Raw genomic sequence first — 114,035 nt, forward strand, 5'->3', positions numbered from 1 at the left:
TTAAAAGTCATATTTGCGCAAAGTTCAATAAAAGCTCTGTCTCTATATCGATAGAGATATAGTCGTACATTGATAACAGTCGAGCGGTATCCAAGCACCGCCCACCGACCAGGTGCCTATTTGAGGTGAGAAATAGTCAATGGAAAGTCACTAGGATCACTAAAAAGAGGCAGAGGAACCTGCTTTATTCACTGATTATATGTCTCATGTACTACTGTCATAGTGACAGTTTGAGCAAATATTTAAAAACGGATTTTATTAAACAACACCTTATATAATGAGAGGAGACAGTAAAGAGCTAGAGGCTGTAGATTCACTGGTTAGTGCATAGAAGCACTAGTATCACAGAAGAGTCTTTGTTTGTAGTGCTGAGGCAGACGTTGATGTAACACTCAGCAGGTATTACAGTCCTCACTTTGATTTTAAGGCTGGTTTGGACCTTGACCAGTTGGCTTCCAACTCGTATAACTTATAGTCCTTGCCCTACAGTCAATTGATGGCCCTGCAGATATATTCTGGTTATTTTGAGCTACGAGACCTTTTCAACTCTGCTGCGAGAAATAAACGATCAACCACACTCTCATCTCATGTCGGTAGTTAATTACCGACATTTGACAGAAACATAAAACTTCGCACAACACCAAAAAATAAATAAATAAAAAAGAAAAGAAAAGAAACATCGATCAATTTATGTCTTGCAGCGATATTGGGATTAAAACGAGAGACGTGTGAAGAGTCAGCTGGCATCGGGCGGGTGACAAGACGATGATCTCATCAAGCCACTGAGACAAATGGCTGCATGGAACACACTGTAAAGATCGATGAGATGAGCAAAGTTCATCTACAAAGAGTGGGACTTCAAATTCCTCCCGCCCTGTTTTTCTGCTGTACAGAGTGTAGAAACATCAATGCATCAATGCTGGATCTTTTTCTACACTGATCATCTTTGTTTTTTGTTTCAATCATGTCGTGTATAAAATGCCACAAAATACTGAATAATGTCCATCACATTATCCTAGGAGACATCATCAAATGTAAACCGACAAAAAAATAAACAATTAATCTTACTGGAGGAGCAGGAACAAAATAAGGTTTGGTTTAAGAACGATAATCAAAATAGTTGCCGATTTTGTGTGGAAGTCCACAAATCAATTAAGCAACCAACTGTTGCAGCTCTCGGCTGTACAAGAGTGACGATTCAATAAAAGAATCCCATGATAACTAGCTGAACAAACTCAACCCATGACAAACTCAACCCATGACTTCTGGCTTCTTCAGTGACAGTTTAGTCCTGCACAGTTACAGTACAGTGTGTTTGCCATAATCAGCATTGCCCTCTCATCTAAAAGATGCTACCTGAGGGCCAAACAAGCTAAGCACTGGTCCTTGGCCTATCAGGTAGGACAAAGTCTAAAACTCCTGACCGACGTCAAGCACTCATCACAATCACCACGGGACAAGGAACAGCATGGAGCCGACAGCTGATACCCCATCCAACCCCTGATAAGCTTATCTACAATGTCAAACCTGTACATGACTGCAGATCGATGAACCAACTAAGTCTTACAATACTGAAGCACACAAGTCTTAAGAACTTTTTGTGTTGCGGCACAAAACAGGCGAGGCCGAGTACGCTTTCATGGTTCATCTCCCTACTGGTCGCAATCCTGACGTTTCCATAGCTCCACTGTTCTCTTGAATTTTCAAGGTTGGGGTTAGGTCAATTTAGCGACGGCACACCAAGACTCTGACAAATGTACCCACCCTGATTGGGAAGTAGTCTCGGAAATATGTCCACACTGTCCAGTTTCTCACCCAAGAGGACCTCCTGCCACCTGAGGAGGACATTACAGATTATTACATCACATATACAGCCGCAACCAACAATTCATCCGTTAATATTCTTTTTGACTATTCCATTAAAAAGGTAGGGGAGGTAATGTTCTTCCAATAACAATTACATTTACATCCCGACAGCCATTAATGAATCAAATGAAAAAAAAAAGGCAGAAAAGACAGAAAAATAAAAATCGATAGCAGTGGCGCATCATCTGAGTTTTCCATGATCATTTTGGGAGGGAGGCCTGAAGGGGCGGGCTGTTAGTGCTGATTGGCGACTTTCTTGCTAGATTTAGCGACTTCAGCAACTAGTGCGGCTAACTACTTTGTTTGGAAAAGAGTTGGCAACACTGGGATGTGTTTTTAAGTGGGATCATTGATAAAAGCTAGCGTACTCTTGTTTGTTTCTCAACAACTACCAACCCCGGTTTTAATTAATGAATCATTTAGTCTACAAGATGTCAGTAAAAACAGTAGAGTCCAAAGTAACCTCTTTAGATTGCCTGTTTTATCGGACGACAAAAATAGTTTTCTTTTACTATCAACGAAACGCTAAACGCTAACAAAACTATGCCAAGCTGTACTTTGGCATATTGCTGTGCTTTGAGCTAGATGCTAACGTCTGCATGCTAACATAATAATGTTTGGCAGGCACACGTTTACCATGTTCACCATCTTAGATTGCTAATTAGCATCATGCAGTTAATTTCAGATAAACTAGCACCGATCCGAAACCAGCGTTTAATTAAGCTGAAATGAATTATGCCGTGTGGAAGTGACCGGGATCATTCTATTATGAGTGAGGCAGCATCAGGCTTGACTTGTAGACGTCTTTACGATCTGTGCGAAACAAATAAATACATAGATATAAAATTACTGAATTGTTTTTAGTAAAAATAAATTGTACTACAGCAACTTGGTAGAAAATGTACAGAAATTACAGTTCAACTGTACACCTTTTTATTGCAGCAATAAATTGGTCAACTTATACAAGAATTATTCCAGCATGTAATGTACATACAGTAGTATGTAAACATAGACTTTGATTGAATAGATCGGCCCCATCATCACTGATACCCGGTCTAGCTACAACATCGATCCCGATATCGGTGCATCCCTAAACATGGGGGTCAAAATTGGACTATTATGCAACAGTGATGTTTCGAGATTTTAATGTCTTGCCTTGTTTCGGGGTGTTCCAGTCAACGATGAGCCAGGCGGTGTAAATGGCAGAAATAAGCCAGCAGTCAGTGCAGAACATGTAGATCAGTAGCACAGTGCAGGCAGCACCTGGAGGGAGAGAAGAGAGATGGTACAATCAAGCACTTGACCAGAAATAAACAGTAATCTTAGGCTAAACTAAAGGCTAAAATATTCTGCCAAGAGCTAAGAGAGCAGTATATGCGTGCAGCTCAGAGATCCGACCTCCTCGTGAGACTAATGAGAGTACAAGCTAAATCTTCAAGCTTTCTTTAGGCGAAAAAGGCCCGGCGGCGCCCACAAATGCACTGACTTACCCATGGCCATGAAGCTGATGACCCATTGCAGCACGGAGATGACCTGCAGGTGTTTTTCCATCTTGGATCTGCAGGGCCAAAAAGCCACGGACAGGTCCTGCAGGGCAGAGAGGATGCTGCAGCCGGTGCCTGGAGGCAAAATATGACAAATGATAAAAAGGAGAGTTTTATCAAAACTGTCAAATGTCCATGCAGGTGGATTATTGAAGGCACGGTTACGGACGCTTAAATGGATGAGGGAGAGAAGTGTTGACAAGTAAAGTATCACTTTTTTACTCCTAGTTTGAGTTTAACAAACCCAAAGGTGGACGTCAAACAAAACAACTGAGCAGCCCTACATTTCCAAACTTTTTAGCCGCAGCCTCAACTACTCACCAGCTCTTTTCAGTCACCAGCCCGTGAAGGCAAAGCCATGCAGCTGCGTGTGAGGAGAGACCGCGAGCATGAAGTGACGGACACATTAAGAGCCTCCCGAGCAAGTCAAGCTCGAACCGCTGAGAGCCAATTAGATGAAGATCTCTCCTCCAGGACAACACGGCCGTCTACTCTAATCCCATCTATGCACACTGAAAATAACCCAGCACCGGGCTGCTGCTGCTGGTAATGACTTTAAACTATGATGCTATGACGACTTAAAGGCTGTCGCTGCTTGAACCAGTGCCAGGAGAGGGACGGAACCCCGGTCGAGATGCAGCCGGTGACCGGTTCACGGCTGAATGGACCCACTTACAGTAGGCTATGTGCTCTCCGAGTCCGGCTGGGAGCCAGATCAAACTGGTCAGCATGCAGAGAGGTACACACACACTATCAGATAAAGCAAGGTGGACCATGTGCTCATGGATGGATAACTGAACAAGCCAGGCACAGGCCCAGGGGCCCAAAGTGTTAGGGGGCCCTGAACTTTGCTTGGAAAATGTCACTCAAAGAGACACATGCTGACCATAAAGAGACTCAAAATGACCATAAAGAGAGACAAAACAACTGCAAAGACACAAAATAACTACAAAAATGGACAAAAAAACCCACAAAGGCACACAAAACGACCAAAAGAAAGAGATCAAATGACCATAAAGACGCATACGACTGCAAAGAGACGCAAAAAGACTACAAACTAACATGAAACAACTTCAAAGAGATGCAAAAAAAATGTTGGACGTTGATTTTGGTTGCTGTAATTGTGTCAACATTCCCATAATGGCCGTGAAGACATTCATTCCTAAAGCCATTTCAGTGACATTACATTACAGTCATTTAGCAGACGCTTTTATCCAAAGCGACGTACAATTCAGATTCTATCACAATTCTACACCGTAGACACAGCTACGGGAGCAATTTTGGGGTTGTGTCTTGCTCAAGGACACGTCGACATGCGACTAGTGGAGCCTGAGCCGGGGATCGAACTTGGACATTCACATTTAAAACTTCATTAAGACTAAAATTCTAAATATTTCAGCTGCAGAAAAATGGGTTGCAATAAAGCTTGTGGTTTGTTAGAAAGCAGTGGCATTGAGAGACATTGAGAGACAAATCATTTGTGATGATGACATTCAGTGGTCAATCTATAGGCCTTTTTTACTCTCCTTTAGTATCACCGGGTACATGCAGTGTTTTTGTAGCACATGTAAAATGAGTTTTTGATAATGTATCACTATTTTTATTTTTCAAAAACTTAAAAAAAATTATACTTTTTCAATTTGAAAATACCTTCATTATTATTATGACTTTTTTTTAAAAGTGAAAATCATTTTTTTTTTAAATAGGTCATAATAATAATAAGGTATTTTAAAATGATAGTTGTGTTTGTATGTGTGTATCTTCACGCAGAATAAAACATGACAGGTTCAAACTGGCATGTGGTGTGTGTGTGTGTGTGTGTGTGTGTGTGTGTGTGTGTGTGTGTGTGTGTGTCTGTGTGTGTCTGTGTGTGTGTCTGTGTTCCACGTCGCCCTGATTCTTCCCAAAGACTCCCGATTAGTTTGTCCACCTCTACTGTGCTGTAGCCCGCCTTGTGCCCCTCACAGCCAGAACACCGGCTTACCTTTGAGGACGCCGGAGTACGCAGCCAGAATGGTCTTCATATCTGATCCTTCTTAGATGGAGAGAGAGACAGAGAGGTAAAAAAACAAAAAACCTCAAGATGTTTTCTCGCTGTTCGGATGACACAAGTCCGACCCTACGGCTCCCCTGACACGGCTGCCTTCAACTGCGGCACGCAGACGCGCCGAGCCGGCATTTAATCAGCGCGGGGAGGAGCGAACGGAGACGTGCACGAGAGAGAAAAGTGTATCAATAATGTTGGACGGGGAGTCTGGACGTGATAGCAGCAACACGTAGGGTCTCTCTCTCTCTCTCTCTCTCTCTCTCTCTCTCTCGCTGTCTGTTTCTGTATTTATTGGGGCAGTCACGTGGGTGAGCTGTGAAAAACACCCAGCATGTATTGACCATTGATCCCCTGTCTTGCCTCCCCTCGGTGTCTCAAGCCTGGGTCTTTGGGGGGTTGGATGAGACAGATAGAAGTGTGTTTCATAACTGCCACTGTTACAGTCCTGCTGTGTGATAATGTTCTTCTGAACGTGCTCTGACTAGTCAGCTTTTTATTCCTGATTTGATGTATTGAACAATAAGAATACTGTGTGTGCCCCTCTATGCGATACTTTGATATGCTGTGAGAAAACCATCTCATTATCTACCCGTGGGGACATGGTTGTTTTGGATGGACACGTTTCTTTGTCCTTCGTGTCACACGGTTTGTCTACTGTATGAATCACAACATGTGTGACACTGTTAGAGCTTTCCCTTCAATCTCTAAAGGGAAATATTCATTTACGGTTAAATTTATGATATCTTTTGATGTCTGAACTCTGAAAAGATGGCAGTGTTTGAAGCCCAGATAACACAAGCTGCAGCTGCATGTGGATGGGATGGTGGGCCTTGTTGCACATGTGCATGTGCCAATGCAACAGTTGACTCTCTTCTAAGTGTTGGGATCTGACAGAGACTGCCAGCTGGCACCACACTGAAACTCACCAAAACCAGAACTCCAAGGTGGACAGACAACTGATGTACGGCTGCTGGCTGGAGATGTCTTCAAGAGACTTGGTCAGCGGTGGAAGAAGAACTCATATCTTTTACTTAAACGTACCAATACCACTGTGTAAAAATACTCAACTACAATAAATTCCTGCATTTAAAATCCTATGAGTGGAAGTACAGAAGTATTATCAGCAAAATATAATTTCAGGATCAAAAGTGGTTTGTTGAATATTGGTTCATTATTTAAATGAAACCATCTGAGAAGTTCTCTTTGGTAAAACAACTCATTGACTTAAATGTGACTAAAAACGCTGGTTTAAACTTCAACAATTCATCTGAAAAGTAACCGACTACATCTGTCAAATATATATATGGTGGATTAAAAGGTGTACCATTTCCCTCGGAAATGTAATGAAGTAGAATATGAAACAAAAGTACCTCGAAACTGTACTGCAGCACTTGAAGTTAGTTGCTTTCTTCCACTGGTAATGACCATCACCATCATAACCAATATGCCTCAAGTCTTAAGTCAAGTCCCAGCTATAAGCGGTGCGTACCACATCAGCTGTCAAGTCAAGTTTAAATCTGCAGAAACACTTTGACTCAAACAGGAGGCCACAACCAATTTAACCCCCCCCCCCCTCCCGATACATACATTCCCCATACCGTGTCCTCGCCCCCTATCACTTTATCAAATTCAATACTATACTCTACTGGAAAAAACGAATCTTTGCACTTTGTATCGAATGAAGTTCATCCCAAAAAACTGATAGCACATATCTGGTTGGACCGGGCCCAAGAATCCTAACTGGTTTTGGCTGAAATCAGCCACACAGTCCTTGACACCAGGTTGCTGTTGAGAAATGTCACCACCTAACCATTCTGGGCCATCGGTGATGCAACTCTACATCGCAGTCTCAGCAACTCACCTCTAATATCCCGTAATGCCTTCTTCCTGTTAATTCATGCTCAAGCGGTTATTTTGGCAAAGTTTGTCGTGATGAGTTCAAGTCTGGTTTTAGTTTAGTTTAGTCGAGGCAGTTCTTAAATGATTTGTTTGTGTTGTGCAACACCTCAATTAATCCAACCTGTTTACACATGTTATTGTCGTGTTCCATGTGCGTACAGCATACTGTATCTGAAGAGCAGATACCAAATCATCTATAGATATGATTTTATTACCATGAAAGCTTGTTTTCCGTTTTCTGACTTGGGGGTATGTTTTCCTTTCAGAAAAAGACAAGATAAGATATGAGCCCAAAGGACTCAGTGAACACAGCGCGTTGATTCTTTTGTACATTGACCACTGTCTTGAAAAATACGTCAATAATGTTGTTACCCTGACAAGCCAGTCACACTCCACCTGAGAGGAATCACAGACCAAACAATTATCGACTGCTGAGCATATTTGTCCAAAGAGCAGATCCCAATGTGACAGATACATCAATGACCAATGTCTCTGAAACATAAAGCCTGGTGCATTGATTTATATCAATGTTAAGATTGCAGCTCTGCCGGATGTTAGACGTTAAGATATGATTTACAGGTTGGCCATTGTGTTCCAGTATTGTCTTTGACACACGACATACATATCAGCGCTTTTCTAGTGACTGCTTTTTAAATTCTTAAATATAATATTTCCCCAATTCTTTCTGTCTTTGCATCACAGTACTGCAGTAAGTCATTTTCTTTTAGTCAGCATTTTAATCAGCCCAACAAGCCCACACACACACACACACACACACACACACACACACACACACACACACACACACACACACACACTCAAACCTCGTGCAGACTGTATGTTGAAAGGATCGGGGCATTGTCCAATCTGCCAGTCATTTCATTTGGAAATTTCAGAATACTGCCTTCTCATATAAGAGGTGTCTGCCAAAGTTCACAGACGATCTTATCATTTGGGAACCTGATCTAACAAGCAGGCACTCAACCTTTAATGTGGAATTTAGAACTAATAAAACAGTAAATGAGACACACATTCATGTGCATTTAGCATGATTGAAGACACCACTTTATTTCATGCCCAGCAGACACATTTCACATGCATTTCTATGTTTGATAGAAGTCATTGATTTCAATAAATCAACATCAATTATATAATATCATATAATAAGTCTTTTTCCATGTTGTTCTGCATTGAAAAGTCTTGAAATCTCACTATTGCAGTCTTCATAAAGCTGAAAGGCAGATATTAAGAGGAGTTCAACATTTTGTAAATGTTCTTACTTCTTTTCTTGCAGGGAGTTGAAACCGAAGGTCAATACCTCTCTCATATCTGTATGGTAAATTTGAAGCGACTGCCAGCATCCAGTTAGCTTAGCTTAGCACAAAGACTGGGAAGGGTATAGCTTTGGAAGTGCTGGTAGGCAAATTTTGTTACTTTGGACAGATCCAGGCTAGCTGTTTTCCCCTTTAAGCCTACAGCCTTTGTGCTAAGCTAACCGGCTGCTGAACATTGCTTCATATTTTCCATACGGACTTATCTGTAGGTTACATATGAAGCCAGAGGCAGAAGATGGTTAGCTTAGCTTACCTTAAAAACTGGGAAATAGCCTGGTTCTGTCCAAACAGAAATCTGCCTACCAGTAGCTCTAAAGTTCAAAAATGAAGTTACCTATTGTTTGTTTAATCCGTATGAACACTGAAGTGTAAAAACAACAATACAATGTGGTTTTACGGTGGGTTATGTGCCAGACTATTTCTTGACTTGAATTTCCAGAATCTCTGCCAGGCTAGCTGATTTCAGTGCTAAGCTAAGCTAACAGCCACTAAGTTCATGTGTCAACTAAAGATATGATTGGGCAACTTTTTCAAGCAGCATTTTACTCCAGCAACTAGTTTTAACAACTAGTTTGGTGGTTCCCAACCTAGGGGTCATGCCCCCTCCAAAGAGTCACATGATAAATCTGAGGGGTCGAGAGATGATTAATGGGAGAGGAACTAAGAAAAAAATAACTTCTGCAACATATATTTTTATTCATTTTTGGGCTTCTCTCTAATCTTTGTGGGGTGTTTTATGGAATTCTGGATAATTTGACCACTTGTGGCCTGAAACAGTTATGGAAATGAAACCAGGAGAGACATTCAGAGGGGATGGAACTAACGACTCATAGACATGAGAAATGTGACAAGGAACTGTTATGCAATGTAAGGGGTCACAACCTGAAACTTCAAAGTAGCAGAATATGGAAATACTCAAGTTAAGTACAAGAAAGTCTAATTGTACTTAAGCACAGTATTTGTGTAAAGGTACTTAGATACTTTCCAACACTGAAATGTGGAACTATTCCTTAAATGTTTCAAGGGCATATTTTAGACACAAAAGAGAAAATTCAGTTGAGTGCTGTATACATTTTTTATTTTTTTTATCTGTTTGTTGCAGATACCAAAGCCTGAAATTATTGGTGTTTTCATTGGTGTGACAATGTCTCCATATGATGTTGCAACCCAAATGCAACCTCTGACTCTGTTTGAGACAGTGTCAGGTCTTGCACAAAGGCTCAAACCCCAGACTGATGCCACCACTGGGAGATGGTGAGGAAACGTGTGTCATCAGTCCCTCTGAACCGTTTCCCACACTGCCCTGGCAAACGACAGCAGTCTGGATGAACAGCGAGGTCTCAGTTATGGATACATAAGCATGTCGATTCTGGTTGCTTTTCTCTCATATGGTTGTTGAATGCTCCCACCGATACGACATCGTGTCAGCAGTTTATTTCTCTTTAATTAACCGGCCAGTTTGGAGAGCCAATCAATTCTCCGAGCCTGCACCAGAGCATCACAAATAAATATGCATTCGAATCCAATCTGTCATCGGTCCAGTTTAGACAAAGCTCAGGTGTGTGTCTTTGTCCACTCCGTAGTTGCCTTTGTGCTCCTCAAACAGATTGCTGAGCTCGTCCATGTACAGCTGGTGGAGGGCATCGAGTTCCTCGGCCATTGGCTTCTGATTTCTCTCCACCCTAATTGGACGCCCGACTGCAGGGAGGAGACAAGGTGAAGTACAACACACACACACACGCACACACACACACAGTCGGTGTACTTCACATTTTGCAAAATGGCCTGTTGGATGCCGTTTATCTAAAGTTCAATCTGACTTAAAAAAACTATTAGCCAACTTGGTGACATTAGATGCTTCTGCCAAAATCAACTGCAGGTTGGAAAATATACAAGTGTATATCAATATAACTCAGGCTTTCCCCTGCCAGACAAAGTCGAATGCAATGCATTTGAAATATTGCAGGTGAGGTTGCACCCGGATAGATGAGCACAGCCCACTCACCTACTGTACTGATGGGTTTTCTGTAGGGCATGAGACCAAAGGAGTACTGGAAAATGCCACGTGCATGGAAGAGAGGTAGGGCGATACCCATTAATCCTTGCAGCCGCTCCTGTGTCCACCGAAGCCAGGTTCCTCTTTGGTTTCCCACTTGATCAAACACTTCGTTTTCTCCAAAGGAGAAGACTGGCACCAGATGAGCACTGCAAAAACAAGAAAGAAAAGAATATTTCAATGAAAAGGTTGTTTTATTGATTAACTAACAGTGTCCCGTGTTTGAAATGTTTTACTGATGTTCCTCGTTATAAACTGATAACGGACTGCGTACTTTTCAGGGAAATTCCACATGAGGGGCTTGAATAAGCCTCTGTTTCAAGATGCCACGCTCAAGCTGCAAGTAACCTCCTCTCGCTAGCGATGAGACCTTGGAGAATTAGCTTATATTTAGCAAAAGACCTTCCTCATTCCCCCCAGGGCTCTCTGCTCTCACCCGTGCTCCATCGCCATTTTGATGAAGCCTTTCTTCTTAGCCAATAGTACATTGTAGGTCCCAGGGTGGGCATCGAGGGACTCTGGGGCCCCACCGACTGCTATCACCACAGCGTTACCGCCGCCTCTTTTGCTGAGCGGGTATCTGGCGCTCTTTTTGTCCGAAGGAATCAGACCTGCAGTGTTGTAACAGAAAATAGGAAGAAGTCAAAACAAGTTAAATAATACTTTGTACGAAATAGAGTACATTAAAAACCTTTACTATATCCGTATACTCAGTTGAATTTAAGAGGTATAGTTGTATGGTCAATCTGATCGAGTATGATTGAAAGGTCTCGCACCTGCACACATGATGTAGTCTCTGAAGAACGGGGTTCTGAACCAAAGGGGCAACATGAGCAGGTAGCTGGTGAGGCCGGGAAACAGCTGCCTGAAGCCTGTAGCATTGGTGCAGAAGTTGGTGAAGGCTCCTGCTACCAGCACGCCATGGGGATGGAAGCCCAGGATGTAGTTGTGCCTGGGATCCAGGTCAGCCGTCTTCACCAACTGGACAAAGAAAAGAAAAGCACGCTGTACGTTAATGTCTGTATCTGAATATCGGTCATAACCGAGTTGAATATTTAAATTGAGATCATCTGATTCATCCTAAAAGAGCAGACAGTGTTGCGTCGTGTTGGCCCAGTTTGGCAAAGCTGTTCAAACATGTGCCTCCATATCCCAGTGTCAACCCTCTGAACCCACTCGCAATCCTCATGTCTGTGTGCAAACTGTCTAAAAACATATTCACAACCAGAATATTGTAAGACACACTTCACCCTACATTTCAGAGGGAAATATTAGCAGTAGAGTCTCCCAAACAATGGATGAATATACCGCACCTCTGCTACAAAAAGGGTGATATATACAGTGGACCTCTCACCTGTCTGTAAGATTCTATTTGGACTCTCAATGGACTTCATTTTGTTTTTTAAGTATCAAAAACAGTGAAGCAAAACCAAAGATATTATCTTTTTTGATCTTTTAAAGGAAAAAGAATGTGTGGAAAAACACGCGCCCACAATGCAACACGGCTGCCGACAGTTTGGTCGGGGTTTCGGGTATGTGATGCTGGAAGTCTCGTGCTTGTAGCCTCAAGCAGAGATCTAGCGGTGAAGGTTGCAGATTGCAACCTATTGAAATTTCTCCCGTGTGCCAAGCGTGTAGGAGAACTACGGCGGTCGACGCAAAAAAACGCAAATGGTCCTATTTAGAACCAATGTGTGGTTTGGCCATTCTGGACTAGTGTAGGAACATGGCGCACTCCGTGAAGAAGTATGTAGATATAAGAAGCTCATTCTAAGGTAACGAAAACACAATGATTCTTATATTTGGGTGATTCCAGACAAAAAGAGAACATACTTATTCATAGTATTATATTAGACCCTCCTATAAATCTGGGGCAGCTCTTCAAATGTATCTAAAAGTAAAAATGAACTCTGCAGGTGTTGACCCTGGAATAGTACCAAGCGCCATTTGTTTGTGTCTGGCAGGAACCCCAGCGAGATGATTCAATGTTTACACTTAACTTAACCTTTTATGTTTGTCAGGTATGGCCATTCTGGTTTCAATGAATCCTTGGAAATTGATTAATATTTCTCTGTAGAGTCAAAAGTAATAGTTTCCTGATCATCAGCTGTAAAGGACTAGAGATAAGATAAGCCACCTGCGGAGTGTTGTGTGCAGGTCTCCTAGATAGTGAGAGGCACTAAAGGTCACAAAAGTCGCTCGTCGTGTGCTGCCGTTTGTTTTTCTGCAGCGGGTGGTGTGCTCACTTCTATGAAAAACAAATCTGCTCCCCTCACTATTTGTGTCTGCGTGTGAGATTAGTATATCAAGGCCCTGCTGTTCGTATGGCAACAGGCACAGCCATTATCAGGGAGACATGCTCTCTCTCCTCAGGGTCAAAGAGGTAGCTTCAACGAAGGGAACACCTTCTATGACACCCGTGTCTATAATGTATTGAGAACATACTCATAGAGAGAACATAGTCATAAGCACACATAAGTATACATAATGCTTTACAACAATGATCATAACACATTATAAAGCATTTCATACTTCATCTTATAAGGTCAAGTATCACAATACTTCATAATTGCTGGCAGACACTTTCTTTTGCAAGTATCATAGTGTATTATAATTCCCGTAGCTAGATAGATTATAATCTGTTTATAATGCATCGTGATGTAATTACAAGTCACTCATTATTTCCTTCAAAAACATCATACAAAAAGTAAACAATGAACACCTTATAATCCCATTATAATGCATCATCAAAGGATTATTTATTATGGGAATTATAAAACACTTTGATCCTTGCAAATGAAATATCATCCAGTCATTATGAAGTATTGTGATACTTGATACCTATAAGTCAATATAACATGTTTATATTGTTATATTGTTATATTGTTATAAGACATTATGAATAGTTACTACTGCTTATATCTAAATGAGTTATAAACAGATTATAATGCGTTATAAGTATATTTAGAATGCATCATAGACGTGGGTGTCATAGAAAGTGTTCATACATTTTGAATCTATTACATTTTTTTCTTTCCCTTTTCTTTCCCTCCCTTCCTAGAGGGTCGAACGTAGCCGATCAGAGTAAACGGATTTGTACTGTAGTGCCAAGTCCTGACATTGAACCCTCACAGGGCCGTTGTGTGTGTCCACTCTGTTTGTACTGTGGGTACCTGCTGCCGCTGATCAGAGTCAATCATTAGCCGCTAATGAGGATGACCGCGGCTGTTTACAAAACTAAAGAACACAGAGCTGTCCCATGAGGTCATCACCACGACAGTCCCCTGTGTGGCTGCCATCCCTCCCAAGGACTTTGAGTTTTAGAGTAAAGAATCAGCCATTTATTTTTGGTGTCGATTTGGATCTAGACAAAAAAATGGAAAAAAAAGTGTGTGACATTTTGGGAAAGGGGCTTATTCGCTTTCTTGCAGAGAGATAGATGGGAGAATTGAAAGCCCTCTCACTTGTGCGCTCTGTTAGTATGAATTTGGAGTGCGTCTTGTCTAAATGTGTGTTGCGTCATTCTGTTGAAGCACATATCAGCTGGTGAGCTTTCAGTCTGAGCTGGTGATGGTGTCATTAGAGACGGTGGGCAGAGACGCACCAATGAAACTAATTAGACCCTCTGAATGACACTGCTGCTCTTCACCCGCACATTGACTCCTTGTTTCAGACCTAATGAGGCATACAGTCGGATGATGCCGATGATTCGCTTTGAACTGGATACGTGAGATCGGACCAAACCGGGGAGTTTCATGAGTTCTCGATGTTGGAAATGACTTCACTTGTATTTCTCTTTACAGGGAGAGAATACAAACAGAAACAGTATTCTTTGTTTGATACGAGAGACTGACACAATAACCAACTCCAATAACTCACCTTGGTTGCCAAACAGTGCAGAACCTGATTAGTGTTTTTATTTACAGTGTTTTTAAAGCATGTAAACAGGGACTATGACATTTGCATGTCATCACTATCTCTGCTCAAAATGAATTCTGTCGACCTGTTTGACTCTGACATGCAGGTGTTCAGGGGTGGACAGAATATCATGAACACCCGTCTGATGCAATTCTATACAGAAGTTCAAAACAGAAAGCTTATACTTGTGTATTGTAATTGAAATTGTGTCAGAAAGGTGTTGATTCTCCTCTTTTGCAGTTCTTGATGTTGCATTATTTTGTCAGCTGTACCTTCTCTTTTTCTTCCAGTCTACCATTTCTATGTCTGTATATCATTTTTTTAATGAAAAAGACGGTAAGATTATGATTCATTTCACTCCAATTAGTGTTCTTGTTATTGTAGCATTATCACTTTTGTGCCGGTCTTCTCCTGACTTTTATTATTATATGGTGCTGTGTTTATGGTGCTCACTGCTGTAACTGCCTACCTTGGCGAGCCTCTGTTATTATTTTTATTTTTTAGGTTTTACTGCTCTTGTCCTTGTTTTTCCCGATAAAGATGTATGGCTATAAAGCTATTTTTTAAACGTATATGAATAAAGTACTACAGCGATGATAGGAGCAGTAGTGGCATTGATATTTCTATATTTAAAATAAATTCTGTCTCTTTATCATCCATATGTTAAAATGGTGTCTAATCTCAGAGTCTTATACTGAGTTGTACTCTCTGCTGTTCAGATAGTTCAGCTAAACAGGCCGGTACAGATCACTCTGTAATCTTTTATGGCTGCAAAGGGTAAATTGTGCAAACAGAGACACGACCCACTTAATGCTCAGAGACACAAATAAGTGTGAATATCTCACGAGGCAGGTAGCTTTTAACATTATGATCTCGTTTTCTTTTTACAAGCAAATCATAGACTCACTTTGTTGCTGCTGAAGTTGTGTTGTTGTTGTTGTTGTTGTTGTTGTTGTTGTTGTTGCTCTCTGTCTCATCAGCACAGTTCAAAGTATTAGCCTCGGGGCAGGATGTAAACCCATGTAACAAAGTGGATGTTGTCAACGGGTGTTCGGTTCTCTGTGAAGATGACTTGCTCTGCAGTTATTTTTCTATTCTTTTTTTAATTGAAAAACCTAACATCAAGTGCTACCGTTGACTTTGATATAAAGTACTGGGCTTTTTAAGAGCAAAAGCAGGTAATGAAATGTACTTTAAATCACATGTATGCACTCCAGGTGTTTGACCACAAGAGGGACACAACAGGCTGCAAGACCAACCCTACAGCCCTAAGTAATAATGTTTGGAAGGCACCTACAGCTTTGACAATCCGTTGTGTGCATCTACCCTGGATCCCTGGGTAATGTTGAACCAGTAATCCGACATTTCATGTTTCATGCGATTTACATGATGTCTTTTCATTTTTGAGGCTGGCGTGGCTGTTTTTCAGTGTGGAGTTTACACACTGGACAGTTTAGTTGTGCGGGAACGTAACTTTGCGGGGCAACTCTAGGAAGTTACCGCACAGCCAAAACACAGTCCAGCTACGTGCTGTAACCCTAACCTTGACCCTCATTGAACCTGTAACAAGTGTAACAGAGCCGGGTTAGCTGTTTACACCTGCTTCCAGTCTTAATGCTAAGCTAACTGTGTCCATTGGCTCCAGCACCACATTTGACAAACAGATGGATATTAATCTACTCTTCTAACTGTTGCCAAGAAAACTGAAAGCATTGAAACTATTCTATCAAGTGAGCAGCGACGTTTGTGTTTGTTTTTTTAAATGAAAATCATCAGATTGGATGTCACCTGGCTGTGCACCTTGCATGCACCCTAATCTTTGTCCTTCATTAAAGTATTTTAGGACTTATGTAAACATAAGTCAAACACATAAAGACAATAATAAAGGTTTACTCTTTAGGATTTAGGGAGGGTATGTGTACACAGTACGTGACAGTATGACTGTAGGGAACACAGTGGTCTCAGGCTTCGGTTTGATTTGCTTCCAAAGACAGAGATAAGGGCTGCTGCTCACATGCGATCAAAGATAAGATAAATGAAAATGGCACAGCAAGAAGTCCTGATGTCCTGTTCTCCGACCTACAGAGGTAAAGCCTCTGCAGGTCGGAGAACAAAGCTGTGCATATACAGTATTGATGCATTCACCTCGTGCATCGTCTGTCTCTAACCTTGATGGGGAAGTAATCCCGCATGTGTTTCCAAACTTTGAAGCCACACATCCAGGGCACCCTGCGGCCTCCCCGTGCAGGGGTGTCATAGTCGTAGAACCACCAGACGGCGTACAGCACACTGATCAGCCAGAAGCGGGTGAACAGCAGGTAAAAGAACAGGATGATGCAGGTGGGTGCTGAGGAGAGAGGAAAGCAGCGTCATGAGCAGCAGCTCTGAACACATGGTTAACAAGTGCATTACATGTGCACCCTGATCCGGCATGACAAATGCAAAACACACTGTACGAAGTGTTCCTAGATCATGTGTTTAGCAGGGATTAGCCATTTTATGAATGGCTGACGTCTGCTCTGGATCAATAGCATTCAGGTCTGCTGGGAGATGACGTCACGAGTGGTTCGGTGGTTTCTGATAGCAGAACCGTGCTGATGGTGGGATGTCAGTACAATGTTATATTTTAACCGTGTCGTTAGCTCTGGTTTCTCTGGGCGCACGCAGACATCCAACAACACCACGTCCATACCTGATCACTCGCATCAGGTGATGGTCTGGATGCCAGTGATGAGATTATCTGCAAGTATGTGTGTTAAAAGATGAATTCCCATCCCTTTGCCTACATGCAATTAGATCGAAAAACTTGAATGGTTAATTACAGGTTTTGTTGTTTCTATGGCTGTACACAGCTCTTGAGGAGTTGTTTTTGAGATGGCATTTTTTACATGACTGTATTAAAAATGTTATCCTGTTTTGTCGTTTCTCATCTTGTGTGGCATAGTTTGTTATCTGTTTTATGTTGTTTGTAACTCATTGCTGCCTAACTTGCCTCTCGAAAAGGCGATGATGATGATGATGATGATGATGAGGATGATGATGATGAGGATGAGGATTCCGGTTAAATAACGTTTTAACAAATATGAAGAAAGTTGGTGTGAGATTAATCTTAAGTGTATTTATTGTCACATTAATCAATAAGCTATATGACAAGTCGACTACACAGGACACACCTGGAGTCACCTGAACACCTCGTGCTGGATCACTTTGTCTTGTATGAGAAGAAATAGTATCCACTTTTATATGGCTAATAATGTTAAATAACATCCATTTTGGAATGTGACAGGACTGTGGGGGGGGGTATGTCAGGCAAACAGTGTAGATATACAACACCTGGTCTTTCAGAGCTAAACATATACACTAGGTGTACACATTAATTTGGATGCCGACATGTGAAATAGTAAGTGTTCTGAATAACACAATGTGACCTGAGGTCAGTTGAGAGGGCAATCTTGTGTGTGCAGGCATGGACTGCACTCTGCTCGGGTCATGTCCTGCTTAGCTCCCTCTTCCGGCTATCCAGCAGTTCATGTCACTCGAGACAACAGTCCTCTACAGCACATATTCATTTACATTTTACCCAAGAGCAGCTGGGCCAACATGTTCGAACAGCAACACAAAGACTAGCTGTAGAGATGTGTACTTCATGAACAGTACCATCCTGTCAGCTTCCAGATGTTTCCAGCGGACGCCCATACAAACATGCACACTCACCCAGGCCGAGGAAGGAGTAGACCCACTGCAGCACCGCCACCGTCTGCAGTCTCCGGTGCACGGGCACTTCCAAGGGGGCAAAATCAATCTTCATGTCTTCCACGGGAAGAGGAGCGACAAACCGAGGCGCTGCAGCCGGTGGCAAAGAAGAAGAGCGAGTGGAGTGAGTCCAAAGTCTGCCCTTTTCACCTCTCCACCATAACCTCCTATTGACAGCCTTATCTGAAAAAGTCAATCCCTATCTACAGCTGACTTTTGACCGCGCAGGGAAGGAGAATGCTAAAACACAGGACGGCATTCAAACATGAACAGGTGCAGGTGCCTGCGTAGAGCCCGGAAGGATATATTAGAAATACAAAACCCACCCCAGTAAAAGCCTCTTCACCCCCTGCTGCCGTCTTGCAAGCGATACAGAAGGACTAGAGAGAAGCTTCTTTCCTCAGTGAGTCTCCTCAACTCATCACTGATCTTACTTTGTAAAAAAAAAAGTTTTTTTTCTTTTCTTGTGGGGCCTAAAGGGATTACAACTCACATTTTGTTGCGCAACCCTGTGTTGCAGAATGTCAATGGACGAGCCTTGTAACCCTTAATACACAATCAGCCAGTCAGTTAATATTTGACCTGTACCCATACAAAAAAAAAGTGCACTTAAAGGACCAGCGTGTGGCATTTCGGGAGAGCTATCGGCAGAAATGGAATAAAATGTTCATAACTATGTTTTCTTTAGTGTAAAATCACCTGGAACTTAGAATGGTTGTCTGTTTCGTTTGGTTTCTCTGTTTATTTACCTCCTCTGTTGATGAATGGACTTTAGTTGTCACTGTGTAATGTATGTTTTTTTATTGTATGTATGAAATTGATGTTGCACTCAACGTTTAACTTTGCTGACTGCTTGGCCAGATCGCCATCGCAAAAAAATATTTAATCTCAATGGATATTATCTGGTTAAATAATAATAGTGGCAGCTTCTATTTGGTGGTGTGAATGCAGTGCAAATGTGCCTGAAGGCCACCATAGGTTCTCCTACATCAGGAATGGGCAAACTACGGCCCGGGATACGGCCCGTTGGGCTTTTTAATCCGGCCCGTCAAATATTGGTACAAAATTGTCCAAACTATAATAAAGACTAGGGCTGGGCAGTATACCGGTTTTAATTTCCCGTATGATATGAATTCTTCACACATACCGGCGCATAGCCAAAACAACTGCTGTCTGCTTTCAACAGGCAGCTAAATGTATTATTTGCTGCTAATGCACAGCGGTCAGCGCTAGTTCTCTTATATGTATTGAGAGGGAACCCTAGTCATGGTCATAACTTTATAACACAACAATTAACAACCCACAACTAACGCTCTTTAACAGAGAAAAACACCATGACACAACAGTCTGTGACACATAAACAATTTGTAACACTAATAATTGTACATTTATAAAATGTCACCGCCGAACTGCATGCTGGGTACAGCTCGCTCGCGAGCCTGCTTGCTAGCACAACAGTCTGCTAACAGCTGGGAGAGGCTCCGTCGCTCCAGTTACGTTACATTAAAGAACAGAACAGAGCGATGCAGGATGAACAAAGACAAAGAACAAAGACTAACCGGAGATGCACCGATAGAGTTTGACACATATGCAACGCTGATTACCGTGTAATATGTGTGGTATTTGTTATAAATGTACGTTTATTCAGTTATTCACGCTCCTTTCCAGCATTTACAGCACTTGTTCAGCGGTGCAGGAAAAACACCGACCAATGCGTTGTAAATCACGTCACGTGATGCAGTTTAGCCAATAAAATAAGGGCATTCTGATACGTTTACTGACGCCAGTGAGATGTACCCACACCGTGACACAGGGGGGAGAGACAAGGAAAGACATTACAGAGCAGAGCTCGGATAATGTTAGATGTGACAGTCAAGTATTTGTATGATCCTATCAAAGAATCAAACTGCTAAAAAGACCACAGGTATTAACCTTTACACTAAAAACACTGTCAATAATGACAACTTAATAAGTAAGTGCGTGATAACAAAATACAGTGTAAGATCCCAGCTAACTGATGAACACCTCAGATCTGTTCTGAGAATTGCCACAACCAAACTGACACCAAATGTTGACGCACTGGTTAAAAAGGGTGACCAACAACACTGTTCCCACTGAAATTAAATGCAAGTTACTTTTCAGGTCATGGCTTTTACTTGTAATTTATATTAGTTCACACAAACACTCCATTCATCTGCTACTGGCCCGGCCCGTCTGTCAAATATTAAAACTCAATGTGGCCCCCGAGCCAAAAAGTGTGCCCACCCCTGTCCTACATGCTTGGAAAGGGAGGGTTTCTGCTGCAACCCCACCTCTAGATGCCGCTAAATCCTAGACACCGGTCCTTTAAACAAAAGAAACATCCCACTTCAAAACTGTGTAAGAGAGATTGCTTCTGAAAATGAGCTGTCAGCCGTCATTAAAAAATCCTCGGTTTAGATCATGTGCTTGTCTGTCAGATGTCTTAGAAATTGTAGTCCAATGTGAAACAGGCCCCCAGGGTTTGTAATGAGTTGGCATTATTCATGTGTTCTACTATTTGCTGGCACAGTCTGCCAGCAGTGTCTTTGTCACAAAGGCAATTTTGCATGAATCAGTGGCTTACATTTAACATTGTGGACCGTTTGTATGGCTTTGAAAGCTAAATTTACATGAATCAAATAAGATTATTATAGTTCATAATTAAAAAAGAACTTTCTATTTATTATATTAAGTCTAATAGTGATGGAATTGTTATTCTGCTTTATTTTCTTTTTTTTACCAATTCATGTGGTATCATAATATTAATGTATTCTTAAGCTTTTTATATTTCTTCCTAAAATACATATCTTTGATTTGTATTTAGGTTACCTCAGGCAAGAACGCTTCTCATTGCTGACTATTCATTTTCTCATTCTCAAACGTCGACACAGAAACCGAAGCAAAGTGATGGCTGGACCAAAACGTATCTCATCCTGTACTAGTGTGCGTAAACAAAAAAAACCTGCATCAAGCTCACCGTGTTTATCGGCTTTATATCGGAAATGTGTGTTCTCATTTCAAAATAAAAGCGGCAGCCGTCAGTGTATATGGCTACAGATATGCCACGTGAAGAGACTTTGTCTAGGATATATTAGCCTATGTGCTACATCTCATGTGGTATTCTTTTATATACTTATTTTTAACTACACTAATAAAAAAAGAGTACAATTAAGGCCTTTAGACTGCAGGCTAAGCCGGAATGTTTTCCATATTCTCTCTGACTTGACTCCCCCCGCCCTCCCGCACTCCCCCCCTCCTCGGCAGCTCCAGCTCTCCTGGATGCTGAGCAGGCGGGTGGGGCTGTTTTTCGGTGCAGTGCCATGCCGTGGAGTGATGTAGCAAGACTTACGGGACACAGCGGGCACGGAAGGAGGGAAGCAGAGCAAACGTTAGCAAGGTTGTCTTTGAAATAAAAATCCTTCAAATCTGTCTATTTTGGGAAGCAAAATGGATTTACTGAATTCCATCTAACGTCAACGGTATTGGAGCCTTTCCGTGCTACCTGACACACGGACATCTTGTTTCTGTCATACCAGTGTAGAGACACATTTTGACTTTATTTTGGACCCGGTGCTGATTGTATTGTAGTGGAGCTCTCTACGGCCCACCATGGCGTGGCCCTGTATCAGCAGGGCGTGCTGCATGGCCCGCTTCTGGAACCAGCTGGACAAGACTGACATTGCGGTGCCTTTGGTCTTCACCAAGTACACGGACGTCTCCGAGATGCAGCACATCCAGCTGCAGCCAGCGCTCCACCCTTCCCAGGGCCGGGACGCCATAGAAACGCAGCCGTCCGAGACCCGCGCCTCGAATTCGGCGCGGCCGCCGCGCAGGTGCGTCTCCGAGGAGCGCGTGTGCGGTTCGGTGATGCGCGAAGACTTTAAGCACTGGAAAGTGCGACCCGAGCCGAGCTGTAAACCCAAGAACGAGTACCACGAACCGGAAACACCGTTCAACAGCGAGACTCAGTACCAGAAGGACTTCAAACCCTGGCCCATCCCGAAAAGGTACGACCATCCCTGGATACAGAGACAGCCTGCCTCCGATGACCGGGCTCCGGACAGGTCCAGGCACGCAAAGCAGCCGGCGGGAGCGGACAGCGGTGTGGAGAAGAGTGCTATCGCCGACAAGGTCCAGGAGAAGGACCTGCTGCAGGGGCAGGAGAGGAAAAAGAGGACCAGTAAACAGGAGGGCCCGAAGAAAGTTGTCCTGAAGGTGGAAGGAGAGGGCAAAGGGAGGGCGGCGGCGGATGCTGTGAACAGGCAGATCAAACAGGAGATTACAGGCGACAGCTCGTACACGTGAGTTCATACATTGCCCCACATATGTGTCTACCAAGCTGGGGGTCCAGAGGCCTCAGGCGTCCAAGGGTCATAGGGGTCAAAATTGGTGTTATACTGTGTAAACCATTCACTTGATTATCAGAAATATCAGAGGTTTTGCAGAGGCCAACTGTAAATGTCTTTATACAGAAAACACAGCAATTCATCTGTTGTCAGGTGAAAATGGTTAGGGACTGTATGAAAATTAGTTGGGAGGGAGGGGCAAATGTTCTATGGCCGCTCCCCCTTCAAAACTGCAACACACTCCGCACAAGATACAAAGTGAAATAACACTATGAAATTGAATCGTCATAATAAATAATTTAAGGTGTGTTTACTTCAATTTAAACCTTATTCTGTTAGTGGAATAATACTTCTTTACATAGCCACCAGATTGTACAACAAACATGGAATTTGCATTGTCAAAGTGAGGGCAAACTTAACAAAATGAAGCATCCTGTCATCATGAGCCAGGACGTGCAGAGCTGCCTCTAAGAAAATCAGCTGACGTGTTAAGAGGGACAAGGTCAGTGTGGGGATTGGGGTGTACAGATGGGTTTGACAAACACAGGACTTTCACCCAGGAGACCGCTGTGTGTATGCTTTGTGAAACCAAAAGTCAATGTTGACTTAGTTTTAACTTAAGTTTGTTATGTATCAAACCAAGATATTTTCTAAATCTAACCAACTGATTTCATAGCGCACCTTTCGCTCTTGTTGCTGGAATTGAAAAGGAGAACCCACAAAAGGTAACTTTTCAGAAGATAGCATACGAATTGTTGCATGAGGATATGTTGATCCTGTATACCCAATGCTCCAGCTCCAAAAGCCATCACTTTCACATTTACATGTTTTTTGTTAAAAATACCTAACCCTCCCCATTTCTGAACCCCCGTGGCCCCCAATCATTTCCACACATTCCCTAATTAATTGAAGGACAAACATTTAATAAGTGGGGGGCCATGTCTGGGAGAAAGCATTTACATTTTTTTAAATTTAAATTTAAATGATAAAAGATTTGTTAGTTGTTACATTCCTGGCATGAGAACGGTTAATTCTTCCACAATAGAGGACTTAGTTTGGGGTGACAAATTCGTCACTCAATCACTTAAAACAGGAAACAGTTGTTCACACACTTGATTGAAACCCAGAGGTGCACACAGCATGTGAAAACATGACAGATCAGTCAACTCTTACCTTCCCTACAGAAGGTAATTCAATTCAATTGAAAGGTGGAGTTGACTGTTGATGTTTCGGTCCGAGAGGGTAATCTCTGTCCTCTTATGCAATGCTCCAGAGGATGATGGGAACTGGTGGATGGATGAGCATCGAGTCACGCACGTCAGCGCCACTGTACGCAGGTCTCTTGAAGCTGTGCCTCGATGTCATCGGTTGCATTTATGTTGTGGGAAGGCTGTTGGTTGTGAGAGTGTGAGATGTACCAGATCCATTTCACACTTGAGGCTTGTGGGGATTTTTTTTTTGTTGCTGCTGCTGTAATCTGTGGATTTTGGGGATTTTCAAAGCATTCAGTGTCTCATTCTTTGACTTACCTTCAGCAGAGTACTATCTCGGCATTTATATTGGGTACTGTAATCTGTAAAACATTATCGTCAGATTCACAGTGCTGCCAACAAAGGATGCTAAATGATATATTGATGTCGGTGTTGCCGCAGAGTGCAGATTTGGGTTGAGACAGAAACCCCGACTGAAAAATCGGATTCGGCCGTGCGAGATCAGTGAGCGAGTCTTACAGCTGTTTGGTGCCTATTGTTGCCGTGCCTGTGTTGTTGAGCAGTCAGCAGGGTGCAGCCTGGGGTGTTCCCCCCCCCCCCCCCCACACACACACACATGCCTTTAAATGGCTGCACTGTGACGAGCAGAAGCCCAGTCAGCTCTCTGTCTTGCTCCGCTGGTCAGACTTAAAGCAGGTCAACTGTGGGTTAATATCATGGACAGTGTGCATACAGTGTGAAGACTGCACACACTCACTAACACATAACATATGCACTAAAAACAGTATTTTTGGGCTTTCTTATCACTTTTTCGCCGTTGAGTTATTATGCATAATCACACAAAACTATCGCTGCAGTTATTCTGGCCGATATTGTTGGAATTGATGTCACGATATTGGCACCAGTATTTTTCCGATGTTGATTTGTATGTATTACACCGTTTACTGTTACATAGAACAAAAACTACAATTTGCTTGGAATCATTCAACATGTATGATCATATCATCATAATAAGATCTTAATGGAAGACACTATAGAGACACATGATAACGTTGAATTATGTCCCAGTGCTACGGCAAACAGAAACAATGTCATCTGAAAAAGAAAACAAACATTTCGCACTGAGGCCCCGAATAGATTTTCAAGCCAACGTACTGATCGTCAACATAGTGATCGTGTAGTATTGTAGTGGTCAGCGTGCCAGCAGGATAGCAGGAGTGAGATCAGTCCTGAGGAGTCCGCATCATGCTCTATGCTCAGGCCACTGATAACCTTAAGACAACAGTGCAGCAGATTCTGTGTTTCTGTGCTTTTAGCTGACCAGAGAATATTCAGTTCAAACAGATCAGTGATGCTGTTTCACCCTCTTTGTTTTCCCCGTGAAGTCCGCTGGAAGTGATGTGCCTAATGTAGTTTCATGTAGAGTGAGCACTGTGCTGGTGCTTTAAAAATAGCCTTCGAAATGCTACATTCCCTGTCAGCGACCGGTCGTATGTTAACTTGGGAGGCAATCTGGCCTTGTGTGCACTGAGTGAGTCTGTGAGCGAACGAGTGTGCACCTCTGTTTTGTTCACGGCTAATCTGGCATTCTGCTGCAGCAAACTGCATCATATTTTTCACAGTTCCTGTGCAAGTTGCTCCACACGATATTTAAAAGTGAGCCATATCCAGAGCTATTTATAAGACTAAACAATTTCAGTTTTAGTAGTATTAAGTGCATGGATGTTGGTGTAAAGGGAGGTGCAAACTGGAATTATGGGCTCTTGAGAATGAAATACATTTAGTCATTTCTGCATTCAGAGACGAGAGAATTCAGAGAAAAATATCAAAGGCAGATTGTAATCCTGAAACAGTTGGAAAAATGACTCATCATAAAAATGGCTATAGTGAGTCTGTGTTGGAGTGATACTATTGTTTATGTGCAGTGTAAATAGTAAAGGGACCCAGCACAGACCCTTGTGGTGCTTCACACATGAAGTCCTGTTCCCCTCAGCTCTATTTTCTACTGTTTTTAAAAAACTTGTATTAATCTGCAGAGAGCACAATGGCTTTTTTTCTGCAGTGCACCCAGGAAATGCTACGATAGCACTTTTCTTTTTTCTTTTTCTTGCCTGAACTGTTGCAGCATTTTCCACCAACAGCCTCCCAGTCACAAGCCCCATCCAGCCATCATCTCACCGCCAACTCGCTGCATTATGTTTAAAATGTCATTTTTTTGCATGACAATAAGTCAAGAGCCTCAGACAGCAGCTGCTGGAGTCTTTGTTAGTGTCTTCTTTTTTTAACTACCAGCTCTGCTGTAAAAGACAAAAGCCATTCTTCATCTTGTCAGCTATTATTTGTTCAACTATGCGATGCGTCAAATAAAAGACATACAAAGAGGCGACTGCATAAAGGGTTATTACAGAGAATTTCATCGTCGACAGTGAGGCACGTAACGCAGGTTCAGTGAGTTCAGGAAGGGAGAGAGAGAGAGAGAGAGAGAGAGAGAGAGAGGCCGATGAATTTATCTAAATTTGCATCACGTATTGCAGCTCGACATTTTCCACAGCAGCACAATCTCAGGAGCTTCTTCTTTTGGTTTTCTTCCCGCACATAAACTCCTCCCTCTCCCAGACAAAGATACTCCATCAACTGAGGATGAGTTTGTCTTTTATGTCACGTTTACAGAGCGCACACACAGTAGCAGTAGTGGTGCTGGACAGTACACTGTAAAGAGGGCGATGGATTTAGAAATGATCCTCTTAGAGTTAGAGTCAGCCACGCCTCATGTTTCTACTGACAAGGACTGAATGCAGAAAAACAGAAATGTCCCAAGGTAACTCATTTGCAGAAAAAAATAACTTTGATTTTTATTTCTTCTCCTCCCTGAAAATACATCCAGTGCGGGGTAGTGGTAATGTAATACTAAAATGTCAGCTGATATCCAGTATTCATTTGTTGATCAATTCAGAGCTGCGACAGCTGAAGCTCACTGTCTTATGTAACCGATTTAATCTGATTTATCACATGTGATTACAGTTAATTTACAAGGAAATGTCTTCAGATCTGATTCTGGTTATGAATGAATTATGTAAGATACTGTAACCCAGTTAAACCTGCAGCTCTGACTAAACTCAGACCACTGCTAAAGACTGAAAGCCTGCACTTTGTGACGAACTGTCTGTATCATTATTACAGAAAGTGCACAGCAAAAATGTTCAAATCAACACTTTTGTTGTTGTTTTTCAAATACAAATTAGCATTACTGTCATTGCTGACAATAGCAAGAAACTAGAGACTGAGAGCCATCATTTGTGACCCGAAGACAAGCCCCTCTAATACTGTAATGTACTATTCCAGCTCTCAGTGTAAAGCCATTTCCATTGAGCCGCTGCCTGAGAAGCTAGAGAGGCTGCGAGTTAGAGACAAGGCCAACTGGTCCCCGAGGGAGGAGGGAGTATTGAGCAGAAGCCAGGCCTCCACCCGCTGACACACCAAGAAGCACTGCTAGGAAGTGAAGCTACAGTTCCCTTCTGGTCAGATTGATTCCCTGGAATACTGTGAGAGCAGCGGTCCGGTCCTTGATGTGGAGCCAGCTCTGGTGTGGGATTAGAGCCAGTCACTGTGGTCACCGTCAGTCATAACTGCACAGAAGTTTGTCCCAGCAGTGTGCAGAAGTGCATTCTAACGTGATGTGATTATATTACAATTTTAACTATTGATTCTTAGCTAAAATGTCAGAAAATTGTTAGTTAGATTTATTTGCATGGATGGATTTAATGCTGTACAGTATATTCACCGTCCAGAGTACAATACCTCATACTGGATGGATTGCCAAGACACTTTGTGCAGACATTCATGGTTCCCAGAGGATGAACCCTACTGATATTGTGATCCCCTCGCTGAAACACACAAGGGCATGAAATGAAAAAAAAGAAAATAAGAAAACATAACTTATACAAGGGACTGGGACAGATTTTCATGGTTCCCTCAGGATAAACATCGGTGACCCCTTAACTTTTCATCTAGTGACATAATCGGAGCTGAATTCCAAATTGTCCAGTATATTAGTTTATGACAAAACCTGAAAAGTTAATGACATTCTCATCGGCCTCAGCTGTACTTTGTGTTTGGTGATAATAAGCAACAGCATCATCTCAAAAAATGATTCTTTACTGGACTAAAATGGATTTTTACTGCTAGTTTTCTGTGTCATTGTATTATTATGTGTCAAGGTCAGCTTGTGCAGCTCGACAGCGTTTGATCCCACTGTGCAGAAATTTGCAGGCGTTCGTTTTTATTCCTTTCTCCCATAACCCTCCCCGTGGTGAGAGGTCCAGATTGTGCCGTGTTAGAGCCGGGCTGCCTGGAGCTCAGCAGTGCTGTACGCTGGCGTGGTTCCACCCCCGTCACACGTCAGGGTTCGGCTGTAGCGACGCGGTCTTTCTCTGCACATCCCCTCCACCGCAGCGGGTCAGTCGTCCAAAGCGGCTTTCCTCACACAGCAAGAAGAAATATCATAGGCGGTACGATAGCATTGCCTGAGCCGCAGTGACTCACAGATCCCAACATCTTCCCTAAAAAACGATGGAAGAAACAATGCAGACATATAAGATAGTAATAAAAAGAGAAAATAGAAGATGAGGTTATTTGAAATGTGCGGTTAATTTTAAAGGGACGTTTCACCCCAAAATCTAAAATACTCTTACCTGTAGTGCTATTTATCAGATATTATTTTCTAGAATGGTTTGGTGTGAATTGCCAACTGTTGGAGGTATCGGACAAAGAGATGTCTGCCTTTTCTCCAATATAATAGGACTAATACATTTGGAAAAATCAAAAGGCATGACTCTTTCCAGAAATCCTGACCCGAGTGCTCAAGATAATCCACAGACCTTGTGAGCCGTTTCTTGTAGTTAAACAATTTTCATTCTCATAGTTCCTACCTGAAACTGCTCTCAACGAGGTCCGTTACAGTCACATAACAGATTAACGGACTGTACTGTCCATAAGAACACCAGAAACAAGCACAATTTCGCAACTGCGACCTCGTACGCATCCAGATACAACCTCGCAACACTTGACCTCCACCCCATTTCAGCCTCCTAGGGCGAAACAATGTGACGGGGAACATAGACTGTTTATAAGAAGTGTACGGAGTCATCGTGACATCACCCATTGGTTATGACGCCTCGAGTCCGGTGATTTTGGCGTCATCATCTTGGAATACGGCCGTCGCTGTGTTGTTGTTTTCACAACCAATGAACGGAAGTCACCATATTTGAAATGCGGAAAAGTGACGTAGTGGCGCCGGATACGGTTCTGGTAGCAGCAGTGACCTGTCACTCACAGTAAGACCCGCCCTAAAGTATACTCCGCTTTATGGTCTGTTTGGCTCTAAATGGACCATAAGTTACTAAATGAACATCATGCTGTGTTGAAGAAGACTTGAAACTAGAGATTGAGACCATAAACTCATGTTTACCATGTTTACTGAGGGAATAAATCAAGAGAGAAGTAGAGTCATTTTCTCATAGACTTCTATACAATCTGAATTCACTTTGCAACCGGAGGAGTCGCCCCCTGCTGGTCAGTCGAGAGAATGCAAGTTTTAAGACACTTCCGCATCAGCTTCACTCGGCAGAACCGGAGGTTGCTGCCTGTTGGGGAAGTTTTTGTCGACAGAGCAAGTCATTGAGTGGCTAGTCGTAGCTAAAACACTGTGACATCCTGAAAGGAGCTGGGTGTACTTAACGAGAGTAGTGTGAGGTGTAAGGCGTGTCTTTTTTATGACAAGCACTTGGTCTAACACCTACTATGACATGAAAATAATTCGTTTTTTAACAGTGAGCTTTTTGCTTCCTGACACAAAGGGATGCTTCGTACTTCGGTGTCAGTCTCAGTGAACTGCTGGTTTTGCGGTGTTGCGCAGTAATCTGCCCGTTACGAATGTGACAGTAGCTGTGACATGACGCCTGCTGAACCAAGCAAGCTTTTTTAACACTCGTTTTTAAATAAGTACCAAGTACAGTCTGACCTCAGAGACACAGGCTTTATTGTAACACAGTTATATGTCCATGAATGGCAGCAATGTTACAGTACAGACCGGTGTTTCACACTGTGGAACCTGTCTGCACACACAATCTGCCTCTTTCTCTGTCGTTCTCACACACACACACACACACACACACACACACACACACACACGATGTGAGTGCTTTAGACTCTTGGCCTTGGACCCTGTTGTATAACCTGTCTTTGTGGCTTCTTGGCCCAGCCGAGCATTGAAAATGGACTTCAGTCCGGTTATGTAACGGCTCTCTGTGTAACTTCCTCCTCTCCTCGGTGTTCACTGTCACCAGCATTCGTATCATAAATAGTTTGCTTTTCACAATATGATAAAACGACTCTTTAAGCCTCGGTTTTGTTTAAACACAGCTTAAATGTTAGCGCCTGATAGCTGATTTATATTTAGATTAATGGGAACTAATTATATAGTTATGAAGATGAGATGTCTCGAGTTTAAGCATGTCAATCTTTAATTGAACATCGATTATGATTTGTAAATGTCAGCTGTCTTTATTGGCATACCGTTAACACAGTTTCACAAAGGTTGAATGATATACTTGAGTAATTACTATAATGAATTTCCTGCTTGTGTACAGTAAAGATGTCCAATCAATACAACTGTCCCTGAACGGTAATTGCATTGAACAGGAACACACAGTCTCCGAGGCGTATTTCCGTAGTTATTGATATGTGGTATCTTTCCAGAAGACTTCCTTACTCTTTGTCCTAATGAGGCTCTCGTGCAGCAGCCTGGCATCGTCTGCTCTGCTGATGTTGCCTCGGGGATCGGAGACCTTTCACTGAACCTTGGCTACAACTGCGTGGCTCTGAGCGCTCGCGCCGCGTTAGGGAAATGTTATGTGTTTGGGACCGCACTGGAGCCACAGGGGAGACCCGATATGTCATCTGACTGGCCCAAAACACAGAGCTATCTGTTGTCCTTTGTAATTAGCCCCAGCATCACGGTGTCATATTGCAGGGGAAGCAGATAAACAATTTTTATGTTTCAAATGAGGACACTCGAGCCAACTTTTGCGATACATATCCTCTCTTTTTTTTAACATTAATAGCAATTTGAACTATTTTATTTTACTATCATTTGAGTTACACGCTGACATTTTCCATTGTTTCATTTTCTTTAGAGAAAAACCTAAGAGCAAATGTTTTTGCTTTTGTTTCCACCTGTAAAAGAGAAATAAATCCATGGTTCATAAAAAGCCAATAGTCATTACCAGATATACAGATACACTACAAGCTCACTCCTCTTATATCAGGTTTAGATTATTTTGTTTCTTAATCTAGTTTTAGTTGTCTAAAGCATCCCCTGATGACCTTTAATGAAGGTTAAGGAGCATCACAAGCTTTAACATTTAAAGACACGAATCAGCTTCATCTTCCTGTTTCTCACAATAATAAGGAATGTTTGTTATGAAAAGCTGTCTCGCTTCCCCTGTAAGGTGAATTACAGTAGGTTTTATTCTTTTACAACAATACCAGGTCGATTGATAGATAGAAAAATGATTGTGATAACTAACCGATCCATCGTGTAGGTGTGTCTTCCGTGAGGCATTTTCTTTCTATTTTCATGGAACAAACAATGAATACAGTAATTAAGGAGATGATCAGCATGTTAATCAATAATGAGACATTTGAATGAGACACAGAGAAAACACAACGTAAAGGAGAGAGAGAGACATGCAGTGTGATGTCCTAAAGTAAAGGACTTTAATATGCACCTGGTTGTCCTCTGTGGTACACCCGTCCAGAGGTGTATAAATGTGAGCAGAGTCACTGATGGAGAGCTCTGCCGTACTGCTGACCTTCTTCAGAAGTGCTGTGTGAGGACGACAGAAAACCACACCATCAGGCGGTGGTGCAAAGCTCCTCCCACCTACCGTACCTCCGACACACTCCGCTCTCCAGCAGCAATGCACCACTTCACTTCACACCTCTTCTGCAGACGCGGACTACAACATTGATGTCACGCTGTCTGCAATGAATGTGATATCTATTTTTAGAGAGATTTTCTTTGATGACGCTCCAATAAAGACGGTTTTCCTTTCAAAATACAGCAGTATGTATATACACACCAGAGACCCAAAATGATCACTGATTTGCATGGGGATAATTATACCACAGTCATCAGTCAAAAATGAGGTAAATAACAAAATATTGAAACGGTCAAATGGACCAGCTTAAGAGTGATTGGGACACGAGGGAAATGTTTCATTAAAAGCAAACAGATTCATCTGTATTTGCGTTAGAGGTCTAATTTGACATTTTAAGAAATATTTGCTTTCCTACCAAGAGGTAGATGAGAAGATGGATACCACTCTCATGTCTGTACCCTAAATATGAAGCTAGGCTATACCTAAACTATACCTTTAAATTGAGACACTTTAAGCTAAAGTATCCTAGCTATAGGTCCTGAACACTTTTAGTTTTGGGAGCGTTAACTGAAATGAATTAGCTTGTCACTCGGACCCGTTCACTGTCATGACTCTTCATTGATAATCCTTATTGATGGGGTTTTAAGCTCTACCACACAGTCCATTTACTTATACCTGACTCCCTTCTTTCCCCACAGAACTGAGTACAAGGCTTACGGAGATGTGAAGCCGGCAAAGATGATCCGGGCCAGGTCCCAGTACCTGCCACCGGATGAGAAGACCAGCCTAGAGACCAGCTACAGTGCCACATACAAGGGCCAAGCCCCGCTGAGGCCTAATAGACAGGACAACAAGGCCCTGGACAGGAGGAGGATACGCAGTTTGTACAGCGAGCCTTACATAGACCCCATCAAACAGGTGAGAACACGCCTTTCTGACTTTGTGGTAGGGTTTAAAATCAGTTAAGGAGGGGAGAGATCAAAAGAAAGGCTTTATATTACTGTAGTAGGAAATTCCTCACATGCTCATCTCACTGCACAGCACAGTTTTAGACATGACTAGCCACAAATGGAGCATTACAGCTCAGGAATCTCATTTGTGCTATCTGACCTCCTTAGGTTGACAGGTACAGTGCCCTTCGCACTAAACCCAAAAAGCCTGGAGCCGCCGCCGCGGCCGGCCAGGGAAAGCCAGCGAAGAAAGCCAGAGATAAGCAGAGCGCCGTGCTGAGGGGCTCCAAGAAGACGGCCTCGGAGAACCAGCTGGAGAACCGGCCGGCGATGGGGGACAAGGAGAAAAGTAAAGAGATGAACAACAAACTGGCTGAGGCAAAAGAGTAAAGATCATTTAGCACTACTTCTCCTTTTATTCCTTATTCTTTTGGGGGACACAACACACACAGAGGCTGCAAAATGAATTACGGTTCTCATCATCACACCTTCTTTCTCCCCTCCAGTCTCTCTCTCCTCTCTTCTGTTCAGTATCCACTCATTCTTCCTCTCTGTCCTCTCTCACTACCTCCTGGCTACGTTTGTACAATGATAACAAGATGTGGGGGTTTTTAGAGATGACATGTCCTCGCTCCTCCCACCTCCCGCTATGTTATATCGCTATAGTAACGAGTGGGCGGCTGCATCCTCTTCCTCCGCCATTTGATGCCCCCCGCCTCCCCCTCCCACTCTGCTCGCCTCCATCTCCAGGTTGCCATGGCTACAGGCTGCCTGGCTAGGCAATGGATGTCTCTCGTTGCATGGGTCCACCGACAAGCAACTCTGAAGGCTTGGCTTTGATCAGCTGAGCAGATTGCTTTGTTGAGTTTATCAAAGATGTTTCCCCCCCCCCACCTTCTCTTGTTTGTTGGGAGAAAAGATAATCGAATTGGCACTTTGGATATGATTTCTACGCTTGCTAAATTAACAACAACTCTGAAGATCTTTGATAAACGTGCCGCTCGGTTAGTCACGAGTGTCTGATCCGCGGCTTGTTTTGTACCTGCTACCTTCTCTGCTCACAGCAGAGCTCACAGGGCTCAAAGGACGTGTTGGGCAACATCATGCAACGCTCTGTTAATGTGATTTTGTACTGTCTCACTGTGAACTGAACTCTGTCGAAGGCTACGTGAAATTGTTCATCCCATTCAGCATTTGCTCCTTTCATGCGAGGCTCATTCATACAGCAGCATTTTAGGTCTGTTTACACCCAATTTGTTGCCAAGGAAGCATCTGGGTCACACTAAACTGATTACGCATTAAACACCAGCCATCTCAACGGCAGATGAGCATTTCCCAGACGAATTAGATGATAAGTTGTCGTGCAGTCATGATGACATTTAGCAGAAGAGAAACAATGTTTCTGGGAAACAGAGAGGGCTGAATTCAGCCTTATTGCCTCAGACTGATCCCTCTGCAAGGCTTGGCAGCTGTTACACAATTGCAGCAGCGTGCACACAAACGCACACCTCCTTTTGGCCCTTTTTTTTTGTAAGTGCGCTCTGCCGAGGGTGACCGTAACCAATATGATCAGCCTGCCATGGGACGATAGCAAACAGCTCATATTACTGCTTAATAGTGCTTTTCACATAACCTTTAAAGAGGGAGCCGTATGGATGAAGCTCAGATCCACGTTCCGAATAAGTCGTGAACAATTCACTGCCATTTGTCTACAAGGATAAGAAGTTTTATCCCAGTTTCATGTACACATAATAAGTTGTATCTGTTATTAACACCATCTTTTATTTTAATACAGCCCCAATAAGGGCTCAATGATGTGATACGTGTGACTCCAATGTTCTGGATCCATGTTGTTCTTCTTTTGACCAAATTCCAAAAGCATGAAAAGTATGTTGGTTTGATGAGGTTCAGTTTATTTATTGAAAGGTGTTGAGTGTCAGACGTTTCATGCAAAACACACCAAAACCAAATCATAAATTCTGGTTGAAGATAAAGGGGGACAGGAAGTAAGTGTTTATCTGTTGAGACTAATTATAACCTCTCTTGTGTAAATATACAGTATATTATAGCAGGGCTACATGTTGGCTGAGTCAGCACTCGGTCTAAAGCTGTTTTCACTTAGCATAGACAGAGAGATCACTGTTTTCTTTGTTTTTGGATTAGAAGAGCACTGTACAGTCCCCCCCCCCCACACACACACACACACACACCTCATTGCTCTCATTAGTTCTGCTTCTCAGCATCCTTCCCGCCATTGTGAGTGGACGACTGCACCATCTCTACATCCTGTGGTGTCTGACAGCGACCATCTCCACCACCATGTCTATCCAAGCTGCCCCATCAGGGACCACTCATTAGCATTTTGCAGCCTGTGGTCAGGGGGGGGGGGGGGGCTTTGTCATGTACCACAAGGGAGGTGGGGGGCTTGTAGGGGCGGTCAATGTATAAAGTTGTTAGCACACCACACACCCTGTGCTATATCTTTGTGACTATTAGGGAAATAAGGATAGAAAGTATGGTGAAGAAAGTTATGTCTTGGGCCCAAAATAATAATAATAATAATGACTGTGACGTGCTTGTGTTTCTATCTGCTTGCTCATATTTAATGAAACATTACAAATAAATGCAAAAAAAAGCAGAAAACGCAGTGTCTTCTTGCTTTTATTTCTTAAAAGGAAAAGACTAGCGGTTGCAGGTATCTGTCGGCGTGTCTCCTGTCCCCGTCTTTGTCTTTGTGACACAGACGACATTAAATGCATCCACATGGAAGAGAATTTCTTGCTCTCACAACTTCTTTCTATGCTTATCCAAGACTGCTCCACATTCTGGCATGAGCTCTGACGTCCCCTCCGCATGGCCCCGCATGTTGCCCGCGTGTGAGAACTGGAGAATATATTATTTTTTGCATCGTGTCTCTTAATATATTCCAAGAACTCGCCCGACTTGTAGAGCAACATGCGCGTAAAAGGATGTCCAGAAACTCATTCCAGAATAAGATGTCATGTACAAATGATGCAAAAAAACAAACACCCACAAATGTGTGATATTACGTTTACTGAGATCATATTGTTCTTTCTTCATACTGTGTCCAATTTGTCGTGTGCTAATGAGTGACATTCTGATTCATTTGAAGGGTTGTGCTAAAACAGTACCACTACATACAGCTCTGCCAGCCAATCCGAGATATTGGCTGGGTGCAGACTCTAAAGCAACACCTGTGGGGCTGTGCGCTGCCCGATCCAAGGTAATCAATCGTGAGAGCAACGAAAGGGAAATCGACCGTGAGCCGCAAATGCCACTCATTCCCATTCATACATGCTCATGGAGTTGTGATTTGATTTTTTTGTTTCCTATTACAGTCGCACAGTTTCTTTTTGTTTCACCGCATTCCCTCCGGTCCACTCCTCCGGTCACAGCCCTTCTGTATATTTCTCTTCCATATGGACACTAGAGTAGGGGGGGGGGGGGGGGCTGTCACATCCTACATGTAAGGTTCCTTAAGGTGCCTGTTCTTAAGGAGGCCCCAGGTTTAGTCCAAACATCACCCATCCTTGGACGTTAAAGGGCCAGTGTGTAGCATGTAGGGTCTTCTATCGGCAGAGACGGAGTATATGTAATGCGGTAGACCCCCCTTACAGTGATCACGTCTGTCAGGCTGAAATTATTCACTATAAGCGTGTGTTTTTCGCCGTAGTGGCGCAGAACCGGTTGGGGATTGTCAGAGTTTCACTTTGGGGGCATCACGTGATTGACCAGGCCTTATCAATCCACTTATTAATTATAATTATTAATCCACTGGCCCAGAAGGGGGCGACTTCAACCACAGGTGCTTTTCCTGTGAGCATTCGTTTTTTCAGCGAGAGATAAGGACGTTTTCTTTTTCCCCGTCATGGTTTCAATGTGCACGCAGCACGAGCCTCAGAGAGTTACAGCGAGACAAAGTATCATGGGAGTAAAGTAATAAACTAATACAACTTTAATTAGCGGGAGCACACCTAGTTTTAAAATAAAAAAGGAAAAAGGATACATGTAAGCGTTTGATCACTGTATTATTAACTATATATAAGTGTATAATCACCTGAAAATAAGAATCAGAATAAGTGTTTTCATTAGCTTATTAGCCGCGGGTCTTCTTCACGGAGCCGGCCGCCATGTTTCTGGCACTTGGAAGACTGTTCAGTCGGTTGCAACCTGCAACCTCCCCGCTAGATGACGCCAGATCCTACACACTGGCCCTTTAAAACAAACTGCATGCCTGTATAATTATGGAGCTATTACTAGTGGAGATCACTATTTCATCCATTTATGAGGCAGATCACTCACACGTTTGAAACCGTCGCACTTTGCATCTCAGCCTGCCATCCCCGGGCAGACGTGTCCTACTGTGTATTGCACTGCGATGGTTTTCTTTCGTCTCTGAAGCATGCTGCCTCTGTTTTCTGTTGGAACCTGCAATCCGACGTTGCGTTTAAAGAATTCGGTCTAGACTTTGCGTGTTGGCTTGGATATAAGACATGGGGTAAGTATGAGTGGAATGAGGCAAGCTTTGGAAGCACACAGGTCAAAAGGACATTGTAAGTGCATGTTAATGATCTTCACGGCTGCTAATGTGTATTGCATCTTGTAGATATTCTGTCACAGAACACCCCGAGACCCTCATTGCACTATTGGCATCCTGTAGTTCATAACGTCACAGTGACTTACTGAATGGGTCCAAGTATAGATTTAAACCAAAGATCTAAAAGCAAAGCTTTCCAAATGCATCATTAGAAATAGACAAGAAGCTTTCATTCACATGTGAATCCCCACAAAACACTGGCTTGTATCGTCTTGTTAAGTATCAAAGTTGAGTCACTTGATTCTATCAGGAGCTTTTCTGTAATATATTTGGGATAAGCAAACAGGCCCCCATGGCGACGTCGTCTCTTTGTCTCGTGCTGAGCTCTCGGCCCTCAAACCGAAGCCTGGTGTTCTCCTCTGAAATGAGCGGTCACAGGGTGCTCGGCCCAATGACTTGTTGTTGCTCGCCCGGGAGAAATGCCTCATCGTGTGTCTCTTTGTGTCTCCTTCTCCTCTGCTGTCTTAACCCATGTGCTGCCTCCTAGAGATGCTAAGGACGAGGTTCTCCGACCCGGTCATCATCATATCCAGGGTGCTGCTGGAGGAGAACCAGCACCACCACCGCTGGAGAGACCCGAGCCTCGGAGGAGCAGCGGAGTCGTACGCTTTTCCCTAGATGGCAGCCAGACTGAGTAGCTCTGCACTGAGGATGGAGGCAGATACACCTTATACAGACTGATGCTCTGTACTGTAGATAACTAGTATTTGCAACTAAGTTGGATTAAGACGAGGTTAAATCCCCCCTTCCACCCCCCAAAAAAAACTTAGCTATCCAAGAGGCATTTGAAACACGCATGTTTGGGACATCTCTTAAGTCACAGCTGTTTGACCCATGGCATTATTCCAAAGGTGCTACATCATTTTCTGGTTTCATGCAATTTATTTTAAAAGAATATGTCACCATCATTAGAAATACCACACCATAAAGTGCTTCGACAACAATTACAACAGAAACTGTGCTGTACATTGATCGGTTTTAGTGTAAATAAATACTCGTAACTTGCACATTACAACACTGTATTGTAGTTTTTGTTGTATGGTCAGTGATTCACAAACAGGCGGTCTGAATGGTGTGAAGAAAAGGCACAGGGCTCCTAATGTGGATGCAATGTGATACGTGGCCCATTAAGTTTAAGTGCTAACATGAGGGGAATACTGTGGGATGGAAACATGATGATGAACTGAGGGCTTTGCATTTGAAAAAAATGCAATAACAGTGCCAGTTTTCCAAAATTATACTTTTTTTCCCTTTAATGTAAAGAAACAACAACAATTTTTGAAAGTCCGCCTCCACTTAAAAATGTGTTTGGCTTATTGTTCCTTCACTTGAATGTTTGATCTTCAATGTGCAGAATTATATATGTGCACAGTTTATTTTACATTCATTTGCTGAAGGGGGAAAGTGTCTCTGAGCTCATATTTAATCTGCATTTAACATATGTACCAGCAGGATTTTGTGATATCACAACCAGTTTGGAAGCGATCCAGTATGCCACTTACATGAGTGTGATGTGGAAACATCCAGTGCACATACACTGAAAATGGGAAAACCATAAATGATTACTCAGAACACAGGATTCTTATATGGCTTAAAGGGGAACTCACCCGATTTTACATTAAAGTCTGTTGCAGGTGTGTATGTGAGAGACGTGTGATAAAGCCTTTTGTGGACGGATGAATTGCTTCAAAAAAACTAACCTGACCCGGCAGACAGTTTTTTTTACAAAGAACCATGTGAGAAGCCGTCATTGGAAAGGGCAGGCGCTGTCAAAAACGTGGCAGGTGATTGGATGAACCATCTGTCAATCAAACTCTTGTCAAAGTGAGTCGGGAAAGTAGGAAAACATCTCTGGTGAAAACCCTCAATGTCGTTCTTTGCTCTTTTTGCTCTAAACTGTCCACTGTGAGTCCGACAGTGTTAGTTGTACTATTTTAAAACACCTCTTTAATAGATGGATCTTTAATAGTGCTCTAAACACCAGCAGCCACACAAGAACTGGCCAAAAATTGGCAATATTTTAGATTTAAAATCAGGAAGTATCTCACAAACAACATTATAATTCCGACCAGACGCTCAAAGCCAGCTCTCAGTTCTGATACTGGGCTACGGACACATTTAAGTCATCACCATAATAACGTATGGAGGTTCGATACCCAACCCCCTCAAGTTCAAACAGCACAGCAACTCAGCCGGTTCAGACATATGTATGCTGGACAGAAACTAGGACAGAAGCTGTTATCAAACACTCCTGTCTGCACTCCAAGACAACAACAAAAGACAAAGGTCGATGAATTACCGATACTTTCTTTAAAAATCACAAGTTGCATCTTTGGCAAGCTTGTGCCTCATTAATGCAGATCCTCATATTTCATTGATGGCCTATAGTCCAGCGGAGCAGAGCGAGATTAAGAAACATGAGGTGGAAAAGATGGTCCTCTCTCTTTGGATAGTCCTCTTTGAGAACTACAGCAAGATGGCCGACTTGCTGATTAGCACTGACAGATTGAGAGTGACCTCCCCTCCTCCCAGTGCTAGCTGTAGACAACACTCTCTCCAATCACAATTACACAAATTCCAGAAAGCTTCAGCATCAATGCAAGCTGTGACAATCCGAAGCTCAACCACGCTGCGTGTGCTCATTGTGTTTGCTGTGCGTCTATGTGAGGGGGTGTGAGCATAATCAGATAAATTGTCATTTACAGTTCACCATGAAGCTAACAGCAGTAATGAAGCAAAGCCAGTCTAATGAGGAGCAGCATGGACTGTGACAAGGAAACAGCTTCTCTGAACCAAAAGCTCAAAGCAGCTGCTCGGCCTTCTGTCCTCTTACCTTGTTTGTACTTGTTGTTAGTAAGAGAAAGACCGGGAAAAGCTCTGTACAGCATTTATGTAAGCATTAATGTGATTTCAGATACAACGAGAAAGCAATCCTCATATACAGTATACTTTAGAGCTCACCCGGTGGAGGAAGTATTCATATTATTGACTTTAAGTAAAACAAGCAATACCACACTGTAAAATACTCGAGTACAACTAAAAGTCCCACTTTGAAAATGTGTAAAAGTAAAATTTGTCAATACAGACAAAGTACCCAATGAGTGTTACACTATTATATGCTAGTAGATTACTGCTGAATACATTCATGTATGAGTAGCATTTCACTTTTGTAGATGGAGGCTTAGCCAATTTGATAACACTTTATTTATAGATTTCATAACTTCCTGTAACGAAAAAGAATAAATTTGGGACCAATTACAGGAGAAATGGAAACAATAACTTTATTATAATTAGTTCCCACGAACTGCTGGTGTCAGTCTTATAGTCACTCGTACCTTCATGGAGATTAATCTGCCAAACATAACTTAATAAACACAAATACCTGTCTACGCGTATATATCTAGAATTTGCACTCGATTACACAGATATTTCCAGGAAGGTTCTTTTCTATTATCATAGAAAATAACAGCGCCTGTAAAATAAAGTGTTCATTTGAACTACTTTGTAAACTGTATGTTATTCAAATCAATAAAAACACTTTCTCGTCATACAGTTTGTATGAACAATCTTGGCACACTAACAGCTGTCATATAAATCTAGAGGAGTGAAAAGTAGAGTAGAAGTGTGTGAAGTGGCATGAAAAGGAAACACTAAATTAAAGTACAAGTGTTAAATGTAATTAGTTACATTCCACCACTGAAATATCAAGATCAGTTGACGAGCAAAAGTCACATAGCAGGCGACTGAGATTTCATAACAGTCTCCAGAAACAAGCGCAATCGCACTGCTCACATTAGCCATTCCATTACAGTGCAGAGGTGATGAGCTGCTCTGTAAAACCACAATGAGGATGTTTAATTAGCAACGACCTGTGTGAGAGAAAGCAGGGCACGAAGCCCGATGAACGACTGAGGGTCTCCGAGCCGCTCTGACCTGCACCACCAGAGAGAGAGACGGGAGGGAGGGAGGGAGGGAGGGAGGGAGGAGAGAGGAAGGACTGTGGAGACACGGATCATGTTGCAGGGCCATTACGAGGATTGTGGCTCTGCTGCTTCCCGGATTAGAGACGTACAGAGTGGGAAAAAAACTCTTTTCATCACCGAGGCCTCATCTGTGTATTTGGGAATATCCCTCCCTAGACACTTGTTTTGCGTATCTAACGATGTTAGATTGTTGCTAGTAACACCTGCACATTGCTGTTTTTACAATCCAGTGCAATCAAGGCCATCCACAGTAGATGAACTGCAAAACACTCACTAGAAGAGGCAGCAGAGATGTCAAGTTGAAGCCCAGAAAGATCAACGTCTGAATCCTGCAGTTGTATCAAATCAAGAATAAAGGCACAGTTCACGCTTTTTAAACGGACATCTTTTTCTCCCCTTTGTTCGCAGTTGCTCTCCCTCCCTCCCTCCCTCCCTCCCTCCCTCCATCCATCCTTGCACTGGGCTGTTGCCATAGCGACGGGTTGCCAGGTCTCAGACGGTGAGGCTGAATGGGTTAATTAGGAGGCGGGGCGTTTGCAGCCCTCCAGATGGTAGTGTAGGCCCCCTTCTCCGCAGGTCTCCAGGGACCTCCTCTCAAAAGAGAAAGCCTCTGTTGTTTAGTATTCAGTCCCTCGCCGTCGAGCCAAGAGGTGCATTTATGACCCTGTAGTCAACAATGTGGGATTATGGGATGTGCAGGAGGGGTGAAGCTGGGCCCGCCTCTTCAGCTCTGTTCGGCTGAGATAATTTTTCTCAAGCCCTGATCTGATTAAAGATGAATAATGTTGTCTGTCCTTGTATTATCTCATACCTTATGTTGTCCTCTATAAACAGTGTATACATGTTGTCTCTATGCATGCGGGAGGCCATCTTGCCTTGTTTTTACAGAGCTGAAGAACTGTGACAGAAGCACCCCCAAGTGTCTACCTTCATACAGGACTCGAGTTTATTATTACACCGCTTACAGCACAAGAGAAGAGCTGGTACACAATGAATATTTCAGATGTGTAACAAGCAGTACAAATACAATATGTGTAAATGTAGAAAAGTAGCAGCTAAAAGACAATAAAGTGATGACTGTGCTTGAGTAGTATTAAACATGAACATGATTATTTTGACAAAAGATAAGCGACACAATCTAGTTTAGTGCACTCATTACATTACAGTTTTTGATGTGAAGCATGTAGTGAAATAATCTGAAGTTATATTTTCCATCTAGTACCATCATGTCTCTTGCTTCTGTGAACGCTGAAGAAACTTTTACCTTGTGTGTGTAGAAAGCCACACATATGTATTCTTTAATGTGAAATATTCATGAAATATTTATATTCTATATATATATATGACATTTCAGGATGCAACTACTCTATCATTTAAACATCTTAAATATATGTTTAGGGGGCGTAAAATATAAATAATCTGTATTCCGTTCACTGTTTAATGTGCAAAGACTTGCAATGTTGCATCAGAGCTAATATGTGAATGGTGCAACAGCTTCACCCAGTGGCAGCTGTGCTGTACTGACCTACTAAATCTGCTAATTCTGTGATTTTGGTTGTGGGTGCTGCTGCACCTTCAGGTGTTAAAGACAAGGTAGGTGAAGTTCTCCTGCTTGGGTTTGACGCTGAAGTTGTAGTGTCCAATGCGGTTCCTTTGGAAGTAGAAAATGCAGACGAAAAAAATGATGAAGAAGAGCGTCAGGCCGATTCCAAGACAGGAGAGGCCGACTATATAGAGAGTGGTAAATCCCTCCTCCAAGGACTCTGCAAGAATATGTGTCGAAGAATTACAAATCAGTAAACATACATTGAAAAGGAAAAAAGAAATATCCACTTAATCAACAAAATGACAGAGATTATTTGATATACTGTGACGTTCATAAGCACTGGCTCTTATAACAAACTCTTGCGTTCAGCACACTTCCAAAAAGCTGAAATGTTCAAATCAACTCATGAGTCCAAATTAAGATACTTAATCTACTTCAGGGCTTTTGAAATGTGTGTTTTCTATCACGGACACTTAAACTGGCCTCTGCACCTCACTGATGATAGAGACAGCAGCGCTGCTGCCATAATAAGACAGATTGGCCCATTCGAATTTCAAAATGAAGAGACACTCAAGTTTATAATGGATACTGAAGATCTTGATAGCTGCTCTGCCAGCTCGTCGGTGAGGTAATGGTTACTTCAGCTGCAGTTAAATCCCATCTTTTGGCTCACTTTTAAACACAGCAGAGGCATGCAGCTGACAAATACTTCCTTTCTAACAGAACCCCGCATCACAGAAGAGTGAAAGGTAGATGTTATTCTGTGTACAAGGACTCACCGTCATATGACTGCAGCAGAGACCCGGAAGAACCAACAGCTGTTCCAATCGTTTTTGAAGACCGAACTGTTCTTTGCAGACAGTCCTGCAAGAAAACATGAGCAAAGACAAAGGAGAACATTCTAATCTCTTCTTCAACAACCTTTCAACCAAATGCTTCAGTCACAGTTGGGTATTAGTTATTTGCTAAAGAAGCTGTAAGGTTGCAAGTCATTTTTTTACAATAGGTTGCACTCACAGGCACACAGGTATCTGATCCAATCTCCACACAGATCTGGACCAGGCAGTGCAGATAGATCACATCCAGGTCGACGATGGAGAAAATCTTCACAGACACGCGTGCTGTGCTAGAGTTGCCGTTCATCAACACCTTGGTGTATGTGTTCAGGGAACAGCTGTGGAGGACAGCGACGAACAAACTGTCTTTGTCTGCATCTGATATGCATTGTGTCTGATAAGACTGGAAAATAACAATCCGAAAACAACGTTCAATCATCCGTTGCTGCGTAAATAGTAGCTACAAATATGCAAAAGTATATAAGAAAGACATGAATTCAGTGCTGAAGGGTGTTAATAGTTCAACATTTTAGGTGATACACATATTCGCTTTCTTGTCGTCAGTTTGATGAGAAGGTCAATACCACTCTCATGTATGTTTGTTGAAGATGAAGCTACAGCCAGGAGAGTTAGCTTAGCATAAAGATTGGAAACACTTCTTCCAGTGACCAAATCTGCCTAAAAGCACTAAAGGCACAAAAAAATCGAATGTCTTGTATCTCGTTTGTTTAATGCGCACAAAAACCAAAGTGTAAAAATGGGTTATGTGCTGCAACTTCCTCCAGGAAGTCACTGTTTGTATGGCTTAAACAAAGTAAAGTTGCAGGTAGGCGCACTGTGCTAGCTTAAGACAGAGCCAGGCTAGCTGTCTCCTCCTGCTTCCAGTCTCTGTGCTATGCTAAGCTAACAGGTGGCTGGTTGTAGCTTCATATTGAAACAGTTTGAGAGTGGTATCGATTTTGTCATCTAACTTTTAGCAAGGATGAATAATAATAGTGAATAATTATAATTATTTACAACTAAGAATTAATTTGAGTTTACTTAAAATAAATAAATGATGTGCCTTTATATAAGACCTACGGAAGCTGAGAACAGCCTCAGTAGCAATATTTCCCTTTTATCCCATTACCTGGAGATTACAGGTTTATTTTGTCATTATCTCAGGATGACAGAGTTGTTTCTGGTGATAACAGCAAAGAACAAAAATCTTTGCTACCAAACAAACCTCAATATATAGGCCTAACTGTCCAAGGTACAGATACTCTGAAGTAACGGCAGCAGTACTAGTCATAGTAAGATCATAAGTAATAGCTGTGAGGGGGAAAAGTACATGAATTAGTCGGCTCAAAGACTAATAGCAATAGAAATAGTGGCAGTGCTGTAGGTGGAAGCAGACCTGTTCTCCAGGAAGGTGAGGCTGTAGGCATCTGCAGGGTTTTGAGTGGGAGTGGCCCAGCATTTGTTGATGACTACTTTAATCTGCTCTGAAGAGGAGTTGAGGCTGACCTCCACCACCACAGCCTCGTCAGAGGACAAGCTGTGGTTGTTGGGTAGAGGCATTGTACCGTTCATCAGCTGCACTGTCACCTGGAACGACCCCGAGCCCGTTATGAAATCTCCGATCATGTCATACCTAAAGATGGGTGAGAAAAAAACAATATATATATATATATAGCCATAAATACAACAGAAACACACAGCCTACCAGCACCTAAAGCTCACTAATTAACATGTTGTAACGTTGTTTAATCTATGCAAAACCCCAAGTATAAAAATGAAAAGTTGCTGTTTATCTGGATCCAAGGATGTTACTGGTGAGCTACTGGTTACTTAGTGACCTTTAGAGGTGCTGATCAGCAGAATTTGTTTCCTTCGAACAGAACCAGGCTAGCTGTTTTCCCCTGATCCCAGTCTTTAAGTTAAGCTTAAAAGAGTGGTATCAGTCATCTAACTCATGGCAAGAGAGCAAATAAAAACGGTTTCAGATGCTCTGAGGCTATTTAGAAAAATGCATAAAGCATGCTAAGTAATAAAGACAGCATGTTGGTACCCCATGGAGCCAAAGTCAGCAGAGATGAGAGTGCTCTTCATGTAGGTACACAGGATGGGAGCCTCCAGCCGTATTCTGGGTACCTCCACTTTCCCGCTGTCTGACGTGTACATTTCCATGGTGTTGAACAGGGTTACAGATGCTGTGTAGTATGTTTCATTCTAAAATACCAGATGACGCAAGCAGTGTGGGTCATTTACAAAGTTAACGCAATTCAGTTTTACAGGCCAAATACTGGCAAGCATAGTGTCTATGCAATGTGTGAGAACGCAGGAAAATGCAAAAGCGTCCCAAACACATCACTTTTACAAAACTCACATGCATGAGACTGGTACCACACTCATTCCAGGCCACAGTCAGCTGGGTGTGGGTGGCGTTGCCTCCATTGACGCCACATTCTGGCAATCCCAAGTATAGAGTGTGCTCCCTGATCTTGTTGCTCAGGAGAAAATCCTTGGTAACTGTCAGGGTGATTGCAGCAATCCTGCACTGGACTGAGATGGCCCCCAGCATAGAGACATTGGTGGCAGTTCTCAGGGGAGTAGCGGTGGTCGCAGGAGCTGTAATGGTGGTAGTGGGGCTGGCAATGGTGGTTGTAGGGGTAGAAGTCATAGATATCATTGTCGTGGCTGTGGTTGTAGTGGCGGTGGTTAGGGCAGTAAATGTTACAGGAGTAGTAGTGGTGATTGCGAGGGCAGTAATGTTGGTTCTTGGGGCAGTAGGGGTGATTTCAATATTGTTTGTTGTTGGGGCAGTGGTGGTAATTGTAGGGGCAGTAATGATTGTTGTCTGGGCAGTAGGGGTGATTTTAGGGGCAGGATTGTTGGCTGTTGGGGCAGTAGGGGTGATTTCAGGGGCAGTATTGTTGGTTGTTGGGGCAGTAGGGGTGATTGTAGGGGCAGTAATGATTGTTGTCTGGGCAGTATGGGGGATTTCAGGGGCAGTATTGTTGGTTGTTGGGGCAGTAGGGGTGATTTCAGGGGCAGTATTGTTGGTTGTTGGGGCAGTAGGGGTGATTTCAGGGGCAGGATTGTTGGTTGTTGGGGCAGTAGGGGTGATTTCAGGGGCAGTATTGTTGGTTGTTGGGGCAGTAGGGGTGATTGTAGGGGCAGTAATGATTGTTGTCTGGGCAGTAGGGGGGATTTCAGGGACAGTATTGTTGGTTGTTGGGGCAGTAGGGGTGATTGTAGGGGCAGTAATGATTGTTGTCTGGGCAGTAGGGGTGATTTCAGGGGCAGGATTGTTGGCTGTTGAGGCAGTAACGTTGGCTGTTGTGGCAGTATTGTTGGCTGTTGGGACAGTGGTGGTTGTTGGGGCAGTATTGTTGGTTGTTGGGGCAGTAGGGGTGATTTCAGGGGCAGGATTGTTGGCTGTTGAGGCAGTAACGTTGGCTGTTGTGGCAGTATTGTTGGCTGTTGGGACAGTGGTGGTTGTTGGGGCAGTAATGTTAGTTGTTGGGGCAGTGGTGGTTGTTGCAATTTCTGCACAAGACAAAACACTCTGGTTATTTAATGCATGTAGTCTGTGTAAAACAAGTCTTTCCCACTACCACACAGTGAGACCGTACCTTGACAGGCTCGTCCAGGCCTTTCTGGGTTGTTGTCAATAAATCCATCCAGGCAAACACATGTGTAGGAGGCCCAGGTGTTTGTACATGTAGCCCACTGGGAACAGTCATTTTCCTCTGAAGCACATTCATTAAAATCTGCACAAAGCAAAAGTATTGGACTCAGTAAGTCAGGCTTTATGTTGTTGTAGTATTGTACTGTAGATTCCTGGCTTGTAGATTGATTCGACCAGACTAGACAATGCATTACATTTTAGTTTGTTGTCTTTTAGGTCCTGGTATGGGTCAAGATCCAAAAATGCTGCATCCTACAATTCCGACAATGCAACTCGCTAGCATCCTACACCCTAATTGCCTCGTAAATACCTTTGTCTTTCAAACTCGTGCCCCCTGTTTGTAACGAATGCTTTCTGATAAGAATTTGAAGTCTACAAGCTTAAGCTGAGACAACCACAATGACATCATCTGGGTGTTTCTTTCCAGACTTTGGGAAACTCCCATCAGAGCCACAGAAGATATTAAACTGTTTTCCCAGGCTGAGTGGTACTAACCTTGAGTAACTAATCCAAACTCTGGTGCTGAAAATTACTTTTAGCATTTCAAGACTATTCTCTGAAGCACTTCCTATTTTTATACCAGCCCTGGTTTCATGAAACCCATTGTTACAAAGGAGAATATAAAGAGACATACCATTTGTGCTTGTGTTGTTTTTATCCACCGTGTATTTGGTGCTGTTCATCAGGGAGTGCAGCAGAGCTGTGGACACATTACCGATGTCCTGGCTTTGACTGGGTGCAAAGACGATGGTGAAGTTGACCACCACACTCCCCAGGGAAAAGCTTCTGATGTCAATCCTCAACTGGCCGTAATCCACCATGGCCTTCATCTCTGGAGACAGAGACCGGTAGATCTGTTGGTGACAAAATAATACCAGATAGGTGGATGAAACAATACAGCAAAAGATCACATTCTGTCACTGTGCAATCAGTCGGTGAAATGACACTCCTACCTCCTCTTTGATGCTCTCAGTGAGGTTTTCGTAGGCCTGGCTGCTGGTGTTGTGCAGATCAGCAGTGAACTGGATGTTGGTGAGTCGCGCTGTGGCGTCGAGAGTCTGAGCATCTACAATAGAAAAAACGTACTTGGTAGACACATTTTCCACAATTAAATGTCAGCCCTCTTAATAGCCCTGGGCCCAATGCTTAAAGATGTCTTCTCCTATATTTACTTACTGTATTACTGCCTGGGATAGTAATCAGTGGTTGCATCTAAGTTGTGAGAACCTACCAGTCTTGACCGATATACCGAGGGAGACTCCTTGGCTTCCGCAGGAACATGGCGTGACAGTAACGTTGTAGAGTACCCCTGGCTGCAGGTCCCTGACCTCCACCATGGCCTGGCTGGTCATCCAAGACTGAATGACCTTTGACCTTCTCCTCAGAACAACCTGATATGTCTGGTTCATCTGAAACCGACTCGACCAGTAGACGCGGAAGGAGGGTCCAGTGACGTTAGCCGACCACACGCTGGTGATACTGGTATGAACTGGGAGATAGTGATAGAGGGGGGTTATCATTCATTCATTGTGGAATTATGCTCATTTCATAGCAAGCTAATATTCTCCAAAATGTCAAACGATTCCTATAAATATATCTACATCAGCTAGAGAATGAATTGGATTAAAAGATGTGAAGCGATGACATACAACTCTTAACTAAATGTCTAGAGGCCAAATCAAATATTTCCTCTCAAAAAGCAACAATTTTCTATTTGGACACAACAGCCGCTACTTTAGCCTCAAGAAAAAGATGTCAATATTTCTTACAGCATGCGGTTGTCGGCAGAGGTGGCTCTACAGTTGACGTCATGCTCAGAGGGTCTTCTTTTGTGCTGTTGGAGACCGGGGTGTAGGGTGTGTTTGTGGGTGTAAGGGAGGTAAGCGGGAGCTCTGTGGTGGTCGTCGTCCTGAAGTCAGCTGGGAAGAAACAATAGGAGTTGTCGATGCTGAAGTCAAACCTTCTGATGCAAAATATGACTGTGTCACAGACGAATGTTGATGAGAAACTTAGCAGCATTTGTTTAGCATGAATGACATCACAGTGCTATAAAAGGAGGCGAGTTTCACCTTCTCTCTAAATACCATAGACTGTATAAAGGAAGTGAACGCATTAATTTAGACGTCACCCATTGGTTTGTGGACTACGGTTTTGAAGCCACGAGTTCGGAGTTATGGCCGTCGCCATCTTGTTTTTTGCAACAAGAAGTGACACCAGAGGGTGGAGCTAAGTACAACTGAATGCTGAATAAGACATTTTTAGGAGACAATTACATTTCATATACGAAAAACCCACTGTGAAAGGGTAAAAGCTACAAGACAAAAAAAAGTTACCAACCTGTCAATGACAAGGTAGCCCCGCCCTAAAGCATACCCTGCGTTATGGTCTATTTAACTCTAAATGGACCATAAGTTACTAAATGAACATCATGCTGTATTGAAGAAGATTTGAAACTAGAGATTGAGACCATAAACTCATGTTTACAATGTTTACTGAGGTAATAAATCAAGAGAGAAGTAGAGTCATTTTCTCATAGACTTCTGTACAACCAGAGGAGTCGCCCCCTGATGGCCAGTAGAGAGAATGCAGGTTTAAGGCACTTAAGATTCACTATTCAGACCCTGCTAAGAACCCAGTCTCCAGTGAGACCGTACCTTGACAGGCTCGTCCAGGCCTTTCTGGGTTGTTGTCAATAAATCCATCCAGGCAAACACATGTGTAGGAGGCCCAGGTGTTTGTACATGTAGCCCACTGGGAACAGTCATTTTCCTCTGAAGCACATTCATTAAAATCTGCACAAAGCAAAAGTATTGGACTCAGTAAGTCAGGCTTTATGTTGTTGTAGTATTGTACTGTAGGTTCCTGGCTTGTAGATTGATTCGGCTTGATAACCAGACCAGACTAGACAATGCATTACATTTTAGTTTGTTGTCTTTTAGGTCCTGGTATGGGTCAAGAACCAAAAATGCTGCATCCTACAATTCCCACAATGCAACTCCCTAGCATCCTACACCCTAATTGCCTCGTAAATACCTTTGTCTTTCAAACTCGTGCCCCCTGAATGAAAAACCCACTGTGAAAGGGTAAAAGCTACAAGACAAAAAAAAGTCAGTGACCTGTCAATCACAAGGTAGCCCCGCCGTAAAGCATACTCTACTTTATGGTCTATTATTGGACTATAATTTACTAAATGAACATCATGCTGTATTGAAGAAGACTTGTAATTAGAGATTGAGACCATAAACTCATGTTCACGATGTTTACTGAGGTAATGAATCAAGAGAGAAGTAGAGTCATTTTCTCATAGACTTCTATACAATCAGACTTTTTTTGAAACCAGAGGAGTCGCCCCCTGCTGGCCAGTAGAGAGACTGCAGGTTTTCGGCACTGAAGCTTCACTATTCAGGCCCTGCTAAGAACCCAGCCTCCAGGTGACGTTTGTGGTGTTGACAAAATGTTGTCACATTAAATCTGACCTCAACTTCCTTGTTCCAGCAGCGTTGAGGAAATACTTTGGCACATGCTGAGGCTTGCACTTCATTTCAAGACCGTGGTTTATTCCCTAAGACAAGACTTGCATTGTCTTATCACTCTGATAACATGAAGTGAAGACCTACGTAAACATAAGTTACCCACAAAGAAGCGTGTATCATTCCAGCTCACTCTTTCCTTCTCTATCTTAAAACAAATATGATAATAATTTATCATACATATCTAGTTGCATTTTATAAGATGTTTATCATCATGTTCGTGCTCTGGAGGTGGCATCAAATTAATTGTAGCTAAAAAGCCACGCAACTAAATGCTTTGGTGGTGAACGCACACACACACGCACACACTCACACACAGCCTAACCTGTGCAGTGGGCTCCAGGGTTCCTGGGGTCCACATCAATAAATCCCTGGTGGCATGCACAACGGTAGGAGCCCACTGTGTTGTTACAGACTGCATGAAGGGAGCACTGACGGAGAGCAGACTGTGCACACTCATTTACATCTGCAACAAGAAACACGGACATATGAGGTTACAAGTACATGTTTCTGTTATTGAATTACAAGATGGAATGTGAAGTACAAGTTGGACTTGATTCCCTTGTCTTCTTGTATTTTTTATTTAAAGGCTAAGTAATTCAGACGTGCCTTGAAAATAATATAAGTACATTTTCACGCTGGCATAAAGTGATTCATTAAATTAGTGTTTACAGAGTAGAGAAGTAAATTAATTTAAAGAACATTCGGAAGGCGACTTGGTCTGCGTTTGATTGTATGGCACGCTTGTTACTGTGTCTTGTGCAAATGTGAAAGTGTGACTGATTCATGATTAATATCTCTGGGTGTGTGCGTGTGTGTGTGTGTGTGTGTGTGCGTGCGTGCCTGCGCTCGCTCTGGTGTTATTTTCCGCTATTGCAGGAAACATCCCACAGATGACTGTCACTCAAACAGAAGTGGTGGGAGAAGGAAACTGTGGTGCGACTGAGTCATTCTTTCCTGAACGCCGTGTTCTCTGCAACATGAATCATTCTCAAAGCTGCACAAGAATGTCATTTCTCGAAGGAAAGAAAAGAAAGAGGGAGATGTGACTGCTGCTGCTGCTGCTGCTGCACAAAACAACCATGTCTCCTCACCTTCCACGCTTACAGATGTCACCTCCTGTATGTGTTTGAGGAGATGGTGCAGCTTTGACGTTACATTGTGCAGTGAAAGAGCAAAGTTGCAGTCAATCAGCAGCGAGGTGGCGGTTCTGTAGGGATGCACGGGCTGTGAGCTGAGGTAATAAATGGAAACATCAGACTGCAGAGCTCCAGTCACCTGTTGGAGATATAATAGAGACACTTTGTTTTAAAGGAAAACCTTCAATAACTCAGAAAGACAAGAGACAAGTGGATGCCCATTTATATTCTCCATGTTTTAATTAACATAATTGCAAATATTGGTTGTTGGCTATATAGCCTTCGCAGCATAGTCATATATCATATAAGCAGCAGATATATGACAGCTGTAGTAGAAGCAGTAATAGTATTAGCAGTTGTATTACCATTGCTTGCAACAATCGCGTGTGATTCAGAATTCCTCTTTCGCTGGAAATCAGTTGCTGGTAATCTGTCTTCACTGTCACTGTTGCATTAAATCGGTATCCTCCATTCTCAGAATAATTTGCCGAGCCTGAAAATTAAGTTAAAAGCGTCAGTACACCCAAGATATATTTGAACACTTAACACCTAGGATGTATCGGGGCCGTATGAAAATGATTGGGGTGAAGCGTTCCCCAGCTTTGTTCAATGAATCCATTGGACCCTCCCCTTGACTTGGAGCGACTAAACAAACTAAGTTCAGGCTGCGTATCTGTGCAGCTACAGGTAAAGCTGAAATAAAATATAAAATCTAGGATGATAACATTTAAAATGACCATACTCCAGTAAATCAGACTCTCCTCTCTTCAACAAAAAGAAAGCACACAAAACCCTCTCTCTTTTTTGCCCCCTATACTCAGCTAGTAGTTTGACAGCAGTCTCTAAATTCAGAAACGTTTGGCTGTATTTGCCCTGTTTTATTAGATAAAAGCCAAATAAAAAAAACAATCAGCTCAACTAACTTGTAGGATCCGTGCAGAGAAAGCTCCCCGATTGGTGGCAGCATTTTTGCCAGCCTGGGCAGTCCATGTCCCACTCACAGTCCTCAGATCTGGGACACAATCCATCTGCAGTTGGACAGGATCCTGGCTTGGCAGTGAGCTCATCACTCCTGTTTACAGCTTCATTCAAAAGGAAATAACACATTACAGGCCATATATTAGCAGAAAGATATTTTTCTGTGCTCCCATCTGGTGTCTTGCACACAGCACCACACTCTGAAAGATCTCTGGTCTGTCTCCGGCGGTCCACGCTTTGCGATATCATCACATGTTATAAACACTTGGACAAAGACGCAGAGCAATTTGTGCGTTATTGGATATGTGTGGTGTGCAGTACACTCACGCCGGGCACAGTAACGGCCGACTTGTTCATATCCACTGCAGCATCCGGTCACCTGCTCCATCACTGTCTTGTGCTCAGTCTGATAGGTCATCCTGTACAGTGTGACCGTACATGTCTTCCAGAGGAGCCAGCCACCGCAAGGCTTTGTCACAGCGTAGGGGACCGTGTGCATCACCAGGAAACTCACATTCCGTGTCTCATTGTGAACACATAGATGGTAGCCAGACTCAGACAGGCTATTCCCTAGAACAAAACATATCTTGTCAATTCAACTGTTGGTTTCCATCATAGCATAAAGACATTTTCAATGCTGCTTGATTTTGACTTACTCTGTGACATTAAACTTTTTTTTTTTCAACAAATGAAAGCAGGCAAAGCATCCTCATAACTAATCCATACATATTGAGTTTCATGTTAAATTCATGTGAAGTCGTCATGTGCGTGGAGGCCTACCTTCATGCACAGTGTTTTGTCCCCTACAGAGAGACAGCAGGGCCGTCGCCACCCAGACGGAGAGCATCCAACTCATTTTCCACAGATCAAAATCCCAACCATGTATCTACCGACCACATTGTGCGTACATGCTCCTCTTTGAGATGATGCTAACTGACTGTTCAGGGCGTACTCAAAGACTAAATTCTCTGTTGCTCTGTCTTCCTCCTCCCCACCCTCCCCATCCCCATCAGTCCCTGATGGACCACATAATCACCACAGCCAGCAGGTAGGTATCGCATTTATGAAAACATTATAGTCACATTTTCCCAGTGTGGTAAAATTACATCAGTTTTTGAAAGAATAATTACAATATTCAGACAATTCGATACCTTGCATTGCCATGACGTATGGCAGCATGACAAGCTGAGGCAAGAGAAAAGCCTTTGGGTCGCATGCTTTTCACAAGGGGAGCTCAGGCCTCACTTTAATCTTTGTAGAATAGATAAGTTGTCAGTTTACTCGTTCTTTGGTGGTGTCAGTAAACATGTTTATGACGCCGGGGTAAGAGATGTGGGATGGGAGAAGTCAGAGTCCCTAATGACTTGGTTTCCACACAGGTAACCATGGCAGTGCTTGCTATGCTGCTGGCACTAACAGCCCGTGTCAGCCATTAATGTCAAGTAAGAAGGAGTGAGAACTTCCCTGCCATGTTCCCACATGTCTTCTTTCTTGTTATAGAAGGAGCAGCGGGATGCTTCCGGCTGCCAAAGATATGTTCTATAGAAAGACGAGATTCTACAGATCGTCTGTATTCTTTTAAGTCTTTTCATGCATATTTACCTCTTATTTCTTCTAAATGTGGTGAGTGATGTACGACGCTCCTAATGAGCTGTGGAATAGTGCTTGATTAAACTTCCGTCAGTCATTAAGTGATAATGCTACATGCTGACGAGGTGGAGCATGTGGATGCAGGGCTACAGACTGAGTAAATGAAGGTCACTACACACAGTTACAATACAAAATGAACATCAGCAGCTCAATAGAACATGGTTTGAGGGCGCATTGCACGTGTTTCACCACCAGTGCCGCACCTGATTGGGTCATGGTACTGTAGCTTTCCGGGAACAGGCCTGTAGGCCAAATAAACATAGCAATAAGTCCCCACTGGATGCCAGTAATGACACAAACTCACTGCTATTATGTAGTGACTTCCATTCAATCACAGACCTAATTGGTTTCATTGGGGTTAGGGGGATGATTATATCTACCTCTCGCAGTTCAAACCTACCAAAGACAGTCTCTATGTTGTTGGATACATAAAATAGGTATTATATATATATATATATATATATATATATATATATATATATATAAAAATATACTGTATATATATATATATATATATATATATATATATATAAATATACTGTATATATATATATATATATATATATATATATATATATATAAAATATTCATTTTTATTTTTTAATGCTAAAATATCAAAAGGTGGGCTCTGGTTATTTGAAATGTATACACTCGTAAATAGATAAACAACCACCAGCCTCCACCCTTGGCTAGTTTACTGTAACACATGTGATTTAACATCAGGCTAAATGGAGAACCTACTATACTTAATTTAAACCATACTTAAAAATAATTACAGAGCAGTGCTCTCGTACACTGTCATTGACAACAAGGACTGTAACTTCAGCGATCAACCTTTGGCCAAAAGAAAAACAAGGCAAGTAACAGAAACATTGACAGAGCTAATACGAAAAATATGACCTATCCCTTTAAATTAGCTTCAGTGTCATGTCTTCCGTTGGACCCGCCTTCGAGTCCCTTTTCCGGCCTATCAGAGCGCAGTGCACGTGACGAGCTTTCTTTGCGATGACCTCATCCCTGGTGTGGGATGACGTCAAATTCAAGATGGATGGAATCACGACCAGCGCGCAGAAATCTACACAACACTGAATAAAGTCGCGGCTGTGTGGAGGAAAGAGCATATTGACGACGGGCAGGGTAAGTGTAGCTGGACTACCAAACTTAACGTTAGGCTGAATTAGCGCGGACGGTGAAACATAGTTGGTAGAGTGCTGTTAAGGGGAAGCTTTTCCTCCCTGACGTAACTCGAAAGGGGGCTCGTGCTGCTGTAAAACCTGGCCAACTACAACATATTTTGCAGCCAACTAACGTCACGCCTTGTCAGGCCGACATTAAACCGTTTTAAAAAACAAAAACGAACACCACTGCCACCGGAGATAGGGTAAGTTAGCGGGCTCAATTCACCCCCCCCTCCTCCTCCTCCTCACACTCTAACAGCTTCTCTCTCCGCACCGACTGTGTTTTCATTCCGGGGTTTGCCGCGGTGGAGTCCATTGAAACGCGCTCAACTTCCCCACCTCCCCACCTTGTTGATTTGGTAGAACCGTTAAAGCGAAACTGTCGTATCCTCTGTTCTGACGCCATTTGCCCACACGAAACGAGCGACTCGTGACTGTTTTAACTGAACTGGAAGTGGCGTGTCGGATTGGAGAAGTTATGTGTCATGAGGAATTGAGCCACGTCTCACGTTGTGATCTAACGCCGAAAGCCTCACTCCACTCCCTCGTGGGAAACTGACACGGCCGAACATTCGCCGTTGTTCTCTTAACGTGGACCACAAGTTTTGATGGAGAGGCAACCGTGCGGTTGCTATTTTTTGATGAATGAATGAAGCTTCTGCCCAGTGCCCATGAGCCTATTATAGAACGCGTCAACATAAGTGGCATGTTTTCCGGTCACCATCTTTCAAAATAAAAGCCGAAAGGAACTACGATTGTGTAAAACAAACAAATATGAATATATATTTTTTGCAGGTGAAAATGCAGTTGTTCTGGTATTCAGAAAGGATAACTCCAATGCACCTAATAGAGGCCTCTCACACAACGCTCTGTAAAACAACAAAATTGATTGAGTTGGTGTCTTATTACTGGATAATGTCAATACACTCAGTTGCCAGTTTAATAAGTATACCTAGTTCAAAATAATGCAGTCCCTTACAACAGCCCTACCTAACATTACCTCAAACTACAGCCGCAAATGTGACCATAAAGTGCTCAAAATCAGCTCCAAGAAGAACTTAATTAAACCTACATGAAAGTGTGCTTTATTGCAGAGCTGGTGTATTTAGCTAGGCATACTTCCAAGGGTGTAATTTCTGCTCTGGATGCGAGGGCCATGACCCCTCACCTTTCAAAATCATATTTTTCTTATCTTTTTTTTTTTTAAATCACTTTAGTGCATATTTGTTTTGCATCTCAGGCTACATACAGGCAGCCCTAACTTCCTGGTGGAGGTTGATATGGCTTCATGCAGCCTGAACGGAATGACTGCAGGCATGTTTTTCAGGTTTAAAAACTATTATGTAAACTATATTTTTATTTACAGTTGCTATTCTCATCAAAAGTGCTTGAGTAAAACATCAATCAAAAATAAAGGCAGCAAAGGGTTCCTTGTTGTGAAGATGCCAGTACAACATCATCTATTCTGGTAAGGAAACTAAACATGATTTGAAGTAGGCTGGCTGCCTCAACAATACAGCAGAGGGTAACATACAATTTCTATTAATTTATTTTTTATATAAAAAATGATATGGAACAATTTTATTCATTTTTTCTTAAGTGCTAGATTGATTCAAGTGTACTTAAAATACAGGTTACACACACACTCACTGCTGGAACCAAACTTACACTCATTTAGTACACATTGCAGTGTAACCATTGTACAGAGGGAGAATATTTTTATGTGACTTTTTATTCCTCCCTCAGGACATTTTTTAGATTAAGTAGTAAACCAGCGAGATCCTGATGCAGCTCGTCTCACAATCAACTTAGTTAGTAAATGACGACCTAAACAATAGTCACACATGTGACATATAGGCCATTTGCTGCATACAATGCCACATCTGCTCTTTTCTTTGAAGATTTATGTTTTATTTCCTAAAAACATATTAAACATTTTTATGGCCGAACGCTAAAGCCTTTATTTTTAAGGCCAACTTGTTCAACTTCCTGCATTTGTCTGTGTCACTGAGGGTGACTTGACAGAGCTGCATGTGCATACCTTCTGACTTCCAACATGATGTCATGCCCATAAACTTGCTCTGCATGTCCTGTGTAACTCTAGTGATCACCACAAACAACCAGCAGTAAGAAAAATAGAGTCGACGAAAGTCAGCATTGCATTACTTCAATTCTTATTGTGTATATAATGCTTATTCAAATATGAAAGTAGTTACCAATCGTTTTTCTGTCATTCAGTTCATCGACTAAGTACTGCAGCTCTAAGTCACAGTAATCCTACTGTACATTATCAAAAGTGTCAATACTGTGCCTTAAAACATTTGTTTACACATAGCGCATCCATTTATTAACAAAGATGTTAAGAGAACACTGCCCAGTTAATGTCTTAACTGAGGTAATCATAAATTACGACATTTATCCAAATAAATTCAACATTTATTTATTTTATTTATCAAAATAATTAAATTAATTTCAAAGCTTTTTGTTGCCTCTTTTGTACCTAAGATATCAGGTAGCAGCTGATATCTTTTAGATTATACTTAGTTATAGTAAAAAGTAAAATTATTGCTTAAATGTAAAAAAAATAATAATAATCCTCTTGCCTTAATACAACAATAATTAAAGTGTGTGTGTGTGTGTGTGTATATATATATATATATATATATATATATATATATATATATATATATATATATATATATATATATATATATATATATATATATATATATATATATATATATATATATTTCAAGAATTCTGTAATAAAGTGACAATGTTTAGAGGAGTGATCTGTATTGTAATTTGATACAAAAACACTCATAAATTGTCAAAACCTGCAGTAGAATCAAGCTGGTTTAAATGAAAGGCATTTGAACACTTTTAAATTGTGTTTAGATGCATATTTTATATCTGATACATAGATTTTGTTTTAGACACTTATATTTGTTTGAAATTATATTTAACCAATTGTTAACTCACGGCTATTTTACATGACAACATAATTGGCACATGTTAGGCTGGATTAAGTATACGACAAGGCTCCATAACATACTGGGATAATGTAATCTGTGACACTGATGGGGTTGTGGCCCCGCAGACAAAGGCCAATAGACACAAGCATACGTTAATGAGAGGCCAATAGGGACGCTATCTGATCTCCAGTTGGCTATTGTTGTGTGTGCATGTGCCGGTTCATGCCCGTCTCTACACTTAATAATCACCTTTTGTACTTGCATTCCCTTTGTGTTTACATTCCTGCGTTAAAATGCAACCCTCTCGTCTTGTCTTTCAGCCATGGAGAGCCTAGTGCATTACAGCAATCCCTCCCATGCCCTGTCAGTGTTGGGGGTTCTGAATGAGCAGCGCCTGCGGGGCCAGATGTGTGACGTAGTCCTGGTTGTGGCGGACCAGAGGTACCAGGCCCATAAGAGTGTTCTGGCCGCCACCAGTGAGTATTTCCAGACCCTGTTCACGCGGACGGACGCAGAGTTGCTGAAAATTGTGAACCTGGACTTCTGTGAGCCGGATGCCTTCGAGATAGTTCTGAATTACATTTACTCCTCCTCTCTATTTGTGGACAAAGGCAGCCTGGCAGCCATTCAAGAGCTTGGCTACAGTCTTGGAATCCCTTTCCTCACCAATATAGTGTCAACAAGGCCCCATGCATCCTACTGTGTGTCTAGAAAAAGGCTTTCGTTCTCAGAGGGCGATGAGAACGACGTCCAGACAAGGAGCGTCATTGTGCGTCGGCTCCGGAATGACACAACACATCCCTCTCGCTCGAATTATCAGAGAAAAGCATCAGAGAGATCGTCTCCTCCCCACTCTGCTCGAGAGTCCACTCTGCCTCCATCGGAGCACAACTCGTATGAATCTCTCAGAAACTCCGAATCCATCAGCAGGAAATCATCGGAGCAGAGTGACGCTGCTGAGAGGAAGCCCACCTATCCGTACGCCTCCATATTAAAAGGGAACTCGTCGCACGTCGCATCCGTTCGGCCCCAGCTGACATCATCGGTGTCTTTCAGTGATGTGGAAGTGCAGCACACCAGGCTGCAGTCTGGCACTGACCAGGACACCAAAGAGGAGGATGAAGAGCTGCAGCCCCACTATCACACCAAAGTGCCCTTACGGGGTCAGGCCACTGAGCCGAGCCAGACCATCGACAGGAGCGGGCCGCTCATAAAAAGCCTGCTCCGAAGATCGTTGTCCATGGACAGCCCTGTTCCGGTCTTCTCGCCCACGCTGGAGCTCAAGGGGCTGCACAACCGTGAACAGTCGGTCGTTAAAATGGCGTCACACGCATCTGGGCCAGAAACATCTGCTCACAATGGCGATTCAAAAAGGACTTCTCCCCTGGTTCTCAGGTCAAAGTACCCCAGCAGGTATGATGAAAATACTCAGGTAGAAAGAGAGTACAGTGTGAAAGCTGAGCCCAGCAGTCCACTCGCTGACCCCATGGACATTATTCGAATCACAGTTGGAGAAGCGTTGCCAGTCAATCTTAGAGACTTTCAAACAAATTACGAGCAAGATTCCAGGCCAGACTTCAATCCCTTTGGGAAAAGGAAAGATAGGCCGGACAACAGAAGGTACCCATTTAAGAAGAACAAAACATTTAAGGAACATACCCTTTCACCTGATGAGAACGTGTCAGAAACAGTACCTCAGAGTGCCGGCAGCGACTCCAATGAAAACAGCGGGGAGCCGCCGCAGAACAAGATTTTCAAATGCTGGAACTGTTTGAAGGTTTTCAGGTCCAGCGCTGGACTACACCGCCATGTAAATATGTATCACAACCCCGAAAAGCCGTATGCTTGCGACATCTGCCTCAAGCGCTTCCATACCAACTTCAAAGTGTGGACTCACTGCCAAACCCAGCATGGTGTAGTACAAAACCCAGCGTCGTCCTCCAGCTCCTCTGTGCTGGATGAGAAATTTCAAAAGAAGCTGATAGATATTGTGCGAGAGCGGGAAATCAAGAAAGCCTTGCTTTGGAAGTTGAAGAGGAATAAGCAGGGTCTGCAGGCTCCTGCACTCGCCAAGAAGAGATCAAGGCCCAGCTTCATATGTCCTTACTGTGGGAAAGTATTCGTGTTCCAGTCTCAGTACAGACAGCATTTAAGAACACACCCTGCTGAAAAACCAGACGAGGACACCGAGAGCGAGAGCATCCTCTACCAGCAGCAGGATGAGAACATTCAGCAGATGAACACGGACGCCGGCGTTTACTCCTGCAGACTCTGTAACATGAAGCTGTCGTCACTCTTCGAGCAGGGCGACCACGAGAGGGGCTGTCGACACGCGACCGTGTGCCCCTACTGCGGCCTCCGCTTCTCGAGTCCAACGGTCAAGACGGACCACGAGGCTCATTGTAAGTACAAGAAACTGACGTGCCTGGAGTGCATGCGGACCTTCAAGTCCTCCTTCAGCATATGGCGCCACCAGGTGGAGGTCCACAACCACAACATGATGACAGTTAAAGACCAGATTCACCTGAGGCAGCAAGAGAACAACGAAGAGGCGTCCGAAATGCTCGGCGAGGAGCATTACAGTGACGAGCCTCTGGCACCCGGGAGCTCGAGGGAGGTCATCACTTACAGCGACTCCTCGGGTCCGCCCATGTACGATTCAGAAGACTCCTTGTCCTATGTGCCCGAGGACCTGAGCATGGGCCACCATGGCAAGCTGGTGGTGAAAGAAGAGCCGTTAGAGGAGGCTGTGAGTGAGATGGAGAACTCAGAGTCTGCCCAAGCAGGGCCCGAGGAAGCCGGAGTGTGGCCGTGCGAGAAATGCGGAAACCTCTTCAGCTCTCGCAAAGACCTGGAGCGACACCAGGAGCTGCTATGCCACATCAAGCCGTTCATCTGTCACATCTGCAACAAAGCCTTCAGGACCAACTTCCGCCTTTGGAGCCACTTCCAGTCCCACATGTCGACTGCTAACGAGCCTGGAGCCAAAGAGATCGACAGAGACCCGTCGTCCCTGTCTCCCTCCCCGCCCGCGACCCCTCAAAGCTCCGACCGTCCCTCCCCACAGGCCTCCCTGCTCAAGTCCGCCCAGACGGCGCCGGTGGCCGCGGTGATGGCCGAGGAGTCCAGCAGCCCGGAGCCCTGCGGCTCGTCGGCGAGCAAGACGAAGAGGCCCGAGCTAGAACGGCAAGCCAGCGGCCACAGCCCTCTGTCGAGGTCAAACAGCATGGAGAACGCAGGCGGCCCTCAGGAATCAGACACCCTCTTTTACCACGCGCCGTCTCTCTCGGCCCTGACGTTCAAGAGGCAGTACATGTGTAAACTCTGTCACAGGACCTTCAAGACGGCCTTTAGTCTCTGGAGCCACGAGCAGAGTCACAGCCACGTGTAAGCGTCAGACGAGTTGTGGTGGTGCACTTCTCGTGAGACAATACTTCGTATTAGAATGAACACACCTCAGCCTACAAAAGGAAGACTCTGAATGTATAGCTTTGTTTGCTTGCCTCCAATGTCATATATATTGAAGTGGCCATGTTCATTAGAGGTGTAAACGTGAATGTGCAATCAAGTGCTAGATCTCTCTGTGAGATGAGATGATTATAACTGTTTTTATTTTTTCCTTCAAAATGAGCTATAAGCATTTATCTATTTTAAAGCTCCTTTAGTTGTTTACTTATATTTATCTATCTAGGTGTTTTTGAGAAAACAAAGTACAGAGTTGCACCAGCTGTACCGCGTTTACAGCGGCAACTATGTACATTGTTTCCTCAGAGTGTGGAAACAGTGCTTCAAATTTGATGGAGGTTGCAGTTGAATTTAAAAGTTGTGCTTTTTGACCCTTCTGTCAGATCTAGCGAGCAACATCCCTGAAGATAATATTGGTGGCCTGAACAATGACTTTCAAAATGCACTTTGTATAACAGTTTGATTCTGTTAGAGGGGGGGGGGCAGCCATTGTCCCAAATGTTCACTTGGGTGCTTTCACTGACTGAGGTTTTTAGGCTGCATAAGTCTAAATGATAAGCAGGCTCAGTAGTTTTGTTTCTACATGCTTAGCATTCCTCTGCATTCGCTCTCTCACATTTGAGTCTCTTATTGCATTTGCGTCATTTCGTGTAACGGGCCGATTGAATAAGACCATCGGTGTAATAAACAGTCACAAACTGTCCATGAAACGCACCTCAGACACCTGTTGTTTTAGGTTTGCATTCCAGGATGCAGCCTTGATTGATTGCGTACAGTCTCCATGCAGTTCTTTAACTTGTATTCCTTCCTACTAGCCTAGAGGAATATTTTTCTAAATGTATACAAATGAATGAGATGAGTGCAATCGTAAGATTTGAAAAAGTTGTTTTTTTCCCAAAGGTTAATGAATATGAATCATTTGTAAAAGGTGCTCAGACCAGCTTAGTAACAAAAAGGGGAAATTGTGAGTTTATTTGACAGTATCTTAAATAGTAGATAACATCATTCAAACTCTACGAATGTTTAAAAAAAGCACACTGCAGCGTGGTAATGCAGTTTATGCTTATACTGCAAGTAATAGAAATTAAATGAAAATTATAATTTGTTATATATTAGACATTGTCACAATTTCTGAATCACTAAAGTCCACCACCCCAGTGCAACGCCAGTGTGGTAATTAACCAAGCGTTACAATGCTTTAATGGCCTTATGCAATTTTGAAAATATTTTGTCAAGATTATTTTACACGAAAGCACAACAGAGTTTCAGATGAGTTATGACTCAGGCTTTTCAAGAAGAGGGAAGCACGGGGAATCCGATCTTTTATTCTATGAATGGTGAGAAAGTGTTCCTGCTCCCTAAAGATTTATTATTAACGGTTGTGTTGATTGTATTCCAGATGTTTCACAATTGTATTCTTGTACAAGTATATAGTTCTGCTTTGGCTTGATGGATTAGACCTTCGTCATAAGTTATTACGATTTGGGGAGATGTTGCATTCAAAGAGTGCTCCACACAAACTATGGGAATTTGTTTTCCTCTGAAACGCGAGCTGCATTGTGATGTTAAATACGTCGGAGAACTTCTGTATTGATAATAGTGCTCTTATTTTCTTGTGATAAGACTTTCTGAAAGTTTCACAGAAATGTTTAGAATTGTGTACATGGAAGTGTTTGTATCCTCGATTTTGTACCAATTTTGTTAGTAAACAAAAGTTTTATCTTTTTAGTATTCCTGTGCTCTCACTGCAATAATGAATATTTGTATCAGCATTGGTTGCATTATTGTTGCTTTTGGAAACTTGCAGCTGTTTTGTGTTTAGGTTTTTCTACAGTTTTTGTGCTTCATTTCTGTAATAAAGAGTAACAATGGAGTGTATATATATATATATACAACCATCTGTGGTATTCAAATTTTTCGGTAACCATTATCCTCAGCTCATTTAAAGCTTAATCAAAAGTACATTTGCAGGACTTTTCATAACCTTTAGTGAGCTTGTTCACTGCCACTAAAGGGGACGCATCATTAAAAACCCACGTTTTCAGTACTTGTGCACATACACGTGGGTATCTGAAGTCCCTACCAACCAGTCAGTTTTTTGTGGACTGACTACCTTTGCAAAGGTGCACTATATTGCACTATATTTTTTGCTTAAGCCAATCGGAACAGACTAGCCTTTTGTTAGGAGGGAGGGGGCTTAAAGAGACAGGCGCTGAAACGGAGCATTTCTGACAGATGCAGCTATTTTCAGACACCGTCTTTTTCTTTACATTAAATCATGTAAACATGTTCTATGAGAAACCCAAAACACAGGTATGAATGTGGAACTGAGAATGACATGTCCACTTTAACTGTGTCTTATTTGAATACCCTTTACCCTGATACACTTTCATGATTTACTGCATCTTCTTTGTCACCACAACTAGGATTTAGTGATACACAAAAAGAACATTTTTGCCATGTATGCCCTTATATATGTATATAAACAGCCCGTCAATGTGACTGTGCTTGTGAAGAACAATACAGCTCGTCTACCTGTGTAACTAAAGTAAGTGAAAACGGACGCACACGTTTTCCAGTTGGCAGACAACCCTGAGCAAGAGGGATGTTTTTCAAGCTGGGGGCCACAGTGACAATTTCTGGCTGGAAAACTGGGGAGTGAACTAAGGAGGTGTTTGCTTTAATTTGGAAAAATGGCAAACTGGAAATCCTGTCCTACCCCTGTGCGAGGTCACACTCTCCATGAAGCTGTGTGCAGAGAGGAAGTTTTGACATAGATGAGGAAATCTGCTCGCAAACTCAGCCATATCTTTTTCATAAAGAAAGAAAAAAAAATTCTCTCTGCCAGCAGTTTCCATATCAAAACGCTGGGATAGGTTTACAGAACTGATCGTTAGTTTAAAAGAGCTGTGACTGTTGACTATAAGTACCACCAGTTACAATGAACATTTATTGTCAAAGATCAACAATAACTTACAGATTTGACATTATCAGCACACAATGAAAGAATTTAACTGATATATTGTGTTATTTGCTACTGGGTTGAAGTTACATTCCTAGATGGTGAAAGACATTTTGAGAAAGCTTGCAAAAACAAAATGTGTTTTAAATCAGCATTATATAATCAAGATTCTTAAAAGGTACAAGCAATACCGAAACCACAGCAGAGACATCAAACTAACTTACTGATTAGGCGCTTACACTGACACTGCTTCGTTGTAGCAGAAGTAAAGCTGTCAAATTTGTGTTTCTGAACATTAAAAAAAAGAGTTGTAAAGCATCACTATAAATACAGTTATGGATTAAATCGTCCAGATCTTTCTGTTCTCTGTCTTGGAGCAAATCCTCACAGTGCCAGGGTGTCTTTGATCAGCCTTCTCATTGTCGTGCTTACAGAGGTGCCCAGAGAGTCTGTGATCTGGAATGTGATTTTGTAAAGGTAGGGCTGGACATCTTTGAGACTGGTGTCGAATACATTGTCCACTTCGGACTGGGTGGGCATCTTTGGCAGGTACTCGTGGCGGTTTATGACCTCGACGACGTTGATCACCTTCTCGCCCAGCTTCTCGCCCACTTTCTCCCTGCAGATCTGTCTCTCCTGCTCATTGGCCAGGTTGACAACGTTGACCTTGATGCTCCACACTTCCCAGGGAATGCACTCGTCAGAAAAGGGCCAGCGAGACTTCTTCTTCTGGTAGAACTCCAGGGAGATTTGCCCCATGCCATCGCTGCCGGAGTTGCTCAACGCATCCTGTAAACAAAGCATGTGATGAAGTCGTGAATTTATAGGCCCTGCAGCAGTATTACAGACAACAATCACACGTTGAAACCACCAATTACCTTGAATTCAGACACAGCTTTCCGGATCACTCTGTCCAGCTCCTCGGAGGACACCCTGACGAACGTGAAATCGATGAAGTCGCAGTCGAAGTCCAGTGTGCCCACGGTACCTATGGAGTAGGTGCCCTCCTTTTTGTAGTGAAATTTCCCGGAGCTGCGATGCAGTAAAATGGTGTGCAGCAAAGCCAGCATCGCTTCTTCCACCTGCCTCGCCTCCACCGTTACTTCAAGAACCTCTGAGCGGCAATTCATAGCGAAATGATTGTTATTTCCATGTACAGGCGACAACTTGAGTTGGGTGACGATGGCTGCTGTGTAGCAGCTTGATCGCGTTAGGTGACGAAGATATACTTTGTTTACCTCTACGGATGGGCGGAGCCTATCCCACACATCGTATTACATTATATTAAAAACACGATTGTAATTTTCAGAAAGGCTAACCTACTTCAAAATGTATAATGTGCGAACTGAGCACATTAACATAGAAACAAAGGCTAGCTAGCTAGCGTTACGTGTTTGCTACAAACGGGACAGGGCGATGTGGTCATGATGACAGCCATCTACGGCAAGTCGCGAGGTTCAGTAGACTGTTTTTGGAGTCGTTTCCTCCTCAACTGCGTCTTTTTTATGTGTCTAATGTATTTGTAAAATGACATTGCTTCTTGACAGCACACAACAGAGTTTATAGATACCAAAACTTGTCCTCAGTTTGTTCATACGTTTAGTTTCGCGCGACCAGCACACAACAAAAAACTCTCGCAAACTGTCGCTGTGCATTCTGGGACTTACAGTTTGTGCCACATATCCGTTTAGAAACGGCAACTTTGTACAGTCAGGCTGAGCCGCAAAGCGAGTCCAGCGTGACAAATGCACCCTTCTCTGCCAGGATGTGTCGTCGGGGCTCTTGTTCAACGTCTGGCTATCGTTCGGTGGAAGTAAACCGCAGACTTTGGAAATAATTCATATTTGGGGAACTTTGGCGGCTCCATAGCCAATGAAGAATAGCTAGTTAAGCGAACCGTGGCGAAGATTAGCTAACTGGGCTAACAACCGTATTCAGCGAGAGGAGGAGAGCGCGTTTCTGCAGTTTATTTGAATCCATAGACTACATTTAACTCTTTTTACAATGCTCTAGGTCTCTTTAACCAGCTCGAGTAGTTTGTGACATCTTATATCGCTCGTTAAAGCTACTATCGAGTCCTGCAGCATGGATCCCAATAAGCACAACTTGTTCTGGGGTTTGAGATCTGTGCTGCTGTCAGCTGTGAGCGATCGCTTTCATTGATTTCGCCGGTCCTTGATCAAATACAGAGTATGAGGTTGCCCGGATATTTCTCAGAGGAGGTGTGTTAAACTTTGATCATCGTTCTCATCCGCAAAGAATGTCCGACTTTGGAAGTTCCAGTTCATATTTCGGTTTGAAGGATCCGCAGTGGCTATGCATGGTCACACTTTTCTTCGCGTCTCTGGTCACCCTGATACTGTATTTCGTACAGTATTTCCAACAAAGGGGTGTAGGAAACAAGCGGACAGCAGCCGAGGACAATGCGGCGAAGGAGGAAGCCGCGGCTCTGCTGGGATGGGCGCTGTCACTGAGAAGCTGGAGAAGTCAGTGGAGAGGAGCTTGGTGCAGGGCTTTGAATGAGCGATCGAGGAAGAGTGGGGTAAGTCTCGTGACCACTCTGCTCTGTGTAATAAAAGTGCAGGTATGTCATTGAATGTGACTGTAGAAATGACCTGGAGTGAATGTCATTTATGCTCTCTTCAATCAAATCCCACCTCATTCCTTTGACATGAAACAAAACACTACCACTCGACTCTTTTTAATTTACACTCAATAGTGTAGTATGTGCACCTTCTTGCCCCACCCCTGATCTATTAGCGTTTCTTTTTTTATTACCCAGTATTATCAAGTCAGAACACATGCATTGACGTTGCCAATGTGATGCATCACAAGCTTCATCATTTATTAGGCAACAGCTTCATTTTTCCTGCGAGTTGCGTAAAAGGCGTTTTGCTGTTGATTTCATGTTTCCATCATCTTCCCCCAACAGGGTCCGCTTCTGTTGACGTTTGAAGAGGATGACCTCGAGGCGTCGGAGCTCACGGTCAGCCAAGTGTCCAGCTTTCAGAAGTCTGCCAGAAACAAGGTACACTGATCATAAAGTCTTCTAGTAATACAGAGCGGCATTTTTCTGGGAGATATCTGGATCAATATATCCTGTGTTTAGTGCAGATGCAGTGTCCTCCTCCTCCCAACCACCGGCAAGATAACAGATTTATTTTGTCATGGCAGCGTCAGCATTCATTTGGGTTATAGCAGCAGCAGACACTATAGATTTCTAATTTCCTCTTTATGTACTTTATTGATAAAAGTTGTCCTACAAATCAATCTCCCCTACTCTTATTCAGTGGAGAGGGAGCTACTCTCCCACCAGTGCTGCATTTTAGCCTGCAGTGGACAAGCACTGAGTCATCACCTGGCCAACTTATGTCCCCCATTCATTTAGATTTGGCAAATGAATCTGCTCAGCAATTGTTCACGATGTCCACATGCATATTACAGAAATCACAGAACTCAATGAACGAACACTTCTGCTTAAAGGAGGCTGGTATGATGCACCTTTTTTTATCAGTCATACAGATGTATGTACAGCAGACCGTGTGTAAAACAAACTGCCACCGGAGGGCTTTTATTTTTTCAGAGAGGTCAAATAGGGACAAATTGCTCGCTGTGTTGCTGCCCCCGGTTGGCTTTGCACTGCTCCCGATGCAAACTCAGCCCTTTCTTTGTGACGATCACGATGTGGAGCAAAATACCAGGTGCTCTGTTGTTGAATGCGGGGAGTTTAATGAACAGAGGCTTATTTTTGCCCACACGATGTGTGAGTGTGCGCTAGAGCTCTAAGAAGCTTACATAGCTGTCAAGCTCAGCAGCGAGGAGGAGCAGGCAGACAGGAATGCACCACACTTAGGTTTCCCCTCACGGTGATCTAATACCCAACAGGACACAAACACGCCCGTCCTCCACTGAAATTCCAATGAATGCAATGAATAGATGTGTTTCAAGGAAGAGGACACTTATGATTCTGTGGTAATTCACTCTGTTCCAGATGCATTCCATTGCAGGGAAAGTGATTTATTGAATCTGCTGATAAAGCGAGTACAGATGTTTGTCCTTTTTCGCAGTTCAGGCATGAACCTCATCGAAGGCAGATGTTTTGCCTCTGGATCAGTTTAAGCTAAAGTGACGACAGACATACAGCACCTTACAGTTTAGTACACATTCTAGTGTTTCATGGTATAACTACATGTGAGTCACATGCAAATGCTGTCACGGCTTTAGCTCCGGCGTTCTCAGTGTATTTACATTATGCTATCGCCTCAATTTGTCCTCCCAACAGGCCGCTCGCTGCAGTGTGGTCGGGGAGCAGCTTCAGTTCTCTCTCAGTGCATCAACAACAGCCATGGCTACAGCAGGTCCTTGTAAATACACCGTCTGCATAGCTCCACTGGAGCTGCAGGTAAGTGCTGTTTAGTCTGTCCCAACGCATCTATTAAAGTTGCGAGTGTCGAGAAAGTAAACAATACTCATATTGGGGTTTTTTATGTGTGTATCCCTTTAACACTGTCTGAAAACAGAGTCCCATCCTTTAGAAGTCACTGTGGTTTAGTTTAATGGGAGATTTTATTGAACGCGATGTGCCGCCCAGCTCTGGCTCACTGCTGGCAGGAGTCTTCGATGAAATGGCTGGGATGTCTTTCTGTGCTTGGCAAATGACCCGAAGACCTCATTAAAATCACTGTCAGGCCCGTTTCCAGTGCGGCTGCCCCACTTTGTCTGCATTAATATTTGTCAGAGGCCCGTACGGGATTGATGAAGGTATGACACATATTACTGCCATGCTCTTACCTGGAGATTGCAGCGATTTCTTTTATTTATTTATCATGCCCCAACCTGACTGGACTCATTGTCTCAGTAAAACATTACAGGCTTCAAATGAAGCGAGTCAACGGTGATGTTTAGCGGGTCGTGTACAGTAAGCTTTCATCCCGCTCTTCGTTTCAGTGTTAAATCTTCACCAAAGTATGGATACAAGTGGCTGTCCAAGCTAACCCAATTGTATTAAGGCTATTTTTAAACCAATAAGGTGCTTGTCTCCCCAGCTGAACTCATTGTGCCATAAATACAACCCGAGTGAGTGAGAGACTCGAAAGCTGAAGTCGGGATTAGAGTCGGGCCGGTTTTGTTTTGGTTGCGGATCAGTTGTTGTGGCAGGAACATAAAGGAAGCCTCTTGTCTCCTTTTCACTCTAATTGTTTCAGCTTAGTCTGGAAAAGTCGGAGAGCCCTTTTCAAATGTCTCCATCCATCCGTCCGCTGGAACAGTTGTTAGCTTTTGACCGGGCTTCCATGCTAGAATGGTCCTGGCTCGTGCTGTTATGAGTGCCGGGATGTGTGGACCAGAAGCCCCGGGGCATGTATGGTCTCTGGACACAATGACAACACCCAGTGCACTGCGGTGCACTGCGGTGTGCTGTTGAGTGTACTTTGTCTGTTACCACACTATTGCACCACATGGCCTTTCGCATATGACGGGGGACACGCATGTCACGTGTGTGTCGTCCCAATGCGGTAACGCCACATTTAAATGTCTGTTGTAGGACTTCACAACAGGCACTTCTCTCTAGGGGATATGAAAATACTTTAATGATTATTTTATATCTTTTAATAAGCAGCTTCTCTGCAAACTGTTTCCGTTCTTCAGATCATGTGGTTGGAGCTGTATTATTATGCCAACATAGCCTTCCACACAAAGCTGTTAGCAAGAACTGATCCGGGTCTCATCAATGCAGCCTGTGATATTATTCGGGCGGATCCATCAAAGCGTTCTCATTGTTAACTGATGAGGCCTTTGTTTGGCATCACAGAGGCGGTTGTTCAGTCTTCCACTGGAATCCAGGCATGCTGGGACAGGATGGCCCAGTCTGTTTTCTGTCTCCCCCTTTTACTCTCTTCTTCTTTCACTTTGTCTCTCACATGAGCAAAGTGTTGATGGGCACCTCGCTGACCTCCTCTTCTGAACCGTCTTCCTGTTTGTCAGGCTGACTAGAGAAGCGTCGCATAGTGTTTGTTGTAGAGAGCAGGGTGTCGGCCACGCCATCGCTGTTATTCTTCAGATTGAAATTGGAAATAAGTCATTAAAAAGGTTTTATTATACTGATTGAGACGTGATTATAAGAGAAAGAATAAAGTCATATAAAACAAAGAAAATTAACCAAATGTTAATGTAACCAATGATATCCAAGATCAACAAATGAATCCCATCTAGAGATTGCAGCTGTAGAATAGATTGAAGGAAATAATGTATTCAAGATATGACAACGTTTTAATGAGCCTGACATTGCTTGTTGCCTTTGAAGTTGGTCAACAAATTAAAGCACGACAAAATTTGGTACTGTGCTGACAATTTAAGGCTTAATGGCTCGATATTTGACCATTCAAGTCATCTAACAACATAACCATAGCAACAGAGCATCATGACAGCAGGTAGAGCTACAGAACAGACACAATGATAACCGGATGCTTTTTTGTTTTCCTCGGCCTTTCTAAGGCTTTTTGAGCCAGCTGCCTTCTTTGGAAAAGAATTGGCAACACTGCCTCGTGTTTCCACAGTTACTTTGGTTCTTCGACTATCTGCCATTCTGCTACTGGGGATCTTTACTGCAGTGAACGTCCACTCATACTCTCTGGTAACTGGGGAGAGCTACCGAAAGCTAGCTGGGAAAACAGAAGCGCTATCCTCTTCCTGTTTTGGTTGCACAATGGTTGATGCACTTCCTTCCTTTTCCCAGGAGATCGCACCCGGTGCAAAGTAAAAGTGAGGCTAAAGGGAACCAATCTAAACACTGTTGGTGTCATTAGTCTACAGCCGTTACATCGAGCAGACAGAGATTCCTTTCAGATTAAGTTAAAGCAGAAACCTTTCTTTGCCACTTTATTCAACATCCTGAAACTACGTTCTAAATGTTTCATGATATCCAGAAAATCAGTCCTGATATTGTAAATGCCAGTTTTATGTCATTTTAATTGAAATATCACAACAGATACTAAAGTGTGTGATCGCTGCTTTTCTCTCATCTGTGTTCCTCAGCTTGACCTGCAGATGCAAGAAGCTGCAGATGTGGTCACGGTGAGCTGGGGAGTGTCTCACCTGGAGACGGGGGAGCTGCAGGTGACGCCCACTTTCACCCAGGTAATTCAACAGTGAGATGTTCCTGTCGTCAAGATTCTATCAATACTGTATATATTTTTTATTTGACCCTCTACAAAGGAGGTTATGTTTTTGGTTTAATACCACCATTGTGCTTTTGATATGTGGGACATGTCTGATATCATCATGTCTTTATCTGTCAGGTCAACGCCAACACCTCCAGTGTGGCGGCCATACAGGAGCAGTTGAGGCAGCTGCTGTGTGCGACGCGTCCCTCTGTGTTGCTGAGCTGCCGGCCTGCTCAGGCCTCAGAGGCCAAGGTGAGCGGAGGAGTCTCTTGATTCTGAACATGTTCAGAGCGTCCTCACGACAAGTGTGTGCAAGTTTGTCACACCATGTCATAGTTTAAAATAACGTGAGGGGTTGCTCATAGTGAATCCGCAGCTCTCTGCCTTTTTTATAGTAAGTTTCATCACCCGAGATTGAATCTATACTTTTACACCGAGGTTACTCAAGGCAACTAATCTGATTTATTTTGACGCAACGCAGATGCTTCTCGAGGGTTATTGCATTCATGTTAAACCCACTAAGCCGCTGTGCCTCCACACAAATCTCAAAGATTCATAATGGGAGCATGTGATCGTGGTCACCGCATGCATCATTAAAGCCTGCGCTGACGTGGTGTAGTGAGTTTATTATGCTGACACACATTTACACACGTTTTTTCTGATGTGCTCTTTGCCCAGCCATCACAGGATGTCATGTGTTCCTGATTTGATCACGTGTCGTACGTTCAGTGTCACAGATCTTGACAAATGCCTCGCAAGTCAGCCGAGCCCAAAGTGGTCCCTCGGAATGTTCTATTTTTCCAAATGTTTTGAATTTTTCAAAACATGTGTATGATTGTTTGTTCTTTCGAGGTTCAAACAACGACTTCTAATGCGAATTCTATCGAGCACAGAATATTATACATACTCTACACATTAACATTCCCGGGATGCTGAGACGAGCTGGCAGAAGTTGTTTAAAGGGGTACTTTGCTTACATTGTTGCAGTTAATATTACGGCCAGTAGATCAACGTTGTTTAATTATTCAATTACTGTGGTTTCTCCAATAGGAAGCGGGCAACAACATCCTTTCTCCCCCAAAACCCCCCCGTGCCCACGACTGGAAGCTGCTGGTGAAGAACATCCGAGTGACACTGAATCAGGAGGAGGATGCTGCAGGTTGGACGCTCTTGTTCTCAGAAATGTCCCAGTGGTCAGATGACACGGCTGTAGCTAGGGTCCTTATTCTGTCCTGATGTTAACCAACATCAGTCCCCTCACATCTGCATCACAGTCATGTCTCCGGTTTGTTGTAATCAGTTTACACTCATGACAGAGCGGGATGTAAACATTAACAGCGATCTCCTGTGAGCGGTAACTTTAGCTAGCTCGGTGGCGCTAGGTGAGCTAGTAGTATCGATGCACACAGACATCTTTACGCCCGATATCTCCAACCCGTGGCAACTCACACCAAAACACTGTGGATTGATAAATAGCACTGTAGGGCGGAGGAAGAACATGTTTATTTAGATTCTGGGTTGAACTCTTTCTTTAATACCGTGCTGCTTCTGTATTCCGTAATTGTATTTCAGGACTTGATTCAACTATTTTAAAATGGGAGTAACATACATTCTGTTATCGCTCATCAACAGTGAGTTTATCACACCTGAAGGACTGCTTCTGCCTTGCCTTTGTTTATTTAGCCAACATGTGATACCGAGGCTCTCCAGATAACGAGGCAGAGACCGGTTTGCCCGTTGGCTGTCAAAAGTGGTAATCTGATTCTTAAAGCTGAACAATGCTGTCCGTTCATTAATAATACACCTTCACTAGTGTCACTACACCCTGTGTGCTGGCATGCATGCACCTGCACAAGAATTATGATTAGAGTGAAAAGAAGGTGTTGTCAGCCATGACACCACAGGGCAAGATGTCCTAAGTCACGAGAGGCTGTTCAATCATTGTTCAGTCTTAGACCTGAACATCATCCACAACAACAGCGTCTTTGTCGAGTCACTCTCTAGTTGTGAGTCAGCGGTTTTCAGGACTCCAGACATCTTCTTAAGTATTGTGCACCAGCTCTTGATAATGCACAGCAGAGACATGACACAGCGTTCAACACCTCATTATCTGTCCCTTGAGTGAAGGGCAGTTATACTTCGCTTCACTTGTGAGACTTCCTGCAGACGAGCCCCAGAAGCCAGATCTAGAGCGGCTGCAGCGGACGCTCTGTCTTTGAGGCTTCTGCTGCTGTTGTATTCATTAAGACACAGTGCTTTCACAGTGTTGGAACCTGACTTGTGGCTAATAAAGTTCCGTTTTTAAGCGCTCCATAATATTAGGTTTGTGCTGGGGAAGAGCTCTCAGTCAGTACTTTGAGTCTCCTCTAAACTATGCATAATTCATCATATATATATATATATATATATATACAACTCAGGCTGACCTCCTGTCTGTCCATTGAAGTGAAGCAGAAGAAGTGACCAAAGCAAAGTGTATTATTGCAGCAGCACATTTTATGTGATCAGCTGTCAAAAGCTATTCCTATGAATTTGAAGCTAGATCTCGGGTCACACGGTGTGTTTCTTTCCTGTGATGTCGACGGTTTTCTGCTGTGTTTTTTAGGCAGCATGAATCCTGTGTGTGTAATGCAGTTAGACGATCCTCCACAGAGGCTGAACACCCCCGTGTTGAAGAACACAGCCAATCCTGCCTGGGACCAGCCGTTCATCTTGTAAGATTTACTCATTCAGTCACTGTTTTCTTTTTGTATCTTTTTTGTTTTTCTGTGCAGTCCACCAACACCACGTAATGCATTTTCTTTCTTTCCCTGATTATTCTTTTATTTTTTCTCTCTCACCAGTGAATTGAACGGACGATCAAAAGAGCTCAATATTCAGTTAATGAATGATGGACAACCTCAAGAGAGTAAGGAAACAAATAATACCGGCTGCCTTTTGTTATTTGTGGCGAAGAGTTCTTTTGTTCACATGTTTTTGTACTGCCAGACTAAAGTAGGCGTGTTCCTCTCTTCCAGGTTCACTGCTCGGTCAGGTGTCGGTGCCTTTTGATCTTGTAAAGAAGCAGCCCAAAGGACAGCAAACGTTTGCACTCATGACCAAAGACGTAGTGACTGGATCACTAACTACTGATGTAAGATCTCATCCCAGTTAACATCGGGATATAGTGACACATGTTTGCCTTAATATCAACATTATCTGAGGTTTTCCCTTTGCACAACATTAACTGTGTGGGGGGGGGGGGGGGATTGTATCCTTCAGTTTACCTATCTGGAGCCCAGTGAGGTGAGGTCCTGGCACCCTCCCACTCCAGCCTCCAATAAGAGGGTGGAGATGGACCGTACAGTCATGCCCTGTGGCACGGTGGTCACCACCATCACCGCGGTGAAGAGCAAGCCGGGTCGACCCCCCCCTCTCAGACTCAACATAGGTACGGCACCACAGACTGGGAGACAACACAGCACTGACAAAGATGATATACATATCAAGATACAGTACAGGAAGACTCATTGAGGTATACGTGTTGATGCTGAGATAATGCTCTGATAATTATCTTCATATTGACTTAATCCATCATAGTATTTGTATGACGCCCTCAGAGGCAAGTGAGATTTATTTTTCTTGTGATCCATTTTCTAAATCTGAACGGAATAGTTTTCCTCTCCTGTGTTTATGACTAAAGAACGGGTGAAACAGGTTTTGCCGTGATCATCTTTCTGGGGAGAAAACGTTTTCCCAGATGGAAAGATCATTTTTCAAAGTCTTTGTTGTTGTAGTACTCATTTCTGCCACAAGAGGCTAAAGTGTACCACTACCCCGTGTTCTTTTACCTCAATTTAGATCACAAGAATTCACAAGAATTCTTTTTCATCACTTGCCTCTCAGGGCTTCCTACGAATCCCTGCAAATTTCATCACCATTTTTCACAAAAAATGTTAAGTTCTGCATTAAACACATATAACCTCTGAAAGAACCTGCCACAACGTATTAACCACAAGCTAGCAGAGTTGCTCTATGGGTGCCAATGTACAAATTATACCTGCTAAACATTTGCTTCTTAGCATTTAGCCCAAGTGCAGCCTCTCAGAGCAACTAGCGGGAGTCTTGTTATCCCAAAGTCAGCTGTAGTTGGGACCAAACACCTTGGAAAACAAAGCAATGCAAAAGCAAGATAGAGTAATTCAAAGTGTCTGTATGACAAATCTAAAACTTTATTATACTTACAGCTCAAATACTAAATATGTCTGCAGATAAAAACACATGAAATTTAACTTTAACATCATTTATGTTTTGACCTTCCATCCATGAAGCAGTCCATTAAACTAACTTTGTGCTGACTCAGATCCGGCCCAGAAAGCGGTGGCCGTCAAGTCTAAGCTGTCGGAGCAGGCGTCTATGATGGGGGCCACAGTCAGCAAGGCCTTGTCCTCCTCCGATACCGAGCTGCTGATGCTCAATGGCACCGACCCGGTGGCCGAGGCCGCCATCAGGCAGCTCCACCAGTCCGCCAAGCAGAAGCTCAAGTCCCCGGTGAAGAAGAGTACAATCATCATCTCTGGCATCGCCAAAGTAAGAATGAGTTCCAGCACCAGAGGAGCTCTTCACTGGTGCATTGTACTGTTTCATTTATTACAGATACAGGGTAACATAGAGCAGAGGACTGGCTCAGGAAATCAGTTTCACCAACACTTGTTTAGCTGTTGTGTTCCCAATCAGTGGATCATGACGGAGGAAATAAACCAATCTGAACCCTCAAAGACCGAGGACCATAATCCTATCCATGTGCTTTAAAAAGTCACATAAAGCAGAGTTTCTACATTTTTTTTCAGTGCTATCACATATTTTCTAGTTTGGGCATTCAGAGGCTCCGTAGTGAACGTGGTTACGCCATCACGTTCTGCAGCATTGATTCGTCATGGAATCCCATGTAGTTCTTTGTTCTTTGTCCCGTTTTGTTCAAAGTTTGTCCATATCATCTACTCCACCGATCAGCATCGGTTTTGGTCTTTGATTTTATTGTCAAACGAGTCAAGAGGCGATGTTGCGTTGGACTACAGCCAGAGGATTGATCCGTCGTTCATTTAATAATACATTTCTCTGGAAAAAAAAGACACGTTTGCTTCAATGTCCTCTGTTATGATATAATAACCTTTGAAATGAACCCCTGAACTTATTTGAACACATCTACATGATCAGTAAATGATAAATAGGAATACACCTTGTTAGCTGTAGACCGAAAATCATTTGTAAGCCATATATTTAAAAACGTCCTGAGGTTCTGTTTCAGCTCACGGTACATATTTTATCCATTATCAGACAAAACAAATTTATACTTTAAGTCCATAACTTTGGACTTAAAATGAACCAGACTGAAAGCTGAGGTTCTCTTGATTCCAATGATGCGTGGCACTTAATTAATGCTGACGCTGGTTAAAATTGGTTAGAAAAACAAGATAAATACGGGAGAGTCAGGCAGCCAAAAATAGTTTACGGTCTTTGAGGGTTAAATGAAACATTGTGTCAACTCGTGTTGTTGAAGTACACTTCATGTGCCAACGGTTAAATCTCGGCCTTCCAGTGGAATAATAATATGCCTCATCCCACGGCCATCCTTCTGCCCAAAATTACATTAGAAGACAAGTGAGCACTGGTCCTCAGAGCTGCCGATGTAAATAGTTGGTCACTCATGATGCCAGAGGAAGAATTAGCATGATCACATGCAAATGTTAAACCAAAGGAAATCTCGCCTCACCAAAAAGTGATTTTAAAAGTTTCAATACGCTCAATTTCCCAGACGCCCTTGTCTCAGGATGACGAGCTCGCTCTGATGGCGGGCTACGCCGCAGCGATGGACGCCTCCATGTCAGAGGCCAGCTCCACTCAGGACATGACCACAGCGATCGCGACAGGATCCAGCAGCCCTCCAGACACGTCCGAGCCCCAGGAGGGCCCCAGTGGAATAGGCCGGCCTCCGGAGGACTGGGAGAGCCAGACCGGAGAGGGGCTGGACAATAGCTCGCTGTCCATGTGCGTGTCCGAGGCAAGCTGCAAGAAGAGAAGAGGTGAGAGGTCACAGAGGGAAGCCACGAGTGACCGTAGACATGGGGGCATAGCTGGTCTTTATAGGCATGTTATTCCATGAAATATATCACTCTGGCGGCAGAACTTGATAAATGTCCATGTGGTTGTTTCCTCGGTGATGCATGTTTTTTTTGTGTTCTTTTCTCTCTTTCCTTCCGACTGTTTCTTCTTTTTTCTTTGGCCTATCGTCACTGCCGTCTTAGAGGAAGGCAGTGCTGAGCACACGTTATGTCCAGATGAGTAAGTTCTTTCATGAGCTACTTGTAGTACCCATGGTGCTCTAGTATGTGTAGTATCCGCTGCAGTAGAGTAGATAACCTAGTTTTTCTGCAATGTCAAATTAATTTTCACTTCATGCAAAATCAATGGGATCAAAGCAGATCATATAGTTGCTTTTAGAGATTTAGAATACGTGTTGTGGGGCTGAACAATATGCACAAAGGCCTGTGAATATTTTGAGATATTCACTTGCAACATGATGTATTACATATTAGGACCTTTGGTACTAGCGGTGTGAGTCTTTTGGTGTCTCACAATTCGATGCACAATCGTCTCTCGATTCAAAATCTATTCCCAATTCCGTACGTTCGGGTGCTAATTTCAGGATCGACTCCAGTCTGCTGTGCGCTGAAAAAGGGCGGCAAATGAAAGCAGAGAAAAGTTTATGATTATGTAGTATTTAAAAACGTTATGTCAACTGATTGCAGTAATGTAAACACACAAAGGCAAACCTAAGACAAAAGGTAACATTCGTGCTAAACTTTCACAAATGACCTTTTTTTTTTTTTTACTGAAACGTTTTTAGTATTTTTCAATTATCAGTGACTTCAAAAATGAAAAACGAAAAGTCAAAATGCTGCCTGTTGCATAAATACAATTGGTGGCTTAGGCCAGCTGCCTTTTTTTATTTCTCAAAAACTTTCCAATTTCTAAAAATTGTAGCCCACCGGAGCTACAGATGGCAAAGACCACTCTCACTATTCCAGTCTGAAATGACATTATAAATGTGGATATTAAAATGCTGAAAGTGCAGAGTAAAATACCACACACATAATGGAGATCAAACATATTCAATACAATACAAGTTATTCACTATATAAGATATTGTTCAGCCTGTAGCTGTAGGAATCTATTCTGTGTGGAGGATAAGGATGTTACTTTCTTCATTTGAAATGAATTAGTTGTTTATATTGTTTTGTATTAATTTAATCTAATCGCCAGAAATTAGAAAATCCCAGAAACCTCTTGTGTGCTGAAAGGAAGGAATGATGCTTGCAGTGAGGTTGGACCGCTCTTTGTATGGTACAGTTCAGTGTGTGTTAGCTGCTCTTCTCCAGAGGAAAAACTAGGTGTAGAAGGAGGAATAACCAGAAATGTTTTACTCCAACCTGTCCCATCCATGCCAGACGTTCTCACCATCAATAATCACAAATTGCTTCGGCTGTCTTCAAATCGCTGCCACTTGAATATTGTCCATGTTTGATTCTGTCTCGAGTGGTGTCGTCTTGACATGGTCCTTGTCTCAAGGTATCCCAGTTTATATTCCTTGTCCTCCCCGCTACAGGCAGCTTCCTCCAGAAGGGCGCCAAGCTCTTCTTCCGGCGGCGTCACCAGCGCAAGGACCCGGGGATGAGCCAGTCCCACAACGACCTGGTGTACCTGGAGTCTCCGGCCGCAGCGGAGCAGGCCAGCCGAACAGCCACGCTCAGCCGCATGCTCAGCCGCAGGAGTAAGAACAAGAGCAAAGCCAACGGCGCTACCTCCATGGGGGAGCCACGTGCGTGACCCCCTCAGTCCCTCCTACAAACAACTACTACCATCACCACCTCCACCTCAATCTTGCACTGGCATACTTCCTGGCTGACTTACTCCCCCTAACACCCAGCCTGCAGCCGGCTCCTGTATTGTGAATGGGGAAAGCTGTACAGATGAAAAAGAAAAAAATATATATATATATATCCTCTTAAACTGCCGTTTCCTGCTTCCTTTAAGAGGCAGATATTCCACCAAAAGCAAGCGTGTGCATGTGTGAATGAAGGTCTCCTGTCTTGGATTAAGGGTATTTCAGAGGATACTGTTTTTGCTTGTTTCTTTTATCTAATTTTATGCAACGTTTTTGAAATCTTCTAAGCGCTTTTGTGGCCTTTTCACCGACAGAAGGGGCAGATGTGTGCTGTCACTCTTTACCTCACTGACACTGGGGGCGCAGAGTAAACTCTCTCTGCTGTAATCCGTACGTTTCCTACGGTGGACCAACGGGACCGAAGATATCGGAAGAGTGGTGTTTGTATGATTTGCACAATTCTAGTATCTTTATTTAAAGTGCAATGAGGGGAGCTGCTCTTGTATCACATTCACAAAGGGAGATGATCTTTTCACTGTGGGAGACTACTTTTTGACACTAATACTATGAAATGTGGTATTTATATCGGTTCATTTAAGAAATCCTTGTAATTTGAATTCCACGTGAAACAAGATGAGAACGACAGCCAGATGTAATGTGCCCTTGAAAGCTGTAAAACAAAGCTATCCGAAAAAAACTAAAGTCAGCAGCCTTCAGAACCATTCGTGTACGATTGGAATACCGGCTACAGGAATAAAACAGAAAGAAAGAAAGAAAGAAGGAAGCAGTGACACTGTGGCTTACATGGGACTTTAGAAACATGAGAGCGTTTTCAAATGATATGCAACTTTCATCTTTGTCTTCCTAAAGAGTCCACCTGTACACTACTGTCATCAGCAGGGTTGTTAATGTGTCAAAAGGGAACCCGGAAGAACTCTTTATCCAGGGACTGTGACGTTACACTCGGCCATACACGCAGCATAACGTGCTCATGAAAAACCCATCCGAAATGAAGTCCTCCGTTCTTTTATCGGATGTTCTGTTGTTTTTAAAAGATGTAGCTTTGAACACATGAACAAGAGAACGTGTGAACGAACACCTTTGGGAGCAACCAAATGGTTTGGCTGCTTCTTCTTCTTCTTCTTCTTTTTTAATTCAGCTAATGATTGTACTTTAGTTTAGTTGTTTTTTTGCGAGCAGCTTGTTGAAGACATTCTCTGTACGTCATGTTAACTACTGTCTCTTCAATAACCTGCTCAGAGAATGGATGTGGCAGTGACGGACAGAACTAACAGGTTGCCTTACAGTTAGTCCGAGGATCACGTCACAGGGAGTGGACTTGTCCTTTTATGGTTCCGCCGTGACACCAGAGGGCTGAAGGACCTCAGCGAACTGTTGAAGAGACAAGGTTACCACCGTGTTCCTGAACCATCGGCCATGTCGATCATCTAGAAGCCTATGCACATAACATGTTAACTGAGCGTTTGCATTATTAGACTATCTGAGAATTAAAGAAAACAACTCGACTTGCTGTTCATGACATTGTCCTGCAGATACAGGGTGGGTTGTCTTTTGTGTCTTGGTATTTAAAGTACATGGCAGAGCTGTGATCCTGCTCTTCCACCATCATGAGCTGCAGTCTGTTTTAAAACACAGAAATGCCCAGATTTGAGCTGAAGAAAATTCAGTTATCTTTCAAACAGAATCACATTTAAACTCTGAGGAACAAAGGGGGAGGGGGGGGGTTAATGATGCTCAGCTTCAGAGCTCATGGCAGCCTGCAAGCATTGGCTACTGTCATGCATCAGTAGGGCTGTATGTGATTATTAACTTCTTGATGGGTTTTTTATCGGCATCTGCTCTGCACACAAGCTGACTGTTTTTGCAGAACGTCAGTCATTTCCCTGCAGGGATTATAACTAATATACATATCGAGTTATTTCATTTCCAGCAATAAATATTGATTGAATAACCGAGAATGTGGTGCCAACTTTGAATGTCCAGGCTGTAGCGGATTCTCCCGTAACTGTGCATGTTGATGTTACTTTACATAGGCAAGTTTTTAATTTTTTGCAGATTGATCGAGCACATGATGCATGTTTCAGTAAAAACAAATCTCCCTCTTATCAAGTCAATGTAGTCTGGAATTGAGTCCTCATAGGTATATTTTACACACTAAAAGTAGCCTACAAGTATAGTAAGAATATTTAGATTTTTCTAAAATCAACTTTTATTATTATTTATACTCTCTAATTTCATGATACAGACACTCATTTTTGTTTTTAAATGCAACACATAAAAAAAGACATAGAGCCAGAGAAATACTTCATAGAGTAGTTGCTCAGCCTCAACCAGCTACGACAAAAATGCTGCTTTAAATAATTTTATGGTATTATATAAGACTTCGTGGTCGTTAACACAAAAGTTAGACATTAAGTGCGTGTTCATATCTTGTATCTCTTTCGATGCCTGATTGAGTCGCTTTGGATCGAGCCTACATTCCCCACAATGCACCCGGCGCGGGTCGTTTCCGGTCCTGCGCCGTTTCTGGAGCGGATTGGAACCCGGAGTCAGGATTCGCTAAATGAAGGGTCTTTTGCAGAAAAGGTAACGTGTTTCCCCGTAAATGTACACCGAATTCCCACAAAATGGCGACGCAGTTCTGTGGTGAAGGTGCAGCCGGGTTGTCCGGTTCGCTCCGGGCTTCCTTGCGCCGCCTCCACCGCCGACTGCTTGACGTTGAAGAGCATCGACTCCGGTTTGGCGGTTCGCGTCTCCGGTCCATCCGCCATGCCGACTGTTCTTTGTTACATTTTACTAAAGACCAGCCGCTCAGATCGGAGTTAAAACCCGGCAAGCGTTTGGGAACGACTCAAATCCCGGATCTCGTCTCCTGCCCGGACTGCATACATTAGCATGCACGCTCCAACCGTGTCGCTTATACCAAAAAGCCAGCTAATGTTGTCATAACACGCTGCCGTTTGGCCGGGAGGTCTGATGCATTCAAGTGTCCCAGGTTAAATGTGCGTGCAGGCTTGGAAGTTGAACACTCTTAACTCACTCTTGAAAGTACTTCCCTCATATAAATGTGCATTTTAGGGCGCTCTGCGGGACACTTGTTTCCTATTAATACCATGATATAGTATGATGATCTTTCCTCCTATTTGTAGGTTGGCATAATGGCTGAACAGGCGCCAGATGAGTTCATCTGTGAGTATGAATCCAGCTCTGAACTGTACTGCTGACACAGTGTGACTGTGGGCTGCTGTGACAGGTGTGATGTGTGTCGCAGGGTGTGAGGACTGTGGCCAGTACCATGACTCCGAGTGTCCCGAGCTGGGACCCCTGGTGACCGTCCAGGACTCCTTCGTCCTCAGCCGGGCCCGGTGAGTGACCTTCACTGACTGCAATCAAACATTGGATTTCCATCCATATAACCTCAGTCCATTTTCAGAGATTCAACCAGAGAAAGAAGAAGAGTAGACTGACCCTGACCCTGACCTCTGTCCTCCTCCTGGAGAGGAGAACGATTACACAAAGCCTTTACACGTGTCATGTTATTGATATCACAGAGCTTGTGTGAGTAGAGAGCCGTTGCACATAGCCGACTCTCTGGTACTTGAAGTTCCATCCTTCAGGCAAATCCCCACATTTTATTTTAACAAGTCTCTGAAACTACAATGCGGTTATGTAATCGCATTACACTGGGTGAATTATGAAGGAAACAATATAAGTGACTTTTTTTGGTGCGGTTTCATAACAATCATACCAAGCTGCTCCTTGTTTTAGGTCGTCTTTGCCAAACAGCCTGGAGATCAGACAGGGGGCTGACGGGCAGGAGGGGGTGTTTGTGATTCGCAGGCTTGTCAAGAGGACCCGCTTCGGGCCCTTCGAGGCTAAGAGGGTCCCCCACCTGGAGAAGGAAGGAGCGTTCCCTCTTAAGGTGCAGCCACACACGCTTGATGCTCTGCTCTGTTATAAACGCATGGACGTGGTTGTTATTTTTGCTTCCTCTCTTGTTCTCCTCTCGATGGGCAGATCTTCCAGAACAACGGCGTGGTGGTGTGTTTCGACTCCAGCAGTGAAGAGGACTGCAACTGGATGATGCTGGTGCGGCCCGCTGCCGACCACACTCACCAGAATCTGTCGGCTTACCAGCAGGACGATGACGTGTACTTCAACACCTCCCAGGTGCGTGCATCCATCCTGGACCTGAGCTTCGTTGGTCTCAAGAGTTCAGGGATTCATTTAGTCATTCATTTCAAACAGGAGATTGGCGTCTTCTAACGTTTTGGCTTTCCCGCTTTTTCTTCCCCAAGGATGTGTTCCCAGGAACGGAGCTGAGGGTCTGGTACGGAGCTTTCTATGCCAAGAAGATGGAGATGCCGATGCTTAAGCCTCCACTTCAACCGGCACCTCCACCAGGTAGATGACATCGCTGCACCGATGCTGTTTGTACTGGCAAACAGTGTGAGTTGTGTATTATAGCTTGTCTCTCTTTCACTCAGACATGGCGGAGACCTCAGAGAAAACTGGAGCCCACATGCCCCCGGTGGCTGAAGAAGACAACGCAGGTAAGATCGTTCAAAACATCCATCACCTCCAGTTAGTTGGTTAAATCTGTTTCATTTAAACCCGAGCGAAGACCATTTGGGGTTCCATCGAAAAAGTTTAGCATACAAGTGTACAATGCACTTCTCAGGAACGAATAAAATGAATGTTACACACATGTTATATACTCAGTTAAAGAAAAAAGCCTGGGCAACAATATCCTGCAAGCCATTTTTACATGCTCCAAACACAATTCTACTTAACTAATATTTCAACTAGAAGATTTACCACAATATCACGTATTTTTCGCCATGAGTCCGCCGGCTACGCACTCCTGTCTGAGCTAACAACACAAAGCTAAAAGCTAACACGGACAACCAATATATCAGAAAGCAAGAGAATTTGACACAGATTCCAGAGATATCTTCCATATTTCTCTCCGTGAAACCATTACAGAGATATCAGCCAACAAGCACCAGAACCACAAACCGCTTTATCAATAATTATCAGAACGCACCTCACCTCATCGTCGTCTTTCGTGTAGAGAACGGATAAATTCCCGGCTATTCCTCCCCTCAAAATCTGTTCAACGGATGTCCTTGTTTGTCATAACTCTCTTTCCGTGAAGACGTGAGTGGTATTTGACCCAGGGAAGCTGGGGGAAGGGATTTGATTTTCGGCGTATCGGATTTTACGCTTCGCGAGGGACGGCACAGTTTTGATTCTGAAAGTTTAACGATTCTGTCAATCAATCCCACGTTGACCCAGCTCAATTCTATGGACTCTGACGCATCGAAGGAGGGTCCATTGACTTAAATCGGCCAATGGGCTGCTGACTTAGGCCTGCATAGACACAGAGAAACTGCAGGCAGATGAGACAGCTCCATGGATCACAGACACAAAATGGGCTCAGAGAGGATTCTAGCTCTCAAAATGAAGCCAAACTGCTGTATTTGGATAGATTTAACACTAATAGTGATAAAACAAGTGAAATATATAGTTATATAGTATAGAAAATAACAATGGAACAGCTGGTTCCAAAATGACAATTTGGGTGAACTCGCCTGACCTCTCTGTACTAAAACCTCTCTAATTTTGTTCTGCTTCACTTTATCAAAGTCAAACTTTGCACAGAGACTGCTCACATATTGTGCTATGATTTGGGAGAGGTTTTAGACTTGCCACTACATCATTCCAAAGAAATAATAACAATAAAAGTGCTTTTTTTCAGGCGAACCTGAAACTTTTCAATTTGAGCTGTGTGCCATCTTCATTTACTCTTAACCAGTAACACATACTCTGATATTTACACATCTGAACAAATCTCACAAGTGTTACCTTTATTATAACATCAACATTATTAAAATAGAACTTCTAGTTGCAGAAATACACTCTTTTTAGTATGGGTATGCAATTTTCGAGCAGAGGCCTAAAAATAGGGCAAAATAGGGTTAAAAAGGATATTATTAAGAGGGAAGCTAAGTTTAGGGTCATGTCGGGGTCAGCTGTTTCTCTCTGCAGGGATTCAACAGGGGTGGAAGTCTGTTTGAAACATCTCTATGCTGAGGGAAACGCCGTGTCATAGTCACTCACTCTGATTCCCTCTGTTGATCACAGGCAACTTGCTGAGTCACCTGGATGAGACGGCGACAGCAGCGGCGCTTCCGGTGGACCCGCTCCTGACCCGAGAGGAGGAGAGCCTGGTTGGACCCGAGGAGGAGGAGGAGAAGGAGGAGGAGGAGGAGAAGGAGGGGGAGGAGGGGGAGGAGGAGGAGGAGGAGGAGGAGGTATGCGCCCCCCCCGCAGCTCAGCCGGTCCCCAAGAGAGGGCAGGGCCGAGGGAGAAGAGCCAAGGGACGCAGGCCCGGAGCTACGGCAAGCAAAAGCAAAGGTGAGAGGAAAAAGCAGCTCTGCTTGAGCAGATAAAACCCAACATGAAGCACACGACAGTTTGAAATGGGTCTTTGTGGAGCAAAATTGTGGTGAACTTGTTTGATAAGTTGAGAAGGACAGTTGTTAAGGATCTAGAACGTCATATATAATCAGCAGCATTTGTGTCAGTTCATGACTGGCGTTCATAAACATATAATTAGAAATTCATCTCAGATACTATACGGTTAGGGTTCACACTGCAATACAGCGCTCACTTTTTTTATCCTCCACTTGCTATCAGAATCAGATTTATCACCACATATGTTTTCACATACAAAGAATTTGCTTTGCTGTACATAGTACGGGGAAATTAAAAATAAAAGTAAGTTGTTACAAGAATCCTAAAATACTATAAAAATGTGTTCAAATAACATAAATATAAAATAGAAGAAAAATACTTTAAAAATCTGTACAATATATCTGAATTAAAATGGAAGTTTTGTGCACAAATAAACAAATTGTCCCATGACTGTACAAAGGTTCACAGTATGAAAGAATATGCAGACAGATGTGAAGACGTTTATGTGGCGTGTGGGGTCTATAGGAGGCGATAAGAGTCCCGGGCCTTGCTGATGAGGCACATTGCTATCACTCCACCACCTTCTTCCTACATGTGTAACACGCAACTCTGAAGTGATCAAGTTGCAACAGGTTCAGGCACATTCTGCAGAGGCTGTCAGATGGCATTCTGGGAAAATGTTACAAATGTCTAACTGAGGCAGTCTGTGATTGGAGGCTAGCAGCCTTGCCCTGGGGACAAATGTGTCAGACCACCACTTTGGTCCAGATTGAAATATCTCAACAATTACTGAATAAAATCTTGTACATTCGTGGTCCCCAGAGGATGAATCCTACTAGCTTTAGTGATTCTAGTCAAAAGTTTACTGTCGTTTATGACCAAATACCTGCATAACTAATGAGATACCAGTCAACCTCAGCTTCAAGATGTGTTTAGTGCTAATTAGCAAATGTTAGCATGCTAAACTACAAGGGGAACATGGTAAATGTATATTATTATGCCATACATAGTTAGCATTTAGCTCAAAGCACCGCTGTGCCCAAGTACAGCCTCACATAGCGTGGCTGTTTTTCCTATGCCTCTTGATTATTTAATGTAACATTAGTGAAATGGTTATTTTTTTATTTAATGTGATTATAAAGAATACAGGTTCAACTGTAAAGTATTATCTTCAAAACAAAAGTGTTTACGTTTAAAGCAAATTAGATCATTTCTGCCAATATGTATTGTTCTTATATTTTCCCCTTTGACACTGGGTTCCTGATGTGTGCAGATGTGAAGCCCTCGGTGGCGAGCTCCGAGCCAGCAGCAGCAGAGAGCAGTAGCCTGCTGGGCTCTCCGGACGGCGGGGCCGTCCCGAAGAGACACAAACCCAGAGAGCACAAGAGGGTCTACCGCTGCTCGCTCTGCAACAAGGTCTTCCAGAACAGCAGCAACCTCAACAGGCACATCCGGTCTCACGGTACGCGGAGATCAGTGAGCAGAGGAGCTGATCTTTGGCTCTTCAGAGCAGCGTTGGATTCATCGCAAAATTCAAATACAGTTAACGTTGGGAATGAGTGGATGCATTAAGCGGCCCTTTTATGTGCATTGTCCCCAGGTGATAAGCTGTTCAAATGCGATGAATGCGACAAGTTATTCAGCCGCAAGGAGAGTCTGAAGCAGCACATCTCTTACAAGCACAGCAAGAATATGGTGAGTTAGACTGCAGAGCTGGTGGCTCAGGAGCTTTTGGTTACCCTGCTAGTCAATGAGTCTTCTATTTATGTGCTTCTAACAGATTGACCAGGACTACAAATATAAATGCAACACGTGCGAGAAATCCTTCCGCCTGGAAAATGCCTTAAAGTTCCACAACTGTCGGACAGGTAGGATAGTCTCTCAGGAATGAATCATCTCCTCGCTTTTCTTCCTTTGAAAGATGTTTCCCGATCACATTCCTGCCGGGGTCCCCTCCGTCCGATTTTATCATCGTCCCTCTCTCTCTCTCTCTCTCTCTCTCTCTCTCTCTCTCTCTCCAGACGACAAGACGTTCCAGTGCGACATCTGCTCGCGCTTCTTCTCCACCAACAGTAACCTCTCCAAGCACAAGAAGAAGCACGGCGAGAAGCTCTACTCCTGCGAGATCTGCAACAAGATGTTCTACCGCAAAGACGTGATGCAGGAGCACCACAGGAGGCACGGCGTCGGTGAGTTTCACGAGCATGGAGAGCATCGACTTCATTTTGTCTCTGTGTGGGAAATTGACTTTGTGTTCAGGTGCGTCATTAACAATCCAGATGAAGTTGCTTTAGAAACATGGGACTGGATCAAAAATCTGCTTCTAAACCAAAACATAAATAAACATGCATCTTGACAGGACCAAAGCACATGAAGAGAGAGGAGCTGGAGGCCAATGGAGAAGAAGGGACCAGGTACAGGAAGGAGCCGTCACCCTGTCCCATCTGTGGCAAGGTGAGCACTCCACACGGCAGCCATGATTCATGGCAGCAGGTCAAAGAGCTGCACGCGAGGAGAGGAGGGTAAAAATGTTTTACCGTGGGTGTTTGTGTGCACAGGTGTTCTCCTGCAGGAGCAACATGAACAAGCATCTGTTGACTCACGGTGATAAGAAGTACACCTGTGAGATCTGCGCTCGCAAGTTCTTCCGCGTGGACGTCCTCCGAGATCACATCCACGTTCACTTCAAGGTGAGTCGGGGCCGACGCTTCTCAGTCGTTGACGTTTAACCGCCGTGTTTCTTTTCTTCATCAGCGAGCGAAAAGACCCAGGCGTGGGCATCACAAGAAAAACAGCTTATATTTGTTTCTTTCAAATTCAAAATATGACTTTTTTTAAATAGACCATAAGTCATCAGCACCTACAGCTGTGCGTATTTGTTCCGACAAAGTAGATCGGTAAGAAGGCCTTGTCTGGAATGTGGCATGATATCAAGTAGTGATGCATATTTACAGTGGTGGAGAGTAACGAAGTACATTTACTCAAGTATTGTACTATTTAGAGGTACTTCTACTCTACTGTAATTCATAGGGAAATATTGTGCTTTTTATTTGTTTTAGTTTTTTTAATACCCGTAGTTTGAGCAATGTTGCATATTCAGTTAAATAATACAAAATATAATAAGAAATAAATCATAATGATGAATTATTACAGATTAAGACAAACCATTATTGATCCCACGGTACCTTAAAGTGTGTCAAATCATTTAAATGAACTCATACATTAAAGTGATGAGCACATCAATCAATCCAGTAATATAATACACATGATTCTGAAATGGGCCATTCTGCATAATGAGTACTTTTACTTTTTGTCCTTATTTTTACCATGTGGTTTTGCTACGTTTACTTAAAGTTACTAAGAGGAACTCTTAACTGGTTATGAAACCGTCTATTATAACTAACTTATTTGTGCGGGTATGTAATCATGCATTCATCATTGAATTTCAAACCTGTTTTTTTAAGAAAGTGCCTCCGCAACATCCTCGTATGCACAACCATGTGACGAGCCTGATCCTGCACATGCACTGAATTTAAGACTGTCGTCCATTTTGTTGTCCAGGAGCTCTGCAATGTAACCGATGAAAATAAGTAGACTTTGCTGGTATGGCTGGTGACAATGTATTCCTCGGATAGGTATAAACGTCTCATTGAATTCGGTTAGGACTCCCCCTCTGGATAATAAATGAATCATTTCAAAGAGCTCTGTTTGCTCCAGGATATAGCCTTAATGGACGAGCAGGAGAGAGAGGGCTTCATCAAGAAGATCGGCATCTCGGCAGGCGACAGCGACGAAACGGACGACGACGAAGAGGAGGAGGAGGAGGAGGAGGAGGACGATGATCCCGAGCACCACAAGTACAACTGCAAGAAATGCCAAGTAAGCTTTGTCCTGGCAGGCGTGGAGATCCCCTGCACACTTTTTAAGTTCTTCATCTTACTCACTTGTAATAAGATAAAAACATTTCCGCGAGTTGAAGCACATTTTAGAATACAGAATGCTTTGACGTTCCCCCGGTTATCTCGAGCAGCGTTCACTGAACACGCTCAAGGCCGTGCATGAAGGCTTAGATCAGATAGAGTGATATAAACTCACTGTGTGTACCCTGCATTGTTTTTCCTTCACACTAATTCACAAACCTGCCTCTCTAGTTGTCGTTTGCTAAGGGCAAAGAGTACCTGAGGCACATCCTGGAGCAGCACAAGGAGAGAGGCTACGGCTGCGGGATCTGTAACCGACGCTTCGCGCTGAAGGCCACGTACAACGCTCACCTGGTCATCCACAGGGAGCAGCTGCCTGACCCCGCAGTGCAGAAGTAAGCACATAAGACGTCTTCCAGCTCACGTTGGTGTCTGTGGTCTTTGTGTTTTTGCTTTAGCCTGGTCCAAGTATTTGGAACAGGAAAGGCAATTTCAAAGTGTAAATGTAACGTATAACAAATGACCGTGAGATCCAAAGCCATTGTAATCATTTCTAATCTGCTCTGGTGTCCCTAAAGGTACATCCATCCCTGTGAAATTTGTGGCCGAATCTTCAATAGCATCGGTAACCTGGAAAGGCACAAGATCATCCACACTGGTGAGCGCCGGCCTGAGATCTCTTTATACGTACGTTTGTCCCATTATGCGTGTGATCTCGAAACCGTTTCATGTTGGAAGTTTCCTCCTGAGGTAGAGGTCTGGACAAGGACGCCAAATGGTCACATGCTTTGGTTAAATAGTTGTAAAGCAACGCTGTGAAACAAAGACTTGCATGCATCGAGAGCGAGACTCTAAAATGAACTGCTGCATTACCTCCGACGGCTCCAAGAAATCTTTGTTGAGTTTTTGCCGTTGCATCCACAGGTTGTCTACACACTGCAAATATCTATATGCGATTAGATGGAGGAGCGTGTTCGAGGGATAAGAGCTGCGTTGATGAGACATTATGAGCCTTAGTAACGTCTAAAGAATGTATCGATGGTGCAAACAAAGAAAAACAACCAATATTTCCTATTGTTCTTTTTCTTACTTCTCTCTGTGATAAACATGTTTCACTTCCCATAATGCTCTGGGGAATGGATGTAAGCAGGACGTATAATGTTGCCATGGGGTTTTGACATGTTTGGCATAATAACATGTAATAGAAACATAAGTTGGTCACAGAGACACAAGATAACAATACATTTCTTTCATTTCACCTGCTGAATGAGTGCCTGCTAACACGTGTGTCTGTTTGGTCTTCCAGGGGTGAAGAGCCACGGCTGTGATAAGTGTGGCAAATCATTCGCAAGGAAGGACATGCTGAAGGAGCACCTCAGGGTTCACGACGACATCCGGGACTTCTTGTGTGCAGAGTGCGGGAAAGGTCAGGCCCTCGCTGCTGCAACACGCTCAATGTCACTGTGCAAACCGCACCGTCAGCACGTAGGTGCTCCAACGGGCACGTTGGTCTCAAAAGGAGGGTCAAGCGTGTCGTTGCCTCATTGCTATCTTGAGGCAACAGAAAGCCATTGAGCAACAAAAGCCTGCTCTGAAGTCAATGGTGCAGTATTTTCCTGCTGTTTAAAGGGCACATTATTCAGATAGTAAGATGTGCCGACACTGCTTATTACACATACAGGAACGCACAGCAGCACTCCTCCTCAGTTAGTCAATGGACATCAACAGATAGTAAGAGCAGTGCCCTCCTAACCAGTAAACAGAGCATGAAACGCATCAGTATAATTGTAGGGCTGTACCCAATAGTTGGAAGCTTCACTCATAACGCTGACATTCAAATTAGAAATCAACATTTGAATGCTGCGCTGCTTTTAAGTTTTTGCATTTTCATTGATTTCGACCTGGTATTTCTGCACATTTGCAGGTAAGATCAGGCTACACTCGTATCATTAGTATTCATAACTCCAGAGTGGTGTAAATTACTAAAGTCAACCTCAATTGAAAAAAGATGGATGGAACCCTTTTCCAAAATTCACGTGTTTTTATCTAACAAAATATTCTGCTCTAATCTATATTTTAAAACGTTTTCACTGCAGAAAAAACGCTCGCTTCTCCAATTTGTCAAATCTGCCATTTAAAAAGCAATGCGTCAGGTGCATCTGGCTTTTAACAGGAATGGGAGACGACACAGATTTTGGTTTTATTCATGTTACGCCCAAAACACAGCTATTATTAATTAACATACTAAATACAACCCCTTTGCTCCTTGTGCCTTACTTTGCGCCCAGATTATGCACCGTTTGGCTAACAAACACACCCCTTAATACATGAGCTATGCACTTTAGACCATGCGATACAGATCATTTAAATAGCCCCCCCCCCCAATAGTTGATGTTTGGATCACCACAATATCGAGCAGATGCTTTCCTGTGCAGGCATGAAGACCAAGCACGCTCTGAGGCACCACATGAAGCTTCACAAGGGCATCAAGGAGTACGAGTGTAAAGAGTGCAACCGCAAGTTCGCCCAAAAGGTCAACATGCTGAAACACTACAAGAGACACACAGGTGAGACACAGTTTTAGACCACAAAACAGACGGAGGCGTGTGATCGCTCGTTTGTTTTCGCGTGATGTTGACAGTGCAAACTTCACAGAACAGAACTTGGTGTGTTAATGTTTGTCTGTGACACTTTGCTTGCAGGTATAAAGGACTTCATGTGCGAGCTGTGTGGAAAGACGTTCAGCGAGAGGACGACTCTCGAGACGCACAAGCTCATCCACACAGGCAAGTGTCTCATGTCAGACCATGATGATGGAAAAAGAGCCAGAATCCCGACTTCTCAGTCTCCTACTATTACAAGACTTTAATTTACAATTAAAAACAAATTGAGTGGTTTCTGGTCAGACAACAGCAGATTCTGCAGCCAGAATAAAAAAAACTCTCGCCACTCTACCGGTTTGCTTCTGTTTTAATGCCTCATGCTAAGCTAACCATGTCTGTGTGTCTTCATAGTTACCGCACAGACATCAGTGGTATTAATCTCGTCATCTAACTCAGCAAGCGAGCAAATAAGCGTATTTTCCAGAATCTCAAACTATAAGGGAAAAGTATTAGGATTTATATTTCTGTTTAAATAACAGTATTATTCATTCAAGTATTCAGTTGTATTTTTGACTATTTTTTTTTGTCTGTTTTTGGGCTCCATATCAAAGATAGAGTAGAAAGAAAGGTACATTTTAAGTTAAAAACTGTAACAATACTGCCACCAGTGGCCTGTGACGTGTTAACATCGGTGCATTATTGCAATGCTGGACTGACCCGGTTGCTCTCTGTCTCTCTCTCTCTCTCTCTCTCTCTCTCTCTCTCTCTCTCTCTCTCTCTCTCTCTCTCTCTCTCTCTCTCTGTCTCTCTCTGTCTCTGTCTGCAGTGGGTAAGACGTGGACGTGTGCCACGTGCGACAAGAAGTACCTGACCGAGTACATGCTGCAGAAGCACGTCCACCTCACCCACGAGAAGGTGGAGGCCCAGTCGTGTCACCTCTGTGGGACCAAGGTGTCCACCCGCGCCTCCATGAACCGCCACCTGCGACGCAAACACCCGGAGGTGAGTCCCGTCGGGAAAAGCGCCCCGGGCCGGTCGCTGGTCCTTTTGTCCTTTTTGTCATTGTTGTCCTTTGCCCCTCCAGGTGGTGTCTGTGAGAATGGATGAGTTTGATGATCTTCAGGAAGCACCGACAATCAACGATTCGTCTATCAGCATTGTGCAGGTTAGATTGCAGATCTTTCACAATGCAGTGTTTGCATGATTTACATTTCATATCAATGAATCGGATGCTGAAATGATGCTGATCTCTGGCAGACTGTACATCATGTTCCTTAACTTCCTTGTGCTGACGCTAAATATAGAACTATATAATATAAAGACTTCCTGTTTCTTCACATTATGAGCTATGAATCGGGCACAAACGTACTGGTGTTCCTTTGCATCCTGTGTGACATGTCGACAAACCGAATCAAATGTCCCACCTCCCTCCTCAGCCCACTCTGACGCTGGAAAAAGACGGCATGCCCCAGGAGAGGCTCGGCCGACCTTTCCGACACCCCAAGAAGAAGCAGAGAGTTCTAGCTGAGCCGGAGCTCTCCGAGTCCGACGAATATGCTGACTTCGCCGAGCCGAGGCACGAGCCCATGGCGGAGTTCCACGCCGTCATCGTCGGTGACGAGACCGAGACCAGCTCTGCCGTGCAGAGTATCCAACAGGTAGACAGAAAGATCTTCACAAAAGTTCTTGTTTTACTCTTATAATAAATTATCGCTTTTTTTTATTTTATTTTTTTATTGTCAAAGACAACAAGAAGTGGGCAGCAGTTTTGTTTGCTGAAGTGCCGAATGCCCAGAGACGACAGAATGAAGAACAATACACAGAAGCAGTGATGATAAACATCTGGCTCTGTGTTACTGGGAGCTTGACTTTCTTCTTGTTGGTTTTGTTTATTGTGGTAAACAGTTAAAAGATGTGACAAGTCATACATGTCCCTCTAAAAGAGTAAAAATAATTTATATACAGTAAAACTGACAAAACACAAGGGAAATAATTATAACTAAATAACATACTTAATTAGTGTAAAATAATTAATAATTATAATTAATGCTGTAATATCTGGAAGAAGCAATGTAGTAATTTTTTTTTGTTTAATCAAGAAAGGGTTACATCCTATATTAAGTCATAATTAACAGTTAAAGTGATGTTATGACATTATTATATTTAACAAATGTTAATTATATATATATATATATATATATATATATATATATATATATATATAGATAGATATATAGATAGATAGATAAAATGTAAAGTTTAGACAAATTTCCATCATATGAAATATAAACTAGCCTTTATGGCTAAATCTGGCACATTTACCTGCGTTAGTGTGCGTTGTCCCTTCTTAAATCAAACAAACATAACCGTACAGTATACATCTATATCTGACCTGCTGCTGTTTCAGGTGGTGGTCCTGGCCGACCCCAGCGCTCCATCAGCCTCTTCACCCAACAGCTCGGTGGGTCTGACCAACATCACCGTGACGCCCATCACCAGCCACGCCCCCACCCAGTTCACCAGCCTGCAGCCCGTAGCCGTGGGCCACCTGACGGCCAGCGACCCGCCCCTCACCCTGGACAACTCCATCCTCACCGTCACCTTCGACGCCGTCAGCGGCTCCGCTATGCTCCACAACCGGCCGGCCGAACTCGTCCCAGAGACGGTGGGCCCCGGCGGGGGCACGGCACCCCAGTCGGTCTCCCACTTTATCAACGTCACCACTCTGGTCAACCCCATGGGCCACCAGCTGGAGGCCCCGACTCTGGCCTGGAGGCCCGTACCGGCGGTCGAAGGCGGCCAGGTCACCCCCGTGGTGGAGGGAGCACAGGGTCAGGAGGACCGGAACCAGGGCCCGGAGCCAGGCAGGCCCGTCCAGAGCCAGCCCCCCACACCGCAGCAGCAGAGCGGCTCCGCACAGCAGATGTTCGGCTACTAGGGCGGAGACTGGAGGTGCTGGTCACCTCACACTCACAGACATTGTAATATAGTAGAATAGATTTTATCAATGTCACCCTGATGCCTCTCCAGCCCCATGGAAGTGAATGAAATTGTAATGATTTTTTTGTATCCTGACAAAACACAGTTGCTGTAAATAACATAATATTTAAAAAAAAAAAGAAGAGAAATGGTACATTTAGCCTAAATCACTGACCCTCTTCTGGAATATTTACATTTCAAACCAAAGCAGCATGTTGAATATTCAAATGCCTTATCAGCCTTTTAAAAACATGCATGTTTTCAAGATCAATCTGCTGCTCAAACAATGAAAACGTAGCAACCTGAAGGACACATGTAGTGCAGTGAAAACACATCTAGCAGGTTGTGCGGCGATACGTCACGGTTGGCGTCACTCTTGAAATGTTGCTTTTGAATGCTGTAAACTGTATTTACTGATGCATTGGGAGTCCTGGAAGAGTTTTTGTAATGTTTATTTTAAACAAAATACCTCTTTCAAATGGCCGTTCTTTTGATTCGTCTTCGTATGAATTTAGTTTGTGTTTTCAATAGTGACAACTTTCAGCCGCAACGCAAGGCGACTGAACCCTGAGCAAACCTGGTCTCGGTCTGTTTATAGCTGCGTGACCATCTGTCCTGCATCTGCGCTGATCTCAGACCAGCGAGCCTGTTTGTCCTCCAGTCAGCAGCTGATGGCTTCCCTGCAAACAGCCCGACATGAGTGTGACACACATGATCAGAGTGCACGGATGTGCGTGTGTTTAGTCGAGTCATCGCTCACGTTCAGTCAAATTCTGCAGAGAGATTGTTTGAAACGGTATTCATTCAAAAGTGTTAAAGAAACAAATGAACCAATGAATCAATATAAACAATCGGTTGAATTTCCAAAAGGGTTTCTTTCCCTTTACCAGGTGTATGAATAATACGCATATCCTCCAGAGAGCCTACCACTAATGAGCAGTACGGCAACAGGTTATTTTTTTAAAAAGTAGGACAAATAATAATTAACAACATGGAAGAAAAAAATATATTGGTTTGTTTGAGTATAAATAGTAAATAATTTAAAATCAGCATCTCATCTCCTAGATATGGAAGAATATGATCAAATATATCCATAGTTGTTTTCCTTCCAAGATAAATTAATTTCTTTACAAACTAAAAGTTCTTTATTCGTGTTCTTTTAATATTTCTGTTGTTGAAGAAAATATTTAATTTGTGAAAACATGAATAGCATTTCCCCGAACTGAAGTTCTTTCTTTGCTTTTCAATCTGAGGCCAAACGGTCTCAGAACTTGTTCGTCGTTACTGCAGCAACTGAAATGTATGAATACATTTAAAACATGCTCTTTTTTTACTTTACCAGCAAATAAGAAGTATCTTGCTTTTACACGACTATGTATCCTCATCTAAAGCCATAACCTTTATTCTCTCATTTTAAATTCAGAGCCAAACAAAGACACAGAAAACCATTAAACGTTCGATCAGATGGCATTCTTCACTACCTTCATTTAGGTTCTGTGAACTGCACAGAGATCAGAATAAACTTTGGGAGATGAAGGTATGGAAGCCTGGAGGAATGTGAGATGGATAAAATATATGTAGTGATAAACAGGATCATCGCGAGATTAAATACAGGCACGGGTTACAAGTACAGACACAAATGAAAGCATTAGGAACGAAGCGATGGTGTAGTAAGATAATAGTGATGTTTTATACAAGCACAAAGCTGTTGAAATATTTTGGCATTTTATAAAAAAGCACCAGCAGCAATAAGATGTACTATCTGGGACAGAATGTTTCACATAATCCTAAAGCTTGTGTTTGAACACCACCGTTGAGTCGTGGCCTTCATACTCTCACATCTAGGACTCTTGTGTGATGTTCAAACAGTGTTTGAGAACAGGCAGAGATGATGTAACCCGACACTGACCCCCACAGAAGAAAAATGTCAAATTATCTTTATCTTTAAGCATATGTTTTCATAAATAGAAATGTCTTATCACAGAGCTAAATGCTTTAATATGAACCCTCCAGTAGATGGCGGTAGTCAGGCAACATCCTGCACACAAGAGGGTGAAATATAATGCTGTTAATAGATTTACATAAACTTCTCAAAATAAGATCAGCAAGATTTAGAAGGATTCATCTAGAATTCCTCACACGCTGCTGTCAGTAAGTAGTACGCTGAATGAACAGCCATCACATTCTTATGTCCACACTCATGCTTCAAATAAGCCCCGAGGAAACCAACTGAATGATGGGAAGTCCAGTGGAAAGCAGTACTATAAATAATACGGCAGCACATGTCTGAGCTGCGTGCTGCCACACGCTGAGATTTACTGTACGACATTCTAAAAACACAAGATACTGGTTGTGGTTCGTTGGTTAGTCTTTTTTTACATCTCGTGACGGATTTGCAAGTTTGTGAGATGATGTATGATTCCTTCAGCCACTTGTCCTTACTGGTACCTTCAGACCAGCAAAGCTCAAAACAAAAGAAGCACTTTATTTTCATCCCAGTGGAGGAAAAGTGGATGATCCTGATTTATCCTCTTGTTCGCAATCAGAGCAGTGAAGCAGATAAAAACGGAGCCGATTTAATTATCACACCGATCAAAGCTGCTCTTTCATGCTAATGATCAAGAGAGCACTTTACATGAGGGGTGGGCCCTCTGTTAATTCACACCGCGCTGAACAACTTTTTAATTGCTGTTCATGTTAATGCAGCAGCCTCTGGGGGGGGGGACAAGAGCCGGCAGCCTGACAATGAAGCCCGGCTCCTCGTGGACCAATGAGATGTGCTTATTGTCTCAACGGCCTCGCTGATGACATATTTACCCTCAGCCCTCACGCCTCGTCCTTCCGGTTTCCTTCTTCAAACCCGGAGAGCAGGGCGGAGCAGGGCGACACAATGAGGTCATGTGTTATTCTGGTGGAGCAGAGGTAAATAGAGAGGTGGTGCTAACGATACAGAATGAATAATCGTGTCCGTGGAGACGCATTGGATTGTGATTTTATCCTGGAATACACACGGGGCAAGAGGAGCTGATGCCCCGAGTGTATTCCAGCATAAAATACTTTTTACATGAAGATATAGTGAATGCAGTTTTCAGTCAGTATAGGGTTAACATGCAGGTAAAACATAGTTACGGCCTTGAAACCGATGCAAAATATAAAAGAATCATCACACAACACAGCAAAGACATCTTTAAGGGAGTGTATGAAAATGATTGGTGGGGAAGATAAGGGTCCGAAGGTAGTCCGAATATTTTTGGAAGAGCAAAAAAGGATATTTTTCCCATTACAGATCAATCCTTGTGAAATGTCGTGTAAAAAGCCAAAAGTTATTTGTCAACACGCTGCCTTTTTAAAGAATGTTACAGAACAGTTTGTTGTATATCCGTGCAGTGCGCCAGCGTTTTGTCATTATTGCATGTTCTGCTTGTGCTCCAGACCATGTGAAAGATAAATGAAATGATTTCATGGATAGTCCGACCTCTGATCTCATATCAGGCTTTAGCGTCATCCAAGTCATATTTTGTGAGTCTTATTTTTCATACCTGGGACGGGTGGTCTTGAGCTCGTTTCACTCCTTCTGTTGCTGGAATATTCGCCATTTTGTTATGCTTGCAGAAATAGATTGTTTTGGGGGGTGGTGTCTTTTTTGAGGGGAGGGTCCAAAAATGTAATTAAAACTGGGTCAGGTCGTTGTCTTAATGAAGCATATGTTTCAACGCAATCATTTTGTACAGTCCCTAACACTAGGGTTCTAATGAGCTTGTTTTTTGATCTGTTGAAGGTATGAGTTAGTTTCTTACAGGTTTTAGGGCCTAAATCTGACATTTGATGTCTCACATTCAGGGGCTCTATGAATTGTGTGTTTGATGTCTTCTATGAACTTGCTTCCTTACATTTATGTCGGCTTATAAAACAGCGTAGCCTGAGATAAGACTGGTTTAAACTCCACTACATACTTGTTTTATGATGAGTAACAAAATGAATCATTTACAGTCTCCCACCAGAGGACGCAGCAGCACGGCTGCTCTCCTTCTGTCACTGGAAAGGAATTTCATGCCATGACAATCCCCGGCTGTTAAAAAGAACGTGACAATCCTCCTCTGCTGAGAAGATGAGTCCACACATCTGGTCAATATCACATAACCTGCCTATTGTTACTACGAATTCCCTCCTCTTACCCCTCAGGGCTTTGATTTGCATAATGGACTACAGTGAGTCAAAGGTGTGTTCTATGAAATGACACATTCCTAGGTTCATGGACTCCGGCTCAGCGTGAAGATTATATTCTCCTTTTCAGAAACATGAGAGCGCTCGTGACTGTAGGGCATCTGGAGAACTGACTGTCTCGGGACACTGTGGCAGCGTGGTGCCTGGTGGCTTGTCTTGTGTCCTAAAGCATTCCATCTTTTCCACTGTGTTTCAAAACCAGGAAGTGGTGTCACGGCACCAGGCCCGGCCCCTCTTACTTCACCTGAACAGAGGGAGGGGCCTCACTGAGCTTGACAAGGGGAAAAACAAGGAAGAGCTCACAAGCAGGCAGTTCAGTGTGTCTGTTCACAAGCCCAGATTGTGCCTTGGTGACGGATATAAAAGAGGAGTTTACCCTGCTGCTGGGTTTCTCAACGTGGATATGGACGTACCGGATTCTCATGGGAATATGGGGCTGTTGAGGACCTTTAACTCCCCTGAGTTTGGCAGCTGGGAGAAAATAGGCTCAGGTGGATTTGGACAAGTATACAAAGTCCGGCACGTACAGTGGAAAACATGGCTGGCTATCAAGTGCCCTCCCTGCCTTCATATGGATGACAAGTAAGTTCCAGCTGTTGAGCCACATGGATCATCTTTAAAATGATGAATTTGTGTTTATGTAAAATGATATGAAGTAGTATAAAACAAAGCTCCTGTAGAAGGGACTTCTTCTTTTTTTTTACTTATGCGGTCCCTCTGAGTACCAGATCAGAACATCTGAAAGTCTGTCTATACCCAGCTCTTGTCTGTTAGTTTGTCACTTGATGACCAGTTTATGACCAAATAGCAGACAGACAGGAGCTTAGACTACAAGTATGTTGGTGAAAAGTCATTCATTGCCTGGAAGTCCTTAAGAGCCAGGCGATGTGTGACTCACCTAGTGCTAGTCTGGGCACACAGTGCAGCTATTAACAGCAAACAGAAGGCTATGTTTCTGGATATCTAGCCACTGTTTAGTTGTGTTGCAGGGACCACTGACATGTTCATTCATCCCCTGTGAGAACCACAGCTGTTTACTTATCCAAACCATACCCCAACATGAAAGGTTCACCAACGATTTCCCCAATCAACAGTGACGTTGTTATCTATGGGCCCCAGGGAGGGGCTGATTTAAATAAATGTGCATTTCATTAAGGGAAGCAAAGTGGTCTTTTGTCCCCTCAGGTTCAGCTTGATTAGATTGCATCTTGAATTCTTTAACATTTAGCATAACCATTGTATTTCTGCTCTGCATGGATCTCATGTTTCATGTATCAAAATTGAAAACTGTGTGTTTTATATATATATATATATATATATATATTTAGATATTTTGGAAGTGTTTGTGTGAGGGTTTCCATTCTTCTGGGCTGTGTGTAGACACGCTGGGTTCACCTGTGGTCTTCAGACAAATGACAAATATCCCCTCACAATAACTCTCCGTGCTTCAATCCTCTCAGAACCTGTAGTGCCACTTAAAGCGTCCACTGAACCCGAACCAAGATGTTATCATCTCTATTATCTGCAAAGTACATAAACAGTCATTTGACTGCAGCCTCCATTGACCCGCGCACAGCATCCAGCAACAGGGACTCAAAGCCACCTTTGTCCGCCTGTTGTCGGGCCGCTGTGTGGCACAGACAATAAAAGAAGCTGTAGAACCGGTCTTACCGGGCCTCTCGGTTAAAGCGGGGACATTGTTTTGTTTTTGAGGAGCTGCTGAGGAGCACTTGGGATTAGATGACGGATTTAGCAAACAAATGCTTGCCCATTCTCCCGTGTTTTGTTTGATTATTCCTGCCTGACAGATTTTGGGGGCTTGTGCCTCCTTCATTTGCGCTGAAGGACAATTACAGCCTCTTTGTAACCTGATACACTTTGCACATAATAGACTCTTAGGAGCCTCTTCTGTGCTTCTAATTTCATTTCATTAATCGCAGAACAACAACAGAATTCCCCAGCCCAGCTCCCTTAATTCTGCCTGTGAAGCACATTCCTGCCAATGCAACCGTTGGTGATTTATCTTTCTCTCATCTGTCCTCATTAAGTGTTTGCATTTTCAAGGGAAAATGGAGATATGTGCGCTGAGGTCATGGATGACCTGCACACGGTGTGTTTGAGGCATGTCAGCGGGGCCGGTGGACTGATAATGAGAGAGCTGTGCAAAGGTTGAGCAACATAGAACAGAGCTCTGTTTAAGCCTCCTGGTGCATTCCAGGCTGGGAAGGGCCTCCGGACAGTCAAGAGCTCAATCCACATACTCGGTCTGAACTGGGGTGAATGAGTTCTACACGTCGGACGAGGTCTAGAACGGCAGAGGTCACCGCTGAGGTAAACGCTGGTGGACATTTTGCTTAGCTGTGAGCTCAGTAATGGTTACATATAATGCGCTGGAATTTGGGTTAGGACATAAGTTATGCAAAATGTTCCTGCTCAACGAGCATAGGGTGACCTCAGAATCATTAGGTTAATGTTTTATGAGACGTTAGATTTGATCACTACCTGTGTGCCAATGGGTGTGGAAGGTTTGGTTCCAAACAAGCTTAATAACAATGTTTCATCTCATTTCAGCTGCGGTTTGCTTGCACTTCTTGAAATTGCTTCGTCACCGGCAAATGAGCCTGACTCACTGAGTCGCACAATAAAAGGTGGCACAAATTCTCATTATCTTCTAAATCACAGGGAGCGCACAGAGCTGCTGGAGGAGGCCAAGAAGATGGAGGCCGCCAAGTTCCGATACATCCTGCCTGTGTACGGGATCTGCGACGACCCCCAGGGCCTCGTCATGGAGTACATGGAGACCGGCTCCCTGGAGACCCTGCTGGCCACCGAGCCGCTGCCCTGGGAGCTGCGCTTCCGCATCATCCACGAGACCGCGGTGGGAATGAACTTCCTGCACTGCATGAGCCCGCCGCTGCTCCACCTGGACCTGAAGCCGGCCAACATCCTGCTGGACGCTCACTATCACGTCAAGGTAGAGAGTTTGTCACAAAGTGGCGTCATTAGTGCCCTTCGAAGGGCCAACAACAAAAAACACCATATCAGAACTGCTGCAATCTGATTTTCTTTCTACGGCAGCAACAATACATAAAAGAATTATGACCTCCTATGAAGTGTAATGATTTTCATTCAATGCTGGTTGAAAGTTAGATTTACGGGGTTCCTGAGGGAATTTCAGGTTTGCTACTCCTTTCTATCCAATTTAAAATGTCAGCCCGTCACACGCTCTGGGCTGACAGGTGTCTCTCTCAGCCCTCCAAACAGCCCTGTGTGCTGAGAGCGATGGGTGGGAACCGTCTTCTCTGGAGTTTAATACGTAGATGTAAACACCTCACCCGGGCCTGTCCCGACAGGATTAACTCAGCTCTTATTAAAGCTCCCCCCCCTGTGAACGTGTGTGCATGAAAGAGTGTGGGCGTGAACTCCTCAGCACAAACGTGAAGGGCCTCTCCTCTCCTGCAGGCTAGGACACGGCTGTGTTGCCCTCATCGTGCCACTGAGTGCACATAATGGGAGCTTAGCAGCCTGTCACACTCAGGGGGCGAAGTTAGTCATCAATATCACGGTGCTCCATGAGAAAAAGCTCTGTTTGAGGGTCTTATCTGATCTCTCCCTCTCTCAGATATCAGATTTTGGCCTGGCCCGGTGGAACGGCCTGTCACGGGCTGATGACATCAGCAGAGACGGCTTCTGCGGCACCATTGCCTATCTGCCACCCGAGAGCATCATTGAGAAGGACAGAGTGTCGGACACCAAGCATGACGTATACAGGTTGGATTTGTCAGCTCTTTGCATGCAACATTTTTGTGTGAATGTAGGTTCTTTGTGGGAGATTGATTTGGTAGCAAACGAGTTATAACATGTTTAAAATATAAAGATACATTTCTTTAAAAAAGTCAACAATATTTCAGTTAAAAGGGGTAAACATATTTATAACCACACTACAATTTAATTATTTAAAAGATCTGGTTCATTGGGGACGATTTCATTAATAAGCAAGCTCAGCTTGAAATAGAAAAATGTGCCAATTTCTCTCCAATTTCTATGTTTGATTTGTTTCTGTGTACTAACATCTCTCAATTTTATTTTGCCTCTGTTCCAGTTTCTCCATCGTCATTTGGGGGATTCTCACTCAGAAGAAACCCTACCAAGGTGAGACTTGCACTATTAATACATGAAACCAATGAATGTTTAATTTCTGGTTGATGGGAAACTGTGTTTGAGCCATTCCTGCCAAGAGAATCAAAAGAGTTTGGAATTCTAGAAATAGAAAACACTGGTAAAATAAAAAATTATGATACTTGATAATTATGATAAGTCTGGGCTATAAATATTATCATTTTGTGACTCTTAATGATTTGCTAATATTATCATATGTTGTTGCTTTGTGTTTTTACAAATACATGATTTTAATCAACATTTAATGAACAAGACAAAGAGTCTACAGCAATGCTAGCTGCTGTGGAGCTGTACTACAGTGGTGCTTTAAAGGGGACATGTCATGCTCATTTTCAGGTTCACACTTGTATTTTGAACATGTTTACATTCTTTAATGTTCAGAAAATACATTATTTTTCTCATACCATCTGTCTGAATACAACTGTATTCCCCCATGGTCTCAAACACTCCGTTTAAGTGCCTTTAGGGTCTCTTTAAGCCCCTCTGCCAAAAATGATTTTCTCATGATATGTCCTATTTAAGTTAAACACTAACACCAGCAAACTAACATGCTCACAATGACAATGCTAACACGGTGATACTTGGCAGGTATAACGTTTACCATGGTAGCAGTGTAAGTTTAGCATGTTAGCATGCTAACATTTGCTAATTGGCACAAAACGCAAAGTAGCCTACAAATGAGGATGATGGGAATGTCATTCGTTTTGCAGGTATAGATAAATTATTAACCTCATGGTGATGCGAGAGCTTGATCACATCAAGTCAGAGGACCACCAGAGTCAGCAGGATTCATCTTCTGGTGAACATGAATGTCTGAGCACGATATCATCGCAATCCGTTCAATAGTTGTTGAGATGTTTCAGCCTGGACCGTCTTTCTGTGTCAAAACATCCATTTATCTACTTAATATCTGATGTATTCTACATTTGCTCCATCATTATATAAATATTGATATGAAAAATAAGAAAACAAATATTCTTAACCATAACCCCCATCTCACTCAAGTCAGAGTTAAGAGTCTTCTACTTAGTAAGTCAAACATTTGACTTGTTATCTCGTAAATCTGACTTATCCCTGCAAACTTTTCATCTATTTTTAATATTTTCCTGGCAGGAATAGTCTTTAATCATTTCCCATAGCGTCGACCTTTCGAGGTGTGTGTTTGTTTGTCTGTACAGGTGCTGTACTGTACGTGTTTACTTAGTGCATTCCAGTGCAGGCACGAGGTGCTTGGCTAACAAGTAGTGTATTTTCTCCCAGGCGTATCAGGTAGCAGTTCATTCCAAGGAATTTGGCTCTTTTTTATAAGAGCAGTGTGTGGATGAGGGTTTCCAAGTTGGCACTGGCACCACCTATGTTTACCCAGACATAATTAAAAAGTGAGATATGGCCCGGTTACCATCCCATCCCTTCTTCCTCCTCCACCTGTGACTGGTATTATGGCCACAATAGGAGGCGAAGCACTTGTGATTACGGCCTCTATACCTGTTTGTTCTGAACCATTGGCTTGGTTAATCCCACCGTCAGATAGAAGGAGGCCATGACCGGGAACTCTTGAGAGCTTTTCCCTTTTGCTTCCATGGGAGCAGCACACACGGTCTTATCTGAGCCCACGGGAAGATGGCGATAAAGCTGTGCATATCTATACAGACACTGGCTCCTACCAGCACTTTAGATTAACGTGTCATGTACTGCAGAATGTCATGTCATCTACATATTGTGTTTTAGTATAAAACCTGATGTATTGGTGATGAAACTGAAGTATCCGATTGTTTTTTTTCCCCTAGGTGAGAATAATATCCTTCAGATCATGGTCAGGGTGGTGAAGGGGGTGCGTCCAGACCTGGCTGCTGTGCCCCGCTGTCGGCCCTCAGCCTGTGCAGGGTTCCTGAGCCTCATGCAGCGCTGCTGGACCACAAACCCTGATGCCAGACCCAGCTTCCAAGGTAAATTATGCCACTTTTCTATCATACTAAACACAAGTCATCCTGTTTCTTTAACTAAACACTGTTAAATCTCCAAAAAAGCCTTTCCTCCCCTTTCTGTGTTCCCTAATCCATCCCTGCTTGTACTGAAACGTGACCTAGAGCTGTTGTCCTTACAGAAATCACATCTGAAGCCGAGGAGCTCTGCTCTAAACCTCAAGAGGAGTCCAAGACGCCGACCTTATCGATGTCAGAGCCAGAGCCCACGTCGCCTAACGCACTCACTAGTGACCAGGTACGACAGCACCATGTGAACTGCTCCCAATGATGTCGTCTTCTCTGGAGGACCTAGTGTGTCTTTTTGTCAACTTCTTTTGGTCGATTTTTGAACATGGCGGACCATGTGAACCTCCACTCCACTTTATCTTTTGCCGCTTTGCTTGACTCTTCTTCAGAGCTTTTAAACTGACTGTTTTCCATTAATGTGTAACTATACACCCAGACACCAGGAGGCTTATCACTACATTGCTCAATACATGATTATGACTCTTCAAATCATATGTTATGGAAATTTTTGAGCCGGAACAAAAGTTGCATCACAGACGAGGAATGTTGACTGATGCACTGCTTTGTCATTTCCGTGGCGTTCGCTGTTGTGTACGTGACTGGGAACAAACAGCTGTAACTGTCTGATGGGACACAAGATAAGCTGTTTGAAATTCCGCATGTGTTCAAGTGACTTTGAATGGGTCAAACCTAAGTTCAACAAACAATCACAATGTCAACATTCAACAGCCGTCGTAAAAGCGCGGCAGCTACATACCCAAGTGTAAATGTAACGAGTTAGGCTGTCAAAGACCAGCTGGTCCAAATATGCTTATCTGGCTTTTTTCTCTACAGGTTAAAGAGAACAAGCTGGTGCGTCCAAAGTCCGCCATGTTGCCGGAAAAAGACTACAGCCTGTCGGAGCTGTTAAGCCAGGTGGATTCTGGGATCTCGAGGAGCTTTGATCGAGTGAAGGAGGATAGCTGCCACAGCAAAGAGAACACTTGCAAGAGGCTGTCTGGCATCTCCTCTGCTGATTCAGCCTTCTCCTCCCAAGACTCTATCACGCTGTCTTTTGAGAAAGAAAACACATGTGGTAAGATCTGATTAAAGACCTACGAGACCAACTATTATTCATGGAACCTAACAATAGTATACGATCAGGAGTTTTTTTTGCCTCAAACCCATACTTTTCCTCCTTATCGTCCAGATTCTGCCGAGGTCCAGAGGCGGAAGTTGTGCGAGGCCATCAGGACCAAAGACACTGCCAAGCTGATGAAGATCCTCCAGCCTCAGGATGTCGACCTTCTCCTCGACGGGGGAGGCAGTCTGCTCCACCACGCCATCGCCTTGGCTAACGAGGAGGCTGTCAAGTTCCTCCTTCTGAACAATGCCAACCCCAACTTTGCGAACGCCCGTGGCTCCACCCCCCTGCACCTGGCCACAGAGAAGCACCTGAAGCCCCTGGCAGAACTTCTGCTCGGGCGGCGCTGCACCAACGTCAATGCCAAGGACGAGGACCAGTACACGGCTTTGCACTGGGCGGCCCAGAACGGGGACGAGGCCATCACGCGCCTGCTGCTGGACCGGGGGGCGGCCATCAACGAGACCGATGGCCAGGGACGCACGCCCGCTCACGTCGCGTGCCAGCACGGCCAGGAGAACGTAATCCGGGTGCTGCTGAGCCGCGGTGCCGATGTTCACATCAAGGGTAAGGACGACTGGACGGCACTCCACATAGCCGCCTGGCAGGGGCACCTGGGCATCGTCAAGCTGCTGGTGAAGCAGGCCAGCGCCGACGTCGACGGGCAGACGACAGACGGCCGCACGCCGCTGCATCTGGCTTCCCAGAGGGGGCAGTACCGAGTGGCTAGGATCCTGATCGAGCTAGGGGCGGATGTTCACATGACGTCTGCTGGGCTAAACACACCCCTACACGTGGCGGCAGAAACGGGTCACACCAGCACCTCTCGCCTCTTGATCAAACACCAGGCGGAGATTCACTGCCAGAATGCCCACGGACTCACCCCTCTCCACCTGGCCTCCCAGCGAGGCCACCTGGCCACAGTCAAGATGTTGATAGAAGAAGGCGCGGACCCCTACAGGTCAGACCAGGCCCTACGCACCCCCTGCCATCTGGCAGCGGAGAACGGTCACTGTGAAGTCCTGAGAGAGCTGCTCCTTCACTGTCCAGGTGGCGCTGCTCTGTCAGACGAGCAGGGGCTCAGCCCACTACACCTGGCACTGCAGGGCGGATACTCGAACATCATCACTATGCTGCTGCCGCAGGACTGCCAGGACTTGGTCACCGAGAGGTCAGTGCAACCGGCGGCCGAACGGCCCGCGCCGCCTGAGGCCCGGTCGCTCCAGAGGAAAGTGGTCATTCTCAAGCTGACGGAGCGCAAAGACTGCCCACAATCCACCAGCACACAATGCGCATCAGCACCCTGCTAACGAGAGCAAAGACACTGCCAGGCCGGTACAGAACTGCCCTCACAGTCTTCTTTTATACTCCACTGGTGCCTCAGTGTTGGGCTCGGGGGGTCATATCAAACTTAAGAGAGTTTTGTTGGACTTAAAAGCCCTTTCAGCACTGTAGGTATTTCCTAACAGTCAGAAAAGCTTTAATGTAAATATGTACACTGTGAATAGGAAGTATAAATACTCTGTTGTGTTCAAATTTTTGTTTACTTTTTTACTTAACAAGCACAATTCTTTTTTTTACTCAACAAGCACCAGCATCAACATTATGATCGGGTAACCTGTGACCTTATGGGGACGTTTCACTATAGCGCACTGCAGCTGGTATGCCTGTCAGTCATATTTAAGGGAGGAATGCTGTAGATCATCAGAGCCATTGATTTAAAAAAACTAAAAACAACGTTGACCTTCAGTGTTCTAACCCTGTTACATATCAGTGCATCATCCATTAAAACATTTTACACCTTTTATTTTGTTTGTGCTCGTCGCTTTTTTTTTACAATAATAACCTAAAAAATGTGTCTGCAAATGTATTCGGCCGTGTCAGCCGATAACATTATAATCATGGTAATGAGCAAAATGAAAGTTATTTTCTTGTGTTCACTCGTCATTCATAGCTCGATATGTCCTCTGTTGATCCCTTACTCTGGAAATTAGCAAGCAATAAATAATCATGATAAAAACATTTCATCAAAGTTAATATGAACAGCTGGTAAAATACACATAGTGTCAATATTCATTGATTGTTTTGGGTAGAACTTTATTTCTTCCAACTGCATTTAGAGTAACAATCTAGATGTGATGATAAAGGCTTCAAGAGTCTGGAAAGTTCTGGTTGAGGAACCTTAAAAGTGCTTGAATTTTACTCTTAAAAAGCTGTATGAGCCCTGTATTAAATGCCCTAAATATGTACACGTGTACAAAATGTGCAAAAACATGGACAAAAGCTTATTCACTGCACTATTAGTACTTTGTTTCGTTCTCAAAATGAATGAAAGGATACCGAATTGAATCCAAATTGGTCTTTGTAAACGAACGAGAACGAACCTGTTGATAGAATCAAGGCTTTTTAAAAGGTAACACTCGGAATGAAAAAGCTCTTACACTCCTCACCACAAAACAATGTGCATGTTCTATTTCCATTCATCTTATGATTATGTAAAGTTACACTGGTTCTCCAATATAAGTAACATTATTATTTAATTTCATCTCCTCATGTCTCTGCAGGCTTGTTGGAGAAAGCGTCTTGTTTCAGTCTGTCAGTCTCTCCACCTGCATGTGTCTCAGGCAGGGTTGGCATGTCTGCATCTGCAGCCCTCCCTGTAGTATTATTATTATAATGTCTCTGCTCCAGACCCCACAGAGCACGCTCAGGTTGGCACAGACCATGGGAACTGCCCCCGAGGGGGATCACAGGCTCTGAGATTATGGATGAGCGAGGAGGGGTGATGATGTTCCACCTGCAATTGCAGCCTGTTGGCTAATTCCTTAGACCACTTCTCCTTCTCATCACTCTCTAAAACCAATATGCCATCGCTGACGCCTCAAGGGCTTGGTTTTTCGTAACATGAGAAACTGAGCGTTTGCTTGCAATTGTCCCGTTTTTATAGCTGGTGTTCGCGGAGAGCCAGGAAGATAGCCGGTGAAATGTGTGTAACCTGAGGCCCCTGTTGTGTGTACAGAGCGGCCTATCCTGCCGGTTGCCTGGTGATCCGTCTCAGCTCCAGCTATGGGGAGGACAATAGTTCTGCTGTTGCCTAATCTCAGCTCCTATCTCCTGTCAAGCCTGCTGTCATGTCTAATAGCCTGGTGGGTTGGCTTTGTGTCATACAGTAACTTACAGTAGGTTTTTTTTCATTCTGGGCTACAGTTCTCTCTTCTATTAACAACAAACCAGGAACAATGTCATTTAAATCACCAGTGTTCAGTCAACATAAAAATGTGTATTTTTATACTGATGGATTGTTGTATACTTTCATGTAATTCTAAAAACAATACTGGCAGTACAAACAAATGTTTATTCCATATATTATAGATACAAATTTGTTGAAATTTGAATTGGATCTATTACAGCCTGTAAATAGTTAAAGTCAAATAATTTAGGATAAAATAATAGAAAGAAAATAAAACAAACAACTCCCAACAAGAATATACAGTAATGCAATTTAGCAGGAAGCAAGTTCTACAGACCAAAAGGTAGGCTGGGCTACGGTTATTATCATTTCATATTTTAACACACGTTGGTTGCCCAATATATCTTCAGGGTTCACCTGTATACTGTACATACATGAGTCATTTCCTTTTCTTACTGTTCAGCTCTCTTCAGTTCAGAGTTCAGCCTGTTCATCACACCTTGATGAATGATGGACGAAGTCAGTCCCCCTACCATCACGTTAGTCATCGGGCCCAGGGGGAAGGAAACCAGCCCGGGACCCAGTCTCCATTACGCTAAGGAGCGTTGTTTTTACTGACAGGATGTGGCGTAACCTGTCAGATCAGCTAGGTCACGCTGTACACTTCAGGCCTGGGTGCAGCCTGCTGCCCACAGTTTAGCGGTCACAATAGTGAACATGGTGATGAAAAAAGTGAACAGGAGTTTAATTGAAAGGGGACATGTCATGCATGGTTTCATGGTTCATACATGTACTTTGGTATTCTACCATAACATGTTTACATGCTTTAATGTTCAACAAACATATTTTGTTCTCATACTGTCTGAATATATACTATTCATGACTTTTGTACTTTTTATCAGTATAAAATAAATGTAATAAATCGTTTATTTAACATGTTCTTATTAAAGTAAAGTGAGTTAAATGAAGGTGTCACCAGGATTTCAATACTTCTTCCATCACTGTCCACATAATCTTATAAGGGCTGAGCAGTAATGCGATGGATGAATAAATTTGATTAATCTAAATTACTTCAGCAGTGGCAACCTAATTAACTAAATGACCTTTAGAGTGGTATTCGATATGACAAATCTATCTACGCACAACATTAGATGCATCATGAAAATATACAATACTATGGTATGATGCATCTAAAAGGAATTTGTGTTAACACAGTTTATTATTAATTGTCGTGAGTGTCTCTAAGACTTCCTTCTTGTCAGACGTGGTGTCTCGTTGCTCCTTTGTTTGAGTATGATAGGGACTTTTCAGTTTGTCTGAGTCACACTGCTCCGACGGACCAATAACAAAGCCCTCATGAACACGCTGTAGTGATGCAAGGCCCTTATCAATAAAAAGGTGGGTCAGTGGCTGTAATTTCTAAAAAGGGAAAACAAATCTAAGTATATCGTTCAGAGTAAAAAAGCTTTGATTTATTCTTTCGTTTCCTCCACGCACACATTCGATTTCAGTTGCCGATGATCTGGAAACAGAAGCAGCAGCCAATAGTAACGACATCTGTTCTACACTTTGTGATTGGTTGCTGGGAGAAAATAGCTCGTACAGGTTGCTCTGGGCTGTTTTTCTCCCCACTCTTCTTCTTCTTCTTTTATTTTTCCTCTCCCCTTATTTTAACCTCACAGAACTTGCTGAACAAGATCTGAGGCAAGCTGCAACATGTGGATGCAGCGTCAGGGTGAAAAGATGGACGTGGGCGCACTCAGCGCTGATGAATTATAAGATTTATGGTTAACTAAGCAAAGGTTGAATGCACCATTGAAGTGTGGGAAAGTAATTCAATGATTAGCACGAAGAGAGGAAGATAGGGTCACTACAGGTGAATAGGTCAACGTTTTAACTAATTATATAACCCCATGAAATTTCCCCAGTTCATTACTTAGATTAAGAAACTTATTTAACCACACCATGGCCAATTATTACATTGTAACATTTTGTAACAATCACTAAAATGCTGCATTTTACTAGGTGACCTACATTGTTCGTCTAATCATGGTAACATGAGGGGCAAAAAGTGGACTCCTGGATAGGTGAAGTCTGAGAACATAATCTCCGTGTGTGGTAAGGTTAAAGTCTACACGGCATCTGTGAAGCTGAAATATCATCACACAGTAACCTGTTGCCACTGTGTCAACACATGTCCCTCTGGGACGTGTCTCGATCTGTTTCCAGATGACATCAGTCTTGGCACCCTTGATTCCAGCTTTGACGTGTTCATAAATACAAATGAAGTCTGATCTGTGGAAGCAGCATGAGGTCATATGATGTTGTTAGCTTATTTGGATGCTAGTGGGGCTTATAGACATGTATTAGCATGAGCTTTACGGGCTAGTTGAGAATGTGTTTGAGAATAATTGAAATTTGGCAGCCTGCTATAGCCAACAGGAGAACTCTGTATTACCGTGTAATCTAGGTAAACAGTGAAGGTAGCTGCACAGCTGGCTGTGCCTTGGCTGCCAAATAAACAAACAAAGTACAGTGCAAGGTGAACATGTATCCCCCTATTGGCTGTGTTTCTGCCCTCTGCTCCAGGACATGTTGGAGGCAGATGTGGTGTGCAACATGTAAAGTAACCTGTCGGATGCAGCTTGCGCAACTATTTATCTTCACAGTAAAATGAATGTGCTTGTAACATGGCGAGGTTGGGACAGTGCAGAGCGAGAAGGCTATTTCATCACCTTTTTGGTGGGCTTTTCTTTTTTTTTAATAACCAGGTTTATTGTGGGTCTGAGATCATTGTGTTGGGTCTTTACTTTCATGCATCTT

General features: G+C 43.3%; 9 protein-coding genes across 12 annotated transcripts in view; 5 read left to right on the top strand and 4 right to left on the bottom strand.

Annotated features, from left to right (window-relative positions):
* The window catches only part of dgat2 (diacylglycerol O-acyltransferase 2), a 10,389-nt gene extending 4,955 nt beyond the window's left edge, over positions 1–5,434 (bottom strand). The window contains exons 1-4 of one of the 2 annotated variants that reach the window (XM_076101944.1): positions 5,395–5,434; positions 3,357–3,485; positions 3,022–3,129; positions 1,765–1,835 (exon numbers count right to left, since the gene is read on the bottom strand). In XM_076101944.1, coding sequence (XP_075958059.1) covers positions 1,765–1,835; positions 3,022–3,129; positions 3,357–3,485; positions 5,395–5,434 — 348 coding nt within the window. Of the gene's footprint in view, positions 1–1,764; positions 1,836–3,021; positions 3,130–3,356; positions 3,488–5,390 lie in introns of both variants that reach the window. The other variant, XM_076101943.1, reaches the window with a different exon arrangement.
* Positions 5,435–10,233: 4,799 nt separating this feature from the next.
* On the bottom strand, positions 10,234–18,578 carry mogat2 (monoacylglycerol O-acyltransferase 2). Its single transcript, XM_076102301.1, is given in 7 exon segments — positions 10,234–10,388; positions 10,696–10,895; positions 11,183–11,357; positions 11,523–11,727; positions 16,833–17,011; positions 18,379–18,538; positions 18,540–18,578. Coding segments are annotated over 7 exon segments (1,113 nt in total).
* Positions 18,579–22,047: 3,469 nt separating this feature from the next.
* On the top strand, positions 22,048–38,141 carry map6a (microtubule-associated protein 6a). The gene is made up of 5 exons (XM_076102587.1): positions 22,048–22,739; positions 32,634–32,853; positions 33,054–33,271; positions 36,019–36,129; positions 37,991–38,141. The coding sequence occupies exons 1-5, from the start codon at positions 22,048–22,050 to the stop codon at positions 38,139–38,141; spliced, it is 1,392 nt and encodes a 463-aa protein (XP_075958702.1).
* A 4,289-nt stretch (positions 38,142–42,430) lies between these two features.
* On the bottom strand, positions 42,431–54,068 carry umodl1 (uromodulin-like 1). The gene is made up of 17 exons (XM_076102294.1): positions 53,969–54,068; positions 53,516–53,758; positions 53,134–53,292; positions 52,576–52,703; positions 52,166–52,349; positions 51,397–51,537; positions 49,311–49,460; positions 48,773–49,030; positions 48,495–48,607; positions 48,176–48,395; positions 47,486–47,623; positions 46,237–47,399; positions 45,919–46,079; positions 45,265–45,501; positions 44,050–44,206; positions 43,812–43,896; positions 42,431–43,249 (listed from the first exon to the last, which is right to left on the bottom strand). Exons 1-17 carry the CDS (start codon positions 54,042–54,044, stop codon positions 43,062–43,064), a joined length of 3,801 nt encoding a protein of 1,266 aa, XP_075958409.1. The 5' UTR covers positions 54,045–54,068; the 3' UTR covers positions 42,431–43,061.
* A 1,771-nt stretch (positions 54,069–55,839) lies between these two features.
* zbtb21 (zinc finger and BTB domain containing 21) lies at positions 55,840–64,345 on the top strand. 2 transcript variants are annotated; one of them, XM_076102335.1, is made up of 3 exons: positions 55,840–55,975; positions 57,383–57,484; positions 59,312–64,345. In XM_076102335.1, the coding sequence occupies exon 3, from the start codon at positions 59,314–59,316 to the stop codon at positions 62,380–62,382; it is 3,069 nt and encodes a 1,022-aa protein (XP_075958450.1). In that variant the 5' UTR covers positions 55,840–55,975; positions 57,383–57,484; positions 59,312–59,313; the 3' UTR covers positions 62,383–64,345. The 2 variants fall into 2 exon arrangements, with proteins under 2 accessions (XP_075958450.1, XP_075958451.1); XM_076102336.1 differs by lacking the exon at positions 57,383–57,484 and having other exon boundaries at positions 55,844–55,975.
* A 1,038-nt stretch (positions 64,346–65,383) lies between these two features.
* atg101 (autophagy related 101) lies at positions 65,384–66,940 on the bottom strand. The gene is made up of 2 exons (XM_076102755.1): positions 66,297–66,940; positions 65,384–66,207 (listed from the first exon to the last, which is right to left on the bottom strand). Exons 1-2 carry the CDS (start codon positions 66,546–66,548, stop codon positions 65,803–65,805), a joined length of 657 nt encoding a protein of 218 aa, XP_075958870.1. The 5' UTR covers positions 66,549–66,940; the 3' UTR covers positions 65,384–65,802.
* Positions 66,941–67,083: 143 nt separating this feature from the next.
* c2cd2 (C2 calcium dependent domain containing 2) lies at positions 67,084–82,028 on the top strand. Of its 2 annotated transcripts, XM_076102754.1 has the most exons (14): positions 67,084–67,960; positions 68,351–68,446; positions 69,701–69,820; positions 72,451–72,552; positions 72,714–72,830; positions 73,629–73,737; positions 75,184–75,292; positions 75,422–75,486; positions 75,596–75,711; positions 75,840–76,008; positions 76,921–77,147; positions 78,373–78,640; positions 78,863–78,899; positions 80,224–82,028. In XM_076102754.1, exons 1-14 carry the CDS (start codon positions 67,679–67,681, stop codon positions 80,390–80,392), a joined length of 1,986 nt encoding a protein of 661 aa, XP_075958869.1. In that variant the 5' UTR covers positions 67,084–67,678; the 3' UTR covers positions 80,393–82,028. The 2 variants fall into 2 exon arrangements, with proteins under 2 accessions (XP_075958869.1, XP_075958868.1); XM_076102753.1 differs by lacking the exon at positions 78,863–78,899 and having other exon boundaries at positions 67,089–67,960.
* Positions 82,029–83,010: 982 nt separating this feature from the next.
* On the top strand, positions 83,011–96,984 carry prdm15 (PR domain containing 15). The gene is made up of 24 exons (XM_076102752.1): positions 83,011–83,109; positions 83,673–83,712; positions 83,795–83,888; positions 84,292–84,445; positions 84,541–84,693; positions 84,822–84,927; positions 85,011–85,076; positions 86,671–86,943; positions 88,277–88,465; positions 88,604–88,698; positions 88,784–88,871; positions 89,025–89,192; positions 89,363–89,457; positions 89,562–89,693; positions 90,721–90,882; positions 91,155–91,318; positions 91,502–91,581; positions 92,230–92,349; positions 93,359–93,490; positions 93,626–93,709; positions 94,353–94,528; positions 94,611–94,691; positions 94,963–95,184; positions 95,934–96,984. The coding sequence occupies exons 1-24, from the start codon at positions 83,011–83,013 to the stop codon at positions 96,462–96,464; spliced, it is 3,504 nt and encodes a 1,167-aa protein (XP_075958867.1). The 3' UTR covers positions 96,465–96,984.
* Positions 96,984–109,939, top strand: ripk4 (receptor-interacting serine-threonine kinase 4). The gene is given in 12 exon segments (XM_076102756.1): positions 96,984–97,205; positions 100,936–100,968; positions 100,971–101,029; positions 101,031–101,088; positions 101,091–101,311; positions 103,412–103,703; positions 104,352–104,500; positions 104,832–104,881; positions 106,696–106,854; positions 107,013–107,128; positions 107,734–107,974; positions 108,089–109,939. Coding segments are annotated over 12 exon segments (2,844 nt in total). The 3' UTR covers positions 109,333–109,939.
* The last annotated feature ends 4,096 nt before the right edge of the window (positions 109,940–114,035 follow it).

The sequence above is a fragment of the Anarhichas minor genome, unplaced genomic scaffold, assembly GCF_050575085.1.
Source record: "Anarhichas minor isolate MPS153535 unplaced genomic scaffold, ASM5057508v1 ptg000027l, whole genome shotgun sequence".
Lineage (NCBI taxonomy): Eukaryota > Metazoa > Chordata > Actinopteri > Perciformes > Anarhichadidae > Anarhichas > Anarhichas minor.

Bases quoted from the DNA above. Each gene is read 5' to 3' on its own strand.
- map6a (XM_076102587.1), top strand. From the start codon at position 22,048: ATGGCGTGGCCCTGTATCAGCAGGGCGTGCTGCATGGCCCGCTTCTGG. The intron at 32,854-33,053 runs GTGAGAACACGC...TGACCTCCTTAG, and splicing joins ACATAGACCCCATCAAACAG to GTTGACAGGTACAGTGCCCT. The intron at 33,272-36,018 runs GTAAAGATCATT...ATTCATTTGAAG, and splicing joins AAACTGGCTGAGGCAAAAGA to GGTTGTGCTAAAACAGTACC.
- umodl1 (XM_076102294.1), bottom strand. From the start codon at position 54,044: ATGAGTTGGATGCTCTCCGTCTGGGTGGCGACGGCCCTGCTGTCTCTC. The intron at 49,461-51,396 runs GTTAGGCTGTGT...GTTTCTTCCCAG, and splicing joins CCCTGGAGCCCACTGCACAG to CTGACTTCAGGACGACGACC. The intron at 46,080-46,236 runs GTGAGTTTTGTA...CTGGTATTTTAG, and splicing joins GTGGTACCAGTCTCATGCAT to AATGAAACATACTACACAGC.
- zbtb21 (XM_076102335.1), top strand. From the start codon at position 59,314: ATGGAGAGCCTAGTGCATTACAGCAATCCCTCCCATGCCCTGTCAGTG.
- atg101 (XM_076102755.1), bottom strand. From the start codon at position 66,548: ATGAATTGCCGCTCAGAGGTTCTTGAAGTAACGGTGGAGGCGAGGCAG. The intron at 66,208-66,296 runs GTAATTGGTGGT...CTTTGTTTACAG, and splicing joins AAGCTGTGTCTGAATTCAAG to GATGCGTTGAGCAACTCCGG.
- c2cd2 (XM_076102753.1), top strand. From the start codon at position 67,679: ATGTCCGACTTTGGAAGTTCCAGTTCATATTTCGGTTTGAAGGATCCG. The intron at 77,148-78,372 runs GTAAGAATGAGT...TCAATTTCCCAG, and splicing joins TCATCTCTGGCATCGCCAAA to ACGCCCTTGTCTCAGGATGA. The intron at 78,641-80,223 runs GTGAGAGGTCAC...TCCCCGCTACAG, and splicing joins AAGCTGCAAGAAGAGAAGAG to GCAGCTTCCTCCAGAAGGGC.
- prdm15 (XM_076102752.1), top strand. From the start codon at position 83,011: ATGCACCCGGCGCGGGTCGTTTCCGGTCCTGCGCCGTTTCTGGAGCGG. The intron at 88,699-88,783 runs GTGAGTTAGACT...TGCTTCTAACAG, and splicing joins ACAAGCACAGCAAGAATATG to ATTGACCAGGACTACAAATA. The intron at 94,692-94,962 runs GTTAGATTGCAG...CTCCCTCCTCAG, and splicing joins CGTCTATCAGCATTGTGCAG to CCCACTCTGACGCTGGAAAA.